Here is a 144,179-nt window from a genome sequence, read left to right on the forward strand (position 1 = left end):
TATAGATACATGTACTGTGGCTGCTCATTGTAATAGGAAATTAAACGACATGAACACTTCTCAATCTCAGGTCAGGTCAGGTATGGGAGCATGTGCCAGAACAGCACGTCGCTGCGTCCACTTTCCGCCGGTACTCCAGGGGCCTCCGTCTGGCCATCCCCCAGGCAGATGCCAGGCCCATCCCCATCTCCTTGAGATGATGGTCAACCTGTTGCAACCATGAGGCACGTGGTCGACCCACTGGCCTCCTCCACTCATGAGACTCCCTTGCTGAGAGAATCTGGTGAGCAGGATCAGAGTCAGGAAAACGAGCCACATGTCCATACAGCCGCAACTGACGCTCGCGGACTATGCAGGTAACAAATCTCATCCGAGTCTCTCTCAGCAACCGCTCGTTGGACACAAAATCCGACCAGCAATAGCTAAGGATTTTCCGAAGAGACCTGGTACCAAAGGAATTAAGTCTCCGTCTCAGATCCTTGGTCAGAGTCCAAGTCTCGCACCCATAGAGCAAGACTGGAAGTACCAAGGACCTGAAGACTCGGACTTTCGTCCTCCCGCACAGGTACCGGCAGCGCCACACCCCATGATCCAGTGAATCCATGACTCCCCAGGCCCGACCCAGACGTCTATTGACCTCTGACTCGCAGCCAGCAGAGACATGAATATCACTGCCAAGGTAAGTGAATCTCTCCACGACCTCAACATCATCACCACAAACAGACACAGACAGGACAGCAGCATCCAATATGTCACCGAAAGCCTGGATCTTAGTTTTGACCCAAGAAACCCGTAATCCCAACGGCTCCGACTCCTCATTCAGCACCTCGAGGGCCCCCAAGAGGATGTCTAAAGTCTCCGCAAAGATGACTGCATCATCTGCAAAGTCAAGGTCCGAGATCTTGACATTCCCAAATGACGCACCGCAACTTGATCTCTCCGACATCCTCCCTAGAATCCAGTCCATACAAGTGCTGAAAAGTGTGGGGGCAAGTACACATCCCTGACGAACTCCAGTAACAACTGGAAATAAGTCAGAGATGGTACCACCACACTTCATAGCACTCTCAGTACCAGAGTAGAGTTCAGACATCAGATCGATCAGTTTTGGTGGCACCCCACGAAGACCAAGAATCCTCCAGAGGACATCCCGATTCACTGAATCGAACGCTTTACAGAGATCAACATAGGCTGCAAGCAGCCCCTGCCGAAACTCTCGTCTGCGTTCGGTGAGGACAGGAAGTGCAAGGATACGGTCAATCGTTGACCTCTTTGGTGCAAAGCCTGACTGCTCTGGACGCTGGTGCTCAAGCAGATGGTGGCGAACCCTATCGAGAATTATCCGAGCAAAGACCTTGCCCGGCACTGAGAGCAGCGTCACCCCTCGGTAGTTGTTGCAGTCTTGGCGATCACCCTTCCCTTTCCAGAGAGGGACAACAAGGCCCCTCTTCCAGTCAGTTGGGATGATGCCTGTGTTCCAGGCAGAGCACAAAACTGCATGCAACGACACGAGTGCAGCATTTCCACCAGCCTTGAGAAGTTCGGCATGGATGCCACAGATCCCTGGAGCTTTGCCCCGTTTCAACTGGTTAACCGCAGCCGGTGTCTCCACAAGCGTAGGTGGACCACAGTTGATTTGAGGGTCAGCAACAGGGATTGTAACACCCTTGACGTCCAACTCGACAGTTGGGGGATCAGCCTGGTACAACCGCTCAAAGTAACCGGCCCAGCGGGCTTTCACTTCAGACTCCTCTGTCAAGAGCCTACCACTCTCTGCTCGAACTGTAGTGCTCCGAGGGATGGGCTTGGATGAACGTAATGCGCGAATTCCCCTGTAAGCGGGACGAGAATCACCTGTCCACAGGTGATGCTCTACCCCCTCACAGATTCCTCGCACATAGGCCTCCTTGTCCACCCTCAGTGCACGTACAGTTTTACGCCTCAGCTCCCTGAACAGCTCAGCTCTGCCATTCAGCCTGGCCCTGCGACTCTGGTCAATGGTATCCAGTGTCCCTTGAGAGACAAAATTATTCTTTGCCCTGCGGTGAGCTCAAAGGCATCCACCGGCAACATCAAGGACGGTGGTTTGAAGGCGCTCCACAACTCTTCAGGACCCCCCAAAGCACCCAGACCCCCCAAGTGTCCACTCAGCCTGTTCGCAAACTCCTCAGCTACTCTCTCATCCCTGAGCTTGGCAACATCCAGCCTCGGCTGGGATGGTACCATTCTCCAGGGTTTAAGGTGCAGTTTTAGAGTTGCTACAACAAGCCTGTGGTCAGTATTGAGGAACTGAGCACTCCGGTAGACCCTGCAGTTCTGGATCATCCTCCAACGACCGTCAATGAGGACATGGTCAATCTCCTTTGTCACACCACCAGCGTTGGAATACCAAGTCCAGCGATGAGCTTGTGGGCGCTGAAACCATGAACCAGCCACCCTAAGTCCATGACTTCTTGCAAAGTCAAGGAACTTAGTGCCATTCTGGTTCATAGTTCCTGACCCATGGGGACCAAAACACACCTCATAACCGTCCCTATCAGTTCCAGTCGATGCTTTGAAATCCCCCAAGACTAAAAGTGTATCTCGTCTGGGGCACTGATCAACCACAGACTCGAGCGTGGCGTAGAATGTATCCTTCACGGTGAGATCACTCGCCTCAGTCGGAGCATAAACAGAGACCAGGGAAATGACACCTAAGGAGTGACGAATCCTTAATCTCATAATACGCTCGTTGACCGGTGTTACCTCAATTATCATTGGGGTCAGCTTATTGGACACAGCTGCAGCAACTCCTTGGGTATGGTAACCATCAGAGCGACCAGACCAATAGTAGGTGTAACCACCCACCATTATCTCGCCGCAATCCGGTCTCCGAACCTCAGAGAGAGCTGCAATCCCGATGTCCAAACGCTTGAGCTCAGATGATAACAGAGACAGGTGATCATCCTCTCTTAGGGATAGGACATTCCAGGCACCCACCCGAAGGGACCGCCTCAGGTTAACCCAAGGAGACCGCCGTCTGGTGGACGACACCTCAGCACCACTCCGACACACTGTCGCGCAATCTGACCCAGGGATGTTACCCCGTGGTTTCCCTCCTATCAAAGATTGGGGGTCCCGAAGGCTTTGCCCCAATCCTGTCATCCGGTGAGCTGCCCTGCGAAGGGAAGCTGCACAGGAGGTACTCCCACAGAGTGGGTTTATCTCACTCTCATCTCATCTCCGGATATTTCTCATATTTCCTCTATTTCTGTGTCCGATTTTCATTCAGGAACAGATCAATTATGGTTAACCACTCTGAAATCGCCATTCTTTCATCGAAATGTTGAAAATTATGTTTAAAAGATTTTGAATCACGGATTTCACACAAGAAACGGGAGGTTAAAACTTAAAAGTGCCTGGTGAGCCAAACCGAGTCACTGTAAATGCACAAACAGCGCATGCGTGAAAGACCTCCCTTTGCATTCATACGCCATTTCAAATGTCACGTATTCTAGGGGAATTAACCCATCCACAATTCAAGGTGAATTAACCCATCTGTAAAGGAGCGGTTCTTCGCTAGCAAGTCACAATTTAGTGAAGGGCCATGAAGACACTTACTTTTTTGTAATGTCAGTTAAAAGATATAGCCCCCGTGAAAACAACTTGAATGCCAAACAATTTCAACCATGCTTCATCCACAATGAGTAGCTTAATGTTGCATGCCATCAATAAACTGCAAAAATATTCTGATTTTTGCAGCATCCACTTAAGCATGCATGCACAAGAGAATAGCTTGCAGTAGAGAAGCTTTAAAGTCCAAAGAATGTGGCAAAGTGCTCGTCAATGGACAAGAAAAACTATCAGCAGCCACAACGGTGTCTGCAGTTAATCGTGTACTGGCTAGCAGCTGTTATCCTACTTTCCATTGCCCATAATCGTTACCGTGTAATTACCGCTTGGCCATGCCACAATGATGATTTCTAACAAGTATAGGAGAGAGAGGAAATGAGATTTGAGAGGATGGAGGGAAATAAACATCAAAGACGAGAGGTAGTTTGTTCAGTGGTGAAAGTCAAAACACATTCCTATAAATACACCATGGTAGATTTGAGAGAATATTTAAACATACCTGATACTATTCATTTCAACTGCTACGAAGGACTTATGATTGCAGTGTTTTAAGGATGAAATGACTAGGTATTAAATGAAATAAAATGTTTCTTGTAATCAGTCACTTTAACACTGCAATTTTTTTATTTTTTTTAATCACATAACTATTGTATCACGTGATGTTCCAGGTGATACATTTGCTGCCAGCAATGCGTTCATTGTTAATTAGGTGAGAAAGGAATGTTTTTAAGCATATAAATTTGCAATCTCTTCACAGGCATGTTGCAAAAATATATTTTACTGATACAATAATGGTCGAAGGAAACTTTGTATCTCCTTTTCAGGGTTATATATCAAATATGTGATTGAACACATCAATAGGCTAATTCTTGCTGTCTTGAATGTATCTATGGAGTATTGGAAATAATTATGGAAACAGAGGAAAAATTGTATTTCCATGAGAGTTCAAAGAACACATTGCCCCATGCACTGTACAAATATGTACAGGTACACAGTACTTCAATTAAAAAATAATAATATTGTTACAGACTAGGGGTTCGAGACTCGCCATGAGGGAAGCACTCGGGTCCCTCCCGAACGCCCGGTCCTGAGGCTGCTGGGCACAGATAACTCCGTGCAACGGCGGGAAGCTAAGCAACCACGGACAGTAATTGGCACAGTCAATCCCAGCAGAGTTGCACTACCTCTCGTGATACCTTACCTGTGGATGGTCAAGCGAACCAATTAGGGTCTCGCGCCCTCATGACACACCCGGATTACTGCCGAGCAATAACGACTGCGTGCTGGCGAACAAGGGCAAATTTGGTGGACATAACTTCCTGAATAAACTAATGTGCTGGCCTTGCTGGACCAATGAAGGAAAAGATGAAATGGGATGGGTTCATTTATAACATTAGCAATTTATTACAAGCGAGGAAGAGGAAGGGTCATGTGGCAAAATAAAAGGTTTTATTATAATATGTACAGCAGGGGAAAGAAACGATTTGTGGGTACGGCAAAATAAAATCCAGTTATAACTTACAAAAGAAAAGAAGACAGTGCAGAGCAAACCCAATCTAAACTTCTGCAATCCTAACTTATTCAAACAATACAGGCACCATCCGACACATACCCAAAGAAGCTAAAGAATTCAGAAAGGGTTAAAGCAGTTGAGGTGTAAGCGACCTCTTGGTACCGAGTGCGGTTGACAGACCAACATAACCCAATTGCTTATGAGGGGGGAGGAGGGAAGAAAACTGGGGATGTCTATGCTGCGTGAATGGGAGGTGCAACTGAGGGGCAAATGAGGTGCAGGTGTGATGCAGTCGAGGAAGTGCGAAAGAGGTGCATATCAGTTATTGTTGCTCTTTTAGTTTCCGCGTCTATAGTAGACGAGATAGATAGATGCGTGAAAGGATAGCTTAAAGTGGCATGTAAGAGAGTCTGTAAATGGCAATGAGTATTGGCTGCGGAATACAGCCAAGTGCTGATGACCCGGCAATGACCCTGGCAACGTCTCGGTAATGCAGATGACTGCTCACTCCACCCAACTTGGTTACGACTCGATCACCCTTGGTGACTGCGGCTCGATTACTGCTTGATGACTTGCGCTGTTCTTTCGGTTAGGGTGAGTGGCGCTCAGATAAAATTGGCCTTCTGCCGCTATTTTTATAGAGCCTGGGCAAAGGAGGAGCCAGAAAACGGATCAAAAGGCCCTGTAGGCGTTTGAGCATTCCCATTGGCGCAGAGACACCAACCTGAGGAGTATCCCTGCTCCACCAGACTCTGGAGCAGAAAATGGCTTAATTTGCCCCCCAGGCTGGCCACGCAACAGAGCTCCAACATTTACATTGGGCACAGGTTTTTTGGAGCACTCTCCGGCGATAAATGTGCACTGGGCTCTGTTCGAGCGTTGTTATTTATCATAGCGCCAGGGCTACCCAGACTTCGTCAAATGAGTCCCAATACATATGTGCGCTTTGAGTTATGCGCCAAAGTGTTCCGACTCGCAGGTACCTCTGTTCCCTGGCATCTTGAAGGATGGTGGTGAGCGTCCAGGGAGCCAACAGTGATTGCGGCAGCTGGAGTGAGGTGGGGAAGGCGCTGTGGTGTTTGTGGTAAGGACGTTGGCACATTGGGAACGGTTGCGGTGAAGAGACAAGTGTCTGTGGTGATTGTGGTGAAGAGGTCGAGCGTAGGTTACTGTGAGGATTTTTAGGAGGCATTGTGGTGTTTACGGTGAGGGTTGCAGCATCACAGTGAGCATGGTGAGGGTCCGAGGTGAGGTGTCCGTTGATGAATGGCGCACAGTTCAAATGGGGAAATGACGCGCTTATGCGAATGAGGCTGTCACTGCGCATTCCTGTCTGGTCTGGTATGCAGGCATGCATGAAGGAGATTGTGTGTGAAATAAAATAGATGAAAGAATAGCAAAGGGGAACTGAAGACCTAACTAAAAGTCCTATGCAATGCATCATATCCCATTTACCCCCACCCCCCCTCCTCCCCGAGACATAATGGAAGGGCTACCTAAATGACTACTAATGAAATAACTGTCTCGGGATCACTGTATGTTGGGTGCCATTGACTTGGGGGAGTGCCAGCTTTGCAGAGTCGCAACAATATTAAAGATCGTTTCAAAAAAAATTCCAGAAGTTTTGGCAAGACCTGCTCTCAGTCTTGCAGAGTGTGGAGGTGCGCCAGCATGGTGTCTTTCAGCCTCTGGGCCCAGGCATTTCCCCTAAAAGGTTTGGTCAGCATGAGACTCCGACTAGTGGAACATAGTGAAGACTTTCCCTTGTAGGTGGTGCTTGGGTGTGCGACTTCACGACATGGCACCCCGAATGCGCTGCGCGGATCACCCCGGGCTAGCCGCTTGAGCCAGATCCCGTGGATCACTGCCATCTGCTCCTCACCAATTTGGCAGCTTTGGGCTCATGCCTTTTGGGGGCCTGGCATCACTAAGGTGGAATGCATCGCTGGCCACCAAACCAGGAGGGCCTGGGCTTTGCTCGCCTGCGGATCCTGATGGGATGCCGATTTGGCTTGCTTGTCCCGGCCCTGGATGGCAGCAGCCAGTGGGGGGTGAAGGGCCATGGCAGAGTTAGACTCTGCTGATGGGTTCCCTCACTCCTATTTGATCAAGCATCCAACCCACACTTCCTTCGGTGGTTCAGTTCATTGCTTCCTGGGGATGCCAGACGATCTTAGAGATCGAATGACAATATGCCAGGTCACAGACTACATCCTTATGATGGGTGCAGATCCCATGAAGCGCTGGCGAACTTTGCCAGGAACCATCGCATGGCGTGTCTCACTCAAGGCAGCTTCAGTCTTCAAACCCCGGTGAAATTGGCGAGGGGGAATTGATCCCCAAGCACCAATCCTCCGAGTCCTGGAATGCCCATGCAGCCTGGAGACCTATGCAGTGGTTTGGGACAGGTCCAAACTAGGTTCCAGTTTGTTGAGGGAGATGGGAGGAGTTCCCCGCCCAATTCCCTTACGGGAGTCGAACGTGGGGGTGGGGGGGGGGGTCGGCTCAGCACCGCCTTGCGGCTGCCTGGGGTGGACCTAATGGTCTGGCGTCTATCATATAAAACAAAGGGTATCATTGTATCATTGGTGTTACTAAATATAACAACCAAAGTTGTCCAGGTCTTTTTGGAACAACCTGGACAATAAATGCAAAAGCCAAGAAAGTTAGCTCATATTGTATGGCTTAGATATCAATGAAAGCAAAGCATCATTACAATAAACAACGAGCTGATACTCGAGGTCCCCCGCCTTCTGGATAATAGCTGCCATGCATTGCTGAGTAATTGTCCCCGCCCCTTTTACGAGGTTGGTTGATGGGAGGTGCAAAATGGGCTCCTTCCAACCGACTGATCATCTGTTCATGTACTTTTGCGTCCGCGATATTTCGAAAACTGTTGAGCATTTACCTTTCATTTTGCAGATATCGATTCCTCATGATATTATCTCCATCTGATTCGATCATAGCTGTGAATGACTGAATTACCTTACCATGGCAGCCATCTCGGCAACTTGCCTTGTGTACACGCTATTTCAAAAACTATTGAACATTTCACTTTCATATTGCAGATATCTATTCCACATGATATTGTCTCAACCTGATTCGATCATGGTGGTGATTGGCCGAATTATGTTGCCATGGCAACCATCTCGAGAACTTGGCTTGAGTACACGATATTTCAAAAACCGTTGAACATTTGGCTTTCATATTACACAGATCTATTCCTCATGGCACCCAAAAGGCGGGGGACCGAGAGTATCAGCTCCTTGTTTGAATACTTTTTGGCATTGCCACCCCAACACCCTTCTTGATTTTTTTTTATTTTTGCCTTATATACTAGTACATATGTACGAGCAAATCACCCATCCTTATGGATGAGTTAATTCCCTCAATTGGCATACAGTATTTTAGTAGGACTTGTAATATGCGCTCCTACCAGGAGAGATGCGATGCCACACATATGTATTTACATAGAAAGACTTTGAGTCCTCCCCGACCTCGAACCACTTTTTCTTTTCTTTTCTTTTTCAACCACCCAAAAGTTTTCCGGTGTACACCCCGAGTACAACCATCAGTTTTCAACTCATTCTGTCTGGCAGTTCAGGAGTGTAGAATTCAAACACGCAAACAGGAACTTCTCACATTAGTACGATGATGTTAAGGACCTGAGGAAATCTGGTGGTTTTGGATTAAAGAACACCTGCGTAAAGATTTGCTTTATCCTGTTTAATTTGACAATTTATTCAGTAAGACTATTTATTGTTTCTTTTTGTTTGTTTGACTACACAGACTCACCCATACACCGACCAATTGATTCTTTCGCATACCGTTTCATTTCTGCATCAACAATGACTGAAGACATTTACATTCACTGAGCATTCATTCCAATTATGGCATTTATTCTTTTTTCATTCAAATTTAATTTCTATCTCAGATATTACAATGCACAAAGCCAGTTTACATATTTTAAAATGTACTTACTGATTAATTTTGCAGATATGAAAATACTTGAAAAATGTCAATTGATAAGTTACACACACAATTTAATGCTCACCCATTCAGTTAGAGCTCATTCAGCCGATCAGGGTGACCTGTGACCTGCAGGTCCCCACCTGTGACCTTATTGGATGGCACTGAGCAAATATAATGAACTGAATATCTGCTTTGTACATAATCACACCATTCATTCAATTAAGTAGACATCTATTATTTATATCTAACAAAATTTCTGTACAAGGCATGACATTTTGTTAATTCATGTTAATACTGCCTTGACATTTAAACTACGGTAGATTTTAACAGGTATTTTAGTTCTTTGTCCTTTCATGAGGATGATTATTTTTCTAGCTCTGAAAAGATCAAAACGAGATGTTGCACAAATCATTTAAATGAACTGTTCTGCAACTGCACCACCAACCAGTTTCGATGGATTATTACTATTTGAAGAGAGAGGGGGAGAGAGAGAGGGGGAGAGAGAGAGAGGGGGAGAGAGAGAGAGGGGGAGAGAGAGAGAGAGGGGGAGAGAGAGAGAGGGGGAGAGAGAGAGAGGGGGAGAGAATCTCTCCAAATAATGAACAATAATAACCTCTACAGGGGCAAAATTTAAGCCAGCAATTTCAAGCCCCAGTCTGGGACACTTGTTCAAGCACAAATCCAAGAGTTCACCTGCCTTCACCGAGATAAAATAATCTTTAAAATGGAAACATCAGGGGAAAGATAAGACTCGGGTCGGGAGTGTGGGAGGAGTAGCGAGAGAAGGGAAAAAGGTTGCAAAGGTATATCCTTGGGGAGAAATTGTAAGGGGTGTGTACACAAAATACTGTTACGCTTCTCGGGAAAGTGGAAAACGTTAGATAATGTTTTTGTATATTTTTAGAACTATTCTTAATGTATTAACAACATGCGGCTTTGATTATGTATACTTAATACTGCTGCAAGATGACGGCGTTGTCAAATTTAGAGGATAGAGGAAAGGTGTCTCGTCCCTTCCGTTCCCGTGTTGAACGGGGCAAGGCCCGGCAAGTATAGAGGGGATGTGGCATGGTTCTCTCCCATCTACAGGAGGAGAAGAATCCTCCCAGCTGTCCATCAGTGCATGGTAGGCGAGCCTTAGACCGATTTGGAATTAGTGATTGGTGGAACTTCTGGGTCCACGAGTGGTCTTCAAGGAGAAAATCATATATGGGATGTGCCATCATCCATCTGCAAGCAGCATAATGATTGGTATTCTAGTTTTGTATTTTTAATGACTTTTCTGAAATTTGTAGAATTTGTTTTTCACTTGTAAGTTGTGAGTTAAAATGTGTAAATAAAGGTGGAAAAAAAGTCTGATTTGATGTAATTTAATTCCAGGCTACAAGGCAACAAAAGGTGAAAAATTTGAAAGGGGGTGCAGACCTTCTGTAGGTACTGTACATACATACTTTCTCTCCACTATAAATAGATGGTGGTTCATTTTACTTGCAGAAATTTGTGTTGAGAATAGATATTTATTTTCAGGTGTTCTTCTGGTAACTGCCAGACAATGGCAACAGGCGTTTGATTCACCGCTCAAATCACCCGTGTGCATGTGCTGGTACCTTGGTGGAGAGGGTGCTGCAGTTTCGAGCGACGGCTGTTTCTTCCGCTTAATCGTGGGGACGGCATCCTCTCTCAATCGCGGTACAAACCACAAGATCTGGCAACCTCTGTTGTTTCATAACACTGCTCTGCAAAATGTTCCGTGCACAAAAGCGAACATTTTGGAAGCCCGTTCCACACTCGAGTATTTCGGACAAACCTCGTCCAATTTTCGGCAAACGTTGGGTATTTCAGCCATTGGTGTAGCATGAAACCATCTCGGTTTGTATTACTGCAACCACCAGACTAATCAACTTGGTACGTTTGTGTAAAATCGAAAATTATTCACTGTTTGAGTTAAATTTGTACCGCAATGTAACCCTGAGACAGTATGAATCTGATTGCTGACTTCCAGGTGTGACATCACGGCTAAGCGTGAAGAAGAAGAAGAATCAGATTAACTTTTAATTGCAAAATTACCTCCTTCATAAATCAGAAAAAGACATCATATCTCTTTTATAGGATATTAAGGGATAGATTAGCATTGAGGTGGTCTGAGCATTTTGGTTCCCCTTTAAGAGACTGTGTACCTCGTGTTGCCACCATTTGGGATTCCTCAAGGATTAAAGTAAAAAATTATCCTGATTAATAACCGGCGTGGTGATAGATCCCCACTGGAATACAGACCTCTGTTAAATCACTCAGCGTGTGTCCATATAGAACTGATAGTTCAGCTATCTTTGGAGCGAAGACTCCAGTGTGGTCAGTAACCACAGTGGTGTGGTTCTGTTATACAAGGAGGTACAATACAGGTGAAGGAAATTTTTTAAAAGTCCAGCATTTTGTAAAAGTAATAAACATCTGGTCCTTTAACAGCTGCAACGCTTTGCCCAACACTTCATTTTCCTCAGGACAAAGACCTCTGAATTTAAGCAGAAACTAATTTAACAGTTGCATTTTTAAAAATTATTTTAAATGTAAAAGCATCATTGAGAATCGTATTAAATGCTGAAAACTTTTGCATTTGAACCAACCTTAAGAGTTCCTAATCATTGGACAAACCATTCGAATATTTGGGGTGGAAGGGGGGCTGTGACATTCATTGCAGCATACAAATTAAACAAATGGTGAAAGAGAAGATTTTACCTGACACCTTTCATAAGGATCAGGCTCAAGGTAGTTGTTTTGATGAGGAGAAATAACAATGTATGGATTGAACAGCAATGCAAATGCGAACAAAGCACGACAATCTAATATAAAATGAAAAATAAAAAACATTACTAGCAAAGTTTATTGATCATTACAGTCTTATTTGCTCACATCGATGTCTTGAATCGCTTCCAAGAGCTGAACACATCACCTCTGATTTGGGAAATGTTTACAGTGACACCTACTGGCACGATAAAAACAGAAGCTCTGTTTACAATGAGTCAATTATCTTCATTTAAACATTTTGGGACACAATTTTAGGTGCATGGATATCTTTTGGGCCATCGACAAATGTATTACTCATTCAAAAATGTATAACGTGCACCCTCTCCCAACCTTGTGTGTACATATATATATATATATATATATATATATATATATATATATATATATACACATATATATATATACATATATACATATATATATACATATATATATATATACATATATACATATATACATATATACATATATACATATATATATATATATATATATATACATATATACATATATACATATATATACATATATATACATATATACATATATATACATATATACATATATATACATACATATATATACATACATATATATATACATATATACATATATATATATATATATACATATATATATATATATATATATACATATATATATATATATATATATATATATATATATATATATGTCTTGCACCCCTTCCCTCCCACACTTGCAGTTTCTTTTCATTTTCAACCACCCCACCAACTACCTCCCGACCTGCATACATAACATTCAAACAGCCTCGAACCAGGATAGGAGTACATAGGCAAATGGGCAGGCTGAACATATATGCTGTATATTATCAAGGGCTCTTGAATGCAAAGCTTTCGATTTTAAAAATTGCTGTTTTTGATCATGTCAGCACAATCTCACCTTATTCAAAAAAGACCAAGTTCCAATGGGATAGGTGCAGAGAAGGTCTGAACGGCAAATTACAAGTGCCAGTATAATGATAATGTGTCAGATCAGAGGAATTCTTCAATGGAGTTGGTGAATTTTATTACATAAATGACTCGTCACGCTCTCTGCATCATTACTTGGAATTTGCCTGAAACAAAGAAAATTGATTCGAAGAATTTCGGCCACGTGGCCTTGAGAAAGCATTAGCATGGCAAAGAAATACAAACATTCAGAAATTCCAGCATAGATCTAGCACCAGGTCAACCACTTGCACCAAAAAAAAGTTTTCATTTCTTTGTATTTCCTCGTTTTCTTGACACTAGGTTTCCAGCATAAAAGTGCAACAGTAACATATCAGAACTAGAACAGCACTCAGTAGAGTGCATACCTCCACCAGGCTGAACGGTTTATGTTTTAACACCAATGATAGGCTGGACCTTAACCAAAATTGAATCAGATTGTTCTTGTCACCTCCGCAACTCATCCACCAAGTTCTTTTCATAACCCGTCCACAAAGTTTTGAAATATTGTACTATATAATCGTTTTTGGCCCAATCTCTCAATTGTGAAGAATCATTTTAGAATTCAAACACTCTCGTATCCGGATCCGGATCTTCACCAAAATAAAAAAAATCGTTATTGTCACACACTCAACATGTTCATCAAGTTTCGTTCAAATACGTTCATAACTTTATGAAATATTCTGCTCACAGACAAACAAATAGAGAGACAGACAAACAGTGGTGAAAACATAACCTCCGTCCAGCTTCGGTGGCGGAGATACTCGGTGACATAATTGAGCCATTGTGCTTTTATAGTTGAGGTACCTATCTCATTAGTAAGTATGACAGAAGAGAAGCTCCAGTGTTTTGCAAGGAATTACTCACATGCAGGCAGAAGTGAAACCTCTGCTGTCACAATGCTGTTCACACCAAGGTTAGAGAGGGCTCCTCGGACGAGGCCGCATGTAAACGCCAGAAACTGCACGCGCACATTCCCACAAGGAACAAATCCAACGACTGATAAATCGATAATCCTGCTGTCGAAAAATTAGCTCAGGGCTCATCGAGAATGTTAATAATATGTAGAAATTTAAAATAAGAGGATTTCTGATGTTTGGAAAATACCATGCATCAAGAATAATAGTTAAAATAACCAGACTACTTGTATAATGTCAAAATTGCAAAGAAGGGCAACTATCTCATTCTTCTTTCACAAGAAATTTGGAACGTGAACATGGTTGCACATTTATTTAAAGAGACAAAAATCTATTTTGAAGGATGATTGCGATTAGTTTCCTGTACTTGAACAAATATCGTGACTTCCCAGCTGCAATCGATTTGAATTTGCAACCATAAAGTAAAAGCAGAACCACTCATCCTCTATTTCTTGAGCAAGCATCTATTATGGGCACAAATCTTAATGAGCTTTTCGGTTTGGCGCCAATGTCCACCAGAATCTGGATCTCCTCAATTCTCACTCTTGCCCTGTTGATACCCTTAATGGAGACAAAGAAAATACTACTAATAATAATAACTATAAGGGTACTCGGTAGAGTGCATACCTCCGCCACATAATGCCTGATCCACGAAAACATATCAGGCCCAATACATTTTTGAAAAGTCATGCTACATATCGTTTTTAGCCCCATCTCTCAGTGGTGAAGAATCACTTTAAAAATTAAATAATTCTCGTATCCAGATCCAGATGCAGATCTCCACCAAAATCGAATCAATTTGTCGTGGTCACACACCCAACCTGTCCACCAAGTTACATCCAGATCCATCCACAACTTTTTGAGCTATCCTGCAGACAGTCAAACAGACAAACAAATAAACAAACAGACAGAGAGGGTTGAAAACATAACCTCCTTCACCTTCGGTGGCAGAGGTAATTTGAGGCGCTATGCTTTATAACTGCGAGCAGTTATTGCTGGGTACGTACCATGATGCCCCACTTTGATACAACCCCGCTTCGAACGGACACCTGGCCCACAATTTGAAAGGGAGTGGAGATGAAAGGATTCAGAAGAAGAAGCCTTAAAAGGGAGTGGAGATGAAAGGGATCCCTGCAGACGTCACTCGCACAAGGCTCACCCTGCGAGCTTCGCCACGCCCACTTTTGCAAAGTGTGGCTTTCCACAACCATCTCCGCACACGTCCCACGGATGTCACACCACTTATGTACACGGCCGACACGAGTTTTCCTGCTGCGTTTCGAACACCACTCATTCACACGATCCACTCCACGGTTTTCTTTCTCCCTCGCTCTCATACCAAGCAATTTTCCCATGCCAACTCTCACTCTTTCCATGCACACAAGCCGTCCGACGGCAGTCCCGCAGCAGCTTCCATTTGTGACGGGCGTCACACAAGCGCCACTCGCAGACTTTGGGTCTCTGTCATAGGCTCCCATGGGCAGTTTTTGCAACGTGGGACTTTCCACACCCATCGCCACACAAAGGACATCCCGCGGCTTTCCCACCGCTTATGCACATGGGATGTCACACGGATTTCACACCTCTCATTCACACAATCCACTCCACGGTTATCTTTCTCCCTCGCTCTCATACCACGCAATTTTCTCACGCTCACTCTGACTCTTTCCATGCACACAAGCCATCCGAAGGTGGTCCCACAGCCGGTTAGGGAGTCCCGCGAGCACCACTCGCATCTTGCAGGACGTCGGGCCTTTGTTATCAACTCCCGAAGGAAAATTTTATTAAAGAGCACGATTTTATTTCCTCTGCATAACATGAGAATTCACATACCTTCATTGGGCGGTGTATATTAAACTTTCACGACCAAGCCGATGTTAATGTTTATTCACTTCACATGAAACATGTGTATTACATATCCACCAGTTTCTTTATAAGCTTTTAAAAGTTGGGTGGAAATGTAACGTATTTTTAATGAAAGACTACGATTTTCTTTCCTCCGCATAATATGAGAGAATTAACGTACCTTCATTGGGCAGTGTATATTCGACCACTGCCAGGATCGTTGTCCACAAAACATGCATTACCTAGTTTGTGGTGTAATCAAAATGTATGTTTCTTTCCTCAACATGGTAGCTTTGTTTTATGATAAAAGACTCATTGTTCAGTCTTCAAATATAAATGAGGCCTCGATAAACATACTGAGCACATGTGATGCGGAAAATATGGGCGAGTTTTCTGGGCGGCTGGAGGGAAGGCGTGGCCGAGCTAAAAGGCGGTGCTTGTGACGTTTGCGGAGAGGAGGCAAGGTGTGGCCTTGGTGGCCTTGCCACCCGAAACAAGGTGGCAGAATGGGCGGAGCTTATGACCAAACCACACACTAAATAAAATAATTATTTCTCTGAAACTGAATAACCAATCAATACTGGACTTTGCAGGTATGATCCACGACCCTTGCTGCATAAACAGTCATGACCAAAAATATTGGCACCCTTGCACTTTTTTCAAATAATAGTGGGGCAGATAGGCAAATCAATTGTGCAATTCATGACTAAAGCATGAAAGTTCTAACATACCATAAGGTTTCTTTTCAGACTTGGAGCCATTCTGTGTTTGACCTTTAATGACCTTGAGAGGTCAATGACCTCGAACATCGAAGATAACTGTTTTTTACCATCCCATCCTTCATTATAAACATGTTGAACGATGTAAACAATGCATTTTTATTCCAATAAAGATGTGTATATATCCAACAGAGAATTTGTGGTTAATTTCAGGTACTTTGATGATCTAAATCATTTAATTTCCATTGGTCCAACACATTTCAATATGATATTTTCACGTAAAATCATCTTAGATTGCGCTAACACTATTTATGCTTTGTGTGTTTCAGATAGCCTGTCAGACTCATCCTGGAGGTTCTGCTAACAGCTATCTTTCGATTATAGAACTGTTTAACAACTGGTGGTGGCAAGCCTGAAGAAACTATATTCACAGGGTAGTGTAGGACGCTGTCACCATGTCAAAACGCCATGTCTTGATATATCCAACTCAACCTTGCAGCACATCCAAGCAACCAAAGCCACCTTGCCCAACTAACTGGAAGCTTTGTATTCTTTGCCAAGCAGAAACATGGGAAGCCTTGCAGTGTCCAGCCAAATCCAGCAAGAAACCTGTGGGTAGCGGTTATGTGTCATTGGCAAAGGACCTCCTCCAGTTTCAGGACATTGGCCACATGCCGACTGAGCTGAATCTGAACAGATTGGACGAAGGAGGTGGCGTAGAGGGCATGCTGATTGCTCACAGTGCTCTGTGGCATAAAATCTGCTGGTCAAAGTACAACCAAACAAAGCTTCAGCGACTAGTACAGCGGAGTTCAAGTGGTGGTTCAACTGTTCACACACGGTCTGCTCACAGCCACATGAAGCTCACAGAGCCTTGTGTTTCTTCTGCAATGAGTCAGCTGGCTCTGAAAGCCTACATGAAGCGTCAACCAAACAGATAGACATGAATGTTCGGAAGTGTGCCTTAGAGCTGGAGGACACGGAGCTGCTGGCCAAACTTGCCCCTGGGGACATGATTGCCCTCGACGCCAAGTATCACCGCAACTGCCTCCGCATTCTCTACAACAGAGCCAGACAAGCTGCCTCCAAGGATGAGCATGGGGATGAGGCTCGTCTGCATGGCATCGCCTTTGCTGAGTTGGTGGCATTCATGGAGAACACGCGTGGTGACGATTGTGCTCCTGTTTTCAAACTGGCAGACCTGGGTGACCTGTATAAGGTCCAACTGGAACAGCTGGGTGCCACAGTGGAGACTCGGATTCATACCACCAGATTGAAGATCCGACTCGTGTCTGCCTTCCCTGACCTAAGAGCACATTCACAAGGGAGAGACAGACTTCTGACGTTTGCAGAAGACATTGGAGATGCTCTCAGGAAGGCCTGTGACCATGACAGTGATGCCATGCATTTGGTGTGAGCAACACAGGTGGTGCGCAAAGAGATGTTCGACACCAAGTTCGCCTTTGATGGATCATTCCAGCCCGAATGTCAGAAAGCAGCGGTTCCACCAACACTCTTGGCTCTGGTGAACATGATTCAGGATGAGGCCAAGATCAAACACCAGACCTAGCTGGTGGACACAGCCACCACAACTGCCGCCCTAACAGTGTCACAGCTGCTGGTCTTCAACAGTGTCAAACATGCACGGGCAGTGAAGTAATCAAGCACCTTGCGTCACAGCCGTGACCGTGAAACTCCACTTCCACTCTACATTGCACTGAAAGTCCATGCTGTCACACGCAAGAGGGGGCTCATTGACACACTCTTCCATCTCGGGATGTGTGTCTCATATGACCGCCTCCTAAAAGTGTCATCCGACATCGCCAATGGAGTTTGCCAATGCTTCAGGATGGAACATGTTGTGCAGAAAGGGTGCACAAAAGTGACCATACGCACGGTCAACACTGATGTCGTGGTATTGGCTGTGGCTGCATTCCTGAAGATAAAGCTGGAGAAATGTGGATAGCTCTTGGTGCTGGCGTCAGTTTCAGGTACATTGGTGTACACAAAGTAGTTGGCAAGCTGGATCCAAGAACCTGTGCCACTCTCCCAGTCTTCCATGCAATCACAGGATGTGACACTGTCTCTGCATTCGGCGGCAGGGGAAAGAAGACTGCCTGGGACACGTGGACGGCTCTCCCTGAAGTGACTGAGGCCTTTGAAGAGCTCTCACAGGTGCCAGGTGCTGTGAGCGAGTTGTCCATGTCACTAGTGGAGTGCTTCGTGGTGCTGGTGTACGACAGAACCAGCGACACCATGGAGGTAAATGAAGCGAGGAAACAGCTCTTCACTCAGAAGTCCAGGACCCTGGAGAATATCCCACCCACACAGGCTGCTCTGAGGCAGCACATCATACGTGCTACCTACCAGGCCAACATCTGGAACCAGGCGTGAGTTCCTGACCCTGAGCTCGCAAGCCCTTCTGATTGGGGATGGGTAAAGGATGCAACAGGATGGCAGCCACTCTGGACCACCCTTCCAGAAGCATCACAATCCTGCTACGAACTGATACACTGTGGGTGCAAGTAGGGGTGCACCGGGCGCTGCAAGTGCAACAATGCAGCCCTCATGTGCACTGCCCTGTGCTCATGTTCAGGAGACTGTTAGATCATCCACAGAGGACAAACATGGCCTGAACTATATTACTATCACCCTGTCCATCACTATTCTTCAGATAATTGATACAGATGCATACATGTTAAACTTGTTTAATCCAGCCTAAATAAACACCAGCTGAGGTCATTGTTTGCATATAAAATGTGACCTGTAGGATATATGTGGAGTCTAAGTAAGAGGTATGTGCAGCAACAGGTAAAATAGCTTTTAAAAAAAAGTGGTGTATATTGAGGTTTTTCCTGCGATCATGCCAAAAATGAAGATTTTTCATCGTACAAGGTCAATGACCTCTCATAGGGCTCAGAAGTCAAATCTGAAAATAAACTTTATGGTATATACAAACACTGCTGAAAATTTCATGCTTTAGTCATAAAATGCACAATACATTCCATATATGAGGTTATCTGCCCCACTATAATGCCCCATTTCTTCCAGAAAATTGTTGAAATATAAAAAAAAAAAAATCTTTTTTATCCACATGTATTTCTTTGGTTTGCAGTGGAACAAAACACAAAAAAAGGTGAAAAAAACTATTAAACCTGAGCTCATTCCACACAGAAATCCTAAAATGGCCCAGACAATATTATTGGCACCTTTTAGAAGTTGTTGGAAAGAATAAGATTTCAAGCAGGTGATTCTCCTTTACTTTGGAATTGAACTCACCTGTGGTGAGTTGCAGGTGCTTGCAATATAAAATCACTCATTCAACCGGTTTGAATAGAGAAAAGGAGTCATTCTGCTGTTTTGTGTCACTGTGTGTACCACAATGAGCATGGAGCAAAGAAAGAAGACCAGAGAATTATCTGAGGAGGTCAGACATAAGATTGTAGCCAAACATGGAAAATCTCAAGGCGACAAGTCCATCTCCAAAGACCTTGATGTTCCTTTGTCCACCGTACGCAATGTTATCAGTAAGTTTAAGACCTTGATGTTCCTGTGTCCACCATACACAATGTTAACAAGAAGTTCAAGAACTGTAGCCAACCTCCCTGGATGTGGCCACAAAAGAAAAGTTGATTGAAGATTGCAGCGAAGGATTGTTCGAATGGTGGAGAAAGAACCTCAAGCAACTGCCAAACAGATTCAAGCTGACCTTCAGACATAAGGTATGACAGTTTCAACTCACACGATCCAACGCCAACTCCATGAAAGGGGGTTCTTCTATGGTAGGAGCAGTGGGTGGGGTCCCAGGAGCACCCCACTGCTGAGAGAGAGACAAAAGAAAGCCCAGCTGGAGTTTGCCCAAACACACCTGAACAAGCCAAAATCCTTCTGGGAGACAGACGAGACCAATTTAGAGCTTTTTGGCAAAGCACATCATCTCTTTCATATTTACATGTTTTCAGTTTACATGCACATCATCTCTATGTTTACAGAAAACAAAATAAACCAATGTCACCCGCAGGGTGACCCATATCTTGCCAAAAGGTGACCACGTGTGACTTCTTTAAGGTCACACTGAGGTGAACAGAGCTGCTATCCACCAGGAGCGACTCCTTGAGGAATATCTGCCTACGAGAGATTCCGATGAGAATCATTCTACAGAGTAACCATGAAAAATATGTGTTTGCCTCATAACGTCACCAAATGACGTCATAATGTCTCAAGCTTGACATATCTAGAAAGCACTCATCGAGGTGTTCAATTTGAGGTACTACACGATACGATTCCTAAAACTTGAAAATTTGACCTTGGGGTCAAATATGTTTGACCTCAGGCGCTAACCATGAAGGTCAAGGCCAATCACCACCAAAAATTAATCAGCTGAGCGCCAGACCATGAACTATATTCCCATGAAGTTTGAAGACGATCCAATCAAAATTACTCAAAAAATAAGGGTTTCGTCAACTCCCCTGATTTGTGACGAAGTGACCTTGACCTTTGACCTTGACCTTCAAAATTTTATGCGCTGAAAGGGACCTCTATAGGCCTCTGATATGCGAAGTTACAAAAATTTCCAATGATAACTGTGCTCTGCAGAGTGATTTATACGTGATTACAGAAGGAAAAAAAAAAACATATGAAGGTCAAGGCCAATCGCCACAAAAAATTAATCAGCTGAGCGCCAGACCATGAACTATATTCCCATAAAGTTTGAAGACAATCGAATCAAAATTACTCAAAAAATAAGGGTTTCGTCGACTCCCCTGATTTGCGACAAAGTGACCTTGACCTTTGACCTTGACCTTCAAAATTTTATGCGCTGAAAGGGACCTCTATAGGCCTCTGATATGCGAAGTTACAAAAATTTCCAATAACTGTGCTCTGCAGAATTTTTTTATACGTGATTACAGACAAAAAAATAAAATAAAATAAAAAAAAAAAAAAACATACAAGCTGACTAACATATCTTGCAAAAACTTCGTTTTGGCAAGATAATAAAGCCTTCAAAGAAAAGAACACCTTCCCGCCAGTCAAACATGGAGGAGGTTCAGTGATGTTTTAGGGTTGCTGTGCTGCCTCTGGCACTGGGTTCCTTGAATGTGTGCATGACATCATGAAATCAGGAGATTGCCAAAGCATTTTGGAGCGCAATGCTCAACCCGGTGTCAGAAAGCTGATTCTCCGTCGAAGGTCATGGGTCATGCAGCAGGACAATGACCCCAAATACACTTCAAAAAGCACCCAGAAATGGTTCAGGACAAAACACTAGACTGTTCTGAAGTGGCCAGCAATGAGTCCAGATCGAAATCCCATTGAACACCTGTGGGGAGATCCGAGAACAGCAGTTGGAAGAAGGCACCCTTAAAATCTGGGAGAACTGGAACAGTTTGCCCAAGAAGAGTGGGCCAAACTGCCAGTAGGGAGGTGGAGGAAGCTCATTCATGGCTATAGGAAGTGCTTGACTGTAGTTATTTTGTCCAAAGGCTGTGCTGCCAAATATCAAGTCAAGGGTGTCAATAATTTTGTCAATGCCTTTTCTTTTTATTTTCCGATTTAAAAGGATATATTTAGTTCTGAATCAAAAACAAAAGTTCTGTAATATTAACAGTAAAATAAAGAATTGTGGAGACCAAATAATTTTGTCAATTTCAACTTATTTTTAGAGAAAATCGTGAGTTATTTGAAAAAAAGTGCAAGGGTGCCAATATTTTTAGCCACGACTAAATTTTATTTGACAACGACGTCTCAGTCATGTGGTTTGGCAGCCACATTGTTTTCATGGAAAATAAATAAAAAATTATATTTCGGAAACCACTTTAGCTATCGATTTGAAACTTTGCAGTTATGATCCACTCCCCTTGCTCCATGCAATGTGATGCGATTCATATTGATGTGTTAAGCCATTGCGGAGAAAATGGGTTTGAAAGTTTCAGTTTTCAAACGAACATGGCTGCCACTTCATGTGACCGATGGCATTGAAAATTTGCACTCTGCCCATGATTGGGTGGAGGATGACGTGCGTGAAGTTTCATCTTGATCGGATAAGGCTCGTTTTTCTATCCAATATGGCTGCCACACCACGTGACCTGTGATGTCATCATTTTCATCTTGTATGCAGCGATGATGGTAGATGATATTTGCCAAATTTCACTTCAATTGGATAAGCGTTTCCATTGTTTCATATTTTAATTCAATCCAATATGGCTGCCGAACCACGTGACCTATCGACTATTCTTTATGACCCCAGTATCCCCAAGTCACGAGGAACTAGTCTGTCAAGTTTACCCTCAATTTGTTTTCGATGTTCTGGAGAAGTTTTTGAAGGTTTTTAGGGTAAATCCAAGATGGCTGCCAGACCATGTGGCCTATGACATCATAGTTGTCAAACTTTATTCAGCACGGCTCGATCATTTTTGTGCAGTTTCACTTCGATCTCGAAAGCGGTTCTGGAGAAAGATTTTTTCCTTAAAAAAAAAAAAAGGATATGGCTGCCAAACCACATGATGGATGACATCATAATAAAACATTTTGTGTTCACATCTTTCCTGAGATGAACCTCAGAAATTTTAACTGTTGGGATACAGCATTCTACATGTTGACTTTTCACCAGGATACCACTTCACTGATGACATCACGGTTAACATCACATATAGTCCTTGTGGTGATCTTGACAATGAGCCATGCTTCAATTTTTTTCCACCGAGTGGTTCCAGAGAAGAAGACGTCCAAAGTTTTCCCGTTTTTCCAACATGGCTGCCACCCCATGTAACAATATGACATCATAATTATAATTTCAAAATTCTACTTGAGTAGTTGCACCTATGATTAAAATCGTGTCAATCGGCCAAGTCGTTGCTGAGAAAACACATGTTTAAGGAAATCATCCAGCAAAAAAAAGGCTCAAAATGGGACAAAGAATAATAACAAATAATCTGAACAGAAACAATAGGTTACCAAAGCTTGTAAAGCCAATGGTACCCTCATAATGATAAAAAGCACAAAACAATGGAATTAAAATATATATCAAAATGAGCAAACCTTGGGCGCGTGTTCCATGTACTGCTTGCCGGCAGAGATTTGAGTAAGTAAGCGGAATCTGTTATCCTGCAGCACGTAGACACCCTGGTGCAGGCACATAAAAAAAATATTTAAATGAAAACACATCGCTTTCATTCAAGGGATCAATCACATATTAAATATGTTAATCACCACCACCTCCACCACTCCCTCATTCCTATAATCTCAATCATGCCCCTCCTTCCTCACTCCATATCCCTTACACCTTTCCCAATCATCTTGTCAGTCAACAAATCCCCATTTCTTGTTATCTGCTGCTGCTGATAGCGATTCCACAGCATCTCCAGTAGACCAGGTAAAAAAAAAAAAAATAGGCCACAGGATGAGCTAAAAGCCCATCAGCACAAAGGAAATTAATTAGGAGATAGGTTTTCGGTCAGAATAAATGTTTTTGCCACAACTGTTGAAGAAATACTGGGCTTCGAGTACATGTTCTCAAGACACAAGGTAAAAAAAATAAAAAATAAAAAAAACACTTGTTTGACATTGTGTTTTGTCATCGTTTCATCAATTCTTTTTAAAACATGCTCTACAGCTCTTGAATGAGCTGTAACACAACTCACCCACACAAGTGCAGATAAATGCATGAGACGACACTGGATTAGACTGGCCAAACAGCGGCCGACCTTGGGGGAAGGGATACAAGTTCCCGGGCCACTCTGGGTTTTGGTGACACCATCTTTATGACCACTTTCCTCTCAACAATCAGCGGGGAAATGAAGAAGAAATTTTTCCCAACCCATGGAATGCCAACCCATGGTTTTTCAGTGCTCTATCCTCTAAGTCTGTGATCTTCACTATTTTTTGAGAGAGGGGCCACTTTCGCTGACAAGACATCAGTGTGAGCCGCCACCACACCACATGCAAGACAAAACAATGCAATCCTTCATGCAATTATGTTGTATACGTAACAGCTAAGTTAACTAAATAGTCTGCATGTGCAATAAAACAACATAGGCTTAATTATTAGAAACCAAAAATGTAATAACAAAGCCACCTACTTAAGGTACATGTTTAAAGCAAAATAATACAGATGATATTACAATAATAATACAAATAGAAAAAGTTAGATGTCAAAACTTGCTTTAAAATCTAGATGAGCGGAAGTGTGCCCAATGCTCCGTGACCTTGTTCATACAGTATTTGTAATCCGTCACAGCAGTCCAAATGTTCATTTGTCAATCTGTTCCTGAGTTTTCTTTTCACAATATACATTGTTGAAAATGTTTCACTGAAAATTTCAGTATGTAACTGAAACAAACAAACAAAAAAAAAACCTAATCCCTCATCCCGTAATGGCGGCCCACAGATGCCACACTTTCACCTCTTGCCAACGTATCGAGCAACTGGATTTTTTTTCGCACAATGTCATAACCTTTTTCTGCCTTTTGGCATGATAAATTTTGTCCATCGTTTTACGTTTGGGTGCCATTATTAACTGTTGTGTATCTTCTAGATCTTGCAGATCTCGTATTACAGGGTCCTCTTCCTCTTCGATGACTATTCATTATGCTGGTCTCATGACTTCAATTAAATGGTGCACGAGAAACAAGAAAAGCTTCGAAACGGGAGGTCATCATACACGCGGAGGCAAACAATGACTCATCCTGGCTAAAAAGCCGTGATTGGCGATAAAAAAATACTGCGATAACTAAATCAGACCACAGTAGGTTGCCTGAGATTCCTTGAAACCCATGCCATCTGAAGGTTCACTGTATACCTACTGTACTGCCACCGACTGATGTTACTTTTATGCTTCGCGTTGGAACACTCATTTGAAACCAGAGTCAATTTGATCGCATTTATTGCAGATTATTTTGGGATGTCTTCACATTTGTGTATTATATCAGCCACACGTCAAGGGCTGCACTTTAGGCCACCAGTGGCTCCTGGGCCTTGCAATGAAGAACAGAGCTCTAAATGCTGAGTGTCGAGCCAAGAAGCAGCACATACCATTTTTAATGTCTGGCATGATGGGCAGGGTCAACATCCAACCTACCAATTTCAGAGCGAGTGCTCGAACCATTATGCCACCGAGAATGGTTAACTGTTCACAAATAAAGTGAAGATAACCGTAAGAGATGAAGATGGAGATTAGCGTTTCTGTAACAATTGTGTGAAATGAACCGTCATACCACTACAGGCCTTGATTACTGCCTGCCATGGAGGTTTAACAACACATTTTGTCAAATAAAAAAAATTAAAACTTGTAACAATAAAAATTTTTAAAAAACGTCATCAGTATGTTGGTCAGTCCTGGGCTTCTGAAAAATAAACATACCCATAAATGCTGATAGGTCTTACATAGGAAAACAAACTCACAACTATCTCATATTCGAGACATTGCTGTTGCTTCATTCACTTCATTATACAATCACATGCTACAGCCTGTAAAAGTAAAATTTGGCTGTGGGTAGTGGGTGTTTGTACAGGTGTGTGCAATACAAGATGTTAGACCTTTCTTAATGTCCTCTTCATGTCCTCTTCTTGTCCTGAATGAAACATGAATGAAAACTTCTTGAAACATGAATGTCCTCTTCTTTGTACATTAACGAATGTGAAAGGCTTTTGTGAGATTTTTTTATTGATTTTTTTTCTTTGGAAGGATTGCCTCTTCCAGTGGGGAGTTTATTTTGAGTTCAGACTTGGTTCTCTTGTCTGAGTTCAGGGATCGGATTATGGATGAATCCCACACTTGTGAATAAAAGTATGAACTTTTACAATGTTTTGGAATACCAGACAATTAATCATCTTTATTAACCTGTTTTAGTTTAGAAACTCAAGAGCAGGCGATAGAATCAGGACTTGTTAACTTTTCAAGATGGCTACGCTCAACAGCCCGAGATAGTATATACATACGACCTCACAATGTTTTCCCATTGAAAAACGACTGCATAAAAAAAAAATGTATGTCAAGGTGATATACTATAATTTGAGAGGTCTGTTTGTTTGACCTCTATGCATTCATGAACCGCTGGGTGAAATTAGTTGAAAAACTAATGGTTGTAACCCGGGGTGTGCACGGGAAGGTTTTAATGAGTAAAAATAATTCATACTTCCTGGGGTTCAGGGTGGGCAGAGGAGGCCAACCCTCTCCAGATGGGAAGACCAATCCTCTCGAGATACTTCCTGGGGTTCAGGGTGGGCAAAGGAGGCCACTTCTCTCTAATTCGTTTGGCTTCGCGAATAAAAGTCATACTCAATACACCAATAATGGAGGGAATGCATGCATGGTTATAATGAAGTTCATGTGATATTCGATCAACATGATGTGCAGAAGCTAATCAAAAAGACAAACAGAATTCAACGCTGATAGAAATAATTGTGAGGCCAACCCTCTGTGCATGGACACCACTATGATTAAGCAATCCATCAAGGTATTCATCAATAATTTGAAAATTAAAGAGAGGATGACACAGCAGCTACAAATAAATGCTTCTGCAAGCACAGCAAGTAATAAACTAGAATGGCACTCAGTCGAGCGCATGTCTCGGCCAGGCTGAACCGTTTACGTTTTGTATCCCACTGATTGGCGGGATCTGCATCTGGACCTGAACCAATCTGCATCTAAATCTGTCCACAACTTTTTGAGATATCCTGCTCACAGGTAGACAAACATGGAAACAGACAAAGAGACAAAGAGACAAACAGTGGTGAAAACATAACCTCCGTTCACCTTCAGTGGCGAAAACATAACCTCCATTCACCTTCAGTGGCGGAGGTAACGAGAAGTAATGGATGGAATGCAGTGGATGAACAAAATGTCATGGAATACAGATAACTACACTGATTTTTTTTTTTCTTAAAGGATAGCTCTTATGAATACAACTATGCTGGTTTGGTGAAAATCGTTCACTGTTTGCCCTCTTGGTTAAGCCACAAGGCCCTGACCAGAGATCAATTGGACTAATGCCAATGGCATGTATAGATTCCAATATATCCAGACCACTCTTTGCCCCCAGATAGCTTGGTTTCTCTGTGCACAGACAAAGGTAAACTTAAGATTCATTTAGAAACTCTTGGTTCTGGCAGAACAGGACTTGGAAAGTGGAATGGAGTCAAACGAACTCAAGTTGATAAGAGTTCCCTTTAATGAAACTTTGATGCAGGAAGAGGCCATTAAGCCCATTAAAGCCTGGGCTAGTTTTGATAACTTGTGGTTGTTTGTCTGGCCTCTATCCTTTTAAATGCCGAGCATGAAGCAAGTAAACAGAATGGACATAACTCGGCGAGGGTTCGAACAACCAACATCCCAGACTCAGAGCGAACACTCCAACCATTCCATGACCAAGTCTGGAATCATTTGTTTATTTATATAATTTTGCTTTGACTCACCATTCATGAAAGGGAAATCATTCAAATCTGTTCAATAGGTGACAACCTCGAAAAATGAATGCACAAATTCAACAGAGTGATTACTGTAAACATGCATGGATGTAATGAAGTTCATGTGATATTCGATCAACATGATGTGCAGAAGTTATTAAAAAAGGCAAACAATTCAACGCTGATGGAAGTAATTGTGGGGACACCCCTCTGTGCAAGGACATGCTACGATTAAGCTATCCTTCAAGGTATTCATCAATAATTTGAAAATTAAAGAGAGGATGACAAAGTAGCTACAAAGAAATGCTTCTGCAAGCATAGCTATTTTTCAATGTCAATGTTGTTTACAATAAGTAATGGAGGGAGCATCCAGGGTGAGATTTCGGGCCAGGCGACCGCTGAGGGCACTGGGCTTGGGGTGTGCCTGCCACGAAGATATAACAAGGAAATTTGATGCAAGGGAGGCCATTCGGTCCATAATGCCTGTGCTACACCAACACCAAATTCAACGAGAAAAAGCAATCAAAGATTGCAGCACCTCGACAGGACTTGTTTTGTGTGGTGCATTTTGTGTGGCAAATAAATGGAAAGATGTACTAAATGAAATATCACTGATTGCAAATGAAGGTCTAAATGGTCTCGTTGTAAAGGTCAAAGGTCTGAAAAGTTGGAAAGGTCAAATAGTCTGAAGAGGTCTAAAAAACATCTAAAAAGAGTCTAAAGGGTATTAATACGTCTTCAGGAAAGGTGTGATGGTCTCAAAGCCGAAGGGTCTAAGATAGTCCAAAGGGTAGAAATGAGTAAAGGGTCAGGGTCTTCAGAGTTCTCAAGGGTCTAATGGGGGTATATATTGGGTCTTAGGGTTATAAAGGGTCTAACAGGATCTAAAGGATCTTAAGCCGCTATCACACCTTGACGATTTAGCCAGTGTATGCCGATTTATGAAAAATTTGTCTAAAATGCTGGCACACATCGAATACGTTATGGATACGTTTCATATACGTTAAGATCACGCTGAAAAACACTGCCATATGCCGTAGTACGCTGGCTTTAAACGTTGTACTTTTGGGTTGAACTCAAATTTTTGCATGCTTGAAATTTTACGACGTATGCCAGCGTATGACTCACACGTTCCGCTACGCCGGCCATAAGTTGTAGGCACGTTATGCGATCGTTGACACACGTCACTTGTAAGTTACTCATAAGTCGAAACACGTTGAGGTAATGTTTAGCGTACCAGAAACTTATTTCTAACCTATGAGTAACGTTTTGTAAGCACGCTACACGAACGTTGTTCACACTTCGCAACACGTTACTTGAAAGTTCCTCATACGTCGAAACACGTCAAAGTAATGTTTGGGGTACCCGTGACTTATTTATAACCTATGAGTAACGTGCTTGGGAATTATTTGTAAAGCATGTCCTACGCACAAATACGTATGTAGACATATTTGACATCTTCGGGACGACCACAGAGCTTACTGAACGCGTTTCTAACTTACAGATACCGTATAATGGCGTATTGGCAGCGATTAGGGGAATTGGTATATAAAAAGGGCCTTCGCAGGAGGAACCCGTTTTTTTTAGACTTCATGGTGAGTACATGTCCATGTTATTCTGAGAGATGGAGGATACGGCAAGGCTGAGACGACAATACCTACCTGTCCTCCAACATCAACTTGACCTCATCGAGATGACACTGCACCAGCTGCGTGCCAATAGAGCCGGGAGAAGAGGATGTGAATGGAGGAGAAGGAACTGGGTCAGACCATGGATCGGGAGGCGACGCCACAACGGCATATATGACCAGCTCATGGTGGAACTCCGGAACGAGGACCATGCATCCTTCATCAACTTCCTGCGAATGCCCCCAAGCGATATTCGACGAGCTGCTAGCCAGAGTGGGTCCAAGGATAACGAAGCAGTACACCTTCTACAGGGATCCGCTTGAGCCTGGCATGAGGCTGGCACTGAGCCTGCTGCTGTTGGTGCCGTGACTGCAGTGCTGTGGAAGCAATTTAACTCGTTCAATGGAAACGATTTCAATTGCCGAGCACCAGCGTCCAAAAACAATAGGCGAGTGACAGCCATTTATTAAAAGTGAAGTTGCAGCCTATGAATAGAAAACCTCACGTAATCGTCGACGATACGCTGCCACGCTAAGCATACGTTAGACTACCGTTGGGCATAGGTTGTGGACGCCTAAAACACGCTAATCAATCGTTGGAATAACTTATCTATAAGTTATCGAAGCGTTCTGTGTTCATTAGTAGTACATTATGCATTTGTCCAAGTCGTTTTGAATACTTTAAAAACTGAAACAAAAAAATAGTTCATCGTGGGAATGAGAAAAAAAAAATTAGCTGAAAAGAACATCGAACAATGGTGCAAAGTCGTCTCCTATTCGTGGACGCAACGAGGATCCATCATCACCCAAACTCTCCCCATCACCCTCACCTACTACCAATACCAATACTACTACTACTACTACTACTACTACTACTACTACCACCACACTTACCTAATACTACCACGACTGATACTACTGACATTGACATCGACTCAACATGGAGTCTGGAACAATGACGGGTTCCTCTTGTGAAGCCCATTTGTACATACCAATTCCCCTAAACACTGCCAAATCGCCATTATGCGGTAGATGTAAGTTAGAAACACGTTCAGCAAGTTCTGTGGTCGTCTGGAAAACGTCATTCAAATTCGTCTACATACGACAATGTGCGTTTGAGATACGTTACACATAGGTTCAAAGAATGTTACTCATAGGTTAAAAATTAAGTTTCGGGTATGCAAAACATTACCTCGACGTGTTTCGACTTATGAGTAACTTACAAGTAACGTTTGTCCGACGTGTGACAACGATCGCATATCGTGCCTACAACTTATTCCCAGCGTAGCGGAACGTGCGAGCCATAAGGCGAGTACGTCGTAAAATTTTCAGCATGCTTGAAATTTCATGACGTACTAAACGTACCACGAAATATGACAGCGTACTTCATCATTTTTCAGCATGCTCTTAACGTCTACACAACTTACCCATACCGTATTCGACGTGTGCCAGCGTTTTAGACACATTTTTCATAGGTCGGCATATGCTGGCTAAATCGTCAAGGTGTGACTGCGATGTTGACACTTCCAATTCTCAGGCAGTTATGATTTCAATCGGCGTGAGGCAGGTTTTTAACAGGCTACGCCACGAGTTCGTCGGCGATACGTTCAGCGCGCTATGCCTAAGTTAAACTATCATTGGGCATAGGTTGTGAACGCCGACAACACGCTAATCATTCGTTGGTATAAGTTATCTAAAAGACAACGAAACGTTCTTTGCCTGTTACTAATATGTAATGCATACGACCAAAACGTTATGAATACGACCAAAACATGAAACAAAAAACATCAAAATTTCAGCGTACGCCAACGTTTTACATACATTTTTATACGTTGTCATTTCTGGCTAAATCGTCAAGGTGTGACAGCGCCTTGATGAGTTATATAATGAAAGAAGACAAAAATTGGAAACGTGGTGTAAAATAAAATTGTTCATTTTTTTGTGCAATTAACTCAAATAAATCATGAATACATGATTAGAATGAACTCTTTATTGAAAAGTTTACAGCTATCGCAATTTTTAATGTAAATATGGCAAAAGTTATAAAACCATATGCACTTGTTACTGTTTCCTAGCAACCAGTCCCAGTGGAAGCTCCACTGTCTTGGGTCACATGAGCTGCAATGAGCAGACAGATCTTGAAACGTCTGACTTTTATTTGCCCATGTGTTAGCTTAAGTAATTTTTCCAACCGTTTTGTGATTTTTCATGATGACATATTGGCTTTGAGTTGCATCAGTATGCAAAATTTGAGCTTTCTACACCACCGAGACAGTGCGAAACAAATATCAGTGAGTCAGTGGTTAGGAGATATATAAACAAAAGACCAATCATACAAATTGCACCAACGATGGTGTCAGTAGTATCAGGTGTCAGTAACCCATCCAGTCGTATATTATTCGATGAGTGTGAAGTTTGAGAATGCATTTCCATTTTGTTCCAATTGGAATAGACCGAAGGATCCAAAAGTTAGATGGAGCTGGATATTGCACTGTCGAGTTGTGCTTTCTTGTTTCACAATAAAACTGCAGAGGTTACTCATCCACAAATCGACTCGTCTCCTCCTAAAAACAGTGCAACAACAACTCCAGTCGAGAAGAAAAATAATAATCTGAATGTATGGAAAAAAGAAAAAAGATAATTATGCAAAAAAAAAAAAAAAATAGGTAGTTGCAATCCAAACAAGCTTTTCATGTCAAATCATAGGCAACGTCCAACAGAGATTCTCTCGCACATCTGTAATTTGATCTCGCCCCACTGAGGGATCACCAAGCACAGACAATGATGGAAAAGAATGAGCTTAACAAAGTGCAGAGCTGTCATCAGCACACATCCTTACAAATAAATTGCACCTCTCACTCTCCACGGCACCATTATAAAGTAGAAAAAAAAATCCAACATTCCAAACCCGAGCAAGCCTCCACTCCAAATTTGTAGACTCTCTCTTGTACACAATATTCTCGAGAGCATAATTTGTAATGGATGGGACTTGATGTGCAAAGTATCATTCGAATCTGTGTATAAGGAAGCACAGCATCCTGGTGAGCAAGGTTCATTCCAAGTAGCTTTTGCTTGATCTGGCATTCCCCATAGGAACATTATGCTAATTATAATCAATCTCCTTCCAATTCTAAGAACATCCTCATTTTCTCCATCTAACTTTAAATTTTAAGTAAAAAATAAAAAAAATTAAAATAACCCAATGTCACCCGCAGGGTGACCAGCATCTTGCCAAAAGGTGACCACGTGTGACTTCTTTAAGGTCACACTGAGGTGAACAGAGCTGCTATCTACCAGGAGCGACTCCTTGAGGAATATCTGCCTACGAGAGATTCCGATGAGAATCGTTCTACAGAGTAACCATGAAAAATATGCTTTTGCCTCATAACGTCACCAAATGACGTCATAATGTCTCAAGCTTGACATATCTAGAAAGCACTCATCGAGGTGTTCAATTTGAGGTACTACACGATATGGTTCCTAAAACTTGAAAATTTGACCTTGGGGTCAAATATGTTTGACCTTAGGCGCCAACCATGAAGGTCAAGGCCAATCGCCCCCAAAAATTAATCAGCTGAGGGCCAGACCATGAACTATATTCCCATGAAGTTCGAAGACGATCCGATCAAAATTACTCAAAAAATAAGGGTTTCGTCGACTCCACTGATTTGCGACAAAGTGACCTTGACCTTTGACCTTGACCTTCAAAATTGTGCGCTGAAAGGAACCTTTATAGGCCTCTGATATGCGAAGTTACAAAAATTTCCAATGATAACTGTGCTCTGCAGAATTTTTTATACGTGATTACAGACAAACAAACAAACAAACAAACAACAAAAAAAAAAAACAAGCTGACTAACATATCTTGCAAAAACTTTGTTTTGGCAAGATAACAAACAAACAAAAAAAACTAACATATCTTGAAAAAAACTTCGTTTTGGCAAGATAAAAAAACATACAAGCTGACTAACATATCTTGCAAAAACTTCGGTTTGGCAAGATAAAAAAAAACATATGAAGGTCAAGGCCAATCACCACCAAAAATTAATCAGCTGAGGGCCAGACCATGAACTATATTCCCATGAAGTTCGAAGACGATCCGATCAAAATTACTCAAAAAATAAGGGTTTCGTTGACTCCCCTGATTTGCGACAAAGTGACCTTGACCTTCAAAATTTTGTGCACTGAAAGGGACCTCTATAGGCCTCTGATATGCGAAGTTACAAAAATTTCCAATGATAACTGTGCTCTGCAGAATTTTTTATATGGGATTACAGACAAAAATAAAAAATAAAAAAAAAACATACAAGCTGCCTAACATATCTTGCAAAAACTTCGTTTTGGCAAGATAATAACAATGACAGTCAACTTCTTGTCTGGCAACTAAGCACCGACAAGCTTTGAACGCGTTCACAAATTCCGACATGTTGCAAAGCAGGTGAGATTTTAGAGCTCTGCATCCCTAGTCTGAGTGATTCACTGGGAATGATTATATGTTTGTTGAAGTCATGTCTGGGGTAAGGCATGCACATCATTAATGTATCGTCATCACCAAAGAGTAAGAAGGAAGAATAACTTGTTTTTCAGAAGGAAATTTTGTAAGAATCCCAACTTTAAAGATCCCACAGTGTCCTTTGCGGAGTGAAAGCGAGCTATCGCCGGCACCATGAACAAATTACAAATTCTCACAGAGGGCACTTCATCAGCAGCACAGCCATTACACCCCCACCCCCTCCCTATTTTCTTCCTCTTCTCTACGTTTGAAACCATCACGTTATGAAAATGCAAAGAAAGGAGCCTTACTTTAGCAAGTCTCAGAAACTACAAGAAATCTATCATTACTTGTCCTATTTTGTTAAATTATTCCCAGAACCTTGGGTAAAAGAATGTCAATAAATCATAAACGTTTCGCTTCGAGGATGTATACATATTAAAATCACAGACTTGGTGGAAGTGAAGAATCAATCTCAGAATCGAGTCTCGCTTATGATCGGCCTTCAAAGAATCATTGCAGCTTTTGTCAGGATGTAGCATGTACAGAATCACAGAAACAACCAAACAATTGTATGATAGGATGTTTCCTCCAACCAAACAACATTACTTGACCTCGAGAAGTTTCAAAGAAAAGAAAGTGTTTCAGGTTTTTTTTTTGGAGACATAGTCAAGGCTCGTCGAAGAGCTAGAACACAGAACAGGTCAGGACAAAATATATCAAAGGGTACAGCAGGAGAATGGGGAAATGCCAACAGCAGGGCGAAGGGAGAAAGTAGATGGAAATGGACAGACAAGGGATGCGGGTTACGATGAGGGGTAGGGCTGAACGCAAGGGGTGGACAAGATGGATACATAAGCAATATTTTGGGAGGGGGTCAGGGGGTGGTTTTTAACAGGTGCAGAAATGGTTTTGGATATGGGATGACTTGAGATGATGGTGAAAAGCTGTCTTGAAGACCTGGAGGGAGGAATGAGTTTAAATAGAATGTAGAAGTTGGTTCCATAGGCGGGAAAAAAACGAGGAGCAAATGAGCGGAGGTGAGCAGTCACTGTGGTTCTGAATTTTGGGAGTTTCACTACGAGTGGGTTGCTTGTGGACCGCATGCGTCATGCATATACCTGGGGGAACAAAGCACGGAGGGGTCAGAGGGTGCGAGACCAGAAATGAGGCAGAGGAAAAGAGACACCACAAACCTGTCTGCGATGGACGAAGTGGTAGGCCCAGAGACTCAGCTCCATCGCAAGAGATTCCAAGGATCTTGAAAGCCTTGGTTTCCATGGTGTAAAGCGAAGCAGGATGTGAGGCAGGGGAGCCAGCCCAAATCTGCTGTGGTGCCGTTTGAAGAGAGGAAGGGGATGGGAAGGGAGCATACTCCAGAGACAGACTAAAGGCACCAACAGGTTTAAGAGGGAGAACAAGTTTGAAAGTTCATTCTTGAGATTGGGCAGATGCCGTTTTCAGTCTCTCGAGAGTAGACACACACTTGTTGCGGACTTTTTGGATTGCACTGAGATTGCCTTCCAGGAAGAGAAGGCAAGTTGTTTCAGAGCAACTGCATCACCACAGGATTCAGTCAGTGTACCAGGGGTGGGAAGAAGGGTAGGATAATTGAAGACGAGATTTAAACGAAGTGTCAATTTCAAAATAGTTAACCATAATTGTTTTGTTTTTTTAATGCAAATTGGACTTACGGAAATATAGGAATATAAGAAATATCCGTGGATGAGAGGTCTCGGGATCGTACCATTTCCTGTTAATACAAGGTGGCGGCCACAGTGGATATGTTTGTATGTATGTATGTATGTATGTATGTGTGTGTGTGTGTGTGTGTGTTTGTTCGTCCTTTATAGGCGGCCGAACCGTTGGATGGAATGAGATGAAACTTGGCATGAGCGATCCTTGGGACATGAGAACGGACATGGGGGGGTCAAGTTCAAGGTATCAAGGGGTCAAGGTCACCGGGTAACTTCAATTTCTCAATTTCATCCGATCGAGACAGGACCAACGCCATTCGACAGATAATCAAAATTAAATGACAGTTGATTGCCGACATTCACTTCCGACTTCCGGTTTTCGAGTGATGATGTCATAAATTGACTAAAACGTCAATTTTTCATGTTTGTTTGTCCTTTATAGACGGCCAAACCGTTGGATAGAATGAGATGAAACTAGGCATATGTGATCCTTGGGAACGGACATAAGGGGATCAAGGTCAAGGTCAAAGGTCACGGGTCAAGGTCACCGGATAAGGTCAATTTCTTCCGATCGAGACGGGACCAACGCCATGCAACAGATAACTGTACCCGCCCATGGGTGGGTACTTTGCTCGTATCTACTATAAATGGAAGAGGTGTGTGTGTGTGTGTGTGTGTGTGTGTGTGTGTGTGTGTGTGTGTGTGTGTGTGTGTGTGTGTGTGTGTGTGTGTGTGTGTGTGTGTGTGTGTGTGTGTGTGTGTGTGTGTGTGTGTGTGTGTGTGTGTGTGTGTTTCTTTTGTCTAGTAAATGCGTACGTCAATTAATTACGTACTATTGCAATGTACCTTTTGACCCTTTAGACTGCCAAGACCACTTCGACCTTTGAAGACCCTTTAAGACCCCCAAGACCAAAAGACCTCCAATTATTACCTCCGCCACAGAAAGTGAAGGAAGTTATGTTTTCACCACATTCTGTCTGTCTGTTTGTTTGTGTGCAGGATATCTCAAAAAGTTGCGCACGGATTCGGATGAAATTTTGTGGACAGATTGGGTGTTCGATGAGGACGAAATCATTAGATTTGGGGGAAGATTCGGATCCGGATCTGGCTATTAGAATTTTTTCAGCGATTCTTCACCATTGAGCGAGAGGACCAAAAATGATATATTGCACAATATCTCAAAAAGTTGTGGACGAATTCCACTGAAACTTGGTGGACATATTGAGTCTGTGACAAGGAAGAATTGATTCAATTTTGGTGAAGATCTGAAACCAGATCTGGATACGAGAATTATTTAATTTTTAAAGTAATTCTTCACCATTTCGAGAAAGGACCAAAAACGATATAGTACTGTAGAGTGTAGAGCATGATATTTCAACAATGTAATGGACCCGATATGTTTTTGTGGATCAGGCATTACGTGGCGGTGGTATGCGCTCTACGGAGTGCCCTTCTAGTTATTATCATCATCATCAGGGTTCCAAGGCTTCCAAGCTGGGAAACCTATTGTATTTGTTCAGACAAGCAAAAACACCCGAGGCCATGAAGACCAAAGAAAATTTGTTCCTATGGACAAACAAGCCCCCCAAGAAAAAAAAAAAACACATGCACGCACGCACACATTTTCGTAATGGATGAAAAAATCCAGCACAATTTCTCGTGGTCCCAGAACCAAACAAACCATATATTTACAACAAGCCTCACAGCTCCCATAACTCCCACCTCCCAACATGATTAATACTAAATACCATCATTTTAAACTTGCCATGCACATTCAAAAGCCACAGATATTGTTATGCATCTGGAAACCATTCGCATTCACACATACAGTTGACCCAAAGTTTAGTTATTTCATTAAGTATATGTGGATGGTTAGAATCCCTCCCATGTGTCTCAATGGGAATTTCATGTGTGCGCTGCGAGTTTCTTTCTAGTTAGTTTTCTACATCAATCCCATCCACTCCTTCAGCTCCATTACGCACGTGTTCAAGGCCACAAACGTAGACGGAGTTTCCATCGCTTCAGGGCCGACTCCGCCCCAGCAAGATGGAATGTTCCTCTCCTCCATTCGGGGGTGAGATCACTTCAGCTCCAACTCTGCCCCATCAAAGAAGAATGTCTCCCCTGCCGACACTGGGGAAGGCAAAAGAGCCTCTCTCAGGGGCGGAGCACTCCAATCGCGGCTTGCCACGACACCTGAAAAACGCCCCATCCAATCCGGAGGCGAGTTACCCGAGAGCGGATCCCTCCACCCCGCACGGGGGAGGGATAAGAAGAATCATGAGTCGTTCAGACGGGTCTTCGAGAGAGGGGGGGGTTCCTTGCTTCTGGTCTGCTGGGCTCTCCTGGGCGTCAGTCATCGTTCGTGGCTGGCCGGGTCGTTCGTAGGATCCTGGCCACGCTCGTTGGATTCTGGTTTGTGGGTTCGAGTCCCACCATGGTGGGTTGTGTTGGAACGCTCAAACTGGGGATCTCCGTTCCTTCCACGAACTCCGAGCTCCACAAGTGCGAGTCAGTAAAACCACACGAGGCGGCCAGGTACCCGACCAAACTCTAACCCCCAGCTTGCCTATCCTCCGCAGCCGGAGGGTCCGAATAAAGGCCAGTTGGCGCCACTGCTGGTGGGAGACGGCCCAACTGCTCCATCTAGCGGTCGTCCTCGCCACCGATCCCGGCACTACAACAATGTCCTTCGAATCGGTGTTCAGAATCGCCTAATCCAGATACAGTCCATTCACTAGTCGTGATCCGTCGGGGGTTTGTGCAGCACATGCCTGTACTTGTACCTTGCAGCGGCCTACATTGTCAAGAGTTTTCAGTTCAAGCAGCTGCCCGTTTGGTGAGCTGAGGAAGTTTTACAAGTCTTTTCCTCTGCAAGGGCAGAACCCTTTGTCTCTGGTCCTTTTCCAAGTATATTCAGCTTCATTTAGAAGCTTTGTGAGCCATTTCAGGTAACAATCCTTATCTAGGGCACATTAAAACACTATTTCACCCAAAACACGGCAGTTTCCTAGGGTTTCTGTGCATATGCACCGAGCATTTGAGGGTCATTTTGAAAGTGCCTTATTAATCAGTGCTTGCAGACGGTTCTGCGGGCTTCACATCCTTCCGATGGACAGTGCACATATTGATGCCTCGCTATGCATGCGAAACACCAGGGTGTGACATTATTCAAGGCCAGTGTCATTCTGGCTCAGCAGACAAGTGGAACAACCCATTGTTCAGACCATTTATGAACCTGGATAATCCCAATAAATCAATTCTCACCTTCAGAAACATGACAGAAGTGAATAGACACCATGATTTTTAAAGAATTTATTTATTGAATATTTGAAGTACATTTGATCCATTTTAATACATACACTAGTAATTGGTGGACTTGCCATTTGCAGATTTCAACGCTTTTACTCTTTCAAGCAACGAACTTAACGAGTTCTGAAATTTTCTCTTGTGGGATTTCTGCCCAGGCTTCATGCAGACGGGTTAGGAATTCTGCCTATGATGTTTGTTTCCTGGACATTTTCCACACAGCTCGATCCAATATGGCCCAGACGTGCTAAATGGGATTCACGTCAGGAGACTGACGGCCATGGAAGTAGCTTGATCCCATTTCTGTCCTGCCATTCTTTGGTCTTTTTTGCAGTGTGGCAAGGAGCTCCATCTTCCATGAACAGTGTTGTTTTTGACCATCTGACCAGTGGAGAAGACAGGGAGACTTCCATCGTCAAGGATAGAAATGTGTATCGCAGAGTTGATGTTGTCAACACACTCCACAAGCTCTGACCGACCAGTGCTCCAGATTGCTCCCCACACCATCACTGAAAAACCACCGTGTTTGACAGTTGGCTGCAATCGATTCAAAGGGAACTCTTGACTGGGAAGTCTGCAGACCCATACGCGTCCACCGTCAGAAAATTGAGCAAATTGAGAGTTTTCTCAATGGATCACTTGACAGCTCAAAGACACCTTTCTGAGGTCCCAGATCGACCAGAACAGTAAGCTGTGGATTCCTTGCCTTCGCTGGTGAATTGCACAATCACCCGATTGACCATTGAAAGTGGAATGCCAAGGTTCTGAGCTCTCTGACGCTGGCCGACTCCACCTTCCAAATGGCCAACAATTCGTCCTCTGAAAAATCGCAAAGGTCGTGTGCTCCCTGACTTCGAGGCTTAGTTAATTGTCATACATGACCCAGGAACTCGTTTCTGCATACAAATAGTCGAATATTAGTACAAATCGCCGAGTACAACTTGCTTTATACAGATGAAATGAATAAATTCAAGGTGTATATTTACTTGTCATGTCTCTGTATTTACCTCCATGCTACTCAAACATGCAAAGAATGCAAAAGTGGTTTCAAGCTGCCTTTTGTTGACTCCATTTTGTGATTGCACAGCAATTTTTGTTTGTCGAAGTATTATGTTTTTCAACCACAGTGTCGATTTTATGTATGTATGATGGGCCAAACAGCTTTATTTTAACAGCTGGGAGGAAGTTGCATCGACCGAATTCGCTTCCAAAAATGGGAGAGCCACAGTGAAAAAGTGAAATTATGATGCACAAATGCAAACGCAAGTGAATACCGGAAAATATTTTGTGTTAAATAAAACGCAATGTCTGTAGGGCAGGAAAGAAGATAAGTAGAAATTAAAAAGGAATCTAGAGTATTAAAATGTTTTCATTGTGCACAAATTTCCTTGTTAGATAAAGGAAAGTTGCTGAAGCTATGATGAGATGCTGAATATCAACTTCACTTCTACTTTGCATTTTAAAAGCTTTTTCATTTACAGCGACTAAGGCTCATGGAAGAGCTTATACATACATCACATGCAGGACAAATAGATGAGTCAACATCAGTGTGCTATAAATTAATTACAGTGGCATGAGCAGATAATGGACAAACGTGATATACGAGATTTGAACCTGGGTTCCCCGCATCACGAGCCAAGAGTCATCCTCAAAATGAAAGTCCCGCTTCACCACAAAAAGAGATTAGAATTCTGGAAATAGAGTCACTTAGTCTTTCCCATAACAATATGTTTGTACCTAGCAATGCTTTTATATTGCAGGGAAAGCTGATGAGTCAAACGATATCGTTACCATTCGTGCTGATCACATCAAATGTGCTGCAATGTACACATATGTGATATCATGCACAAGGGTGTGGCTGAATGCGATTGTCAAACAGCATGACATGGGGCTTGGAAAACAGAACTTCAGGATTTCTATCAATTACATTTGTCACCGTTTACAAAAGAGGTTCAATAATCCTATTTCAGAACGTAACAATTCAAACGTACTGCACGATATAACTGTTTACACCATCGAACAGCCACACCTTTTATACTCAGGACAGTTCCACTGGAAAGATAAATCACCAATCCTGCTTAGAATTCGACCAAACGTTTTCAACATCGTCTTGCCCCCTCTGTCTTTTCAGGTAATGATAAATGAATTAATAAAGTTTCCCCAAAACCAATCACTACGCTCCCCCAACCTCCCCCCCCAAGTTTCACAGTTGTGCCAAGCACCACACTGTTTGGGTCAGATAAAGTTTGCCATCTGGTGAGAGTTGTCCTTAACCTCAAAGACATTTGTCATGTAAAGCTCTTCAATGAGACATAAAAATTAATAAAATAGGATAAATGTTCTTGGACTTGTGTTAAATTCTTCACAATGATGGAGGTATGTCAAAGTGAGATCTGCTTTATTGAATTAATCTTGAAGAAATGTCGTTTTTCATTGATATTGTAGTTATATTTGGGAATGCAATTCACACTTTTGAAAGCCAGCAATGACAGAGTGGCTTTGAATGGCTGGAGAGCACTAAATAAATGGGAGTAGCAAAAGGGAGAACATGATGATAAAGGAAAGGCACTGGTCAGTGCCAAATGTCTGCACAACACCTGTTCATCTAATTGGGTGCCTGCGAGATGGAAAGAGTAATCCAAACTACGTGAACAAAGGGAATAATCAGTGTGGAGTCAAGGATCATTTGAGCACAGGTGGATTACAGTTCCAGCTCATTGGAGCATTTGATTCCAAACAGGACAGTGTCGATAGTTTGTGTCACTGAACGGCTCTTCGTTGTGGTTGGGTCAAGGTCGAGGCGATGTTTTGCGTGGCTTGACCTACGCCGTGGGCGGCACCGCCGCTGGGCTAGCTCCACAGGTGGTTCGGGCAATGCCCAGGGCGGACAGTGTGCCCTGCTTGGAGCGCCTCCACTGGGTGATTCACACATTCCATGCAAACGGCCGAGTCTCTCATCAATGGCCAAGTTTGCGGTGGAGAGACTGAGGTTGCTGATCGCGGAGGCTCGTAAAGCACTCGTATGCCAGTTACGTTGGCTTGATACAGTCATCATCATGCGAGATGGGCTTGGGAAAAGAGCCTCAACTGTTGTGCGCGTGCTGACATCATGAAGACGAAACGATCGGTGAATTCCACAACGCAGAAAGAGGCTGAAGGTATGAAGCGGGTGAGGTAGAAAAGCAAATCAAATTGACAAAAAGCAGATAAACAGATGGAAGAGGAAGAAGACCTTGTTTGCCAGTTCTGCAAAGAGGCAGGGGTAACAACAATGATAGTATGCGAGGCTTGTGAGAGGAGGGATTGACGAAGCTGTCAAAAGATGCCAATTGAAGTATACGATTTGCTTGTGAATGAGTGCAATGGAGCCCATTGGTCATGCACAGAATGTGAGAAGGTTGCATAATTAGCGGCTAAATCAGCTGTTAAAGGGGATACAGAATTGGAATTAATGACAGTGAAATTGGCGAGACAAATGGAAAAGGTCAGGTCAGGTCAGATATGGAAGCGTGCACAAGAGCAGCGTGCCGCTGTGTCCACTATCCACCGGTACTCCAGGAACCTCCGTTTGGCCATCTCCCAGGCAGATGCCTGGCCCATCCCAATCTCCTTCAGATGCTGATCAACCTGCAGCAACCACGAAGAATGTGGTCAGCCCATTGGTCTTCTCCACTCATGAGGCTCCCTCGCTGAGAGAATCTAGTTAGCAGGATCAGCATCAGCAAAATGAGCATCATGACCAAACAGCCGCAGCTGACGCTCGTGGACTATACAGGAAATAGACCTCATCTGAGTCTCTCCCAGCAATCGCTCATTGGATACAAATTCTGACCAGCAAGAGCAAATGATTCGCCAAAGAGACCTGGTACCAAAGGAGTTAAGTCTCCATCTCAGGTCCCTGGTCAGAGTCTAAGTCTCACATCCATAGAGTAGGACTGGAAGCATCAAGGACATGAAGACTCGGACTTTTGTCCTCCTGCATAGGTACCAACAGCACCACACCCCATGATCCAGTGAATCCATGATTCCCCAAGCCCGACACAGACGTCTATTCTCCTCTGAATCACAATATGCGGAGACATGATGTCATTGCCAAGGGAAGTGAATCTCGCTGACATCAACATCCTCACCACAAACAGGTACAGACAAGATAGCAGCATCCAAGATATAAATGAAAGCCTGGATCTTAGTTTTGAGCCAGGAAACCCCTAATCCCGCAGCGCTGACTCTCATTTAGCACCTCGAGGTCCCCAAAAGAATATGCAGAGTTTTCGCAAAGATGACTGAATCGTATGCAAAATCACAGTCAGAGATCTTGACATTCCCAAACAGTGCACCGCAACTTAATCTCTCCGACATCCTCCCCAGAATGAAAAGTGTGGGGGCCAGTACACACCCCTGCCGAACTCCAGTAACAACTGGGAATTAGTCAAAGATGGTATCACCACATCTCACAGCACTCTCAGTACCAGAGCGTAGTTCAGACGTCAGAATGATTGGTTTTGGTGGCACCCCACGAAGACTGAGAATCCTCTGGAGGGCATCCTGATTCACTGAATCGAACGCTTTGCAGAGAACATAGGCTGCGGAGCCCCTGCTGAAACTTTTGTCTGTGTTCGGTGAGGACCCAAAGAGCAAGGATATGGTCAATTGTTGACCTCTTTTGTGCAAAGCCCAACTGCTCTAGTGCTCAAGGAAATGTTGGCGAACCCCAACAAGAATTATCCGAGAAAAGACCTTGCCCGGCACAGAGCAGTGTCACAGTCGGTAGCTGTTGCAGTCCTGGCGATCACCCTTCCCTTTCCAGAGCGGCCAACAAGGCTCCTCTTCCAGTCATTTGGGATGATGCCTGTGTTCCAAACAGAGCACAGAACTGCATGGGATGACAAGAGTACAGCATTTTCATCAACATTCAGAAGTTCAGCATGGATGCCACAGATCCCAAGAGCTTTACCCCTTTCAATTGGTTCATCGCAGCCTGTGCTTCCACAAACGAAGGCGGTTCACAGTTGATTGAAGGGTCAGCAATAGGGATAGCTACACCCCTGATGTCCAACTCAACAGCTGGTGAGTCAGCCTGGTACAGCCGCTCAAAGTAACGGGCCAAACGGCCCAGCTTGACAGGTCGTCTGTCAAGAGCCCACCGCCCTCTGCTCTAACTGCAGTACACCGAGGGACGGGCTTGGAGGAACACAATGTACAGATTCCTCTGTAAGCAGGAGAATCACTTGACCACAGGTGATACTCTACCCCTTCCAAGATTCCTCGCACATTAGCCTCCTTATCCACCCTCAGCGCATGGACAGTTTTCCACCTCAACTCCCTGAAGAGCTCAGCTCTGCTATTAAGCCTGGCCCTGCAATCTGGTCAATGGTATCCAGTGTCCCTTGGGAGACAAAGTTCTTCATCGCTCGATGTTGCTGGTGGATGTCTTGGAACTCACCATCAAGGACGATGGTCTTGAAGGCACTCCACAACTCTTCAGGATTCCCCAAAACACCCAGACCCAACCCCAAGTCCCCACTGAGCCTGTTCGCAAACTCCTCAGCTGCACTCTCATACCTGAGCTTGCCACCATCCAGCTTAGGCTGGGATGGTACCATTCTCTTGGATTTACGCTGCAGCTTCAGGGTTGCTACGATAAGCCTGTGGTCGGTATTGACAAAATAAGCACTCTGGTAGACCATGTGATTCTGAATCATCCTTCAGTGCCCATCAAGGAGCACATGGTCAATCTCCTGAGGCATAACATCAGCGTCAGAATATCAAGTCCAGCGATCAGCCTATGGGTGCTAAAACCATGAACCAACCACCCTAAGTCCACAATTGCTTGCAAAATCAAGGAACTTAATGCTATTTTGGTTCAAAGTTCCAGACCCATGGGGACCAACACATGTCTCATAACCATCCCTATCAATGCCAGTCGGTGCATTGAAATACCTCAAGACGAGAAGAGTATCTTGTCTGGGGCACTCGAGCACAGCATAGAATGCCCCCTTCACAGTGAGATCACTCACCTCAGTCGGAGCATATACAGAGATCAGGGAAATGACACCCAAGGAGTGACGAATCCTCAGTCTCATAATAATATAATTGACTGGTGTTACCTTAATTATCACAGGAGTCAGCTTATTGGACACAGCTCCAACTCCTTGGGTATGGTAACCATCAGAGCAACCAGACCAGTGGTAGGTGTAATCACCCGCCATTATCTCACCACGATCCGGTGTCCGAACCTCAGGGAGTGCTGCAATACCGATGTCCAAATGGTGGAGCTCAGATAATCATCTCTCGTAGGGAAAGGACATTCCAGGTAGCCACCCGAAGGGGCTGCCTCAGGTTAACCCAAGGTGACTGCTATCTGGTGGGCGACACCTCAGCACCACCCTGACACACCACTGCAATCCAACCCAGGAACGTTACCCCTGTGATTTTCCTCCTATCATCAAAGAATGGGGGTCCCGAAGGCTTTGCCCCAATCCCATCATCAGGTGAGCGGCCCTTCGAAAGGCAGCTGCATAGGAGGTACTCCCACACAGTAGGATTTCAGTTTTGTTTGCATGTTTTGCGGAATGACCATTTTGCGTTTTACAGTGGCTGGAGTGCAAATCCTGCCACCAACCTCCTTGAGAGGGGTAGCCAAATGCAGGAGGACATCCGCAGACAGTTTGGCACCAGATATGGATGACCGTTGGCTCACAAGGAGCTCCTCCGCCCTCTGACAGGTTTCGTTTTTAATCTTGCTGGGTGTCCATATCCATACACCATCCTCACGAGGAAGCCTGGTGGGGGAGACAGTTTAGTCACCACCAATCTGACTATGAAACAGGTTAGTACAAGTTTATCTGATACCTGTAGCAAGTCACAGATCTGATCTGGCCTGACCTGACAATATCTGATCTGGCCTGACCTGGAAAAGGAACTGACAGAGAAGATAGGACATATGTTGGAAAATGTGCAAATAACAATAAATAGCATGGTGGTAACTGGAGAAAAGAGAATACAGAACATGGAGATTATGTAAGAAAATAAAAAAAATTAAAATATATTATGTTGAAGTGGCTGGTATGGCTGATACCAGTGCAAGAGGTCATAAGTATACCAATGCCCATGATGTTGGTATTGCGAGCAGACCTGAAGTTTGGAGAGGAAGTGAAAGCGGAAGCTGTAAATATTCTGAGGCAATCAGCACAAAGAAAGTACATGGCAGGTACCCTTCTGGAGAGGGTCATGCATCTCAAGGACAAGGAAATGAAAATTTCAGACAAAGTCAATCAATCAATCAATCAATCAATGAAAGAGGTTGTGAATGTGATATCAATAGAGGAAATGGTTGACAGGGAGCAAAGAAAGAACAATATCATTGTGTAAAATCTGCCTAAATCTCAAGCGAGCACATCCCGAGTCAGACAAGAAGAAGATATGAAGGCAGTCTCAGATATGATGAGGGATGGAGCAGGGGTTACTGAACTCAAGATCAGAAAAGTTACAAGGCTTGGAGGCATAAACCAGAATAGGCAAAATAAACCAAGAGTGTTGTTGGTTCAGCTCAAGGAAGTCTCTTACAAAGTATCAATTTTAGCAAATGCAAAGATACCGAGAAACACCAAGATGTGGAGGGAGTCTTGTATTGCACCAGACTTGACCAGATATCAGAAGGACGAGAGACGTAAGTTGCGAGAGGAATGGTTTCAAAGGAAAAGCAGTAGACAGGAAGACCTAATCACAATAAATGGCAGGATTATTATTATGAAGAGAAAGGTATTGCAGGGAAAAAAATCAAAATTAAGAAAGTCATCCAAGGGTAGAGATGCGATGTAACCACAGTTGGCAAAGGAGGAACCACAGCAGTGGCTATAGCTGCGCCAGGAGGGAAAATTTCAGCTGCACCGGAAGTAAATACTTCAGCTGAACTAGAAGGGAATATAATCAATGAAACAAATACAGCCAAAACCAGCATAACCCACATAGAAAGCACAGAGGCAAGCACAAAAGAGGCACACTCAATCTCACTGGGACAGGGAGGCAGATCCGATGATGATGATGATGAAGCAGAAGCAGGGGAAGATAACATTGAGCAATGACTTGATAAAGATGCAGGTAAAAGGGAGAACAAGTATGGAAATTATTATGCAAGGAATGAGTACAAGTTGGACTTGAGACTGTTGTATGCAAATGCAGACTTGTTACCAAAAAGATGTCAGAATTGGAAATGTTAATGAGCAGATTGAAACCAGATGTGGTTGTGATAACCGAGACTACACCCAAGTCAAGCTCTACGATGACAACCACTACGTCCTCGTCTATTCCAGGACACAGCATTTTCACCAACTTGGAATCTGATATCCAGAGGAATATCAAAGGAGTTGCTGTGTATATTGCCCGTTCTGGAAGTGGAAATGGAAACAAATTTTGCAGAATCCCTTTGGTGCTCTGTGTCGCTTCAGAAGGAAAAATTGCTAATTGGATGCGTGTGCCACGGTCCACCCAGTAGTACCCAGAATAATGAAGCACTTGACGAACTTCTGAGGATGATAGTTGGAGATTTTAATTTTCTGGGTATTGACTGGGAAGCATGGCACAGATACACCCAGCACATCAATTTATGGAGACACTGCAGGACAATTATTTTCAACACCATATTACCGAAACCGCACAACACCGCCAAGGGCAGGAGCAGAGCATTTTGTTTCTGCTGATAACTAATGTGAATTAGATGATTGAATCAATAGAATACTTAGCTTCACTTGGAAGTAGCGACCATTGCTGCATTTAGAGTCGAGCTCAGTTTGTGCACTGTGCAAAATGATCCCATAAATAAACCGAGATTGAAGCTGAATAAAGGGGATTATGAGCAGATGAACCAGAAACGTCTGGAGGTAAAATGCGACGAGGAGCTTGCAGAGTTGAACTGTCAAGAGGAATAGTGCCTCTTTAGAGATTATGGAGGCAACCATAAACAAATGTATTCTTAAATGTGTACAGACAAGGAATAGGTGCAAACAGCCACACAATCACCCATGAAACAATGGCACAATCTCAAAAGAAAAGAAAGGCTTGGAGAAAGTACAATGAGACAGAGCGACCTTGATTATGACAAATATGCTAAGGAGAGAAATAAACTCCGCCTGATGACACGACAAAACTTTAAAGACTTCAAGGAGAGTTTAGTTGAAAGCATAAGTTCAACCAAAATGATTTTGGAAATATGCAAACAGAAAACTCAAAACAAGGATTGGAGTGGGTGATTAAATACATACAACCTGAGGGGAAAGTTACAGAGGACGACAGAGAAAAGGCAAATGCATTAAATGATGATTGTACACCGTTCCTTTCCAATTCCATATCCAGGTGATGCATGACATCGTCGCCGGGCGCCAAAGGAAGGAAGTACTCAGTTTTTACCCCGTGGGGTCTTCAACCCCACGGGGTCGAAGCGCCGCTCGCGTTCTCTCTTTTCTTGTGTACAGTTCATTTGAACGTCTATTTCTCCATTATTTGTGAACAGAATTCGATGAAAATTGACAGGCATATACTGGACACATATGCACAGGTATTAACTGAGCCCAAAGTGCGATTCTGGCCATTTGGGCCGAGAAACGGCCCTTTCGGTCCATTTTCTTAAAATTGCTATTTCTCAGTTATTCGTGAAAGAAACCAGACCAAATTTGACAGGTATATTCTTGAGGTCATTCTGCAGGCATTAACTGAGCCCAAAGTGAGATTATGGCCCTTTGGGCAGACAAACGGCACTTTCGGCCCATTTTCTTAAAATTGCTATTTCTCGATTATTAGTGGACGGAACCAAACCAAACTTGACAGTTATATTCTAGAGACCATTCCCCAGGCATTAAATGAGCCAAAAAGGCGATTCCAGCACTTTGGGCAAAGAAACAGCACTTTGGGCAGATTTTCTTGAAAAAAAATTTTCATTTATTAAATGCGCTGGGTGATGCCCAATGCAAAATTAAGTCGCAAATGATGATATGAAATGAGCCTCACTCTTGTGAGGTGTTCTGGTTTCTTTTTCTGATGCGATGAAAATCTTACCGAATTTCAAAACTATCTGTCATCCTTGCTATCGCTCACCTGAGAGTTGTACAAATGAACTCCCACGGGGTATGTTCACATTTCAAACTTGTTTTTTGATTAATCAATCAATTACTTAATTACTTCATTATTATCGATTTATTAATTCCTTATTTATTTTCTTTTTCATCTGGGCAATATCTCAGGCACCTTTTGAGATAGGAAGCTGAAATTTGGACATGACTGTGACCAAGTGATTTGGCTATTTTCATCATCATTTTTTGATGAATTACTTAATTTTCAAAAAGTTAGATTCGGATGAAACAGTGCTGGGTTTTGTTATGCTATTAGCCAATTGATAAAGAAATTATTTTACAATTATTAGTTATTACCTGCACCACCGAAGGTGAAGGAGGTTACATTTTCACCCCTTTCTGTCTGTTGTTTGTCTGTTTGTGTACAGGATATCTCAAAAAGTTGTGGAAGGAGTGTAATGAAATTTGGTGGACACGTTGGGTGTGTGACAAAGAAGAATTGATTCAATTTTGGTGAAGATCCGGATTCGGATCTGATCATTTTTTAAGTAATTCTTCACCATTGATAGATAGGGCGAAACCGATATATAGCACGACATCTCAAAAAGTTGAGAATGGATTTGGACGAAACTTGGTTGACAGGTTGGGTGTGTCGCAAGGACGAATTGATTCGATTTTGTTGAAGATCAGTGTCTGCATCTGGATACGAGAATTATTTAATTTTTAACGTGATTCTTCACCATTGAGAGATCGGGCCAAAAACAACATAGTTCTGTGTAGCATGATATTTCAAAAATGGTTTGGGCCCGGTATGTTCTCGTGGATCAGGCATTACGTGGCGGAGGTATGCGCTCCACCGAGTGCCCTTCTAGTTTTAATTATGCAATTAACAAATCAATCAATTATTGCACACCGCTCCCTCCAAATTCCGTCTCCTTGTGCTGCATGGCGAGCATCATTTGTACACATTCACCTCAGAAGTGCGCCGCTCCCTCCCAATTCCATCGCCATGTGCTGCACGATGGCATCGCCAGGCGCCAAAGGCACCCCTGCAATATTGTCGCGTGCTGGGGGATTATTTATTTATTTGGCATTGGGACGGTGTACTTTGAATGTACCTGTACTTGCTTTATTAGTGTTTTCACAGACGAGAATTTAGTAAATGTGCTAAAACTGGAACAACGCTACATTGAACCTGCACTGGAAGATGTCAACATTACTGAGGAGGAAGGAAGGCAGAAGCTCCTGAATCTAAATGGCAGCAAGTCAGCAGGACCAGATTGTTTACACCCTCAATGTCTCAAGGAAACGGGTGGCACCGGCACTAATTGAGACCGATAATCCAGAAATCATTGGAAGAAAGGCATTTAAAAAAAAAATAATAATAATAATAAAAACTTGCTGAAAACTACCACCCTGTGTCATACTTTAGTGGCATGAAAAATAATGGAGAGTGTTGTGAGGGATGTTGTGGTAAAGCACATGACAACACATGGTCAGTTTGTGGACAGCCAGCATGGTTTTACACCCAGCCAATAATGTACGTCTCATCTACTTTGCGTCTTTGAGGAAATGACTCAATTGATTGTTTTGGAGATCCTGAAGATATCATGTACTTGGATTTTCGTAAAGAATCCGATGCTGTCCCACACAGAAGGCTCCTTGAAAAAGTGGCGGCACATGGAATTGAAGAGAAGCTGCACAGACGGATTGAGGCATTCCTATCTGGCAGAATACAACGAGTGGCTATCAATGGGGTGAAATTGGAATGGAAATCAGTTGGAGGTGGAGTCCCCCAAGAGTGTACTGGGGCTTTCGCTGTTCATGCTACTTATAATCAATGATATACCAGATGGGCTCATAAACTGTGTATATTTTTGCTGATGACACAAAAATCATTGGTACAGTAAAAAAAGCAATAGTCAAAAGGTCTCGATGCAAGATGATTTGAACGTAGCAAAAAAAATGGTCAGACAAATGGCAACTCCCTTTCGACTCAAACAATTGCAAAGTATTACATGTCAAAAGATCAAACACATGGACTGCTGATCATATGAGTGGGATAGATTTGCTCGAAGTACAAGAAGAGAAGTACTTGGAGGTGTTGATAGGTTCAGAGCTTAAATTCCACAAGCATGTTTCAGCAGCTGCACTAAAAGCAAACCAGATATTTGTAATTATCAAAAGGACATTTATGAATTTGACTAAAAAGACAAAAAAGATTCGACAAAATTTGATTCAATCCTAGTTCGACCACACCTCGATAATAGAAATATCCTTTGGAATATGAGATACAAAACGGACGGGGACAAGATCAAGAGTGCAGTGAAGAGCAACAAGACAGTTTCTGGAACTGCATGGTGTGACATATGAACTTTGACAACAAGCCCTCAATCTCCACTCTCTGCATTGTAGACGTCGAAGAGGTGACCTGATCACAGTTTACAAGATCATGGTAGGTGAAGTAAGAATACCAGCAGAGATGTTCTTCACAAGAGAAATCCAGCAAAGTACCCGAGGACACACATTCAAGCTGCACAGACAGGTCGAGACTGGATATCAGAAGCAAGTTCTTTAGTCAGAGGATTGTAATGGATTGGAACAATCTCCCAAAAAGTGTGGTTGAAGCAAAATCGATTCAATCCTTCAAGGCCAAACTTGACACTCATTGGTGGAATCAAAGGTTCCTGACCGACAGGACCTGACGCATGCACAAATGGTAGGTAATGTATTGCACCTGACGCATGCACATGAAGAGACCAGATATTGTAGCGAAGATCGGGATGACGATGATGATGGAGCATTGTTTTACTTAGTTTTTTTTTTTTTTTTAAACAATTTAAGGGATACTTCCTCTGTTGTTCCAAGTCTTTCCTTGAAAAGTCAGAACGACACACAGCCAAACTAGAATTGTCCGTAGCTCAATGTTCTCAAAGTAGTACTCTAATATACGGGCTCAGGCCACAGCAATATATGGGAAAAATGACACGCCCAGACCAGGTATTGAACCCAAGTCATATGGTGAATCGTAGCAGCGCTCTGCCATCTGAGCTATCTATCTGAGCGAGCCACTGAGTGAAAATGGGAAGAAAAAAATAAAAATAAAAATAAAAAAGAGGAAAAAAACGGTTTGTTTGTTCTACCCAATAGAATAAAAAAATAATAATAATAATAGGTTCCACAGGACAAGGAATTACAAGGAAATTTTTGCACAGGAGGAGGCCATTCGGCCCATCATGCCTGCGCCACACCAATACCAGATTTTAATAAATCCATCAAAACCCCTTCCCTTCATATGCAGCCTTTTGGCTGCTACACTGGTACTCTCATATATATATATATATATATATATATATATATATATATATATATATATATATATATATATATATATATATATATATATATATATATATATATATATATATATATATATATATATATATATATATATATATATATTTGTTGTTGTTGTTGATGATCTTTCGGCTGCTCCCGTTAGGGGTCACCACAGCGGATCATCCGTTATGATCCGCATACTGATTTGGCACAGGTTTTACGCCGGATGCCCTTCCTGACGCAACCCTGGTCGCCTCTTACGACACAGGTATAAGGATTGGGTTTCGCCATGAGTCCGGGCTGTCCTACAACCTCTCATAGCGCAGAGCTCCCGTCCTCAAGCAATCCTCCAACCCAAGCCTCCGAGTAGCCGGATTACAGGCGCACGCCACTACGCCCGGTTGTATATATATATATACATATACAGATATATTGTTACGGTTGTGGAAATTCACAGAACACCATTCAGGTTCCCCAGAGGTCAGGTATTTTGGTAAGTGTGTGTTCCAGGTTAGATTTCCCCACCAATGTATTATGGTCATTGTTCGTGTGCCGGGCTGTCCATCTTTGAGGTAGTGTTATTCTTTTCTGTCTTTATTTTAAAACAAACACATCGTCACAACGACAACCCACGGCCGTGTTTGACGGTGATTTCCAACACGGCCACATTTGACGGCAAGATCAGATCAAAACGGCATTACCCTCTGAAAGAGCTGGCCAATCGGAAGTGAAAGGGGCGGATACAGCCTGGGTGAAGGTTCAAAGGTGAAAAGGGGGAGGGCGCTGATTTTGTGTGGTGAAGCCCAGAGTGACCCCTCCCCTTGGGGCTATAAAAGCCGTGTCCGCTCACTGGGAGTGGAGTTGAGCTGGCGGTGGGAGTGGAGAGACGCCCAGCAGGGGAGCGCTTGAGTTGGTGTGGGGAGCTCGGAGGGAGTGGAGAGCAGTGGAGAGCTGGTTGCTTCGAGTTCATGCTGCGCTGGAGTTCGTGGCTTGTGGTTGGAGGTGGGAGTGGAGAGACGCCCCCTTGAGAGCTGGAGAGTTCGGAGTTTGGGCAGTTGGTTCACTGGGGGTTCGCTGGCGCGACCAGGAGGCCTGAGTCGAGACCCATTCACTCCTCCAGCGCGTCGTCGGCTAAGCCAGGCCGCAGTGGAGGCCGGTCGACGAAGGGAGCCAGTAGGAGCTCAGGGGTCCGGGCAAAGACACCGAGGGTCACCGAACCAGGACCCAGCGAGTCACGAGGGTGGCCAGGTCGCCCGCCCGGTCTCTCGGAGCCCCTTCGGTCATCCCGGCTCTGAGTAATTATAAAGGCTCATGAGCCCGGTTCTTTCTTTCTGGGGTTTTGGATGAAAGTCTGTGGCGCCTTGTCTACCTAAGTAGAACTGATTAAGTGCATGACTGTGTACATGATAATCGGCATCGGCTGAAGGCTTTTTGCTCGTGTCTTGTCCCCATCCCCCCATTCATTGCATATGTGCATTTAAAATAAATACCCCTATTGTTTGAATGTTAACCTGCTCGTTGTGTCACTTTCTGCCATGATGCGTTCGGAATATTAGCTGGCTGATTACAAGCTGATCAAACGTACATCTGGTCCGACGGGACTTGGCGATATAAAACTGCTCGGCAATCGCATATGGAACAAGCTGCTTAAGCGGCTCGTTTTCATGCAGGCCCTGTCGAGGTATAAACTCCCGGCATTTCTGTCCGCGTGAATAGTTAGGTATATCGACAATTCGGCGATTGACCCTGTAGCGCGTGGACAGAAGAGTTGGCTGGTTTATGGTGCGTTAAAAACACCCGTAGCTGGGTTTCGGCATTGATCTGGAAGCTATGACTAGATTGCGTATTCGGCAGGCGCGCGCGGCCGCAATTGGGCTAAGGCGGTCGCCCGCACGCCAGACGGGTGGAAATCCACAACAATACATATATACATACATACATATATATATATATATATATATATATATATATATATATATATATATATATATATATATATATATATATATATATATATATATATATATATATATATATATATATATAAAACCGACCAGTCACCTGTGGAGAATTCCCATCCAATAACACTCATTTAAAACATTGGCACATTATCGTTGAACAATAAAAATTTCAGACCTAAAGGTGACCATTTGTCACTTCTTATTATTTTCTGACAGCCGAACTCAAAATTGGTTTAAGCTACAAACTTAGCTTAAACAACAATTTACTGCATTATAGTGTGGGAAGGTGCAAACTGATCAAAATTTTAATAGCTTGAAAGGATTCCACAAAAATATGCAAAAATGCATTCCTTTGAAAAGGAGTAGGAAGGGATCAGAGGGGTGGGCGGGAATACGACTGTCAATCAGCCTGATAGGGACGGGGCCGCTAGAAATTTGTCTTAGGGCCAATAAGACCTAGATAGCTGTGGTTAAGGCCCAGTGACACCTTGATGTTTTAGCTAGCAATGGCAACGTATCAAAATGTATGTAAAACACTGGCTTACGTTGAACTTTTGATGTTTTTTTTTTTAAAGATTCGGACGTATTCATAACGAGTTGGTCATATGCATAACGTATTTGTAACGGACACAGAACGTTTCGTTGTCTTATAGATAACTTATACCAACGAATGCTTAGCCTGTTGTCGGCGTTTACAACCTATGCCCAACGATAATCGAACTTGTGCATAGCGCTGCACGTATCCCCAACGATCACGTGGCATAGCCTACTAAAAGGCTGCCGCACAATGATTCAAATCATAACCGCCGCAGAAATGGAAGTGTCAACATCGCAGTCACACCTTGGCGATCTTGCCAGCATATGCCAACATCTGAAAAATGCGTCTAAAACGCTGGCGCACGTCGAATACGGAATGGGTAAGTTTGGTATACGTGACTAGAACGCTAAAGTAGGCTATCATATGTCATAGTAAGTGGAGTACGTCTTGTAATTTTAAACGTGTTAACAATTTTACGACATACTTGCCGTATGCCTCACACGTTCCGCATGCGATGGGAATAAGTTGTATGCACGATATGCAAACGTTGGCACACGTTGACAAAAGTTACTTGTAAGCTACTCACAAGTCGAAACACGTCGAGCTCATGTCTTGCGTACCCGAAAGTTATTTCTAACTTATGAGTAAAGTGGTTTGAAGCAATTCCTTACGTATTTCCTACGCACATCGACGTATGCAGACGTATTTGATTGACGTCTTCCGGACGACAAAAGAACTAAATGAAGGTGTTTCTAACTTACAACTACCATATAATGGCGTATTGGCAGCGTTTTGGGGAATTGGTATATAAAAATGGAGTTCACACAGGAGTAGTCTAGAAGCCAAAATCTGTGTTCAGTGTTCCAGACTCCATGGTTTTTTTTTTTTCTTTCTTTCTTCGGCATGACGGTGATGTTGACACTTCGATTTCTTGTGTGGTTATGATTTAAATCGTCGAGCGGCAGCCTATTAATTATAACCGCACCAGAAATCGAAGCATCAACATCACCGCCATACCAAAGAAAAAAAAAACAAAAAATTAAAAAAAAACAGGGAATCTGGAACACTGATGCTAAACATTACCGCGACGCGTTTCGACTTATGAGTAACTTACAAGTAACGTGTGTCGACGTGCATCAACGATCGCGTAACGTGCCTACAACACGTTACTCATAGGTTAGAAATAAGCTTCGGGTACGCTAAACATTACCTCGACGTGTTTCGACTTATGCGTAACTTACAAGTAACGTGTGTCAACGTGTGTCAACGATCGCATAACGTACTTAAAACTTATGGCCAGCGTAGCGGAACTTGAGTCATACGCTGGCACAAGTCGTAAAATTTCAAGCATGCTAAAATTTGAGGACAACCGCAAAGTACAACGATGAAAGCCAGCGTACTACGACGTATGGCAGTGTTTTTCAGCGTGCTCTCAATGTTTCCAAAACTTACCCATAACGTATTAGACGTGCGCCAGCATTTTAAACAAATTTTTCAAAAATCGGCATAAGCTGGCTAAAACGTGAAGGTGTGACTGGGCCTTAAACAGTGGAATATTATCACCGTCCGTGGAGGAGAGTCACGGGGCCAATGGACAGCAACAACACACATATTTCTATAGAGTATGTACTATTTCGAATGTTAAATCGTCTATAATGTATATACAGTACCAATACAATGTGAGCACGTCTATAAAGCTTGTATGACAACATTTGTAAATCAGTAGTTGAACATCTTCATCATCATCTTATAATCAAATAGTTCAATTGTCACCTTTGTTCTAACCTATCGACCCTTTGGACTGCTTCTTCTTCTTCTGGGCAACTTGGCTGCCAGGTAGCTCATTTTGTTGGGGCACGACTGCCGCTGATGCTTTGCCCCGATACCAGTACACTGGTATTCATTTTGCCGACATCAGAAGGATGACAAGCCGAGTCAACCCCACCAGGTGTCAATTCAGTGGAAAACGGAGCTCAAACTCAGGACCCTAAGATCCCAAGTCAGCCATCCTAACCGTGAAGACAACACCAGCCTTTTTAGGTCATGTGGAGGTGGGTCGGTTCGTTCAGTTTTGTTGTGCAGATCACCAATCTAAACGAAATTCACCCTGTACATTCATGAGAACACACCATTGAAATTCCTACTTGTTTCCATATGCACAAGTTGACACACCGACAGTTATTACCATTTGAAATTACCACCATGAAGTGGGTGTAGCATGCTTGTAATCGCGGAGGAAACGACCAGGAAACAACAAATGAAGATGGCGGCGCCCATGGTTGTCATGTGATTGAGTGATTTTTGGTCTTTCAACAACCAAATATGCGTTGTTTCATACACTTGGGCACGGAGGATGATGAGAAAGTGACGCAATTCACGGATAAGAGCTGGCGTAAGGTACGCGAGTGTGCGAAGGCTTGGTGCGACGCCACAGATAGTGAAACTATCAACAAATGCCGTTTGCTGGCTGATCAAATTATGAAACTGCTGCCAATGACTGATCCTCCTGTGGATGCTGGCCGTCACCGGTTCTGCTATGCGTCGTTTTGTAACAAGGATCATATAAAACGCGCTGAAGCCAGGACAAAGGAAATCAGAAGCCAGCACGACTGCAGTTTCTGCGAGAGCCAGTGAAGTGGTGGGCGGACTCGAAGAAGAGAGGCACTCATACCACAAAATACGTAGAAAATCCCTCAGAACCTCTGTACAAAGGGTGGCTGGCAAATCAGCTGGTGAACTGCCAAGAATTTGTATCATATGCCAGAAAAAAGACAAATTCATCAGTGTCAAAGGAAAATCTCAACGTGATCAGTTGTCCCTGGCAGAAACACAGGATGGAGAAAAGCTGAGGGAAACTGCTGAGCAGAGGAGAGATGAACGTGATGTGAGAATAATGACAACTATAAAGGATAAAGACTGTGTGGCACTGGAAGTTTGTTATCACCGTAAATGTTATTACGAGTATGTGAATGACACATACCATAGACAGAGTCAAAGTAAACTCCAAACTCATAAAGTGAACTATGACTCAACATTTGACATTTTCTGTGATAAAGTAATCCAGGTAAGACTCATTGATGGAAAGCAATCTATACATATGAAGAAGTTGTGTGAGATGTTCAATGACCTACTCAGAGTATGCGAAGGTCAGGATAAGGCCAACTACCAGGCAAAAAGACAGAAAATCATGTCTGGGTGCAGTTCCTGCAGTCTTTTCTTCAATCGCCCACCAAAAATGTCTGAGAGCGAAGTGGTGTACATGAAGGACATTAATATTGGTTCCATTGCTCAGGCTGCTGTTGTAGATAGTAGCTCTACAACAGAAACAGAGTCAACTACAGAGGATGAAGCCAGCCAGGGTCCACAGCAGGGTGACTCAGGCCTCAATTTACATGTTCTATACTCGGGAGCACTCATGGTGAGGGATGACCTGAACAAACACCAAAGTGTGGACATTAGATGGCCACCACTTGCTCCTGACTTTGACATTTCAAATGCTGAAAGAGCCATCCCTGTTGCATTGTACAACCTTGTTGCATGGATTGTGGGCCTGTCAGACGAGCCAACCCTGGAGAAATTTGTGGAACTCCCACGGCATATTCATCTGAAAATGCTCTCTGTTCTTCAAGACGTTGTTTCTATAGCGTCAAGGGGTCAGACGTTTACTCCGAAGTTCTATGCATTGGGCCTGACTGTGAAACATTGGACTGGTTCTACTCGACTGAGAACTGCTCAACAAGCTTGGGCATTGTGTCTCGGTCAGTACAACACAGGCGTTGGAAACTGCTTTGGCACTGTTGCAGATTGATCAGGAGGGGAAACTGCCCTCAAACTGCCTCAGAAATGTACCGACAATATTTGTGTACGATAACATTGATTTCAGTGAGGAGACCCTCACCGGTCATGGGACCACTCACCATACCAATGGATTGATGATACAAGATGCACCCTCTGAGCCGATTCAGCACGCTCGTCCAGTGACTCCAATTAGCCGTCACCAGCGGTCATTCGTTGGTAACACGCCACCCATTCTCAAGTATGGTGGCAGGAAAAGGCAAGGGACCACAGCCTTTTACAGTTGTGACATTGACATCAGTCCGTCACAAGAGGACAGGCTATCGCTGGATGTGCTCTATTACACAATGAAAACGGTCCAGAAAACGGACGGGCGGTTGCCGACATGGACTGGGTAAAACACCCTCCTTCGTCGGGATGAAGAGTTGACCAAGTCAGTCATCATCTACCTTCCCGTGATCGAGGCATCACCCACGGAACTGAACACCGTTTACACGGTCCAACGCCAAAGCATCGATATGGCTGATAAACTGGAACGTGAAGAAGTACATCTAGTCTTCGACCTTGCGATCTACAGTAAGGCGCAGGAGATTCGTTGGTTGCACCCAGAGTTGACAGAAAGGTCGGTAATTCGTCTCGGCAAATTCCACCAACTCATGAGCTTCCTAGGCATGATCGGCAAAAGATTCAGAGACGCAGGTCTGCTAGACCTCATAATATAATCTGGTATTGTCGCTCACCGTTCTGCAAATTCAGTAATAAATGGCCACCACTATAACAGGAGTCTGCGCTGTCACAAGCTCGTCTACGAAGCGCTAGGAAGACTATGCTTCCAGGCCTTCATGGACTCCCTCGCAGAGGAGACGTGTGTGCGATTCGAGAGGTGTATTGAGCATCTCCAGGAAACGTTTCCGTCTCCGTTGTTCGAACAGTTACTGTCATCGGAAAAGGTCTCGGAAATGTTCACACGCTACAGCGACTTCAGACAGCAGCAATGTACAGCGAGCAAAACATTCACATTCTGGTGCTCCGACTTGGAAATGGTGGAGCGAGCACTAGAGCTTATATGGGCAACTCGTACTTTGAACTGGCCGAAACACCTTGCGAGCACGAGAGCGTCAATGCCCTGGTACTTTGCCAACGATCACCTAAACTATGCAAGGTACTTACCCGTTTACTGGCTGGAAATGGCCGGGCTAGAGCACTCCCACCCAGACACCTATCAAGCGTGCATGGACGGCAAATGGACTGCCCAACGGCATCTCGTTATGGATTTAGTAGTGTTGCGTACGATCAGATCATAGAGCAGACTTTAAATAGGGACAGCAAGACCAGTGGATGCATCATTGGTTACACTCAGAAAAGCACAGCTGTGAAGAAGTGGATCCTGTCCCAACCAGCACATGAGTAAATCGCAAGGAAATGCGAGTCCATGGCAGGTATCCACGACGAGCCCCGAACGAGAAAGGATTTGGATGTGTCGAGCGCGAAGAAGAACGAAGCAGCGGTGGTACAAGTGATGGACACAGTACTTCAAATGATTAACCCTTTCTCCAGCACTCACCTTGAACTCGTCAATATTAGTTCAGGTGTCATCGCACCGCCAGCCACTTCCACGGACTTGATGAACGCGCATGTCAAGGGAGAGAATGCTGTTGTGCAATTCATGCGTGATCGGCTTCTCTCGGGTGAGGACCCATTCTTCAGTCCGATTTCAAAGGCCAAATTGGCAACTTTCTCGAAGGATCTCGATAAGGATAACACTCCACGATCTGCTCGCGTACCCACTGGCGAACATATCTTTCCCGCTGGCATCTGGTGATGGTTCGATTGCCAAGACGGACAAAGCCAAACTCCGCAACTATATACTGAAACTGTGGCCTGATTGCCGTGTGGACACTTGGCCTATCCAAGGTGCAACGATTGTGGATGTAATGGCCGTTATTCAGGCGATAAAGGCTGGTTCACTGCCCAACACTTTCGGCAAAATGGAAGAGATGGTGCTGAACATCGTAGTGGCCAAAGCACGACATAACCAATCTTCGAGACTGGACGTGGTGCTTGATACTTACCCAAGTATCGGCATCAAGTGCCTGGAGCATGCCAGACGAGCGGGCAGGGTGGGCGATCTTCAGGTGCGAACCATCTACGGACGTGATCAAGCCCTTCCAAAACAGTGGGCTAATTATCTCCTGAGCGGAGCCAACAAGGAGGCTGTGATAGAGTTCATCGTCGAATCGTGGACGAGAAAAATCTCTCCATCAAAACTGGGTGACATGCTGTTGTACGTCAGTCATGCCGGCAAATGTGAGAAAATCGAGGCGTCGAATGGTGTCATGACTGTCGTCAGTACCTGAACTTGAATGTGACCATGAGGAAGCTGACACAAAGCTCCTGCTACTTGCCGCTCACGCGGGACAGAATGAAGAGTCGGTGCGCATTGAGAGTTTCGACACCGATGTGTTTGTGTTGGCGTTGGCTCACTCGAAGTCGATTCGAGCACGAAATTTCCATCTGGTCACAGGAAGTCCCAAGGACATTATCGTCGTTGACATTAGGAAGCTGAGTAATGCCTTGGAAAGTTCTGTCTGCGATGCGTTGATAGGTTTGCACAATTTCACGGGAAGTGATGCCACCAGTGCATTCCACGGTAAGGGCAAAACAAGGCCATTTGACTTGATGATGAAGAGTCTCCATCTCATCACCTGTTTCGGGAGCATTGGTCGAGAATTCACGCTAGATCAGAATATCATTCATGACCTGGAACAATTCATCTGCGCCATGTACAATCAGCCAACCATGAAGAGTGTGGATGAGGCTCGCTGCAAGCTATTCTGCAGCCAGTCGCTGGGAGAACAGAAGTTGCTGCCTACAAGCAACGCTCTGATGCTGCATTGCAAAAGAGTAAACTATCAGTCTGCGATCCACCACCACACGACTGAGAGGTTTATAGAAGCCCCTTCTCCTACAATTCACGGATGGGTGGAACGCAACGGAGCACTGACTGTTCACTGGCTGAGCAAACCGCCAGCGCCGAAGGAACTGTTGGAGGCGACGAAATGTAATTGCAAGAAGATGAAATGCGAGACCAACCAGTGTTCTTGCCGGTCAAAAGGACTGTCCTGCACAGAGAGCTGTGGGTGTCAAAACTGCGCCAACGATGAACAGACCCATGCAGAAATGGAACTTATGGATGATGAAAGCGGAACTGACGATGATTCCGACGACGAACTGTGAATGCAGGTGTCACACTGCTTTTGCTGTGGTGATCTACTACACAGTAGTATTCAGGTTGATTAGCATGTAATAGTGGACTTGAGTTTTGTAATAGCAGCAGCCAAGAGCCGAGTTCAGCAACCGCTTCAGAGCAAGAAATACTGGAGTTCTAGACAGTAATCTTCTTGTGGCGGTTCTACTTTTCATCAGGCTGAGTCGCGCAGTCGCTTTGTCTTTGATTTAATCCGTAAGAGCCAATGTAAGTCTTTAATAGGCGCTATAACTGCCTTTAATAGTCAATGTAACTACCTTTAGAAGCCAGTGTGGCTACCTTTTAAGCAAAAAAGTTGCCTTGGTCAACTCGAAGGCCTGTCTGGTCGGTCCAGACGTTTTTGGCCGGTAAAAATATGTAACTGCTTCGGTTTACGACCTTTAATTATAAACATCTTTAATAACAGTGAATAGGGGTTTCTTTGATAATATATAACTCTGTATAAACATATTGTATCATTTTAAGACCTCACAAGAGTTTTCTTTGACATACATATCAGTCTCACCTTGATTCTTCATTTCTGTGTCAAAATTGTGCTTTCATGTTCGGTGTATCTTTAATTGCCAAAAATGACCAATTGTGTCACATCCTCGACGTGGAAACAAGTGGATTTGGACTCAGCGTCTAAAATTCTTTAAGTATGCCAAATTTCATCCAGATTGGTGATCTGCACAACGAAAATTATTTTCTGAAGGTAATAGCGAGTACCTCCACATGGTCCATTTAGACTGCTGAGACCCCTTTAAGATGCCCAAGACCCTTTAAAACCCCAAAGACCCCAAAATCACCTGAGATGGTTAACACCCCAAAGACCCCTGAAGACTTGGAAGACCCTTTAAGACCCTCAACACCGAGAAAAACCTTTAAGACCCTGAAGCCCCTAAATACCCCCCAAAACTCTGAAGACCCTTTAAAATCGTGAATTCCCCTCATATCCCCAAGACCTTCAAGACCCCAAAGACCCTTTAGACCCTCAAGACCCCAAAACTCCGAAGGCCCTATAAAACCACGAAGACCCCTAATACCCTAAGACCTCTAAGACCCCGAAGACCCTAACGCCATTTAGACCCTTTAAAACACAAAGACCCTTTCAAACCCAAAGATGCATGAGACCCTTAAGACCCCTTAGACCACAAGAACCCCTTTTACCTTTTGACACTTCATACATCTTGAGATCCCAAACACCCTTAAGCACACCCCCCCAAGACCCTTGAGACCCCACCACCCCCCAAGACCCTTGAGACCCCCCTCCCCAAGATGTTCAAGACCCCAAAAGACCCTCAACATGCTTAAGTCCCCTGATACCCTAGATACCCCAAAGACTATTGAAGACCCTCAAGACCCCCACAGACCCTTTAAACCCCAACGACCCTTGAAGACCCCTAATACTCCCAAGACCCATAATACTGCTAAGATCCCTAATACCCCCCAAGAGCCTTTTGACCCCAAAGACCCGTAAGAATTCTTAACATCCCTAAGACCCTCAAGACACCTCACCCCTAAAGACCCTTTAAAACCCCAAAGACCGCCAAGACCCTTTTTACCTTTAATACCTTTTCGACACTTCATACACCTTTATATCCCTTCACCCTTTCATACTTTTATACCCTTTAGATCAATACAACCTTTACACCCCTTAGACCTCAACACCATTTAGACCCCTTTCAAAAACATTTTAGACAGCTTGGATCCTTGAGAATTTAGAGGTTGATAACACTTGACCTTTTTTACATGCTTGAAATATTAGACCCTTTCAACCCCTTCAACACTAATACAGTCACGTACATTTTAGATCTTTATACCATCGAGAAACTTTTAAGTGCACACCACGCAAACATCTATAGTCTTCTTACAAAATAAAGACGATACTTTTCAGCAAGTAATGCTCAAACTCGACCCATACAGGGGGTGGGTACTCTTCTAGTAGTTAATAAAGGCACTCATGTCACAAACTCTTGGCAAAACACTTTAGAACCAGAAATTACCGTTGCATCAATTTAGTCACCAAATTAGTTTCAGCAACGATTGTACGCCATTTCAAATTCTGCATCCCTATCATTCCACCTAAAAGGGGGGTGGGAGGACTGCTCATGTTTAATGCAAAACAAATCCAAAGAATTTTTTTTTTTTTTTAATTGTAAAGAAACAAGCAATAACATTTTTATAAATGCAAAAGCATGTAGGGATGTTATTTCAAAATGTGTGTAAACAAGGTGGGGATAGTCACAATAAGTGTGTGTGTGTGTGTGTGTGTGTGTGTGTGTGTGTGTGTGTGTGTGTGTGTGTGTGTGTGTGTGTGTGTGTGTGTGTGTGTGTGTGTGTGTGTGTGTGTGTGTGTGTGTGTGTGTTCATATTGAATAACATCTGAATATCTTCCTGATATTTAATTCTCTTCCCAATGTTGGCTGCAGTACAACCCAACGGAGATGTCGGGGGCTGTAGCTCTGCTCACGTCATGCCCAATAGTTGAAACCGATGCAATGGTTTAGCCAGAAGAGCCATTTTTAATTTAAATTGTTCCTGGCTGCTCCCAGAACTGTTTTGTCTACCACAGACAGGTTGATGTTTGGTCAGAATTTAGCAATAGCTGATGTGGCACTACAGCAAGGGGTCTGATCATATATATATATATATATATATATATATATATATATATATATATATATATATATATATATATATATATATATATATATACACATATATACATATATATATATATATATATACACATATACATATACATATATATATGTATATACATATATATATATATATATATATATATATATATATATATATATATATATATATATATATATATATATCTCAGGTTCTGCATACTCAAGTTCTCCACATTAATTTTATCTCCTGCAATGAGGCAGAAACAGGTCTATTGTTGTTACTTCACAAGCAGGTTCGTGGCCTCTTTTTGTTTTTAGTCCCCTACGGTTTCACAGGAGGGGATTATAGGTTTGCCCACAGTCTGTCCATCCATCCCACACGTGTTTTTTTTCAGACTCTTCCCCACATCCGTTAACATATTCAACTGAAACTTGGTACATGGCTTTGCTATGATAAGTTACAGAACAAGTTGGAGTTTCAGGGTATTTCGTCAATTTTTCCCGAGAGTTATGGCCTTTTTGGACTGAGGAAATATATCACATCGGTCAGGGACATGCATTGCAAAGCAATCTCGCTCTTGTTTTTACTTCCTCTCCTCTGGTCAAGCTCTCTCAGCACTGACACTCCCCAGCAACTCCAGGATTCACACTTTCTTCCATTTACCCCATGCTGCCTGAATTTCCAAAATCCAGGCTCGCACAGCGAAACCCTTCTGATCCTTTATCAGATTTGTGGAACCACTTTCCTGTACTGTTCTATCCCACTCTTCCCTCCAGTGTTTCTAGCATGAGGTGAAAGACCATGTCATTGGTTGAGAATGCCTTGGCAAACCCACTTACCTGCTGGTTACTATTTTTCATCCCCTCCTTTATTATTCAAATGTTGCCCCACTGTTCCACTGTCAGTTCATACCCTCAAATAACCTTGCTCTTCAATTACACTCAATATTGAAAAGAAAAACAATGGTTATATTTAATTTCTATAGCAGCTCAATTTAATAAAGGAATTTCGCCAGACTCGGTGGTATAATGGTTCGAGCATCCGCTCCGAGTTTGCGAGGTCGGAGGTTCAAACGCTGGCCGAGTCGTACCAAATTGTTTTTTTTTTTGTTTTTTTTTTAATGGTGCGCGCTGCTTCCTTGCTTGACATTCAGCATGTAAAATAATAGAGCAAAGACAATCCCCATAGGTTGGCATCAATGGGGTGGGGGGGGGGGGGGGAAGAGGACATTCCTCCTAACGAAATGCCCCGCTGAGTGCAGTGAGAAAATCGGAGCCATTGTTGTGGCATCGCAGGTACCCTGTGATACGTCACCGGTTGTGACGCCGCCGGGCAGAGTGCCCCAGGAAGAAGCTCAGCAGTCGCTGTTTGGCTCGTCTAACAGTCCTGTGTTGCGTTTGTGTGTGCGGTTTGTTATTTAACTGTTTTATTTACACTTTAATTTATTGTGATTCGGGGTGTATTTTTATTAACACTAAATTTGTGCAACAAGCTTCCAAAGATCTGGGCAGGACAAATATTTGTCACTCATTAATTATTGACAAAAGAGGCACCATGACAGTTATGGCCTTAGTATTGAGTGTAGAATAAGTTCATTTATTTGGTGAAAGGGAAACCAGTCGACATGAAAACAATCCTGTCATATGCGAAAGTAAAAAGAAATAAAACTCCATTGAACACTTTAACCTGTGCAGTCTTGAGAATTTTTTTTAAGGACATGGGTGGGGTCTGTGAGCAGCAAATGTGATTGGTTGAGATGATTTAAAATGCTGTAATATTTTGTCAAGGTACTGCTAAATGAAAGATTTTTGAAAGTGCCAATAAGCCAATTTGTGTTCTCCAGTGTTCAAGAATATAAAAATACAGATTTTGAAGGTTGTAGAAAAGAAAAATTCGGACATTTACCACTGTTGATGCAGCATCTTGTACACCACCTTATTTAACACATTACATTAGTTATCCCTGCCTGTTGGTTGTGTTCTTTATGATTGGCCAATAAGCGAATTTATGTTCTCCATTGTTCAAGAATATAAAAATACAAATTTTGAAGGTTGTAGAAAAGAAAATTTCGGACGTTTACCACTGTTGATGCAGCATCTTGTACACCACCTTATTTATCACATTACATTAGTTATTCCTGCCTGTTGGTTGTGTTCTTTATGATGTCCTTAAAAACAGGAAGTTTCTTGTTTGGAATGACTTTCAATTTTGTTTGACTGCCAGACAGGCAGAGAGAGCACAAAAAAAATTAAAATTCTCACTCCTCTCTGTGCATGCTCCAAATTCAGAGCCAAAGTACTGCAGACTACAGGTTCATTTTCCGATTCGTGTTCAAAATATAACATTCAATTGAAATCAAGTTGTTCCTCGATCATAAACTGATGTTTGAACACGGACAGAAAGAGACAGACAGGCAAAGTGTACCAATTGCTTAACCCCACTTTTCACAATGCATGTGCAGGGTAACAAAGGCAACAGTACCCCTAAGGGGAAGTGTGCAAACCTGAATTTTATGATTGCCAAGTCTGCTTTAAGGCTTTGTCACCACAACAGTTTTGAGGCAAAGAACAAATACGCTGCATTAAATCAAGCAGAAAAATCACCTGGTGGTTTGTCCTCAAGTTGTCAACCTGCTTCTTGAAGATGCCAGCCCAGAAATCTTTACAGACAAACTTCATTATGTCCAGTTCGTCTTTGAACCTCGGGATGTCCCGAGTGAACCTGTCCGAAGGGCAGATGAATACATCGCAATTCTGCTGATCAAAAGCATCGCCAAAACAAGAACAATCTGCCGCTACGCAAGATGCACTCAAAGAATTGCTCTTTCACAAGCATCCTTTTTCCTCATTCACTTGGCAATTATAGTGAAGCATTGATACCATTTCCTCTAATGAAAAATACATGGGAGCTTCCAGCTCATAAATTCCTCCTTAACTGAGCGAAGGAGCATCATCAAAAAAAAAAGATCGTCATAAAAAAAAAAACAGATCAATAACTATACACATTCCTCGAATCCAGAATTACTTTAATGTCATAAAACACCAAAGTAAGAGCACAACAAAATCCAAACAATTTCATTCACTTCATCGAAACAAAATGAACGGCTTTGCAATTTACTGATGGCATAGCTTTATATTATGAAATGAGTTCCTGTGTGGAATTACGAAAAAGAAAAAAAAAAAAAAAAAAAAAAAAAAAAAAAAAAAGACAATCATTCCAAGGGATGTGGTTCCTGCAGAACACACGAACTGCAGAGCTATGGTATGGATATATATATATATATATATATATATATATATATATATATATATACATACATATCAGGATTGTGCAGAGAAACAGTAACACAATTGTCTTGAAATGTACAAAAAGAGAACGACAATGCTGTTTTTTACCGACCTCTTCTGACCAAATGAAAATAGCGACAAACACGAGGAACAATTCAATTGATATGTCCTGTCCATTAGCCCTTGAGAGACCGAGGAGTAGTCATAAACGTTGCATTTGCTAAGCTGATCATGAGAACAAATAATAGAGAATTCAGCAAATACAATGATAAGCGGAAATGGCATGCATTGTGCTGTGAACAGAATGCCCGAAACACCAGCTCATTCCCGACGTCTCAATTGCCTCGAGTGCATCCCAAATTGGTAGTCCTGCCCTTCGATATGCCCGTGTACAATGTAGCGCAAACAATGACTTGGACCACAAATTCACAATGCTACTTAAGCGGATGGATGAAAGAACAGCCAGCAGCACCCCCAAGGTGCAACACTGCAGAATTGCATCGACAACACAATAACAATGCACAGCCGGCACATAATGATATACAAGGTCATTCATACTTGGGCTATCAAGTTGGTTTGTGTAAAAAATCGAATTTTAAAAATGATTACAACACTGCAGGATCAAAAGTATTCATCAAACTTGTAAAATATTTGTCATTTGTGTCACCCGCCTTTTTCCCTCTCTATAATAAGCTGGAAGAAAAGAACGTAAATCCAAACAATAAATCAGGGAATGTGGAATACGATAAATGTGCATCATTCTCTTGCAAACATATTACACCGGATTTGTGTGGCCATGGTGCACTACGATCCGTTGTCATGCGAGATAGCAATCACAAAGTGCCGCACTTGCAGAAGGACTATAAAAGCATAGGTGGTGATATCATTGTTTGAATGACCCCTGGAGGTTCGAGCAGGAATTTGTAATTTCTTCATGGTGCTGGAGATAGCTCACCTACCCTTCTCGGACACTGTAGGATCTTTAACATCCAGCAACTAATGCAGGGAGATGTGATGCCCCCAGTTTAACTTCCATCCGAGGGATGTTACACACATTGATGAATCACCATGCCTGTGAAACACGGGATGACACTCAAACTCAGGCTAGACAGCTTAGAGGCGTGTGTTCATAACTATAGGGCCAATGCCAACTTTCCTGCCTTGCTTCTGAAATGTCCTTAATGTGGTAGGCATTGCTGTGATAACCTCCATCAGATGCAAAATATCTTGCCATCAGCTCCTTGGAAATGTGTGTGTGTATATATATATATTATAGTTTCCTTTTCCAAAATTTCTCAGTGTATTTCATTTTGTCATTTCTTCTGCCACACCACAAATTTAACAACACTTTGATTGTCCCTCTTTACACAAATTTTCCACTCTGGCCATATATCCTTGAGACGAGATGCCATCATTTTAAATCCTGAAGAGAGTGGAAAGTTATATTTTCCAGACATATCAATCAATAACAAACTGCACATGCATTTTTGCAATAACCCAGATCTTTAACAAAGAAAGGCTCCAAGCCAGGTAACAGAATTTTTGAACCAACTCTCGTTTAGTTTTTTTTTTTTTTTAAATACCATACATATTACCGGTGGACAGAGGTTATGTTTTCACCCGTCTGTCTGTTTGTTAATTTCCGGAATACTTCGGATTTCAGCAATTATGTTGGTCGGCTGTATGTGTGTCGCTCTGTGTCGCTCTGTGTCGCTCTGTGTCGCTCTGTGTCTCCCTGTGTCTCCGTGTGTCTCCGTGTGTCTCCGTGTGTCTCCGTGTGTCTCCGTGTGTCTCCGTGTGTCCCCGTGTGTCCCCGTGTGTCCCCGTGTGTCCCCGTGTGTCTCCGTGTGTCTCCGTGTGTCTCCGTGTGTCTCTGTGTGTCTCTGTGTGTCTCTCTGTCTACCCTGTAGCAGCCACACCGTTTCAGCGATCATCACCAAACTGGGTACAGACGTCAGCCATGGTCCAACTTACACTTGTCGTTTTTGGTAAATCGAGGTCAAAGGTCAAGGACAAGGTCAAGGTTACTGAAAAACCAAAGTTCTTATTTTCGCAATAATGTCCACTAAAATGATCGTATCGACTTCAAACCAAATCCAAGATGTGCATCCTCCAAATGTCTCATTGGGGTGTCACACCAACACCCTTCTTAGCGGTCGGGGGTCGAATGTCGGGGGGGGGGGTCGGGTCAAAACTTTCAAATTGCGATAAAAACGCCATTTCAAGTCCGATTGACTCCCAAGTTATGATCATGACCAAACTAAGTGCTATAACTCATTAAACAGTAGCACTATCGACTTGTATGAACCAAATTGATTTCCAGGTTTTTGTTTTTTCAGAGATCATTGAGATATGACAAAGTTATTCCAACAATTCTTTGCTCAACGAGCAATTTCATTTGTTTGTTAGTTTGCAGGATATCTCAAAAAGTTGCGGACGGATTCGGATGAAATTTTGTGGACAGGTTGGGTGTGTGACCAGGACGAACTGATTAGATTTTGGTGAATATCTGGATCCCACTACTAGAATTTTTAAGTGATTATACAGCACGATTTCTCAAAAAGTTGTGGACGGATTTGGATGAAACTTTGTGGACAGGTTGGGTGTGTGACAAGGATGAAATTATTTAATTTTGGTGAATATCCGGATCTGGGCAGAAGTATGCTCTCTACCAAGTACCCTTTTAGTTTTTAATGCAATCAAAAACTATTGGAGGAGTTTCTAATAAATCACAAGTATGACAAGAACACAAATTGCTGCCTGTGTACCTCCAGTATGTAACTTTTTTAACATCAATTGCAATGTCCATGAAATAAAATTCTTGTAAACAAAGGACAAATCTGACAAATCTGTAACTTTCCTGTCCTCATTTTGCTCTGTTCAACCTATCATTTGCCTGAGATCAACTTCATTCATGTAATCATAAGTCAGCCATGCAATATCACTGCACTGCACAAAGAGGGAACAAAAATTGATCCCCTTAACTACAGACCAATTCGCTTACTTCAAAAATCATTACCAAAAGTCATGGAATCCATCACAGTTGCCATAAAAATCCTTCTTTTTCTCCAACAGCCTAATCTCAGACCATCAGTTTGGTTTCCAACACTGTCACTCGAACTTTGACATGCTTCTTCTGCTCTCCCAATAATGAATGGAGGCCTTAAATCTCTGACAAGTGATCAGAGCTGTCTCTGGATCTATCTTGAGCAATTCAGAAGCTGCAGCCCACCTTAATCTCCAAATTCTCAGTCTACAGCATCGAAGGCCACCTCTTCTCATCGCTTGCCGACTTCCTCCAGTCTCACAGTCAGTATGTGGCTCTCAATCAGATCCTCCAATCTCCTCTTCCTATTGAAACAGAAGTGCCCCAAGGTACTGCCTTGGGCCCATTCCTGCAACACATCTTCATCATTGATCTTCCCAATTCTCTGGAAAAACTGTCCTTATCCTTTCACTGATGACTCCACCCTTCACCAAAGCATCCCTCATCCCACAGATCGGTAGGCAGCACCCTCTGAACTCTCCACAAACCAGGGTCTTTCAACCCTGACAAATCTCACACTCTCACTTTGTCACTCCGAAGGGATGTTATGACAAAGCATCCCATCTACTTCCTTAAATTTCTTTAAGAAGTTCTGAAAGCCTCAAACTTTCAGGCTTCACCATCAACCATGATCACATTTAGTCAAACCACCTTTCAAAGTTTGCCTCCAAAGCCAGCTGCTGACTGGGTATCCTCCATCATACCAAGTCTTTCCTTGGCAAATCCAATGTACAAGGCCATCCTTCATCTACAGCTCCATGGTGTACTGCTTTCCTCTTTGGGATGGCACACATGCTCTGCCTCACTCACTTTCCTGCTCATCCTGATGCTGTGGAGACAAAGGCCTTCAAATTCATTGAAATCTTCTGCAATTAAGCTGAATACCTGGGCATATTACTCTTGCATCACAGAGAGGTTTGTAGCCTCTGTCTTCTTCTGCTTTCTTTCTGGTCTTGCACCCCCTGTACTTTCCATTATCTGTCTCCTCCACCCACTCCCATCCCCACCACCTCAGGTTTTTTCCAGAGCGCATATGGTTTGCTAATAACCCTCTTCTGGTGCAACAACCAAGATTAAGTCTGACTGCTCATCTCCACCCAATTGTTCTTCTTCTCTCTTACCTTTGAAACAAACATCCTCAGTCTGTTCAATGTCATTTTTTTCCCCTCCTCGGCTTCAAGATAGCCGTTCACCTCCTTCTCAGGTCCTCCCCCATCAATACTCATTATCTTTTCTACCCTTGTTAAACCTCCTTCAAGCCCAACCCTTCCTAAGCAAGTGCTTTCTCCTCCCCTCTCCCTCCAACTACCATCTTTTTTGTTGTTGTTGTTGTTGTTCCATTGCTGTCTCATCCCTGGTTTTCCCTTCCTCTTCTTTCAGCCCCTTTATTAACCTCCGCCATCGAAGATGGACGCAGGTTACCGTTTTCACCCCTTTCTGTTTGTTTGTTTGTTTGTTTGTTTGTTTGTGAAAAGTATTACGGAAAAACTCCGACGGATTTCGACGAAACTTGGTGGGGGGGGGGGTTAGGTCTGGTCCAAGGATCATGCCATTAGATTTTGGACTTGATCCAAAATCCAATATGGCCGAGATGGCGGCAAATTTGGAAAAATATTTGAATTTTATTTTTTTTGCATCTCTACAAGTTTTAAGTGATTACCAACCCCCACCCCCCCCCCCCCGCTGCAGCGGCCCCCTAAAAATTTTGAAACTTTTTTTTCAACAAAATTTCGATTTCTTTTTTTGCATTTATACATGGTTTAAGTGATTTCCAACCCCCCACCCCCAAAAAAATTGTTCTAGAAAAAAAATTTGCAACAAAATTTCGATGTTTTGTTTTTTTTTGCATTTCTGCATGTTATAAGTGATTTCCAACAAAAAAAACATGCCAAAATTATAATTGCGGCTGATTTTGGAACTTCAGGTGGATATACCCACGTAAAATCAATTTCTGTCTCAAGGAATCTCGTTATGACGAATGAATTGAGTATGTAAAAGTTAAAAGTAAAAGGGAAAGTTGCAAACTATAACTCTGTGAGCACTGTTGACGTCAAATTGAATGAATAGGATATCAGGTTCACTTGAGTGACCTCGCAGTATTGGCGGCGGAGGTTTTGCACTCGACCGAATGCTCCCCCTCAAGTTGCTGTTGTTTTTTTGCGTGTATCCAGCTTGTTCACCCCCTGTGTCCTCCTCTCCCTCTCATTTTTCCCTTTGTCCATTCTTGCTCTAAGTGTCCCTCGATTATCTCTCTCTACACTGCTATTGATGCATTTCCCCACTTTCACTGTGGTACTCTGTTGTTCTTTTCTGTTTTCTCGCTCTTCCACAAGCCTCAACCTTGTATATAAAACAATTTAGACAGTATATGAGACTTTAACTTGAATCCTAGCATCATGGGCTATGTGCTTAGATGTGAGTGCAAAGCACACCAACCCGAAACTCATGGTTTACACTTCAATGCACAAAGCAATAAAATGGCGGCAAGTTAACCTTCAGGATATGAAATAGGACATTACTTTTGCCTGAAAAGGGTAGGGCTTTTATCTCAAAATCAAGACAACTGGGTAAGAGCATCGTATGTGTAGCGATATATAGTAATCAGTGCCAAAGAGCCTGAATTAGGCTCTTACCAACCTTTCCACAAGTCCCTGGCCAACTCGAAATCCCATTCCCTCCAGCTTGGCTGTACACTTTCCATTATCCTGCCAACACAAGTCAGACTCTCCTTATCCAATGCATTGAAGTTCTCGATAAAATGGCTTACTTAAGTTTTAATCTAAAATATAACACGAGGCTTTTGAAATACAAATGTTGAATAAAATGTCACTCACGACACTAATGATATAAAAACCCTTTGGATAACCTTGAAAATAATTGCAATTTTTAAAAGTAGGCAAAAGTGGTCTGCCCAATTAAGCTCCCCCATGTTGACTCATTTTCTCAAAGGGTTTTGAGAAACATTCTTTGCAGAAGCAGAACTTCTTCAGTTCTCGACTTTTAAAAAGATATAAATAGATTTGAGCTTTCTCGCTTTCATTCACCAATTATAATACAAGCTTCATCTATTAAAACCTAAGGAACAACATATTTCGACAACAAGGATTTTAAAAGTGCACCAAAAAAAGTTTGTTTGCTCCGCTTTTGGGAGGAAGAGGCAAGAAAACTCAATTATTAAAACTAAAACAATAGCAAAGTAAACAGAGCATTGAATGTACTGAAAACAATACAAATTGCGTTTCAACAGATGGTCAGAAAATGAATTTAATTACAGAACCTATTTAATTGGATACAATGCGTTGTGAAATTGGATATGCAGTAACACAAGAGAGAAAATGATTTGAAGAAAAATCCAGTACGTTTGATTTTTTTTTTTTTTATTATGAGTAATTTCAAGTCCAGGCTCATGAAAGACCTTTAAACTGGAATTAATTTAAAGCGGTATTTTATTATTTTTTTCATATGCAGCCTTTGACTGCTGGGTTGCATCGTTGCTGGGAGCACAGCTGAGCTGTTGATGCAGTGCCCCATTTCCAGTGAGTTGGTACTCATTTTGCTGACTTTTGAAGGATGACGGGCTAAATCAACCCACCTGGTGTTATTTTACGGCACGACAGGGGCTCAAACTCAAGACCCAAAGATATTAAAGGCAGCCAACACCAGACTTAAAGCAGTAATGACATGACCAGATGAAATTTTGAACATGAAACTGGAAAATAAGACAAGAAGACATGAAGACATGGATATTCAAAGCTTACTCACTGGGATTTTTTTTTGTTTTTAAAGTGGAACCAAAATATTCACCAATAATAATTCTTTCTTGGAGTAAATATACTATTTCTCCTTTGAACTTGTCAATTATGGCAGAGTATTAAATCAAATCAAAATGAATTGAATTAAACTATTTATTATTATATGCCCTGCAAGATAGCAGTTTTCAATGGGTGAGCCTTTGTATCATTGAGCACAATTTGAAACACCAGCAATAGATTATATGCAGTATAAAAATGCCTCCCCCTCCCTTCCCACCAAAAGTGAAGGTGCCCTCGCATTGTAAAAAATTGCCATGTGTCACGCAATTTTTAAGTGATTATTTTCATTCACCCTGACGCTCATATTTCAATATATCAGTCGTCACTCTGGATTAGCCAATGAAATGGCTTCAGTTCCAAAATATTGATCTCAATTTCATAATAGCAGCATATCCAGTAATAAATGCTCAAAATGACCACTCACGAAAAGGCAGCAAGACTATTCTCTCCTGACAACCCAACTCACACTGTCATCCTTTTCTAGGGACTTGAATATGTACGAAATGACTTCCATGTGCAGAAACTCAAAAAGTGCTTCATCGGCCATTCTTACACCTTCACGCTGCAAAAATAAATTTCATAAAAATACAAAACAGCAAAACTTTGAACACAACACCTCAAATGCCAATAAAGCTTCTTTCTTTTTGAAAGGATGCAGATAGGTTTTTGGTTTTTTTTTTTTTTTTTACTTTTTTTGGAAGATTGGCATCGAGAGAAAAAACAAACATGTTCAAGCTGTATTTGAGTTTGAAATACAGTATATTTTTATGTCTTAAAAAAAAAAAAAAAAAAAAAAAAACACCTCCTTCCTTTCTTCAAAAACTTTTGGCCAAGAGCCAAGAAGTCCATACTCAACAATAGAACATACATTGTAAAAGATCTCACACACCAACAGCAACCCTGGACAGGTCACCACTCTGTTTGACTGAAAGTGGCAGGAATTGAAATTCTGTTCAGGATGCCGGCAATAACTCGCCTGCTCTTCAGGAAAAAGACCATCAGCTCTTTAGCATCCAGCAAATGGGACAACCAATTTTTTAACGTCCATATGACGGATGGTGCATACACTGAAACACCAGGGAGAGTTTATATCTGGGTTGAGATTCAAACCCAGGAAAGACAGCTCAGAGACGAGTTGGCATACTTTAGGGCTATCCTACCAACTATCTCTCCATACAATATGCCTATATATGGGCAGGAAATACAAATCTAGTTGCAGGTGAGTGGAAAAATAAAAAAGAAAGTTGACCTTACTCGTTGGAAGATTACTAGTTCTCATGATCGGCACATTTATCAAATCTAACCTATTCCATTCTTGCAAACAGTAGCAATGACTTCTAAAAATTAACATGCCAAATGTGTGACATATTCATTTTCATGCACAGCACAAATATGTTAAATGTGCATTGTTATATTCAACAACACGTTTTGGAGATTGCGATTACATTTGTGCATTGGCAGCGTAAAACAAGTTTTGGGATACTTTCCAAACAAAAGGGAAACTGGAGTGAGCATTTATCAATGCAGAGGCCTGCCAAGGTTATATAGATTACAGTATATCTGGGAACAAGCTATCATAAAGTAGATCTGAATGTGGACTCAAATGCTCAGTTATAGCGCCACCTGTTGCTTCACTGTTAGACAAGTTCACTACCATATTAGACCAGCTACGAAGCTAAACAAATGGCATTCTGAATGATTGGTGCCGTGGAAGATAAATCAGTGGAAATCCTGATGTAAAACCTTCTCAATTTGAGTATCCTCTCGGGAGGGGGGGGAGTATTTATAGGACCTTTTCCCCCCTGCTCATTCCAGACAAAATAAGAAATGTCTGAGTCTGTCACTGCTGTGAATTGAAAAAGGATCATCACACCTCAGCAAACTGTGAAGTGAACCCAATTCAGCCACCAAACCTATATACAGAGAGACAGAGAGACAGAGAGACAGAGAGACAGAGAGACAGAGAGACAGAGAGACAGAGAGACAGAGAGACAGAGAGACAGAGAGACAGAGAGACAGAGAGACAGAGAGACAGAGAGACAGAGAGACAGAGAGACAGAGAGACAGAGAGACAGAGAGACAGAGAGACAGAGAGACAGAGAGACAGAGGCTCCTGAAAGAACTGAATGATGGAGATACAGTGATAGAGTTAGCATACAAGAGAAGACCTTGAAATGGGGAGGAAAGAAAAGCTTTTTGGAAGCTTACATTTGGACACACAGACAGGACAAGGGAAGTGAGTGGGCTGAGTTAACAAGGGGCTGTAAGTGGACATAAAAATCTGACAAACTGTAAACGTTTGTCAGCTTTACTATCTTTCTGTGATGGAGATGCACAATAATAACAACAGAAGAAAAGAAAAAAACCAAACTCGATCCCCCATGCACAGTTACTCCTTCATTCCCTATTGCTACTCCTTTTCAATATCCCCAAACTCAATCTTCACTGAATAAAACGGTTCTTCCTTTAACAGCCCTCAATAACATTAAAATAAAATAAAAGCTACAAGGGCACTCGGTGGAGCGCACACCTCTGCCCCGTAATGCCTGATCCACGAGAACATATCTGGCCCAATACATTTTTGAAATCTCGTGCCATATATCGTTTTTGAGCCCGATCTCTCAATGGTGAAGAATCACTTTAAAAATTCTAGTAGTCGGATCCAGATCCGAATCTTCACCAAAATCGAATCAATTCATCCGTGTCACACACCAAACCTGTCCACAAAATTTAATCTAGATCCGTCCACAACTTTTTGAGATATCCTGTACCCAGACAAACGGACAGAAAGGGGTAAAAACATAACATCCTTCACCTTCGGTGGTGGAGGTAACCAAAACGGCACTCTGTCGAGCGCATACCTCCACCGCAAGAACATATCGGACCCAATACATTTTTGAAATATGATGCTACAAATCGTTTTTCACCCCATCTCTCAGTGGTGAAGAATCACTTTACAAATTAAAAAATTACCCCCATGTGGGGGTGACGGTCATCTCTATAATGTTTTTTTTTACTATCATAATTGATGAACCGTTGCCAGATATCTCCTAAAATGACAGACTCGATAGGTTTTGAAAATGGCAACTTTCACAACTTTCGTGACCTCGTGACTTTGACCCTGACCTCGAATCCGGGAAAAAAAAAATATGTCGTTGGGTATCACTCATCGACCTCGACCCACATACCAAATTTCATCAAGATTGGAAGTAAAAGTTTTTGTACCGGCAGCTGTTTTTGACCATCTTCCAGGTTACATGGCGACCAAACGGGACGGAAATTCAAAAATCTGTGCGGTTAGATACAAGAAAATATTTTTTACTATCATAATCAATAAACAGTTGCCGAATATCTTGTAGAATGGCAGACTAAATAGGTTTTTAAAATGGCGATTTTTATAACTTGCATGACCTCGTGACCTTGACCCTGGACAAAAGTTATAGCGTTGTGCAACACTCATTGACCTCTACCCACATACTAAGTTTCATCAAGATCGGAAAGAAAAATTGACGGACGTACGGACAGACGGACATTTGGTCCGGCTTTATTAGGTCATCTCGGTAGAGATGCCCTAAAAACAACTCTCATGTCCAAGTATGGATTCAGATCTACACAAAAATTGAATCAAAAATTCATCCTTGTCACACACCCATCCTGCCCACCAAATTTCATCCGGATCCATCCACAACTTTTTGAGAAGTTCTGCACACAAACAGACAAACATACAGACAGACAGGGGTGGAAACATAACCTCCTTTCACCTTTGGTGGCAGAGGTTACTTGAACGGCACTCTGAGGTCGCGACATCGCGACATCTGAGGTCGCCTCTGACCTCTTGACTCCATAATCTAATCAGTTTATGTATAAATCATCATAGATACTTGGACCAACTTTGACTTTGATCCCTTCAGGCATTAAGTTATCGTGGTAACCAAAACCTATCAGGGACTATCAGACATACAGAGAGACACAGTGGTAACCAAAACCTATCAGACCTTTGACCTCTTCATTCGCCATCCAATCAGTTTATCTTTGCATCACACTGTATTCTTCTACCAAGTTTGATCAAAATCCCATCACTGGTTCCGTTAGCAGGATAACATAATTTTGACCTAACATGACCTCTGACCTTTTGACCCCAAAATGGAATCAGTTCATCTTTACATTATATATATATATATATATATATATATATATATATATATATATATATATATATATATATATATATATATACTTGAACCAAATTTGGCTTGATTCCTTCAGCCGTTCTAAAGTTATTGCAGTAACGAAAAACCCATCATGGACACACGGACAGACAACCTGAAAACAATTCAGCGGAGGCATAAAAACGCTTCAAAAATGTATTTTAACATGCCTTACAACTCCATTAGGAACAACATATTCATTCTTCTTCAAAATCTCCACCTTTACTTTTTCACAAGGCTTATTTCCCAAAACCTCTTCACTCATAAATGCTTCATCCAACTTCCTCTTGCACCAACAGCCCCATTTTCCTCTGTGCCTTCAAAGCAAAAACGTTTTTAACCGCTCCACCCAGGAAGTCTGTCTCCGTTTGTCCAGCTTGGGAATCCTGAAATGTCCATTTTGCAGAGGTTGTGTACACACGACAATAAATTCCCCTCCAAGTCCATTCATGATGTCAATCCACTCCATGTCAGTACCTTGACCCTGGACAAAAGTTGTATTGTTGTGCAACACTCATTGACCTCTACCCACATACTAAGTTTCATCAAGATCGGAAAGAAAAATTGTTGACGGACGTACGGACAGACAGACATTTGGTCCGGCTTTATTAGGTCATCTCGGTAGAGATGCCCTAAAAACAACTCGCGTATCCAAGTATCGATTCAGATCTTCACAAAAATTGAATCAAAAATTCATCCTCGTCACACACCCATCCTGCCCACCAAATTTCATCCGGATCCATCCACAACTTTTTGAGATCCCCCACCCCACCACTACTTACCCCTCTCTTGGCTACCCAACCACCCATCATCCTCCTGGCCTCACCCTTAGCCTGCATCTTCCAGTCTCCCCCACACCACATCAGCTTCGCTTTGCCTCAGGACGACACCTGACACCCAATGGTTTGCTTCTGTTTTGTTTGCTTCTATTTGCAGAGGTGCGGAGGTAAAAGTTTGCTTCTGTATCAACCTTATCGACCTCCTGCATTCTCCCCTACCCCTCATCGTTAACCGCCTCCCTCGTTGTCTGTCCCCGTTTATTTTTTCCCATGGCCCTACTTTTGCCATTTCCCCCCTTCTCTTTATACTGTTCCTTTGTTGACTTTGTCACCGACTGATATGTTGTGTTCTGATCCGTTCTGTGTTATCGCTCTTCCACACAACTTGACTCTGTGTACAAAAAAAAAAAAACCCTGCAATTGTGTGGGTGTATAGGATAGCAGAGTCAGTGACAATGGAAAAGATCATGAATATGAATAGGGAATAACACGAGATGGTGATGGCTCCCATTTAATGGGGTGGAGAGAAGAACAGGATTGGACAAACTCCAGGAGGAGATTCCTCAGTCATGGGTACAGTGGGGGGTGTGGGGTGGGAGGGTGAGACTGGAAGAGAGCAGTTAGCCTGGATATGGTGAGGGTAACAAGCTGGTTTACAAACAGATCAAGTGCAGTCTGGTTGGACCTACAAAAGGGACAAATCACCGAGAAGGCAGATGGGCCGAGACCAGAAATGAGAAGACAGAAAACTGCTTCGATACCTGTTTGTGGTGGGAAAAGAACAGGTTTATCACAATCTTGATGTAGAAAAAGTCATTCCAAGGCAGGGATCATCTTTGGAGGTCAGTTTGGTGATCATTTGCCCAGGAAAGATTGTGGTTGATCCACAGACTGTACCTCACCCAGGAACTGACCACAAAAAACTGATCGGGCAAGATTCATGAGGAGGAGGAGGAGGAGCAGAGTGTGAGTGAGTAAGAGACTGTCCCACACTGAAAGGTGTTCCAAAAGCTGACGGCCAGTTGCGAATTTTCTCTGCATCGGCAGACAGGAAAGTCACCGGAGCCCACCTCTGAGGGATCAGCAACTGACACAAGGCGGAATCAACAACATAGAAAAAGAGAATTTACAGGGAGGCAGATAGGCTCTTTAACAGAGACCAAGAATAAGAGAGATTCCAAAATTATGCTTTGGGGACAGGTAGAACATTGTAGAGAAGGTAATGAAAGCAGACCCACTGCTTGCACACATCATCAGAGAAATAACTGTGAAACAACATGGAAAGAAAACATCAGACAAGATACTCAGGACTCAATGATTAAAAGTCCTGATCCCATCTGGTCCAGTTGCCGTGGAAGTTTCACGATTTGCGGAAACGATTCAACCTCAGCAGGCGCTCACACGTTGCAAGGGAGTGATCAGTGAGAGATTGGTCACAGCTTGCTCGGTCGGGATGGATTTGACATTTTGCTTGTGCTCGAGCAGATTGCCTCAACACATCATCTTTGTGACGTTTTGTGTGTAGATGGTAGATAGGTTAGCTGGAAGCATGAACTGATGAAGGAGAGAAGGCTGTTGAGAAATGAGCCACAGGAAGTGTTGATGGTTCGTGCTAAAGTGATGGTGGACAGGTCTGTGGAAGAGATATTGTTGTGGGCCGGGGTTCGGTGGCGATAAACGATCACTATGTGGAGCAGTGGAGTAGTCTCCCACCGAACACCCGGAATTTAAGTCGTGACTCTCAGATAAGTATGAGAGTTCACGGGTCCCTTAGCTGACGGGTTCAGTGCATGGCGTTCACGGGTCCCGTGGGGTAGGGTCAATTGCCTAATTTCAATATACCTAAATACCCACGTCGTCCAACTTCCGGGGAAAACCACACCCTCGACCAACTTTGTCCGAATCGAGTCGCTATCACCGACTCGGATCCGGCGTAACCGAGCGGAAGTTACCAAAGCCGCGCCGGACCAAATGAACAATTTACGGCACAAAACGGCCTTACTAATTCTCAATACGTACCATGCTAGGCCAATGGAGGAAAGCACAGAAAACGAGCTGGTACACTTAACAGGGGTTTATTTATAACAATAATCGGGGAGGGGAAGCACACAAAGAGCAGAGTTATCACAAATAAGAAATGTAATTCACAATGTACAAGGCACTTAACAATTCCACTTATCAGACTGGCGCTACACACACACACACACACACACACACACACACACACACACACACACACACACACACACACACACACACACACACACACACACACACACACACACACACACACACACACACACACACACACACACACACACACACACACACACACACACACACACACACACACACACACACACACACACACACCCGTCAGGTCTTTATTTCGGCCTTTCAGCTCAGAGGGAAAGCGAGCTGAGGGCAGGGGCCTATTTGGGTACCTCCCCGCCTGGTGCGGTTCCACCAGACCCGCACTTGTGGAGCTCAGAGTCCGTGATGGAAACGGGGATCCCAGCTCGAGCGCTCCAACGCAAGCAACCACGGTGGGACTCGAACCCACGACCCAGACCAAGCCGCACTCGCCACCAAGACTGTAGACCGCAATCGCAACGATCTTGCAGAACGCACTCTTGTCTGCCCAACCCCCCCCCCTTCTTGAGGTAGGAAGGGTCTCTTCACCTCGCCACCCGCCTCCTGATTGGACGAGGGGCTGTTGGACGACCCGTGGTCACCTCCCGATTGGCTGGGGTGTGCGTGTCATGCTCACCCTTCACTCATTTGCTGGAGAAAACGGTCCATGCCCTTCCTTGGGACCGAGCCTCGATCTGAGGCGATGGAGGCTCTGTCCATCGCCTTCAGCCAAAAACACGTGGGCAATGGCGACCGGTCGAGTGCGGGACGGTGGCATTGTTGTAGTTGTTGTAAAAACCTCACAAAAAAAAAACTCGTAGCGCACACGAAATTCCCATTAGACAGAAGGAGGGATTCTAACTGTAAACACATACTTAACTTATCGAAATAACTAAGCTCAAGGACTCTGGCTGTTTGTGTGCACAAGGTTTCCAAATCCATAACAGTACCACACCCACTACAGATCAGAACAATGTGCTATTAAAGTGCCATACGACCACCACCACCACCACACCCACTACAGATCAGAACAATGTGCTATTAAAGTGCCATACGATCACCACCATCACCACACCCACTACAGATCAGAACAATGTGCTATTAAAGTGCCATACGATCACCACCACCACCACACCCACTGCAGATCAGAACAATGTGCTATTAAAGTGCCATACGATCACCACCACCACCACACCCACTACAGATCAGAACAATGTGCTATTAAAGTGCCATACAACCACCACCACACCCACTACAGATCAGAACAATGTGCTATTAAAGTGCCATACGACCACCACCACCACCACACCCACTACAGATCAGAACAATGTGCTATTAAAGTGCCATACGATCACCACCACCACCACACCCACTACAGATCAGAACAATGTGCTATTAAAGTGCCAAACGATCACCACCACCACCACACCGACTACAGATCAGAACAATGTGCTATTAAAGTGTCATAAGCGACGCTGATGGGCGATGGCCACACACCTCAGAGGTAGTGCACTCAGCTACGAGTTGCCCAACTGGTGTTCGACAACAGACCCAACGACTGTTCGCATTCAGGGGGGGGGGGTTGCATCACCGAGTGCCCCGTCTGCAAGGTCGACTTTCAGCTGGCTGTCCCATCTGCTGGCATTATCTTAAAGACGGTAAAAAACAATTTTCACGACGGTGTCTTTTACGAAGAGTAGGCCATTTGTCGCCATGCACTGAATTCCGCCGGAAAGGCAATGGCAAACCATCCAGTGTAACCGTTGACGTGAGACTGCTTCGTGCAGTGGACCACAACTACGTAACGTTGCCTTCACTGGAAAAAAAAAACCCAAAGCCTGTGCATCACCAATCGACGCCTCCAGAATAACCTCAATAAGCAGGACAGCCTGCTTTCCACAAAACGTTCTGCACAATCAACAAAAAAATCGCTGTGATTGGATGGATTCCCATTTCAAATAGGCCGAGAAGTCACGGCAACTCTCGTTGGCTTACGGGTACATTTTCTCTCACGTATCAATACTTAACCTCCATGGTTTGATTCTGCAAAGAAACCGGTACTTTGAGTCGCACGGAAAAAAATCAAGGCAACAACATCGTCTTCAACAACATGCGATCAAAACGCAAACAATGGCATCGGATTCTTCCTCAAAACATTGCGAAAAGGTAAATACGAACTGTATCGTCGATATAATCGGCAATCCGTCGCTCTTATTCTGATTTTTTTTTTAACTTTGTCGCAATTTTACCTCAGGGAGTTTAACCCGATTCACAACATTCACCATCAACTTCCGGGTTTTCACGGAAGCGGAAATCGTCAAAAAAATCCAAAACGCTTCAACTTTTTACATTGTTTTCACAGCTCGTGCACGTATCTAGCGATTATAATATAGAATAGGCAAAGCCGAGAAGCGAACGTAGACTTCTTCTTCCTTTCGCTTTTTAAATACATCAAATTAAACACTTTTTGCTATGAAAAAATACATATTATCTTAACATTCCCTTCACAACGACAACTACACCGCCGAGAACAGGATCTCATCTGAAAAAAAAAATTCCTCAACATTCCCTTCACAACGACAACTACACCGCCGAGAACAGGATCTCATCTGAAAAAATAAACATTACCTCAACATTATACCTCAACATTACCTTCACAACGACAACTACACCGACTAGAACAGGATCTCATCTGAAAAATAAATATTACCTCAATATTACCTTCACAACAACAACTACACCGACTGGAACAGGATCTCATCTGAAAAAAATAATATTACCTCAACATTACCTTCACAACTACAACTACACCGCCGAGAACAGGATCTCATCTGAAAAAAATAATATTACCTCAACATTACCTTCACAACGACAACTACACCGCCGAGAACAGGATCTCATCTGAAAAAATAAACATTACCTCAACATTATACCTAAATATTACCTTCACAACAATTACACCAACTGGAACAGGATCTCATCTGAAAAAAATAATATTACCTCAACATTACCTTCACAACGACAACTACACCGCCGAGAACAGGATCTCATCTGAAAAAAAAAAAAAATTCCTCAACATTACTGTGGTATAGCCTGCGGGCCTGCGGGGCAGGGCATGATGGTGGGGGAGTGGTCGGCGTGATCATCGTGTCTGCCAGAGATATAAGGAGTGCGCGCCGCCTGAGGCGTTGTAGTGGGTGCCGGAGTCGTCACGGCTTGTGCGTGTATTGAGTACGTAATAAAGGAGAGCTGCGGGCAAAGTACGCCCGCACTCCCGCTTGTACAACACAGCCGGGCTCGACTGTTCCTCCGATCGTGTCTGCCTGCTAAGCGCCCCTACCACGACACTACAATTACCATCACAACGACAACTACACCGCCGAGAACAGGATCTCATCTGAAAAAATAAACATTACCTCAACATTATACCTCAATATTACCTTCACAACAACAATTACACCAACTGGAACAGGATCTCATCTGAAAAAAAATAATATTACCTCAACATGACAACTTCACAATGACAACTACACCGCCGAGAACAGGATCTCATCTGAAAAAAATAAACATTACCTCAACATTATACCTCAACATTACTTTCACAATGACAACTACACCGACTAGAACAGGATCTCATCTGAAAAATAAATATTACCTCAATATTACCTTCACAACAACAACTACACCGACTGGAACAGGATCTCATCTGAAAAAAATAATATTACCTCAACATTAGCTTCACAATGACAACTACACTGCCGAGAACAGGATCTCATCTGAAAAAATAAACATTACCTCAACATTATACCTCAACATTACCTTCACAACGACAACTACACCGACTAGAACAGGATCTCATCTGAAAAATAAATATTACCTCAATATTACCTTCACAACAACAATTACACCAACTGGAACAGGATCTCATCTGAAAAAAAATAATAATACCTCAACATTAGCTTCACAACGACAACTACACCGACGAGAACAGGATGTCATCTGAAAAAATAAACATTAGCTTCACAACGACAACTACACCGACGAGAACAGGATGTCATCTGAAAAAATAATTTATTACCTCAACACTACCTTCATAACGACAACTACACCACCTAGAACAGGATCTCATCTGAAAAAATAAATATTACCTCAACATTATACCTCAACATTACCTTCACAACGACAACTACACCGACTAGAACAGGATGTCATCTGAAAAAATAAATATTACCTCAACACTACCTTCACAACGACAACTACACCGACTAGAACAGGATCTCATCTGAAAAAAATAATATTACCTCAACATTACCTTCACAACGACAACTACACCGCCTAGAACAGGATCTCATCTGAAAAAATAAATATTACCTCAACACTACCTTCACAACAACTACAACGAGAACAGGATCTCATCTGAAAAAATTAATATTACCTCAACACTACCTTCACAACGACAACTACACCGACTAGAACAGGATCTCATCTGAAAAAATTAATATTACCTCAACATTACCTTCACAACGACAACACCGACGAGAACAGGATCTCATCTGAAAAAAATTAATATTACCTCAACACTACCTTCACAACGACAACTACACCGACTGGAACAGGATCTCATCTGAAAAAATAAATATTACCTCAACATCACCTTCACAACAACTACACCGACTAGAACAGGATCTCATCTGAAAAAATTAATATTACCTCAACACTACCTTCACAACGACAACTACACCGACTGGAACAGGATCTCATCTGAAAAAAATTAATATTACCTCAACATTACCTACACAACGACAACACCGACGAGAACAGGATCTCATCTGAAAAAATAAATATTACCTCAACATCACCTTCACAACAACTACACCGACTAGAACAGGATCTCATCTGAAAAAATAAATATTACCTCAACATTACCTTCACAACGACAACTACACCGCCTAGAACAGGATCTCATCTAAAAATATAAATACTAGAAGTGAACGTAGAATTCTTGCATTCACTTCTGACTTTACCTCTAACTTATTCACAACTGAATACGCAATTTCCGGTTACTTCGGCCTGGATTCGGGATCAGGGATCAAATAATGTAAATCACGATTAAAAATTATTTTTTGATGATGCGGGAGATATCTTTATTAAAATCAGTGGAGGAAATACACACCATGTCTGATATTATTTGGGTATTTCATGTCTGACGATGCCTTTATCTCCCGGCATGCATCATTCCCCATGACAAAAACCGGAAACAAAAAAAAACCAGAAACAAAAAAAAAACGGAAGCAAAAGGGTCATAGGCAACGACACGGATTCACAATTGGCAGGGTATTGTGTTGTTTTTGTTGTTTCCTATTCTCTCATGTGCACGCGTTAAGTAATATTCACAAGATAGAAATAAAACCCAATAGTGTTTATACACCGCACAGCGTTTAAAAACAACCGGAAGCAAAAGGTCATAGCTGACGACAGGGAATCCAAATAGCCAGGGGTATTGTGTTGTTGTTGTTGTTGTAGTTTTAGTTGTAGTTGTAGTAGTTGTAGTTTTGTTGTTTCCTATTCTCTCATGTGCACGCATTAAGTATGAAGCTCACTGGGTTCGCTATTATATTTTAATATTTTATTGCTATTATAACAAAGCTTGTGCGCGTAAGGAAGTTTATTATCTGGAATACCGATTCTTATACGTATTTATGCCTGGTGTTGGCTTCAGGTTAGGGTGGTGGGCTTGGGATCCTCAGGTTGAGTTGAAATCCCGCAACCGTTGAATTAATACCAGGTGGGATTGACTCAGCCTGTCATCCTTTCGAGGTCAACAAAATGAGTACCGGCTTGCTGGGACGATTGAGCCGTTTGAGTATCTTGCGCCGGAGTGGCGACCCGTCCAGGAAAAGAGAATCAATTAATAAATGTTTCTGTTGTCGTGTATAAAACTCAAAATTGTTGTGATTGGTGAATAAGATCATAAATAAATCCTGTTTTCATTCTCTCCTGCACACATGATGAAAATTCCTTTCCTGGTTTTATATTTAGAACCCTTATAATTTTCGTGGAAGATTATATCTCTCAAAGTTTTGGTGTAGCTATGGCAACCACTAAACCATTTGAAATGTTTCATCTCAACCAAAGCTCAGGATGATGGAGTGCGGAGGAGCACTTGACCGGATGATCACAAAAAAGTTGAAGTGAGAGGAAAGTTATCGCACGGTGTGAATGTCCTGAGTGGCATTCCGCAAGGAAGTGTAACTGGGACCAGTATTTTTCATCCTCTTCATCACCGACCTCCCAGAGAATGCCAAATCAAATCTGAAGCTCTTTACTGATGACGCTGTTATATACAGAGTTGTTGACTGTCAAGAAGATGCTGAAGCCCTTCAAAGAAACTTGGATGCTGTCACTGAATGGTCCACAAAAGTGGCAATTACCATTCAATGAAGAGAAATGTAAAGTCGTCCATTATGGGAGGAATAATCAGAAATACACATACTCTACAAGACCATTGTGAGGCCTACACGAGAATACTGCAACTTAGTATGGTACCCGACACACAAGAAGGATCAGGATTTGATGGAGAAAGTACAACAAAGAGCGATCAGACCAATTCCTGATTTACAACATCGAGAATACCCAAACAGACCGATAGCCGTGAAATTACCAACACTAGCCTAGAGAAGACAAAGAGCAGAACTCATCCAGGTCGTTAAAATTGCCAAGAAATTTGATAACCTAGAGGCCATGAAATTCTTCGAGATGGATGAGGGGTCGAGAACCGGAGGGCACAGACTGAAAATTAGGAAATACCAACTGTAGAACCAGACTAAGGCAGAATGCATTCTCAGTCAGAAGCATCAACAACTGGAACTCACTACCTGATAGAGCAGTCAACGCAAAAACGGTCAACTGGTTCAAGTCAACAATGGAAGTACACTGGGCAAATTATCCATTGAAGTACCAACCCTACCAGTGGAATACATGTATCAGCACAGTAACCAGGGGCAAATAAGCATCGCTTCCAGCCTCTACATCGAAGTACTACAAATCCAAGTAAGTAAATGAAGGTTCGAAGTCGGGAAATCAAACGACCATGATCTTCTCAAGCATAAACATCCTCTCAGTAAAATTATGCAATTAAAAGTGTAATAGTATGTACAGTACTCTGAAATCATCACAAGAACGGACTGTGAAAGTTCGAACCTCGCCAACTGTAGTGTGAAGATCAGTGGCAAATGCATTCATGTGTTGCTGCGTCTGCTGCTTGTGGCTGCAGCAGCCCTGTGGGTGGTGGTGGTGTAGTCAGGTGGTGGTGGTGGTGGTTAGGTGGTAGTCAGGTGATGGTGGTTACATGGTGGTGTGATGGTGGTTTTGATGGTGGACAGGTGGTGGTGGTGATCAGGTTGAGCAGCTCGGTATCCTGTATTTTACGGGATTGTCCTGTTTTTTACCCAAATATCCCTTTTCATCTCCTCCCGGGACACCATTTCTCCCGTTTTTTTTTTTCAGTATTACGAACAATATTTGACAAAAGAAAGGCAGCACACAGTGCAGGCGCATATACCTCCATCATGGCAACAGGGTACCATCAATTTGAGGCCCATCAGCAGTGGGAAATACTGCCATGGCATCATCGAACTCATCACTCATAGCATGAGAGTGATGTAATCGTTACTAAATACAACATGTTGAATTGCTTTCATGATACCCATGCTTTTTGGAAAAAAAAAAACGGTGGGGTATTCCAATTGGCTCCGTCTGTCACAACATCTCCTCCTAAAAGGTTAGGCAGAAATTCATCAAACTCTGTCGTTATTATCACCACATGGCACGAAGGTGCAAGAGCAGTATCATTCAGTATCGGTATCAAGAGCAGTATATGAGGCATAAGTTCGGTACCTGGACTCACTTTCTGAGCTGGAATGAAAGAAGGTGGGCTGCCAGACTGATGGAAACAATGAAAACTAGAAGGGCACTTGATGGGGCACATATCTCCATTTATATTCGGATCTTCACCAAAATTTAATCAGTTTGTCCTTGTCACACATCCGACCTGTACACCAAATTTTATCTGGACCCGTCCACAAGTTTTGGAGATCTCATGCACACAAACAAACAGGAGTGAAAATAAACCTCCGTCCACCTTCAGTGGCAAAGGTAATAGTAGCAGTAGTGGTGGTAGTAGTAGTAGTAGTAGTAGTAGTAGTAGTAGTAGTAGTAGTAGTAGTAGTAGTAGTAGTAGAAAGTAGTGACAACATGGAATTTGATGCCAATTTGTATGCATCTTGCCAGGTGCACCGAACGTGTACCCGTTGTACATGAAGCGCAGTGTCCGTTTTCTAATCACGTTGTCTTTCTCTGCATCCAAAAGGAAGATTTTATGTCTTAATGATTTATTTTCATTCTTCCAACACGTCAGGATAAGCATAGCCTCAGACAGGGATCGATTTAACCTTGAAATATATTGCAGAAACCATGGCAGTATCAAGTGTAATGACATGAATGTGTGAGTGAAGGTTCACGCTGATGAGTAGTGGATGCATACATATATCAGGAGTAACAGAATGCAGAAATTAGAAGAAAAAGTGAAAGACAAATGGGGGCACCATATGTGCATACACCATCAATCGAGTAGAGCATTAGAAAAGATAACAATCAAGAATGAAAAAAATAGGGCCAATACCCCCTGAGCGCTCACCTGGTAGATTATTGATACTGAGGAGGAAGTAAACGTGGGGCGGAATCAGTAAAATGTACTGTTACGGATCTGGAAACCATGTGCATTCAACATACAGGTCCCAAAAGTTAGTGATGCCATTAAGTACATGTGAGATAGAACCCCTTCCTTTTGTCTGGTGGGAGAATCAAAGGTGTGCGTTGTGAGGTTCTTTTAGCTGGGGTTATTACATCTAACAAACCACAAATCCTCCAACGAAACATCCAATGGTACCATCGCGCTTGCAGCCCTCTGTTCGTGGGCCACAGCGCACCATTGCCTGAGGCGGAATTCCGACGATGGTCGAGACAGTTGCACCACGTCCACCTTTCTCAAACACGCGTGGCGGGGAGAGGCTGCTTTCTCCGGGTATGGCCAAAACCCCGCCCAGAAAGGGTGGACCCGTGGGAACCCTGTGTCCAATCAAGGCGGACAATGACGTGTGCTTCACCGAGCCCCATCCCGGACAGGGGTTCTTTTGCTGGCGTTCGTGGAGCCTTTGTGGGTCCCATCCCCGCCCGGGGACTCCAACTGCTCCACGCGGGTTCCTCCACGGGCACGAGCCCCGCCCGTGTGACTGTGGGCCGAGCCGGACCACCATTGACAGGTGCCGCACCGCGGAACACCCCCTACTTCCAGTGTGCAGGTACCCCGCCGAATTGCAACCCCCCCAGCTCGTCTCTCCTTCTCTGGCTGCGGGAGTCTTCAATAAAATATCTGTGTGTGTGTGTGTGTGTCTGAGTGTGTTGGGCCTGTCTTTTAAGTAGAACTGCATAAGTGTTATTCCACCATTGTAAATATTCCTTGTATATTCCGCGATAAGTCTTCCCTGTGTCTTTTTATTGTAAATAGACAATTGTAGAAATGTCCCCAGTTCGTTTCCGTCCTTTCTTTCATTGGTCCAGCATGGTTCAGATCTGAGTTTTAGCCAGGTCTTTATACCCGATAATCCGTTCATCCGAGCTGGCATGGCTTTGGCAGTTCCGCTCGACTGCACACAAACCGGAGTTGGTAGTTAGTAGTTAGAGACTCTACCGCAGTCGGTAGAGTGACCCGGTTCGAGCAAGACGTGCCGAGGGCGTGGTTCCCCGGTAGTCGAAATCGCATAGTTAATTAGGTAAATTGGTTCGAGACAAAAAGACCCTATGCTATGCGGTTTTAGATATTGGCATCCACGGTCGGTTCAGCGACCCGCCGGCTCACGGAGTTATCCGAGAGCGACGGCCTACAATTCCGGGGAGTCTGGTGGAGACGACGTAACCTCCCCCACCGAGTGATCATTCTCGCCACTGACCCCCGGCCCGCAACAGTACCAATGAACCAATTTTACAGCAAATACCTATTCTGGGGGGCCACCCCCTTCCCCCACACCTCATAAGCCTCCTTAGATCCTGATTTTTTGTTTTTTATGCCATGAATAAACTTTGGTACATCACGGGTGATGAAGGTTTTGTTCAAGATTCAACGAAATTGTGTGTGTCGTTTCTGATAAGAAAGCAAATGCCTATTTTGGGGGCCAATCCCCTTCCCTCCCTCCCCTCCACAACCCCCCCCCCCCCGTCAACCCCACTTGGGCCCAGTTTTTTTATTGCTGTGAATAAACTTTGGTACATACCGGGTGATGAAGGTTGTGGTCAAGTTTCATCGAAATCGTGTGTGCAGTTTCAGAGAAGTTGCAAGTGTTTGTGGACGGACTGACTGACTGACGACACGCCATCCCATGAGCTCCCCGGAATTACATTCCAGGTGAGCTTAAAAAAAGAGAACGACCTTGAGGAGGCTGATTGATTGATTGAGTGCTCTACATGAAGGCAGGTCCTCAGCTGTTTGGCAAGGGTTACACTGGGTGGTTTGCCATTGCCTTCCCAGTAGTAGTTAAAGCAGGGTGCCGGTAATAGCTCGCCTACTCTTGACAAAGGACACCGTGGGATCTTTAAGGTCCACCAACTAATGCTAGCAGATGGGATACCAGGGGTGTGATCAGTTACCAAGTTCGTTGTGGAGCGCTCGCCAAGTGGCTTAAGCACTCAAGCAAGTTCTCCATTCCAAACCGTTGAAAAGGAACATTTGTCCAATGGTAGAGTATTGTGTCATTTAAAAAAAGGATGATGAGCTCTCGACAGTCGCGTCCTCATTGAACGATGATCGATGGAAACAAAATGGCGCCCATGACCCACGTGACCGGAAACTTCCGACACGCGCCATGTTGCTACTCCTCGTGTACCGCAAAGGGATTGGAGAGATTCATGTTTCCTCCGCTTGAACCTCTCTCAGTAGTTTCCGGGAAAGTTGAGAAACTGATACAATGACGGATTATATTAACGACCGTGTGCTTCATCTTTACTGTCGATCACTCGAGAACATTGTACTTTACACGTTTATTTGGTTATTTATATGGTAATATTGGCGGCTGTACGGATTCATTTGCGAAGTTCGCCTCCTCCGCGATTGTGCTCTTAACGTTATTCAGATCAGTTGTAGTTTCCAATAATCCTGAATAAACAAAGAGCTGAAGAGACATTTTTGAGTTCGTCTTTCCTGTTGATTTCATTATGCGCAATATTTGGTATAGTCCTTGATTTTTCCTTCCTCTATTTGTTTTTCCAACACAGCTCGTCATGGCTCGTGTTAAAACCTGCGCAGCAGTCGTAGTGGTAGATGGGTCATGTTTAAACCGGTGTAGCAGTCGTAGTAATAGACGGCTGTTCTCTGAGTTTAATTTTTTTTTTCTGCGTTCCAATAACACGTTATATTATATTCTAATTTTTCTCTCATATGATTTAAAAAGTGAAACAAACAAAAACTGCCTCAAGTATTTTAAAGACAGGAGGATTTGGAAGGTTCTCGCTTTGCTGACGGAAGCGGAAAAGCTTTGGCCGCCATTTTGAATGGTTTTGTCAAGTCCGGTGGTCGAGGTACAAATCCGTCGCCATCAGCGGCAATAACTTCTTCACCCGACACGGTGAGTGGTCTTGTGTTGTAGAGCGATACCGAGGTGTTGCTTTTACTGTTGTTATTTTTTTTATTCTTTTGTGCAGTTCAAAATGATTGTGTTGGTTTTCATGGTGAGTGTATCAACGGATATACGTGTTGCTCATAATTCGGGGCAGGAAAGATTGTCGGTTTCTGGTAAACGCGTTTTCCTCTTCGTTGATACGAACTTGTCCGGTGTCTTTGGGTTCGTGGGGGATTCTTACCTGCACTGCAGGTTCACCTGCAACCTTCAGAGAACACTTTGTTCTATGAGTCTATGAGTCTCCCGTTTGTCCTCGCTAACGGACAACTGTAAATATCCACACGACCCACATAAAATGTGTCCCTCCTTGCATTTTGTGGGATTTGACCTTTTCACCCCGCCCAGGGGGTGCTGCTTGTGACGGGGCCAATGACAATGTCCCACCCCCGTTTTTGCTTTGTTTTGCTTTGTTTTCAAAAAGTGTGAGGATAATAAAGCTGTTCCCTAACTGTTCGCTCTTGGCCACAATCGTGACTCGTGTCATTGAATCTCAAACGTATTATTATTACAGCGCATGCGCTGGTATACAATTGCACTGAGTTTGAAATGTCCCCAGTGTCTACCATGTCTCCGGTGTCCCCCCCCCCCCCACGCGCCTCAAGTGACAGCCAATGACGACCGTCCGGTACATGGCAGTGCGTGACCTAGATGGAAATGGCGACAATTGACGGAAATGGCGACAATTGACGGAAATACCCACAACTGACGGAAACATCCGAAGAGATAATAATAATAATTTGCCGGTTTCCGCATGAACTACACATTCGATTCACACAATACTGCCTTTTTTCAATGGAAATTTGTGAAACTAATGTGTTATATATGTATTCAATGGAAATTTGTGAAACGTGTTTTATATGGTCGTAGTTCATGAACTGGTCATCATTTGCGTTACAGGGTCAAAATATTCAATTTTTCAGTTTTCTCTGTGTTGATGGACATCACCAAGCTACATGCACTTGTGTGAAAAAAAAATAGCAAAAACCACTAATTAACGGCGAATATGGTATTTTTAATTATGAACTTTAATGGATAATGCATTACAAGGAAAACACATTTTCACGTTTATCTCAAATTCACCCTTTCTGAGTAAATTGGATGTGGATCAGTTATCCTTTGGCCGTTTTGGACAATTCAAGTGCCAAATTAATCCTGAGAATCTGCTGGATACATAACTATGTAAAGATATTTACTAGATCTCTTTTAGGAGTTTATACATATTGGTCAGGGTTTGCTGAATAATAACGAGTTGAATAATCAATTTTGCATCATGCAACAGCAAGTCCCAAGTGTTACTCACCTAAAAAATAACAAAATAGATTAGATTAAAGCTTATTGATTGAAATAAATTCAGTTTATTCCAAATTTGACTCACCACATCCTCCACATCCGCCGCCTCCGCCTGTTTACTCCACCCCTGACTTGTATCACTTATTTGCCTGTTACACAAAAACTATTGCATATTTTTTATTTCTGTTTTTTTCCACATTAAACTAGACAAAATTACCTTTCTTCTCATACTAAGATATCTAGATATCTGTGGTTTTTCTGGTCTGCAGTCAAAGTGGAAAGTGGATGTTTTGAAAAACATGTAACAACTCCGCCTTTTTAGGGTGACCAGTTCATGAACTACGACCATATGTTTTCATGGAAATTTGTGAAACTAATGTGTTATATATGTGAAAACCATTGAATTTATTGCTTGACGGAAAAAAAACCAACAAACGCTCCCCCCTCTTGTACGAACGAACGAAAGACGTCGTTTCCGCCCACCATGGCATTTCGTGCCGAATGCTGAAAGCTAGGTTCTTCTCATGCCATCATTCTCTTTAATATTAGCCAATAACAAGATTTTTACATTTCAAATATTAAGTATGCTTTTTAATTGTTTTTCAACTGAAAAAGCATAAATTGCATATTTTAACATGAGTGTACTCATTTGCTTCACCACACGTGCTGTATTGAAGGATTTCACTTATTATTATTAATATTATCCTTATTATTTTTTTTAATGCTACAACATCTTTTTGAAGTGGTCCTTAAGCAGGCATGATGATTCACCATCTTCAAATAAAATTAAATATCTAAATTGGAGGTAGCTATCCCAACATGGGAGAATGTTTCGAGCACACCGAGTACAACCACCACTTTTCAAGTTGTTCCATCCAGCAGTTTAGCAGTGCATGGAATACAGAGCATGTGTATGTAAATTAGCCAAGTAGTTTTCAATTCGATAAGGTTTTAATAGAGATTACATTGTAAAACTGTACATTGCTGGCACCTGCAATACACTTACACCCCATCCCCCCCCCATCTCTCCCCACTGGGAGCTACTACACGATGCATGTTTATATAGAGAACTTTCCATTATCTCTCCCCCACCGCCCCTCCCCTCCAGAACCCCTGCATCTATTTCAAAAAGAATGGGTACACCCACAAGTACAACCACCAAGTTTCAACTCATTCTGTCAAGCGATTTTTTTTTTTTTTTTTTTTTTTTTTTTTTTTTTTTTAATGAATGCATACGAGTCGAGCAAACACAAAAGCCCAAATATATATTTATATGTATACATAATTATATTTATATGCTAAGCCATATTTTGTGGACTTGTCTCCTCCGAAACTGCCGGATCGATTGTCGCCACTTTCTGTGGTCTAATGTACAGCGTAGGCTATGAGATCGTGCCAGACGGACAGGTTTGGGAATTTTTGGCGATGTTCTAATTTTTACATTCGTTTGCATTGTGACGTCACCGCTGAGAGGCGTAATGACATCATCGGTCATTCGCTGATGCCATCACGTCTGTCGTCGACAGACCGTCACCGCTGAGAGGCGTAATGCCACTCCGAGAAAACAGCGTCTGCAATGTAAAACCCTCTTCTGCACATGCTGACTACCTCAGAAGATGAATTTGACACAAAAAAATGTAACAAGAAACATTGAATATAAAGAAATTCTATAAATCACATTGTGAACACTGGATATATTGACGTCCTAACGAACCCTCACCTTAGAAACTTCACGCGGGGCGCGGCTTTGGCTTGTATATATTGGTATGATTCTGTGTCATGGTCACTTGTTGCTGTTTTTATTTCCTAGCTGTTCCATTTGAAGAGACCATGGACATCAGGCCAAACAACACCATTTACATCAACAATCTAAATGAGAAAACGAAGAAAGATGGTAAGTGTCCAGTGATCTAAAGTGATGCGGTGTGTGCGGGTTGTTGCTCGTTGCCTGTGATCCAAGTGTCTGTTTGTTTGACTTTGTACATCCATTCATCTTGTCTTGATAAATCTATTGTTGTCTTGCGTCTCCATATTCATCCCCATCCTTTGCATCAGCTTCTGAGCTGGGCTACATGGTCTTGTCCACTGTTCTTTCTCTCCTCTCCTCTCCTCTCTCTCTCCATCGATCCAACCTCTCCCCCCCCCCCCTCACCCCCAGCCAAACTCGGATTGTTTGGTCAGTCGTGTTTGATATGTTGCTTTGGGGGTGAGGCTGCAGGGGAGATTTGTCTTCACTTTCCCGCATGCATGTGTGATCTTGCAGAGCTGAAGAAGTCTTTGTACGCAATCTTCTCTCAGTTCGGGCAGATACTGAACATTGTGGCACTGAAGACCCTGAAAATGCGTGGTCAGGCATTTGTTATATTCAAGGAGATCAGCAGTGCCACCAATGCCTTGCGTTCAATGCAAGGCTTTCCTTTCTATGACAAACCCATGGTACTCCCTTCATGCTTTAAACCTTTTGGCATGTTTGGTGCATTTGTACAGTTTTGTAAATGGTCATTTGCAACCACCTTTGGAAGAAGTCAATGTTATTGGTCAGCTTGAAGTGTGTTTGTTGCATTTTACCAGGAACCGTGATCTTTTGCCCCACAGCGCATACAATATTCCAAGACCGACTCTGATGTAATTGCCAAGATGAAAGGAACCTTTGTGGAACGAGAGAAAAAGAAAGAGAAAAGGCCAAAGAATCCTACAGAAGGTGGTGCGAAGAAAAGTGCTGCTGCGGCCCTCACTCTGGCACCGGGTGTTGGTGCAACAGTCACTGCACCGGTATGCTTACCACGTGTTGTACCGAGCGGCAGTTTTCTTTTCTTTTCAAACTTTTCAAACATGCAAAATTTGTCTGCACCTGATATCCTTGTATTACGCATCCTTGTCCATCTGCCACCTCTGCTCTAGTGTGCTTCACTGTTTTACCTCCGTCACTGAAGGTGAAGGAGGTTATGTTGTCACCTCTGTCTGTCTGCAGAATATCTCAGTTGTGAACGGATCTGGATGAAATTTGGTGGACATGTTGGGTGTGTGACTATGACGAACTGATTGCATGTTGATGAAGATCCGGATCCGACAACTAGAATTTTTAAGTGATTCTCCATCATTGAGAGATAGGGCCAAAAATTATATGTAGCACGATATCTTAAAAAGTTGTGGACGGATTTTGATGAAACTTGGTGGACACGTTGGGTGTGTGACTACAACAAATTGATTTGATTTTTTTTTTTGTGAAGATCTGAATCGGTATCGATGTGAGAATTATTTTTTTAATTTTTAAAGTGATTTCACCATTTAGAGAGAGGGCCAAAAATGATCTAGAACATGATATTTCAAAAATGTAACGTGCCTGTTATGTTCCCATGGATCAGGAATTACATGGTGGAGGTATGCGCTTCATCCAGTGCTCTTCCATTATTTATTTATTTACTTTTTGACTGAACATCATTTGCTCCTGTTTTTTTAAATTATAATAATTTTTTTTTTCTTCCACTCTACCATCATTTTATAACACGACGTGTTCAATTTAAATTGCATCTTCTTTGGTTTTCTAAACTTTATCTGTTTCATACATGTGTTTCAGGGTATGCCATCACTGGTACAGCCTCCAATGATGGGCCTTCCAGGTCAAACACCATATTTGTCCCATCCTGGAATGATTCATCCACCTGGCATGACTCCTTCAGGAGGGAGCTTAGCTCCAACGCAGGTAACTCTTGGCAGCTCCACCAACTGGGTTGTTCATTTCATGTCAGCAAGGTTCATGAGGAAGAAATGTATAGCAACGATGGACATGATGAAATGGTTCGATTGGAAGGAAACTTGATACTTACGATACTTGTCGCAATCCACATTTGTCATTATGAAATGTATCAGGATGGTCGACAAACAACCTGTATCGCAACCATTATCGTGTCTCACAAAGAGCAGGCAATTGTTATTGCCGCCACCTGAACCAAATTCCTTCCTCATGAACTAACCCAGGTGCTGCCTCTGCGGCAAAGCAGCGTCTCGAGGATGATACAACCAGCATGCTAAACTCTTAAATTTCCTTCGAGCGTGCATTCACGAAAAGGGAAATTAAGAAGTTGAGTTTTAACATTATAATTGGTGTCGAACCTTATGTTCATCGATGAGTGCGTCCAATTTCAGGAGGTCTCAGCTCGACAGTCCAACTATCGGACTTCACTCAACTGGAATCGGGAGATCATTGTGATTCATCTCGTTCTTTTTGGTTAAAACATTGAAGTGCTGTTCTTACACATCATGACAATGTCACATTGTTTATTTACTGCATTTTGGGCCCCCACTCAATTGCTAGAAACTCGCAACAGCAATCGACATATGAACATGAAATTTAATACAATGAAAGATTTGTTTGCATGCTTTCCTAGCCATTGACCGTGGGTTCGCCTAATATGTTTCTGCAGTTTCATCCATCAATCCCATTGTTGTAGGCTATGGCTGTATGGAATCTGCCTCTGCTTCTGAACTGGGAATGGGTGTGGTTCAGGGTTTGTGGTTATTCCCCCCCCACACACTTTTTGGAAAAAGAAAAATTGTAATTAGCGTCTGTCTGTCCATCTGTCACGCTATATCCTCAGTGGTTGTGCATAAATTCACCAAACTTGGTAGTTGTGATCACCCACCACAGGGCAAGAAGATGCAAGAGCAGTGTCAATTTGGCCCCTCCTTGGGTCAAAAGGTCGAATGCAATGACACCCACAATTTAAATGAAACTGTATATACAACCAACATTTGGGGACACATAAAATACGTAACGTTTTTTAAAATATTATTATTTATTTATTTGGATTTGACCCCTGGTTCATGTCCTTGGGGGTGGGGACTTGGGGGTCAAAATGGAAAATAACATGCCTTAATAACACCAGATGGGTTGACTCAGCCTGTCATCCTTCCGACGTCTGCATGAGTACTAGCTTGCTGGGGGTGAGCCGGTCTCGTATCCTGTGTCGGAGTGGCGACCCATCTGGGATTATTCCCCCATCCAATGAAATTGCCTTGGCAGCACGATGGCTGAGTTAGAGGGATCATCTATCTATATATAACATTGTGTTAAATTTTGTCTGCTTACAAGGGCTGTTCATAAAGTGATACAAATGCGAATTAATAGTCAAAGATGCGTCAGCATGTCTTGGGACTATTTTGAACATTTCATTTGTAGAACCTTTTGAAAGCCCCATGTGTGTTCATCATGGATCGACAAGCCAATTTAAATGTACGGTTGAATCGCAAAACGCAAATGGATACGTCAAACGTGACTAAAATACATTCCAACCAGAGTTCAATTGTTGAGTGTTCCACATAACTCCGTGTTGAAATTGATGGATTTTCACACTTTGAGACAATTCTCTGTTTGGTGATGTGAAAGTGAAATTGCGTATTCAACAAATGGTAATGTTTGTTTAATTATACCTCTGTTCAGCAATGTTTACCGTGTTGGTGGGTCGGTTTTTCATTGTTTTCCACGCAATGTTTGCAGGTTCTTGAGAACCCTCCAAACCACATCCTCTTCCTGACCAACTTACCAGAAGAGACCAGTGAGATGATGCTGTCCATGCTCTTCAACCAGTACGTCAGTTTCTCATGAAATGGCTTTGAGTGGCAGTGTTCCCAGATGATGCGATTATTATTCACACAATTTTTGAAGAAAAAAAAACCGGGGATATCGTAATCGTGTGTCTCTGTTTGTCTGTCTGTCTGTCTGTCCGTCATGCTATCTCAAACGGTTGTGCATAAATTCACCGAATTAGGTAGTTATGATCACCACGTGGCAAGAAGGTGAAAGAGCAGTATCATTTTTGGCCTTGCCCTCTTCCCCCCCCCCGCCCCCCTTGAGTGGGGTCAAAAGTTCAATTACAGGCACATTTTAAAATATTTTTCATCAAAGTTTATATGCAATCACCATTGGGAGATGCATGAAGTATGCAAGAATTTTTGGGGGGATTTGACCCCCGATACATGCCCCCAAGGGATGGGAACTTGGTGTCACAGGTCAAAATGTGGGAAAAAAATTGTCGCTCAAAATTTGGTATTGGGTCATTCCTGGTGGAACTTTTTGCCATCTTTCAAATTTGCTTCAGGTGGGAAATGTGGAGATTTGTGATGGTGCCATCGACTTCACTCTTATGTTTGTGTTCACGAGAGAACCGAGTAGAATTCTATTGGCCTTGTGGTTCTCCCACCTCTTTCCAGGTTTCATGGTTTCCAAAATGCAAGGAATTGCGTGCTAAAAATGTGTTTTGAGGAGAGATGCCCAGATGACCCGCTAAAAAAAATTTAACATCGAAATTTGAAGATTCAGGCAGGGACCAACAGTCCATTTCACACAGATTGCCTCTTTTTTAAATTGAGACATAGCTTCTGCTGGAATCACTTTGTGTTTCCATTCAATGCATTTAGGTTGTGGAGTTGTAGGATTCCTGAATTTGAACCGTTTACGATCCCATTTTAGAAGCAGTCATAGTAGGATTGATGGCATTATTTCGAACACCAGTAAAGATTTCCTCCCCGACATCAATCCTTGGCGCCATTTAAAATCCCCGTCCCTCTCCAGATTCCCCGGCTTCAAAGAGGTACGCCTGGTTCCCGGACGTCATGACATCGCGTTTGTGGAGTTCGAGAACGAGGTGCAAGCTGGAGCCGCCCGTGATGCACTGCAGGGCTTTAAGATCACGCCAACTCATGCGATGAAGATTTCTTTTGCCAAAAAGTAACGCAGCGTGCGGAACCTTCACCATCAAGCAAGGTTTGTTCTGATTCGGGTTACGGTTGTTGAAGTCATTCCCAATGTGGAATTGTGTTTAATCCATCATTATCCCTAAAGGGGGTTGGTCCATTTAATACACACACACACACACACACACACACACACACACACACACACACACACACACACACACACACACACACACACACACACACACACACACACACACACACACACACACACACACACACACACACACACACACACACACACACACACACACACACACACACACACACACACACCTCTGTTTATTTATTTATTGCTATTGGGAGGGGTGTGGGATGGGAGGGAAGTTGGTGAAAAACAGTAGTTTTAACTATTTTTTTTGGTTGTTATCGATAAATGCCGAATCGTGCATTTTTGGTGCAATTTTCAGCAATATTTGTTTTTGAATCGTAAAGATTAATCTCTTTGCCTCTGTTTCCAGACGAGTACGCTCGGTGCAATGGTAAGTATGGCGGTGTCATTTGCACTGGAGACACCTGCCTTTCTCTACTTCTTTTTAATTATTTTACTTTCCTGGACACCATGACATTTTCTTTCCACTTTTTATATCACCATGCTCCAGTTATTAAACGTGTGAAGCCTTGCACCCAGAGTCTGTAAACAGACATCGCACCTGGAGCTTCTTTTTAAGAGTTGTGTACGACACTCACATTGAGCTGTGTTCGATGAGCCGAGAAGCAATCCCCCCTTTTTTCTTTATACATCCGGTTACATCATGAATAAATTCACTTTTTACAAACTGTAGATGTTTGTCTTCCTTTTTGTTGTTTTCATGCTTCTAACCTCGTCATCCTTTTGGTGTGCTGCTCGCATTCAATTGTGTTTCAATTTCCGATGAGGGCCAATGTTCACCATTCTAATAGTTTGTACATTTTGTGAGGAATAAATTTAATGGAAAATGCCAATTGTTTTGATTTATTAGCCTCGACCATTCCCAAAGGGATGGGAGAGACTGGTCTGAGTTGGTGTGCAGGTTTGTATGCAGAGCTGCCATATACAGTGCCTGCAGAAAGTCTACACCCCCTTTCAAAAAATTTATTAAAAAGGCAGAAATGGAATAGCTTGGTTGGGAAAGTGTCCCCCTTATATAACAAATTCGCACACCAAGTTTATTGGCCTCCACCTTTGTTAAATTGTCGTGATTCTGATTATTTCAGAATAAAATCAGCTGTTCCTTGAGGTTTTCTCTGCTGGGTACTGTATTTCACGGCAAAGACTCAACCATGAGAACCAAGGACCTTTCAAAAGACTTCTGGCATAAAGTTGTGGAAAGGCACACATCAGAGGATGGGCATAAAAATATTTTGAAAGCCTTGAACATAGTTAGGACAATCATAAATAAGTGGAAGATGTATTGTACCACCAAGACCCTGCCTAGATCAGGCTGTCCCTCCAAACTGGATGACCAAGCATGGAGGAAGAGGCTCATGGCAACTTTGAAAGAGCTACAGGCCTTTATGGCAAAGACTGGTCACTGTGTGCATATGACTACAATCTCCCAAGCATTCCACAAGTCTAGCCTGTACGGTAAGGTGGCAAGAAGGAAGCCATTACTCAAAAACGCCCACCTGGAGGTGGGATGTGAGGATGGGGAAGGGGGGGTGACGTGAGGATGGGGAAGGGGGGGAGTGGGACGTGAGGATTGGTAAGGGGGGATGACGTGAGGATGGGGAAGGGGAGGGATTGAAGTATCTTCTTCCAAGCATGCAACACGTTCTTCTGATTCATACCTCCGACCTTTATTTTGGTGGTGTATAGGCAAGTGACAGCTGTGTTGGAAAAATAAATAACCCAGGTTATGTGCATGAAGCAAAAGCGTACCTCCTGCTTATAATTCAAAACTCCTCACGACACTGGAAATTGTCGGGACAGGAATACTGTACTGTAAATGGTGGACACGTGAATGGTGAAATGGGGACAGCACCCCGATACACATTTACATAGATAGAGAATTCCCTCCTCCCTCCTCCCTCCTTCCAGATCACCGGCATCGATAAAACATCCCGAAACATTAAAAGTAATGGAAAAAAAGGAAAGCAGTCTTTCCTTCTCTCCATTCAATACTGTTGTGGGCCGGGGGTTGGTGGCAAGAACGACCACTAGGTGGGTAAAGCTACGTCGTCTCCACCAGACTCCCCAGAATTGTAGGCTGTCGCTCGGATAACTCCGCGAGTCGGCGGGTCGTTTAACCGACCGTAGTCACCAATATTTCAACCGCGTGGCGTGGGGTTATTTTGTCTAGAGCCAATGTACCGAAGTAACCACGCGGTCTCGGCTGCCAGGGATCCATGCCCTCGGAACGCCTGACCGAACCGGATTCACTCGACCGGCAGCTGTAAAATTACACCGACCGAATACCACTCTGCCACCCACCTTTCCGGCTCGGATGCAGTCGAGCGGGCCTGCCCAGGACGTTCCGGCTACAATTGTCTGATTACCGGGGACAAAACCCCACCTAAACTCAGATCCGAACCATGTTGGACCAATTCAAGAAAGGACGGAAACGGACTGGGAAGATTTCTGTGATGATTTATTTACACAAAGTAAATCTTCTTCTTTCGGCTGCTCCCTTTAGGGGTCACCACAGCGGATCATCCGTCTGATCCGCATCGTGATTTGGCACATGTTTTATGCCGGATGCCCTTCCTGACGCAACCCTGGTCGCCTCTTACGACACAGGGATATGGTACACCTATTTTAACCAGGGTATACACTGGCCCAGTACACTGGTACTCATTTCGCCGACCTCGGAAGGATGACAGGCTGAGTCAACCCCCTGGTGTATTAATTCAGTGGCCCAACAGGGCTTGAACTCAGGACCATTTGGATCCCAAGCACAGCCCTAACCACTGTGCCAACACCAGGCTATTTACACAAAGTAAATGAAGAGAGTAAATGAAGACACAAAGCAAGACTTAATGCGAATATGCAAGCAAGGAATATTTGCAATGATCCAAAAACACTTATTCAGTTCTACTTACCAGATGGGCCCACACACAGACACACACACAAATGAAAGGAAACCCAGAGTTCTTTATTGGACCCTCGCAGCCGAGGAGAGAGATGAGCTGGGGGTCAGAGTCCGGCTGGGTACCTGACCGTCGGAGGAAGGGGGTACTCCACGATGCGGCACCTGACAATGGTCGCTGGTTTGGTCCCCAGTCGCACGTGTGGGACTCTAGGTTCGTGGCGGAGCTCGGGTGGTGAATGGCCGGGGTCCACGGAGAGGGGTCAGGGTCGCTCTTTCCTTCCTTGTAGAGGGCCAGCAGACACACGCTCGCCTCCTCGACGACCTTCTGCTCAACCCTCGTAACAACCACTGTTACCACCCCTTCATAACAACCTTCGTAACCCCTTCATAAAGGTGCTGTCACACCTTGACGTTTTAGCCAGCAATGGCAACGTATAAAAATGTATGTAAAACGTTGGCGTACGCTGAAGTTTTGACGTTTTTTTTTAAGTTTTGGTCGCATTCATAACGTGTTGGTCGTATGCATAACATATTAGTAACGGGCACAGAACGTTCCGTTGTGTTATAGATAACTTGTACCAATGAATGCTTAGCCTGTTGTCGGCGTTCACAACCTATGCCCAACGATAGTTTAACTTAGGCATAGCGCGCTGCACGTATCGCCGACGAACTCGTGGCGTTCTCTGTTAAAAACCTGCCGCTCGCCGATTTAAATCATAACCGCCTGAAAATTGGAAGTGTCAACATCGCAGTCACACCTTGACGATTTAGCCAGCGTATGCCGACCTATGAAAAATGTGTGTAAAACGCTGGCACACGTCGAATACGGTATGGGTAAGTTGTGTATACGTTTGGAGCACGCTGAAAAACGAGGAAGTACGCTGTCATATTCCGTGGTACGTTTAGTACGTCGTGAAATTTCAAGCATGCTGAAAATTTTACGACATACTCAACGTGTGGCTCACAAGTTCCGCATACGCTGGCATAAGTTCTCTTCACGCTGCATGATCGTTCACACACGTCGGACATACGTTACTTGTAAGTTACTCATACGTCGAAACACGTCGAGGTCAATGTTTAGCATACCCGAAACTTAATTTTTAACCTATGAGTAACGTTCCTTGAACCTATGAGCAGCGTGCTTTGAACCTATGTGTAACGTATCTCAAACGCACATTGTCTTTGAAGACGAATTTGATTGACGTCTTCCAGACGACCACAGAACTTACTGAACGTGTTTCTAACTTGCATCTACCGTATAATGGCGTATTGGCAGCTTTTAGGGGAATTGGTATCTACAAATGGGCTTCACAAGAGGAACCCGTCAGTGTTCCAGACTCCATGTTGAGTCGATGTCAGTCAGTAGTATCAGTGGTAGTAGTAGTAGTAGTAGTAGTAGGTGAGCGTGTCAGTAGTAGTAGTAGTAGTTGGTGAGCGTGTCAGTAGTAGTAGTCGTAGTAGTATGTCCATGTCAGTAGTAGTAGGTGAGCGTGATGGGGAGGGTGTGGGTGATGATGGATCCTCGTTGCGTCCACGAATAGGAGACTACTTTGCACCATTGTTCGATGTTCTTTTCGGCTAATTTTTTTTTCTCATTCCCACAATGAACTATTTTTTGTTTCAGTTTTAAAAGTATTCAAAACTACTTGGAGAAATGCATAATGTACTAGTAATGAACACAGAATGCTTCGATAACTTATAGACAAGTTATACCAACGATTGATGAGCGTATTTTAGGCGTCCACAACCTATGCCCAACGATAGTCTAACGTATGCATAGCGTGGCAACGTATCGTCGACGATTACGTGAGGTTTTCTATTCATAGGCTGCAACTTCACTTTTAATAAATGGCTGTCACTCGCCTATTGTTTTTGGACGCTGGTGCTCGGCAATTGAAATCGTTTCCATTGAACAAGTTAAATCGCTTCCACTCGACTATTGAAATGATTTCATAATAATGCTTGGTTATCCTTGGACCCACTCTGGCTCGCAGCTCGTCGAACATCGCTGGGGGCATTCGCAGGAAGTTGATGAAGGATGCATGGTCCTCGTTCCGGAGTTCCACCATGAGCTGGTCATATATGCCGTAATGGCATCGCCTCCCGATCCATGGTCTGACCCAGTTCCTTCTCCTCCATTCACGTCTTCTTCTCCCGGCTCTATTGGCACGCAACTGGTGCAGTGTCAACTCGATGAGGTCATGTTGATGTTCGAGGACAGGTAGGTATTGTCCTCTTAGCCTTGCCGTATCCTCCATCTCTCGGAATGACATGGACATGTACTCACCACGAAGTCTAAAAAAAAAGACGGGTTCCTCCTGCGAAGCCCCTTTTTATATACCAATTCCCCTAATCGCTGCCAATACGCCATTATACGGTAGCTGTAAGTTAGAAACGCGTTCATTAAGGTCTGTTGTCGTCCTGAAGACGTCAAATACGTCTACGCCTTTTTCAAGTAACGTGTTTCGAAGTGTGAACAACGTTCGTGTAGCGTGCTTACAAAACGTTACTCATAGGTTAGAAATAAGTTTCTGGTACGCTAAACATTACCTCAACGTGTTTCGACTTATGAGTAACTTACAAGTAACGTGTGTCGACGTGTGTCAACAATCGCAGAACGTGTGAGTCATACGCCGGCATACGTCGTAAAATTTCAAGCATGCAAAAATTTGAGGACAACCCAAAAGTACAACGTTTAAAGCCAGCGTACTACGACTTATGGCAGTGTTTTTCAGCGTGGTCTTAACGTATACAAAACGTACCCATTACGTATTCGACGTGTGCCGGCGTTTTAGACAAATTTTTCAGAAATCGGCATACGCTGGCTAAATCGTCAAGGTGTGACAGTAGCTTAACAGCAAAAACCCTTTCGTGACAGCAAAAACCCACCAAACTCTGCTCTCAGAGAGTGCTCGGGGATTTATCGACCTCCCTCAACGGGGAGGGGCCCTTGGTCAAACACACCTCACTGTCTGCCTTTGATTGGACAGGGTCCTCCGGCCCACCCTTCCGGGGCAGGGCCTTGGCCCCTGCCGGGAAACCCCAGCCACTCTCCCACGCGGGTTCATACTTGATGAGTAACAGTATCAACGCTGCTACGGCCCCTGCCGGGAAACCCCCAGCCACTCTTCCACGTGGGTTCATACTTGTTGAGCACAGTATCAATGTTGCAAAGGTCGTTGTGAAAGTCACAACGTTTGTGGGAGCCGAGAAACCGGAACCGCAATATTTTGCCTTGGCAAGTCAGGGTGTGAGAAGGCAGCTGGTTGGTGGTGGATCGTGATGGGCAGAGGGGTCATGCAGATGGGATGGTTGTTAGATGGCTTGTTAGTTGTAACAACCAAACTAAAAGAAATCGCAACGCATGCCTTTGATTCTCCCACAAGACAAAAGGAAGGGGATCTAACTACACACATACTTAACGACATAACTGACTTTTGGGACATCTGTATGTTGAATTCAAATGGTTTCCAGATCCGTAACAATACTTTTATTTTATTTTCAAGTCTTCATTTTATTTTTTTGCCCCTGAGTGTATGATGGCCAAGTCTTTTGTTTAAGTAAGACTGAAGAAGAATACATGTTATGGTTAAATCTGCTCTTATGTTAATTATTTTAAAAAGGGGTGTTTTAATTAAACCAAATCCCCAATTTTCACTCTTGCACTTCCTTGGAGTTTTTTTTAGTATGCATGCTATGTTTCAGGCTGATGGGTTTTATAGTTTTGATGTTATGGAGGACACACACACACACACACACACACACACACACACACACACACACACACACACACACACACACACACACACACACCGATAAATCAGCTCCTTACCAGGCTATACTCACACTCACCAGAAGGGAGCACTATTTACCCACAAGGTGTGTGACAAAGATCAGCAAACAGGATTCACCGGTTAACTTTCTTAACAAATGGCACAAGTCATAATAAAATGATTAGCTTCACATTGGAAACGTTTTCATGGCATTCAGATATGAGGATAGGAAAGATTAATTTCGTCTTACACAGTATGTAATTAGTACCAGATAGTTCATAGAATTACCTGAAAAGGACCTTCGGAAGCGATGTGGCCCATCAAAGTCAGAGTTGTTTCTAACCATTTACGGTTGTTTGTCTGTACTCTTTTTAAATATGGAGCGTCAAGTCAAGCAGCTCGAACCATCTTTAGCTCGTTGACGACGAAGTCGACATGACCTGTTAAAGCCATAACAATGTCCTTCCATCAGGTTGTTGGTCCTTTAACATTATTATTATTATTTGTGTTTTTTTCCTACTCCAAGGTGGTTCAACGGATCGTTTCGGAACTTGGTATTATAATTCATGACGATATGCAAAAACGAATGGAGCCCTTTAAAAAATGTCCATCCATTTGGTGAGATAATTAGCCAATTAACTCAAAATGAAAGCTTGTATGTCCATCACATATCGTGAGATTCTGTCATCGATGGTTCGTTGTCGTTTAATTTAAACCTTGAAATTTCACCGAATGATTAAATTTTAAAACTCCTAATGTCATTGGCACCCTCTTACTTTGATGTGTGGATAGGGGACAGTCTTTTCAATCCTTTTTTTATTCGTTTTAAGACCCTTTTGACGCTTTACACCCTTTAAATCCCTGAAGAAGTCATAGATAGATAGACCCTTTGGATCTTTCGACACCAACTACAATCTGAATGTACCTTCAACACTTTCGACTCCGTAAACCCATTAGACTGCTTAGACCCCTTAACCAATTCGACCTTTTAAGACCATTTAGACATTTACATCCTTTCGACCCCTTACGAGGCTTTTTGACCTGCAAGACCCGAACCACTTTTGGAACGTAACCTTTAGACCTCTTACACCTGTACACCCTTTTGACCTTCAGACTGTTTATTCTCTTTGGACCACTTTACACCTTTTTTTTTAAAGACCATTTTGACACTTTCTACACTTTAGATCCTTACACATTTTAGATCGTTTAGACCCTAACGACGAATGGAGTTTACCCTTTAGACCCATTACATCTCAGACCCGTTCACCCTGTAAACCCCGCTAGACCATTTAGTCCTCTCAAGACCCCATAAATACTTTAGACCTCTTCGACCCTTTAAAATATACATCTATTTAGGTGTCTAAAGGGATGAAAGGTCCTTTCCGTTGGCAAAAACTAATGGAACTTTTTCATCGATTCAGGACTCGCTCATCCGACATACCGTGACCTGCAAAAGTATTCAACCCCCCCACTCCAAAGTTTTCACATTTTGATGCCAGCTGAACTACAACAGTGTTTGATTTGATATCTTCACTTGCTAATAAAAAAAAGTTCGTAAGGAAAAATTGTTTCTACATAATTCATCTCCATTGTGCCCTTCCAGGTAGGGGGTGAATACTTTTGCAGGCCATTGTAGGTTTTACTGTATGAATAGCATCGTGTTGTTATCAGACCTTTCAGCCCCCATGGGTTCACCATTTTCCTTCGACTCAAATGGAAAACAAGTGGTGCCAGGCACAACAAATCCTGCCCATTTAAGGCATAAAGTTATTGTGGGGATCAAATTTAAATTTGATACATCCTTAACCTGAATGTTGATTATAAGGAATATTTCAGTCTTAGTTTGAAGTCAATTAAACCATTTTTGACGAAGTTATGACCGTAAAATGATTTTGACCTTTCAAGGCCACGTAAGGTCAAAGGTTATGGTGTCAAATGAAAGCCAATAAAGGACTTGATATATGTCTTCCATAGTAAATACACATATTCCTAACCTTTTTTGATTCATAATGGAAAATTTGTAATTTTGACCGATGACCATGACCCCCAAAACTTCGGACCCTACCGATCTTCACAAATATGCATTTTCACTCTAGATATGGGTAGGATTATAAGTGACAAATAGAATAAGGTTCGCTATAAGTTTAGTTTGAAGTAAATCAGATCATTTTTGACGAAGTTATGAGCGAAAAACGATTTTGATCTTTTCATGACCTTGACCTTGACCTTTGATCCAATTGGACCCAAAAGTTAATGGGGTCGTCCAAGGTTCATTGCCCACCTGTGGATTAAATTTGATAGTGTTTGCTAAAGCCGTTTTGCCGTAAAGTTGCAAACAGACAGACAGACAAACAAACAAACCGGATGATTACAATATCCCGCTCCCTCCTTTAGGGGGGGGGGGGATAATAAACTATATCACCGAATGCACCCGGACTACGGCACCCCCCCTAAAAAAAAAACTACGACCACCCTCCATTGGGAGACGAGCCTCCCACTTGGGACTATTCATGACCTCCACCACCGAAGATGCACGAAGGTCGTTTTCAGAATGACCCATTTGTTTGTTAATTGGAATGAAAAAAAGTTTTTTTTGACAAGTACGTTGATCGCTTCCGTTTGTCTGTCCACTCACCTTTAATCGCCCGCGGGTCACAAATTTTAAACCGATCCTCATGAAACTTCACCAAATGATAAAGTTGGTGGTCCAACAGAGTTCTATTTACTTTTTGAGGTCAAAAGGTCAACTTTTTCAAATTTCTGATATTGTCAATTTTCATCCGATGGACATGAAATTTGAACATGATTTGCATATCAGGTCAATGAATTCAACCACCAATTAAGCATTTTTTTTTTTCGGTAAAAAGGTCAACATCGGCCTCATTTCTAAAATTGAGACGTAGGACTAAAAAACGATATACATCATGATATCTCATAAAGTTGTGGACGAATTATAACAAAACTAGTTGGACGAGTTGGTTAGGGGACGAGGACAAGCCGATTCGATTTTAGTTCGGATCCAGTCCAACGGTGGGAAACAAAACGTGAACTGTTCGGCCTGGTGGAGGTGTGCGCTCTCCCGAATCCCACTCCGTTTCGCCAAGTCGTCACCCGATCAGCGATTTCTTTCATTTCTCTGTTTGTGAGTGGAATACATCAAACGGTTTCGGATGTCGTGGGACAAAACTTGGTGGACATGTTGGGTGTGAGACACAAGGACAGAATGATTCGGTTTTGGTGAAGATCTGAATCCAGATCCGACCGAGCAGCGGATGTATTCGCTTTATAACCGAGCGTCGTGTCCCAGTTCCGTGTGTTACGATTCGCCCGGGGTTCGAACCACCGACCTTCCACACTCAGAGCGGAAACTCCAGCCATGAACACCCCCGAGTGTGCTTTGAGGTTGGTGGTGGGGACAGAGACCATTTCAACTTGCACTGACCATCACATCACCCATGATCCCCATCGAAACTGCAGCATCAATTTCACCCGATGGGAAGATCGACACAGGTACCTTCACTTCCGTTGCCACGCCGACGACGACAGAGTTCCACAATGCACGGGACGGTTGGCTCACCGCGCCTGCGTAACGGTTGCCAACCTATGGTGGTTGTCCGTGCTCTCTCCGTTTGAATGCTCAGCCTCAAGGAAGGAAACGGCAAGTACCATTTCTTTTCGACTCGGTCGGGATTTGAACCACAGACGTCGCAAATTCTCAGCCTGCAGGTTAAATGAAGGAGATTTACGGTTCGAATGTAAATTGAAATAAATTTAGGTTTTTTTTTTATTTTTATTTTTGCTTCGTTCCACAATCAAAGCTGAAACATCGTTTATCTTTTTCGTTTTCATCTTCGTTTGAGTTTTCGTTTTTGTCCGTCAAAAAATGTACAAACGTAAAAAAAATAATAATAATAATTTAGGCGGTGTATGACCTCCGATGCACGTTTAGTTCGTGTCGTTTTTTCGCACGGAATTTTTTTTTTAAGTTTTATTCATTTGAAAAGTAAATAAGTCGAATATTATCGTGAAAATGTCCGTGTTTCGTTTAACAATACTTATAATTGGTAAAATTAAAGTGTGTCGGGTCGGGAAGATGGACCGCGTCGTCACGTCCTCGTGAAGTGTTCGTGCGTGTGGTGAGACTGCTGTGGTAAATCGAGTTTCATGAGGAGAACGATAAACGTGACGTTTGTTTAAGTTTTTTTAATGTAAATGAAGAAGTTATTTAATTCGACGAGACGAGCACAAGGCCCGATCCGTCCTGCTCCTGCGATGAGGGTGAGGGTCAAGTTGAACGTTGAAAACGTTGATGTTAAAATACTTGAGATAATTTTCACGTCGGTTTCAGGTGGGAGCGTGAGCTCCGATCTCCAATTGTGTGTGGTTTCCATCCTCGGGGTCTGGTCCACTTGGGGCACGCCAACCTCCTGGGGTTCTCTCGGTGGAGGGCGGTGTATGTGTAACGTGAGATGGATCGCTTTCACGAGTCCATGCGATGTTCCCTTTTGCTTTTTTGGCGGGAGCGAGGCTCATGGAAGAGTGAGATCGACCTGAGAGTGGGACTAACGTCAAGGGAATGAATGAACATGGAAAAAAAAATATTGGAGAACACTGGCACTAGCAAGTCACGTGGTTGGGTTTCGGAAAGGTTATTGGGGGTAATAAAGATCATGGGGTCAGGATTGGGGATGATACGAGGTGCCGGTGCACTGCTTGCTCATCGTACTGGAGGGAAGAGTGAGACAGAATGGCTGCTGGAAGGTGGTTCCGTATATGGGAGAAGTGAGGAGTAAACAAGTTGTATGTAGCCGGATGGGGGTTGGTGCAGGCTTAACCGGGCGGGGGTTAGTGCAGGCTTAACCGGGCGGGGGTTAGTGCAGGCTTAACCGGGCGGGGGTTAGTGCAGGCTTAACCGGGCGGGGGTTGGTGCGGGCTAAACGGGGGGGGGGTTAGTGCAGGCTGAACCGGGTGGGGGTTAGTGCAGGCTGAACCGGGCGGGGGTTAGTGCAGGCTTAACCGGACGGGGGTTAGTGCAGGCTTAACCGGACGGGGGTCCGTGCAGGCTTAACCGGGTGGGGGTCCGTGCAGGCTTAACCGGGCGGGGGTCCGTGCAGGCTTAACCGGGCGGGGGTCCGTGCAGGCTTAACCGGGCGGGGGTCAGTGCAGGCTTAACCGGACGGGGGTCAGTGCAGGCTTAACCGGACGGGGGTCAGTGCAGGCTTAACCGGACGGGGGTCGGTGCAGGCTTAACCGGACGGGGGTCGGTGCAGGCTTAACCGGACGGGGGTCGGTGCAGGCTTAACCGGACGGGGGTCAGTGCAGGCTTAACCGGACGGGGGTCAGTGCAGGCTTAACCGGACGGGGGTCAGTGCAGGCTTAACCGGACGGGGGTCAGTGCAGGCTTAACCGGACGGGGGTCAGTGCAGGCTTAACCGGACGGGGGTCAGTGCAGGCTTAACCGGACGGGGGTCAGTGCAGGCTTAACCGGACGGGGGTCAGTGCAGGCTTAACCGGACGGGGGTCAGTGCAGGCTTAACCGGACGGGGGTCAGTGCAGGCTTAACCGGACGGGGGTCAGTGCAGGCTTAACCGGACGGGGGTCGGTGCAGGCTTAACCGGACGGGGGTCGGTGCAGGCTTAACCGGACGGGGGTCGGTGCAGGCTTAACCGGACGGGGGTCGGTGCAGGCTTAACCGGACGTGGGTCGGTGCAGGCTTAACCGGACGTGGGTCGGTGCAGGCTTAACCGGGCGGGGGTCGGTGCAGCCTTAACCGGGCGGGGGTCGGTGCAGCCTTAACCGGGCGGGGGTTTGTGCAGGCTTAACCGGGCGGGGATTGGTGCAGGCTTAACCGGAAAGGGGTAAGTGCAAGTTGAAATAGTCAAATTTCGAATATTCCAATGATGATAAAGGACACAGTGACCGACTTGGTAACATTGACTGGTAAGTTGTACATTGTATTCCACAGCATCTACTATTGAGTATATCTTAAACCATCATTATCATCATCATCCCGCGGTCACCTCCTCAAATTATACACCACCGGAACCACTGCCGCCGCTTTCAACACAACCTGTCTTTCCAGCGCTGCCGTTTTGAGTTCAGTCATATTGCACCCTGACCACTCTCAGATATAATTATCAATCCAACACATCTTTGGTTGACCTACCAAACAACTTGATCCCTCTGGAAAACTATCTACAACACCTGCTGCCAGTCCACTGTATCGAATCACGTGGCCCAGCCATACTGTCTTGCATTCCATCATTGCTACTGCTGAGGCACCCATTGGTCACCAATCATCTCCATTAAACTCTCGTTTGTAACACAGTCATCCTACTTGATGTTGAGTATGTGTCGCCAGATGGTTTGGCTGAAGCCGTCGAGTCGCCTGATACCGGTTGCTTTCAATGACAAGGTGGTGGCACCACACAGTACTCTTGACATGATTTGCACCTGAGCCAGCTGTGCCTTTGTTTTAGACCGATGCGGCTGGAATGCTGGTATGTACTCTGCCGAAGGGTGGATTTGCCCGTACCTATCCGTATTCGCACCTCCTGGCTGTCATCTCGAGTGTGGTTGATAGACATTCCCAGGTACTTGAAAGATGTGATGCGGGCTATTGGTATCAAGCGGTATGTGATGGTGTTGTCATCCATTGTTGGCTGGACAACCATGTATTCCATCTTGCCAGGATGGATGACGAGCCCATACCCATCTGATATGTCACCCAGGACAGCGAGCACCACTTCTGCATCAGCTCTGCATAGCGCCATCATCAAGAGGTCATCGGCATTTCTGATCTCCTCTATGGAGATACAACTTGCGTTGGGTGACCTGAGGTGTGATGTGTGTTCATACCACTCCCGCATGAGACATTCCGTGTAGAGGCTGAAGTGTATAGGGGACAATGGACAACCTTATCGTACTGGTGTCTCAAACTCGTCTGTCATCCGGCATTTCCAACGGAGCTGACCTTTTGAGTTGATGTGGAGATCCTTAAGTAGTCACATCACATCCTCTTCTATACCAAAATCCCAGTTTCGTAAATAGTAGTGCATGGTTGACAGAGTCAAATGCTTCGTTATAGTCAGCAAAGACCAGGTGGAGAGGGCGTTTGCCTCCGTGGTAAGCTTCGGCCACACCTTTCAGAAGGTATATCCCATCTGTTGTGCCCTTACCACGTGCAAAGCCACATTGGTTGTCTTTTACTTCAATACTGGCAGTTCTTTCCAGTCTGTATTGACACACATTGAGAATGATCTTACCTGCATGGCTGATTAGTGCAAGCGTTCTGTAATTGGTGCACAGACCTCTGTCGTTCTTTTTGTGCTAAGCAATTTGCACTGATGGTCATCGACAGTGGCCATTTTCCGGTGTTCCAGATATTACGCACTGCCTTGTGGAGGGCTTTACATACTTTGGGGTCCTGTGCCGCAGCTTTAAGAGCTTCCGATGTGACTGTGATATAACCAAGGTTGAATGTAAAACGTATATTCATGCTCCATTCATGTTTTTCCTTTTGCATATCTATGTTTTGCCTCAAGCATATTTATGTTCCACCCATGTGTCATGACATCTCCGCTGCAAGTGGGGAGACTGCCGCAGTCCTGTCTGGCGGGATGTGTGGTTCTGTCTGGAAAAGGCAAGGTTTTTACCATCACATTTGGAGTGTTTTAAAATCAAGAAAAAGTGATTTAAACCTCGAAATGTTGGTAAGCTGCCTGGAACATTCTTTATTCAAAGAATCTGGACATGTATTTTCTGGCTTTTTTGGTCAAATGGCTTTCCTGGTTTCTTCTGGTGTGGATGGATTTTGTTCAACCTCAGTTGTGTGCTGGGGTGGACGTGACCGGTTGGACTCGAATCGCTTCTCAGCATATTGATGCAAACGTTGTATTTCTTCTTTGACTGATACCAATCGATACCAAGCCATTTGCATCATTGATGTTTACCATAGAGATACAGGGTTTCTGAAGAAGAGCATCAGCAGTTTTGAACAGAGTTCTGGAGTCATGATCCCGGTATGCTTGATTCATTGTGTTAATATTTTCCACCAACCATTCAGCAAGATCCTTCTGACATGTGTGTTTGACCTCATTCCTCAGACCTGTGAATTCTGGAGTGCCTTCAGCCTGCCTCTTCCACTCAATTTGTTGAAGTGTTGCTGCAGACAAATAGGGCTGTTTCCTTTGAGACGTTTGCGTGCCACAGGTCTCAAGAGTTATATAGTGTATGGAACGTGCGATAACTTCAAGAGAGTCACCTTGTGCAACACGGGAAATAACCAGCCAACAAAAGTTATCATATTGTTACAGAAATGGCCCTTTATTGGACAACTAAATATAGGATTAGCTCAGATACCCATAAAATGCATGTTTAGCTAGGTTGTGTAGTAAAATGGACGTTACATGTGTGTCGGGAGGTGTAGGATGCATGTTTTATTGTTCGTACAGCGGTGGTGTGCTAATGGCTCCCTCTTCTTCCTCCCCTCTCTGGAAGATAGGCCCCGCCCAGTTGGCTGAGAGGGTGTGGCCAAAAAAGAGGAAGTGAAACTAAGGGGAGGAGTTTGTCGGCTTTGCTGATAGGTGTGCTCGTGTGTCGAAGCGAGAAAATGAAAGAGAAACTGGAGAGAAAGAGTGCAGAGTTTGGAAAACAGTCAGGTTTTCGAGGCGTGCTCGGGGTGGCTTTGAAGCGAGCGAACGAAGGCTTCGTAAAAAGGTTCAGTTTTGGGCAAACAGGCGCTCTCATGGCATGTTCGTGTTTGGAAGCGAGCGAACGAAAGAGAAACTGGGAGAGAAAGAGTGCAGTCTGGGGCGAACAGTCGCTCTCGAGGCGTGCTCGTGTTTCGAAGCGAGCGAGCGAACGAAAGAGAGGCGGCCTGCACGTCGAGTCGGCGATCGACTCTTATGAGGAGGTGATTCTCCCGTGAGAGGGACGGCAGCCGACTTTGAGAGGCGAGCGTGGAAAAGGAAAGAAAAGGTGATTCTACAGAGAAAGAAACTGAGGACGGAGTTGAGAAGTTGGGCTTCGAGGCGGGAAGGCAAGAGAGGAAACTAAGGAGCCTCTGACGGTCCCTGCTCACACCAACGGCTCGGCACGTTTGCCGATCTGCTTGCCGGAGCCCAGCACCTCGATTTGGGCCTTGTCTGGTGAACAGGCCAGGCCTGGATTTGTATGCTGGACCTTGAGAGGGATCAGCTGAGGCCTATCGTCGACCTTACGTGGGGTCAGAGCGCGCGGAGACCGCGTGCGGTGTGGAAAAGAAAGAGTATGGCGCTGCCATCTTGCCACGCGGCGCGTTCGAGCTGGGGGCTCGAATCCGTGGACATCCGCTTGTTACGAGCGACATTCGTGCTTTTTAACACTTTCCTCTCGTCCATGAAACATCACAAAGTACTCTGTCTTGTCTTGCATGCATGTTGTCTGTCTGTCTGTCTTTGTCTACACGTTGTTTAAGGCATATCTCGGTAGGGACCCCCCTCGAAACCTGTAGTCCGTAGTTCCCGAGTTAAGAACGGGTTAAAGATTGTTAATAAAAACATTGTCATTAATTAAATGGTTTGCTTGTGTCGTGTTCCCCGATGTTCCCCAATAAATCTGGTCGGTTCGTATGAAGTTGCCGCTATGGATTAATTCTTGTCGCATCGAGGAACGATCCGTTCGATTGGCACATAAAACCAAAATGGTTACAGACTGGCAGAAAACGCTCTGCATCTGACACAACCAGTCTGTAACCGGGGTTCTATTTCCCCAACTGGTAAGGTAAAAGGATGACGTTGGTATCGCGATTGAAGACTCGTGACCCGAGGCCTGTGCTGAGCCGGCCGGCGTTATAAACCCCGGAGACTGCGGTGGTGAGGGTGGCGCCTAGAGTCGGGCGAGAATCCCGCCACCCCGGATCCGCAACAATATGTTCATTCAGACTTTAGGGCTTCAATATTTGGACGGTTACATCACAGTCCATGTACAGCAGCAGGATGCAGTCCATGTACAATGAATAATGAATATTTATTATCTACAGAGATAAAAGTGATACCTTTTGTTACAAGAGAAAAATATTTCGTTTACTAAAAGGCACCGTGTGTGCAGTCGTCAGGCCGTGCAAGAGTGAGTGCATCTGTTCAAGAGCAAATCTTCTTATGTTCTAATCTGGCTGTGCAAGAGTGAATATGTCCTTTGGAGACCAACTTTGAAATGTGGTTTGTCCAAGAAATATCATGGCTCATGGTGAGACCAAGGAGTTTGCTTGACTGAACTTGAACTTCCTCAAGCGGATTGTGAAGTAAATTGTGGGGGGCGGGGGGGGGGTTGGGTGTCTCTCTGCTGCCAGAGGGATGAGAAATATCACGGGAGAGAGTGAAGTCGTCAGAAAAGAGATGGACAGGATTTCCCAGAGAGTCAGAGAGATCATTTATGAAGATCAGGAATAGGAATGGGCCCAGAACACTGCCTTGGGACACTCCAACCTTGACTGGAAGAGGAGATTAAAGGGTTCTGTTGAGAGCCACACTGGCTATGAGAGTAGAGTATGTCAGTAATCCATGTGTGCAGTTGGTGTTGGATGCCGTTTGCAGACAGTTTGGAGAGTCGGGCAGGATGCCAGACTGTATCAAAATCATGAGATATGTCCAGAGAGATGGCCCTGATCTCATGTCTGACATTGAGGGCCTCTGTCCATTGTTGGGTGAGTAGAAACAGCATGTCTCAGGTGTAGTGACCTTGTCTGAAGCCAAATTGGTGATCTGAGATGAGGTTGTTTGAGAAAAGGAAATATTTCATATCAACTGTGATGATGGATTCCATGACCTTGTGATAATTGAAAGTAAACTGAAAGGTCTACAGTAAAGGAGATCAATTTTTACACCTTTTTTATAATGCAGTGATGGCAGACTTACAAGTCGATGGAAGATTACCAAGGGTAAATGCCAGGGTGAAAAGGGCAGAGAGAGAGAGAGAGGAAGTGCAAGAGCAGCAGAGAAGGTTTTTAGGACACCTGAGCTGATGCCATCTTGTCCAGTAGCAGAGTCAAAGTCAAAGGTTGAAAACGTTCTCCTCCTTCTCAGGTGCAAAACAGAGTCCAGAAGCAGTTGCCCCGACGGGGAAGGATAGGTACCGAAAGTGAGGGGTTGTGGACATGTATGTGAGGCTTATGCTCTGCAGTATCTCCTGATTGTTACCTCCACCACCGAAGGTGGATGGAAGTTGTTTTCAAATGTTTGTTTGTCTGTTTGGCTGTTAGCAGGATATCCCAAAAAGTTCCGGACAGATGCCCATATAAACTTGGTGGACAGGTTGGGTGTGTAACATAGCTGAATTTATTAGATTTTGGTGAACATCCAAATCTTGATACAAGAATTTTAAAGTGATCCTTCACCATGAGAGATGGGGTTACAAATGATACGTAGCATGATGCACGACATGGCCAAAAGTATGTGGCCATCTGCTCGTCCAACATCTCATACTAAAATCATGGGCAGTACTATTGAGTTGATCCTGCCTTTGCTGCGGTAACAGCCTCCACTCTTCTGGGAAGGCTTTCCATGAGATGTTGGAACATCGCTGCGGGGATTTGCTTCCATTCAGCCACAAGAGCATGAGTGAGGTCAGGTACTGATGTTGGTTTATTAGGTCTGGCTCGCAGTCGGCGTTCCAATTCATCCCAAAGGTGTTCGATGGGGTTGAGGTCATGGCTCTGTGCAGGCCAGTCAAGGTCTTCCACACTGATCTTGACAAACCATTTCTATATGGACCTCGCTTTGTGCATGGGGTCATTGTCATGCTGAAACAGGAAAGGGCCTTCCCCAAACTGTTGCCACAAAGTTGGAAGCACAGAATCGTCTAGACTCTAGAATATCATTGTATGCTGTAGCATTAAGATTTCCCTTCAATGGAACTAACGGGCCAAGCCTTAACCATGAAAAACAGCCCCAGATCAGTATTTCTCTTCCACCAAACTTTACAGTTGACACTATGCATTCGGACAGGTAGCATTCTCTTAGCATCCGCAAAACCCAGATTCGTCCGTCAGACTGCCAGGTGGTGAAGCGTGATTCACCACTTCAGAGAACGTGTTTCCAGTACTCGAGAATCCAATGGTGGTGAGCTTTCCACCACTCCAGCCGACGCTTGGCATTGCACATGGTGATCTTAGGCTTGTGCGTGGCTGCTCGGCCATGGAAACCCAATTCATGAAGCTCTCGACGAACAGTGCTTGCGCTGACGTTGCTTCCAGAGTCAGTTTGGAACTCGGTAGTGAGTGTTGCAACCGACGATGGACAATTTTCCACGCTACATGCTTCAACTCTCGGCGGTACCTTTCTGTGAACTTATGTGGCTTACCACTTTGTGGCTGAGCTGTTGTTTCTCCTAGACATTTCCACTTCACAATAACATCACTTACAGTTGACTGGGGTGGCTCGATCAGGGTAGAAATTTGATTCACTGACTTGTTGGAAAAGTGACATCCTATGACGTTGCCACGTTAAAAGTCACTGAGCTCTTCAGTACGGCCCATTCTCCTGCTAATGTTTGTCTAAGGAAGATTGCATGGCTGTGTGCTTGACTTTATACACCCATCAGCAATATGTGTGGCTGGAATAACTGAATCCACTAATTAGAATGGGTGTCCACATAGTTTTGGCCATGTGGTGTATATCAAAAAGTTATGGATGGATTGTGACAAAACTTTATGGACGAGTTGCTTAGGTGACGAGAACAAGTTGATTGGATTTTGGTTTAGGTCCAGATGCATATCCGGCCTATCGGGATACAAAACATAAACTGTTCATTCTAGCGGAGGTAAGTGCTCGACCGAGTGCCGTCCTTTGTTCTTTGTTTTGTTCTTCCCTGCAAATCTTGCTTTTTTTAAAAGTTGTAACAATAAAAATAATGCTTATTATTATTTTTAATTGTTTTTATATGTGTGTTAATTTTATTCTTTGCTAGAATGATGGAGATGCTTCACATAATTAATTTGAGCCAGCCACAGGTGTTGTTGCTGTTTTGAGGACTTTGTCTTTGTGATTCAATAGCACAGTGCCTGAGCATCTTTTGCAATTAAAGCTTAACAACTCGAAGTTACAATATTACTTCAATTAGTCAACAGAGTGGGGCTCAAAATGTCCCTGCAAGAGAGCTTGGGCAATGGAAATCTGGAAATATCCATTCCTGAGAAATTCCATTGGGTCCTCCCTCTCGAACCTATAGCCAGTGGGCACCAACTATTACACGTGCAAAGTCAACACCCAGATTTGGAAAGATTATATAAAAAAATTGAGGCTGACACTGAAATTGATAGGTTTGAGATTAATGGAAGATACAACTACTACTACAATTTTTCCCATGCTCCACTATTGGGGTTAGCAGTTTCATGAACTGACTGAACCTGGCATTGACCTGAAAGTGGCAAAAAATTTAATTTGTTCATTGTTCTGGTGATAACTCGCCTACTCTTCCCATTAGATACCGTGGGAACATTTAACATCCAACATCAGCCAGTGCTGGCAGGCAGGTCCACCTGTCCAACATCCTCCCGATGGACGGTGCACACATTGATGCCTCACCCTGGACGCGAAACACCAGGGTGACGGTTTATAGCTGGGCCGAGATTCAAACCCAGGCAAGACGGCTCAAAGGAGATTTCGCATACCGCCCGGCAATATCCTGTCTGCTCCATTGAACAATGAAGAGTATGTTTGTAATATCTAATGTGTGATTCTTGAATCGTTTCATGTAGAAGTCATCCAAACGGGCACAACAGACGAGGCAATCGCAATCCACAGCATTCAGGAAGGTTCGAGCAGCAAATAAGGTAGGAAAGCTTGAAATCACTGAAATGTTGTCTTTTCTTTTTCTTTCCTTTCTCTGCTTTCATTGTTTCATATATTTGTTTGTATTGCTTGCTCTTGACAATCTTCTAAGACAATTCAACCCCCCCCCCCTCCACTCTTTATTTCTTTCCCAGTTGGAAGATCCACTGAAGAACTACCCTGAGTTTAAGAACTTTAATAAAGACGGGTCGGTTTGGGAGAAATCGATGAAGGGGCTGGGATATATATATATATATATATATATCTTCGTCATAATAAATGCTCGAAGGAGGACATTTTAAGTGTGAACAGTGCAGTTTTACGGAACAGCACGTCGTCATCATTTTGCACAAAGGAAGATGATCTATATGATCTGCACTTCCTTTTAAAACACACATATTGAGCCATGTTGGAAGAGCCCAGCATCGACCTTTTTCATTTCACCGTAATAAAAACAAGATGGATTGTAACTCGTGAAGTCTGTAAACATGCATTCACAAATGCTGGTATTGTAGAATGGAAAACTAGTTTGTGGGAAGGTTGGTGTTTGCCTGCGCCGGCAGATGGGTAGAACGATGGATTGAATCGAGAGATCATCGAGTGAGGCAAACCGCCATTGGAAAGTGACAAGCTTTGTGTAGCGAGTGTGTTTTTTCGAGCCCCTTCGTGTTGACGGATACCTACTTCACCTTTGCAGTTTGCTTTGAAAAGCTTCAGAGGGCAAAGCAATCCTTCCAGGATTTATCACTTTGGCATCCTCCATCACCCATGAAGTTAATCAACCTCATTGGTTGATTAGGAGGCGATGACGTAATTTCATGACTTGGTTGGGGCAGCACCAGAGGCTTGAAAGTTAGAACGAGTGGCTGCAGACATCTTGTGAAGAGGAAAACAATTTTGTGTCGCATTGATCTTCGCAATGTGATGGAGGTGAACTTGGGGAAAAAAAAATTCTTATCAAACCAATCTATTTTCACTCTTCCATGAGCGTAACAAAACTATAACATCCTGTATCCTGGATAATAGAAATACTAAAAATAATTTTAACAAAAGGGATTATATTGTCCCATCTTGTGTTAATAATAATAATAATAGTTAATTTGTCTTTTCTTTTCTCTTTTCTGCCAAAAGTTTTATTGCAAGAGTGGAATGCTTACAAACTTGCAGTCTTTCTTCCATCACCTTGGACTGGGCGTTTGGTTTGACGAAGACCAACATGCAGGCAATGTAATATGTCAGCACTACCGACGGAGCTGTCTTGTAGTCTGTATGACCCGTCTGCCTTGTTACCACCATCTGTGCCCCCATTCCTAGTGTAAATTAAGAGGAGTATGGCTTGTGAGTAGTGTAGTTATTAGGGATGAAAAGTGGTATCAAGTGTGTGAAGCATTCTGCTTTGGCATTGCTTACTGGATTTGCCCCCCCCCTCTCCCCCTTTCCCAACCCCCATCACCCCCAGGTATGAGAAAAGTGAATGGGGGTGGTCTGACCAGGCCAAACAGGATGAATTGCAGCATGCTGATGCCTGGTACCTGATTGTGTGGGACTCTGATGGACAACCTGTTGCATTTTCCAACTTCCGCTTTGACCTTGACTACAGGAAGCCTGTTCTGTACTGGTATTTGCTCGGATGTCTCAAAATTAATCGACTTTGTTTTGCACTGTCTGGATTTGCTTGTCCTACCATTGCATTTCACCGTTTGCCACCTTTGTTTTGCGCAGCTACGAGATCCAGCTGGAGGAGAAAGTGCAAAGGAATGGCCTTGGTACATTCCTGATGCATTCTTTGCACGCGATTGCTAGCAGCGCACACATGAATAAGGTCGTGCTCACTGTATTCAAGCACAATGCTGGTGCACAGAAGTTTTTCAGGCAAACTCTGCAGTGAGTTAAATGACTTCCACGCAATACACCACCTGGCAGAGAAGTGTTGCATGTAATCGTGATGCTTCGTGTTCATGGTATTTGGCAGTCATCTTTGCACAAATTCCGAAGGCAATGAGCAAACTCGTATGGCACATGGGATGTAATCCTCGGTTACTGCATCATAAGCCAGGGTTTCGAATGGAAACGCAAAAGGCCTCTGTTGTGAGTTAAACAATCTATTTTACCACTATATCCATAACCAGTTTGTGTTTTCAGGTACAAAGTGGATGAGACTTCACCTGGCGAAAACGGCGAAAACGGTGATTCTGCGGACGGCTGTTGCTATGATATTCTGAGCCGGCACACGTGAAGCCGAGAGCAAATGAGCTTGGAATTGCCACAATAGCAGCAGGATTTGAAGGATGACGACAATTGCTGTACCTAGTTGGGCATTTTGCTTTGTGAGATTTGAAGATTTCCTTTTCTGTCGTTTTGATCGAGGTTGCCTGAAAGACTCAGATTGATTGATGGTCACTGACACTTTGAGCTTTTGTATTTATTTTTCTCAAGGATGTAAATAAATCTTTCCTTGAATGATGTTTTGCACTGTGTAAACTTTGCCTTATCCTCAGATCAAACTTTCTTTATTCCCATTTCATTTTCATCTGCTGACAAGAGCCAGAGGTTGGATTCCAAACTGGTGATCCTCAGCAAAGCTTCTTTGAATAAGTTGATTTTTTTTACTGTCGATTAAATCTGCAAATATGAAACTTAGTACTCTCTTGGAAACAGGGTAATTCATCAACATTTGTGCCATCCGTCGGATGGACGTTAACCTGGGCGTCCCACCTGCTGGCATTCGTTGGTGGACGTTAAAGATGATATGGTATCCTTTGCGATGGATGAGAGGGCGAGCTATCGCCAGCACCATGAGCAAGTTACAAATTCCTGCTACAACTGACAGGAGGCATTTTATCAGCTGCATACATAGGAAATGAATGAATAAACCGTCTTGGAAAGTCGTGGAACTAAATTATTTAACTGACATCATAGCAAGTAAGGGCAAATCCTTTGTACTTGATGATTTGATAATCTGCAGGGAGGGAGCAATTTGCCAGCTATGCACATTCTGTCATTTTTGTGGTGAAAATCCAAACTTTGTGGCTTGTTCTTTAATGGCCACTAAAACATTGCCCAAAGAAATGCTCCCCACATCGTCCTCGTGGAACAATGTTGCACACGTCTGTGCACTTCTGTCAAACGACTCGAGTTTTTAATACACAAGTTTATTGCAAAATATTGGATTGTCATGTGAACATCCAAGAACAGTATTGATATTCAATTTCATTTTTGTTTCGTGCATGTCATAATCTCCATGGAAACCACGATGGCAACACACACGTTTTGTGTTATTGCACGCAGTTTTACACGTCGCTATTCGTCGTTCACAGTCGTTGATGTGTTTGTAATAAAAATTTTCAATCGACTTTCTTCTTGACATGTATGGAATCCAATTCATATTCCAAGTAGAGACCTCTGCATTTTATGGAACATTTTGGTAAATCCATAATATCAATTTGATTTTAAAGATATGTACTAATCACTGCCATTCTCAACAAACGGCATTGTTCTTTCAAACCACTCGATGATGACAGATATATATATATATATATATATATATATATATATATATATATATATATATATATATATATATATATATATATATATATATATATATATGTATTCAATCATTTCTTCTTTATCCATCCATTTACATTCATTATATTTCATGTGCCTTTTACTACTTGTTAAAAAACCACATTCAAAGAGGGCTGGGGAAAAATTGTAACAAATCAAATTTGATTTCCCATGCTCGTAGAACTGCCCTTAATTACTTGAAGATTTCATGGTTATCATCCTAATAATTTTTGACCAGTATCACTGTATTACAAATATTCATTTGCACATACATTGATTCAGAAAGGTTAGAATAAATCATTTCAGATCAACCAAAATAATGGCTGAATTTGGTGCATTCAAAACCTAGAACATTTTTGTGATTCAATAAAACATTTTTATAACTACAGTGCGTCTCGATAAAATGTATGCAGACTTTATATATTGAAAACTATATATATATATATATATATATATATATATATATATATATATATATATATATATATATATATATATATCATATATATATATATATATTTGTGAAATAGTTGGTTACTTCATTTAGTTCACTTGTACCCGTCTCTATGCTATTTAATTTTTTTTTCTTTGAAATATTCACATCTGCTTACATTTTATTGAGACTTCTTATGTGATTCAGTTTAAAAAAAACATACATTTTTCTCTGTAATTTGTTTTATTACCCCCTCCTACTCGCAATTCCAAATATTCTGGGTTTTAAAACAATTTAATATTTGTCTCATAAGATGTGAGAACAAATCCAGTATTTATCAATTCCACCCTCATTGGTCAAATACCTCAAGTTGCAGTAATGAGGTTTTAATAAGATTAAATAGATTCATTATTTCTATCATTGCACTTTTGGAAGATGTTTTTAAGTTTGTTAAAAAAGATAGTCTATTTATGGCTTGGCAGTTAAGAAGAATTCACACCATGAAATAGAACATTCTTACTCTGGTTTTAAAGTGTTGGCTTGGTAATTTCTCATTATGTTGGGAAATGAAATGGAAAGGGCAGAGAATAACCACGTAATTCATTAAAAAGGACCAGAACTTCAATTTGGTTCATCTCGGGGCTCGTGTCGTATGCCACAGAAGTTGCCATGATTGAAATTGCTGACCATCTTCTAGGTCGGCTGTCAACCATGATTTGAAGAAAATACTTTTCTGGCTAATAATAACTGCAAGTGACTGGTTACACAGGGTGGAATGCCACCGGCTTAAATAAGTAGGAAGTCAGTGGAGAAAGCTTAAATGTTGCTTTGGAAATCCGTGGTACTGCGATTGCATGACAGACAGAAACACAAAACGTACAAGTCAAGAAGTGCGAAGTACAAGCCATTTCGATTCGGTGAACACAGAGTTCTAATTGTAACGAAAGCTGACGTCGTGACTTGTGGCCTGCTTTGAACGACACCGTTTAATGTTTTTCTGGTTTATCACCGTCAAACCAAACGAGTGCACAAAGCCTTTGCCTAATGCTTCAATACAGTAAGTTATAGACAAGTTTTGTTTAAGTTAAACTACTCAACCCCACAACCACACAATAAATAGCACAAATGTGTAAATAATAAAAATTGGCGCAACATGTGCTCATCCGTTTCATCTCTTGACAAGTATTTGTATATAGCAGTCTAAAAAACTATCTGTATTTTCTGATTGTCAACATTTACAAGTCTTAATTTCATTTCTGTTTTGTTTTTGTCATTATGAACAAAGATGGAAAGAAAAATTCAACTGTTGCTTCCATATGCTTATTTACAATGCTCTCACACCTCGTTATTTCACGTTAATGTGAAGCTTGTTTCGTAAATAGGAATAATAACATTCTTTCTCACCACAAATGCCCACGATATGGATAAGGTTATAAATTAATTTTAAATATAATGCTCATTTGCGACATTAGTTTTATACAATAATAAATTGTTTTAAATACCCTGTTTCTCTTTGTTTAGGGGGAACACCCCCCACCCGCAACCTCCAAGGAACAACCCCCGCCCGCCCGCAACCTCCAAGGAACAACCCATGCCCACCCGCAACCTCCAAGAAACAACCCCTGCCCGCCCTCCCGCAATCTCCAAGGAACAAACTCCGCCCACCCACCTGCAACCTCCAAGAAACAACTGCCACCCCCAACCTCAAGGAACACCCGCCCTCCTGCCTGCAACCTCAAGGAACACCCGCCCTCCTGCCTGCAACCTCCAAGGAACAACCCCCACCTGCAACCTCCAAGGAACGACCCCCACCCGCAACCTCTAAGGAACGACCTGCAAGGAAACGCTACATTCTGTAATCGTGACACTGCAAGATGTGAGTTGAGTTGATAAAAAATCTGGTAAAAGCTTCACTTTAAAGTGTCACCAGCTACTCATGCTCAATACATATGTTGTACTCGTCGATTTATGAGTACAGTTAAATCTGAACACTTTCATCTGTATCGAATGAAATGTCTTAATTTTTCTCTTTAAACTGACTTGAATGAACTCTGCTATTTCATCAGAATTGGACTACTGTGTTGTTTCCATTAATCTCCATTGCCAGATTTGGCATCATCAACAACTCCTGCCTGTTTAACTCATCTATGGTAAAGGTGTTTCGTGGTAATCATTAGGAGTCTGAAAAACATTCTCAGCATGTAAATACAGAGCCCTCTTAAAAAAAAACTTGAAAGAATCTGAAAATTTCCACACCATTGGCAGATCTCAGTGGGAATTAAGGTGAGAGTGAAATGATGTTCCACCACTGAAGATGGATAGAGGTTATGTTTCACCCCTGTCTATCTTTCTGTTTGTCTGTATGTGAGCACAATATCTCAAAAAGTTTTATGGAGGGATTCGGACGAGATTTGATGGACAGGCTGGGTGTGTTACAAGGACAAATTGATTAAATGTTGGTGATGATGTGAATCGATCAAAAATACTAGAATTTTCAAAGTGATTCTTCAACATTGCGTGACTGGGGCAAAAAACGATGCATAGCACGATATCTCAAAATTATGGACGAATTCGGACAAAACTTGATGGACAGGTTGGATGTGTGATGAGAACAAGCCGATTCGATTTTGGTTCACGTCCGGATGTAGATCCGTCCTATTGGTGGGATACAAAACGTAAACTGTCCAACCTGACGGAGGTACGTGTTCTTCAGAATGCTGTTCTCGTTTGTTCTTGTGATATAATGCATCAACATATATAATATCTTATCAAAAGTCTTGAATGACTCTCATTTCCAATGTTGTGATAATTTCCCATTGAAAGTCATTCCCAAGAATATGATAAAGATTGTGCAAACGATGGAAGAGAAACACCTTAATGCTCAGTTTCAGAGTGTCATCTCCCAGATTAAGTAGTTTAACGGGTTTCCAACAAGATAATCAGCTGTCGGAGTGGGTGCCGTCGAAGAGCACGGCATCCACCCTCAATATCAGCTGTCGGGAATTGGAGGATTCTAGGAAATATCAAGTTTGACTATCGATCTGCCGGACAGTTGGAAATTGCCTCAAACATGAAGGGAAATCTGCAATGAATTTGGTAGGTGGAAAGGACGTGATTCGTCTCATCAAAAATCCAGGACGTGATGGGAGCGTTTGAAGTCAATGGGATGTCAGGCGAGCTTCTCCAATTAAGCGAGCGTGGCGGTCTAAGGGATACTGATAGAAAAGGAGCTCCGCACAAACATTCCATCAGTATAGTGAGCGCGGGAAATCACATGATGCAATTGAAAGGTGTTCTGAGACCACAAAATGTGGTTGGAAGGTGGGGAGAGATGTTCGTTTGTTTTTTGATAGATCAACTACTACTGGAACAGACCCCCAAAATAAGAATAATATTGGGAGAGGAAGTGTGCAAGAATGCCTGATGTTGGCTTAATGGTTTGGGTGGTGAGTTTGGGATCTTAAGATCCTGAGTTCAATTCCCACTCGGCTGTTGAATTAATACCAGGTGGGGTTGACTCAGCCTGTCATCCTTCCGAGGTCGGTAAAATGAGTGCCACCTTGCTGGTATCCTGTGGTGAAGTGGTGACCTGTCCAGGATTGTGCCCAATAGCCAAGGAGACTGCTTAGGCAGCACCAACGCTCTGCACAGAGTATGGTCCCAATAGATGGGTGGATGGGAACTGCGCAAGAAACTGATGAAGAAGGTCACATCCAACCAATGAGAAATGGGTAGCAGGTGATCTGAGTAAAGGTCAAGGCTATAATTGGGGCACAGCAACCTCCTACAGTTATTTAATAGTTATACATCCAACCAATAAAATCCTGTCCCATGACTTTTGGTAGGATAATGTAATTTGCAAAATTATTGAAGACTTTTGTGTTCCCCTCATTCCATATCTTAAATGCTTCTCAACATTACCATGAAATCCTTAAGTTCTGCCTTGAACCCCTTGATCATCAAAGATAGATCAGCTTTTTGAGACTCTTCTCGGATCCTTGCTTACAGCTGAATGTGGTTTCTATGGTTTCTGAGTTCAAACAGCTACCCATATAAAGTGCTTAACATGCCTTATTCATATCATAGCAGGTGCAGTCCATAATCATGTCAATATTGAGGCAAGACTGATTATAAAAATTAAATAGACGGGCCAAAATTCACATGATGGTAACTCTGCATTGTACTCGTCGTCCGGAATTCATTTCTCAATTGATTGTGCTTTTGTGAAACCTTGATATCCACGGCCTCTTTGTCTCAGTCAATCCTGCAAGTTGGCAAATTCACAAAAGTGAAAACGTTGAACTCGATAAGGATGGAGAAGCAGAGGAAGATGACATAAAGGATCAGTGTAGCCAGACCAAGCTTGCGATCGAGCTTCAAGCCGTTCAGGTATATTCCCAGAATCTGAGGAAGAAGACAATGACATTGTCCATTCTTGGTTATCATATGTTGCTGGTTATCCAACTTTCCTTTAAAATGTCACAAAAACCTAAACATTTAATTGCATACTACGTTGGGTAAACATTGCAGATAAACATGATAATCAGCAACAACAATTCAAATCAAAACAGTCTTTCAAATAAAAAACAAAAAGTCAAGAGAACAATGGGCACCACCACCCCTAGATTCTGTCTTTTGAACCTGAAAAGGTGGAGAAGGTTCTTTCAACCCTCGACTTTGACTGCTACTGGACAAGATGGCATCAGCTCACGTGTCCTAAAAACCTGTTCCACTGATCTTGTACTTCCTCTCTCTGCCCTTTTCATCCTGTAATTTGGCCTCGGTCATCTTCCATGGTCTTGTAAATCTGACATCACTGCATCACATTAAAAGGTGTAAAAGTTGATCCCCTTAACTACAGACCTATGAGCTTACTTCCAATCATTAGCAAAAGTCATGGAATCCATCATCACAGTTAATATGAAATCTTTCCTTTTCTCAAACAACTTCATCTCAGATCATCAATTTAGTTTTAGACCACTGACCAGGTCACTCCACCTTCGACATGCTGCTTCAACTCACCCAACAATGGATGGAGGCCCTCATTGTCAGACATGAGATCAAGGCCGTCTCTCTGGACATATCTCGTGCTTTTGATACAGTCTCCAAACTCTCTGCCTATGGGCATTGGGCATCCAAGGTCAACTCCACATATGGCTAATTGACTTCCTCTACTCTTGTGGCCAACTGGTGGCACTCAACGGGATCCTTTAATCTGCTCTCCCTGTCAAGGCTGGACCCAAGGCAGTGTTCTGGGCCCATTCCTATTCATGATCTTCATCGATGATCTATGAATATCTGGAAAATCCCCTTTTTTATCTATTTTCTGATAACTCTTCCCTCTGCCCTGACCTTCAGACAGGCAGAATGCAGCCTCTTCCCTCTCTTTAGACCTTGATAAAATCACAAGATGGTAAAACACTTGGAATAGGTTTTTCAATCCTGACAAATCTCACTCTTTCTCTCCGAAAGGACCATCTGGCAAGCCACCCAAATCTACTTTCTTAACAACCCACTTGAGGAAATTCATTTATTCAATCTCCTCGTTTTCACTATCAACCATGATATTTCTTGGGCAAGACACATTTCAAAGTTGGCCTCCACAGCCAGTTGCCGACTGGGCATCCTCCATATAAAGTCCTCCGTTGGCACACCTGAACTCCTATCCACCTACAAAACCTTCATACACAGCTTGATGAAGTGCTGGCTCCCCTGCCTCACATCTTGCTTAGCTTGACGCCATGGAAACCAAGGTCTTCAAGATTATTGAAATCTCCCGTGATGAAGCCGAGTCTCTGGATCTATCACTGCACCATCGCAGACAAGTTGGTGGTCTCTCTGTCTTCTACCACTTCCTTTCTGCTCTTGCACCCTTTGCTATTTCCATGCTTTGCCCCCCCCCACCCCCCAAGTTTATGCAGGGCACATACGGTGTTGGTTCTTCTTCAATCTTCAACCACTGTCTGGTTAAACTACCTAAATACAGGATCACTATCCACCTCTATTCATTCGTTCCTCTTTTGTCCCACTTGTGGAACAAACATTCTCTTCAATCCCATTCTTCTCTCCAAGTCTTCAAGTCAGTTGTTCACCACCATCTCAGATCGTCCCCAATCCAAAACCATGATCTTTTCTACCCTTGTTAATTCCCCCATCCCCTGCCCTCCAACCCAATCCCTCCTCCTTCCAAATTTCCAGTTTTCCTTCTGTATCCATCTTGTCCACACCCATTGTTTGTCCAATTCCTTCTGTCTTGGCCTTCGGCTCTGCTATTGTTGTTCCCTTCCCCCCCCCCTCAAATGTTCCTTTTGTCCTGTTGTGTCCTGATCCGTTCAATGTACTAATACGAGCTCTTCCATGAGCCTCGACTGTGCATCAATAAAAAAACAAAAAGGATGGAATTTGCCAGCACCTGGGCCTACAGAAACACAATGGGTTGGATTTAGATTTTAAACCAAATTTATGCACGACTGATTTACCAGTGGATTCTCCTCTGCCTCAGTATGTCTGTTTGAAGGAAAGGAAAGTCAGAGTGGGGGACACGGCAATCTGAATATTGTAACATTACCAACACCCGATAGAATTGCAGGAAAATGATAAAGATTGTTCCGCAGGCCGCGCAAATGAAATGAGAGACATCGAATCCCGTGGATTTTACACCAGTCTTGGCAAAATTGCTCCTCCAGGAGCCTCAACTTTGTAAATATCTTTTTTTCAAAATCATCTCTTCAGGCCGGCTTAATCAAGAATACTTGCATTTCACAAAAGGTAAGCGTTTTAGGCAGCCCTTGGCACAGGATGAAACCGAGATTTGTTTATCCGTGCGGCCTGGTAATCCCGAAACTGCTTTTTTCTCCCACAAGGGCCATGGTTTTGGAAGATGTCCTTTCACTGAGATAGTCTTTGTTTTTTCACAAACAAAAGGCAGCGAATTGCTCTGGAAGAACCAATGCGAGGCAATGTTGGAAAGAAAATTGATCTCACAATCGAACCATCTACCAATCACTCGCAATTATTCCAATTTTAAGAAATTGTACAAACTTTCCAAAGGTTTACAGATTAGACCAATTCCTAAAATTTGGTGTTTTTGTCGACACGTGCAAAGTATCATTTTTAAAGTTCGACACCGGATTACTAAAAATCGATTTTCTTCACGCATAGTATGGCCATTTGGAAAACCAATTTATAAGTTAAATGAATTCCCTTATAAGGAAACTCAGTACAGAAGGAGGCTATCAGGCCCATCAAGCCTGCACAATGGTTGCCAACCTATGGTTGTTTGTCAGTGTTCTTTCCTTTTCAAGTGCTGAGAATCAAGTATGGAAACATCATGAAACAAAGTCTTTGGGTAAGACAAGGCTGGAGATCGATTTTGTTTTTGTATACATGGTCAAAGCTCTTGGAAGAGTTGCAACAGAATGGGAAGGAACAATTAGGTAGAAAGGGGGAAACACCAACTGCAGAGTCGAAGTGAGAGAGAGTGAGAGCAAAGGGATGGGAGAAGGACACATGGTGGTGAACAAGTTGCACACACACTGAATGAAACAAAGAAAGAGAGAGAAGGGGAAAGTGGGGATAAAACAAAAAAGGAACAAACCAGGCGACAACTAACAAACTAAAGGTGGGGGATGGAAATAACAATAACCTGGAAAAATGGGGTAATTTGGGGATAGAAGACATCATGGAAGGAAATAAGAAACTGTACTGCACATTTATAGATACAGAGAAAGCCTATGATAGGATTCCAAGGAAAGTACAGGTGTGTTAGTATTCGAGGAAGAATGGCATGCCAGAGAAGATTGTTTGGATGATGATGTTAATGTATGTGGGAGCTAATGTTTTAGTCACGACAATGATTGGGGACTCACAATTTAGAGTGGAGGTTTGTCTCCACCAGGGGTCTGCACCAACAGGGTCACTGTCTGTAACAATGATGGACATACTGATCGTGACATCAGAGATGGAGAATTCCGGGAGCTCCTGTTCACAGACTACTTTGCCATAACAGCAGAGTCGAAGGAAGAACTGCATAGAAGAGTGCTGGGATGGAAACAGAGCTTAGAGAGGCAGGGGTTGAAGCTTAATGCTGGAAAGACAGAGGTAATGGTGGGTGGTAAGTCTGATGTGGAGAGGGTGAAGATTGTAAATATAAAGGGTGGAGATCTGACAGAAGTGGAGAAATTCAAATACCTTGGTGAAACACAGAATAAAGGGGGAGGTTGTGAATCATAAATCCAGGATAGAGTGAACACAACATGTGCCAAATGGAAGGAGGTTATTGGAGGTGCACAGAAGAAGATCCTAGGTATGGATGGGGGATGACTTGAGGTGGTGGTGAATAGCTGTCTTGAACCCCTGGAGGGAAGAATGGGATGAAACAGACTGGGGAAGACAGTTCCTCAGGCAAGATAAAAGAGAAACAAATGAGTGGAGGTGAGCAGTGAGCCTGGATTTTGGGAGTTTAATGAGAAGGTTACTGGCAGACCGTGTGCACCCTGCATAGACCTGGGAGGGACAGAGACAAAAGAGGGTAGAGGGTGAAAAACCAAAAATGAGATGTTGGAACACAGAGAGGCCACCAACCTGTCTATATTGTGAAAGTAACAGGCCTCGACACTCAGATTTGTTGCAGGATATGCCAATGATTTTGAGGGCCTTGCTTTCCATGGCACCAAGAAGGGCAAGGTTTGAGACAGGGGGCCAGCCCATAGGAGAGAGCAGTACTCCACAAAACTGCTAATTAAGGCCTTGTCGGTTGCCAAAAGTTCAGATTTGCTAAGGAAAGACCTTGTATGACGAAGAATGCCCAATCGGCAGCTGGCTTTGGAGGCCATCTTGGAAATATGTTTTGCTTAAGAGAGGTTATGTCTGATCATGAGGCACAAAAGTTTGATTGACTTAACCTCTTCAAGTGGTTTGTTTAGGAAGTAGATGTGAGGGTTTGCCAGACTGTCCTTTCAGAGAGACAGTGAGTGTGTGGGATTTGTCGGGGTTGAAAGACATATTCCAAGTGTTGGACCAGCTTCTGATTCTGTAAAGGTCTGCAAGAGGGAAGAGGCTGCTACCTGCCTTTCTGAAGGATGAGAAATGATTCAACAGAAGGTGGAATCATCAGCAACGAGACAGGCAGGATTTTCCAAGAATCGGAGATCATTGATGAACATGAGGAACAAGACTGGGCCCAAGGCATTGCCTTGTTTCAACGTGAAGACGAGTTATCCAGCCCAAAACACTGCCTTGTTAAGATGAGTTATGCTGCAGTGGTCCATGAGATCAACATCTTTCTGCATGGATGCCAGTATGCTGTACAATCATTATCAGTGCCTTCCATGTTTTTGAAATGGAATTTAATTTTATTTTCTCATTCCACTAGTTATGCGTATTATCCAAATAAAAAAAATGTCCAAGACTGCCTGTATAAAAATTATCTCGCATTGTTTTGTACAAAGAAATGCAAAGAGGTTAAGGACACAGAAAGCAACTCCGTCCATTCAGGCCTCGTCACCACATCCCCCCCAACACTAATATATACAGTATGGAAGTTGACTGTGACAAAAGATTGAGACAACCGATGACAACATGGTGCACATACCGACGAATGAAGAACGAGCACAAATGCCATGCCACACACCATGTACCCTAAAATGCAAGCTGCACCACGTTGGTACTATTCTCTGACTACATTTTTTGTATCCCTGCCTTATTTATAACCGAGCAGTGGCTCTCCTATTCTTGACTTTTTCTGAAATTATCTGGCCAGGCCGGATGTTTGAATGTGGCAGGAATTTGTCATTTGTTCAGGGTGTTGGCGATTATTCGCCGACTCTTTGCAAAAGACACCGTGGGATCTTTAACATCCACCAATTAATGCCAGGAGACAGGACTCATGGTTTTAAATCTGCACAAGAGATGGCACACACCTTTTCGCTTAATGCTTCACCCTCCATGCGAAACATTAGGGTGACAGTTTGGAGCTAGATAGAGATTCAAACCCAGGCTCGACAGTTCAGAGGTAAACGCGCATCCCTCGAATCCATCCTGCCAGGTCAGGTCAGGTATGGGAGCATGCACCAGAGCAGCACGTCGCTGCGTCCACTTTTCGCCGGTACTCCAGGGGCCTCCATCTGGCCATCTCCCAGGCAGATGCCTGGCCCATCCCAATCTCCTTGAGATGCCGATCAACCTGCAGCAACGAGGCACGTGGTTGGCCCATTGGCCTCCTCCACTCACGAGACTCCCTCGCTGAGAAAATCTGGTGAGCAGGATCAGCGTCAGGAAAACGAGCCACATGTCCATACAGCCGCAGCTGATGCTCACAGACTATGCAGGTAACAAATCTCATTTGAGTCTTTCTCAGCAACCGCTCGTTAGACACAAAGTCCGACCAGCGATAGCCAAGGATTCTCCCTAGAGACCTGGTACCAAAGGAATTAAGTCTCCATCTCAGATCCTTGGTCAGTCCAAGTCTCACATCCATAGATCAAGACGAGAAGCACCAAGGACCTGAAGACTCGGACTTTCATTCTCCCGCACAGGTACCGGCAGCGCCACACCCCATTATGCAGTGAATCCAAGACTCCCCAGGCTCGACCCAGACGTCTGTTGACCTCTGACTCACAGCCAGCAGAGACATGAATATCACTGCCGAGGTAAGTGAATCTCTCCACGACCTCAACATCCTCACCACAAACAGGCACAGACAGGACAGCACAATCCAAGATGTCATTGAAAGCCTGGATCATAGTTTTGACGCAGGAATCCTAAAATTACAGTGGCTCCGACTGCTCATAAAGCATCTTGAGGGCCTCTAAAAGAATATGCAGATTGTCTGCAAAGATGACTGCATCATCTGTGAAATCAAGGTCAGAGATCTTGACATTCCCAAACGATGCACCGCAGCTTGATCTCTCTGACATCCTCCCCAGAATCCAGTCCATACAATTGCTGAAAACTGTGGGGGCAAGTACACACCCCTGACGAACTCCAGTAACAAATGGAAATAAGTCGGGGATGGTACCACCATATCTTACAGCACTCTCAGTTCCAGAGTAGAATTCAGACATCAGATCGATCAGTTTTTGTGGCACCCCACGAAGGCCAAGAATCCTCCAGAGGGCATCCCGATTCACTGAATCGAACGCTTTTCAGAGATCAACATCAGCTGCAAGCAGCCCCTGCCGAAACTCTCGTCTGCGTTCGGTGAGGACCCGAAGAGCAAGGATACGGTCAATCGTTGACCTCTTTGGTGTAAAGCCTGACTGCTCTGGACACTGGTGCTCAAGGAGATGGTGGCGAACCCTATCAAGAATTATCCGAGCAAAGACCTTGCCTGACACTGAGAGCAGCGTCACCCCTCAGTTGTTGTTGCAGTCTTGGCGATCACCCTTCCCTTTCCAGAGAGGGACAACAAGGCCCCTCTTCCAGTCAGTTGGGATGATGCCTGTGTTCAAGGCAGAGCACAGATCTGCGTGCAATGACATGAGTGCAGCATTTCCACCAGCCTTGAGAAGTTCAGCATGGATGCCACGGATCCCTGGAGCTTTACCCCATTTCAACCGGTTCACCGCAGCCTGTGTTTCCACAAGTGAAGGTGGACCACAGTTGATTGGAGGGTCAGCAACAGGGATTTCAACACCCCTAACGTCCAACTTGACAGTTGGTGGATCAGCCTGGTACAACAGCTCAAAGTACCTGGCCCAGCGGGCCTTTACTTCGGACTCCTCTGTCAAAAGCCGACCACCCTCTGCTCTCACTGCAGTTCACCGAGGGATGGGCTTGGATGAACGCAATGCATGAATTCCCCTGTAAGCAGGACGAGAATCACTTGTCCACAGGGGATGCTCTACCCCCTCACAGATTCCTCGCACATAGGCCTTCTTTTCCACCCTTAGCGCACGTGCAGTTTTACGCCTCAGCTCCCTGAACAGCTCAGCTCTGCCATTCAGCCTGTCCCTGCGACCCTGGTCAATGGTATCCAGTGTCCTTTGAGAGACAAAATTCTTCTTTGCCCTACGGTGAGTTCCAAGACATCCACCAGCATCATCAAGGATGGTGGTCTTGAAGGCACTCCACAACTCTTCAGGACCCCCCAAAGCACCCAGACCCCCCAAATCTCCACTCGGCTTGTTCGCAAACTCCTCAGCTACCCTCTCATCCTTGAGCTTGCCAACATCCAGCCGAGGCTGGGATGGTTCCATTCTCCTGGATTTAAGGTGCAACTTCAGAGTTGTTACAACAAGCTGGTGGTCAGTATTGAGGAACTGAGCACTCCAGTAGACCCTGCAGTTCTGGATCATCCTCCAGTGATCATCAACGAGAACAGGGTCAATCTCCTTTGCCACACCCCCAGCGTTGGAATACCAAGTCCAGCGATGAGCTTCTGGCCGCTGAAACCATGAACCGGCCACCCTAAGTCCATGACTTCTTGCAAAGTCAAGGAACTTAGTGCTATTCAGGTACACAGTTCCAGACCCATCGGGACCAACACATGCCTCATAACCATCCCTACCAGTTCCAGTCGATGCATTGAAATCCCCCAAGACTAGAAGTGTATCTCGGCTGGGGCACTGATCAACCACAGACTTGAGCGTGGCGTAGAACGCATCCTTCACGGTGAGATCACTCATCTCAGTCGGTGCATAAACAGGGCCCATGGAAATGACACCGAAGGAGTGACGAATCCTTAGTCTCATAATACGCTCGTAGACTGGTGTTGCCTCAATTATCATTGGAGTCAGCTTATTGGACACAGCTACAGCAACTCCTTGAGAATGGTAACAATCAGAGCGACCAGACCAATTGGTGTCACCACCCACCATGATCTCACTGCAATCCGGTCTCCGAACCTCAGAGAGTGCTGCAATACCGATGTCCAAACGCTTGAGCTCCGATGATAACAAAGACAGGTGATCATCCTCTCTTCGGGATCGGACATTCCAGGCACCCACCCGTAGGAACCACCTCAGGTTAACCCAAGGAGACCACCGTCTGGTGGATAACACCTCAGCACTACTCCGACACACTCTACCGCAATCTGACCCGGGAATGTTACCCCGTGGTTTCCCTCCTATCATCAAAGATTGGGGGTCCCGAAGGCTTTGCCCCAATCCCGTCATCCGGTGAGCTGCCCTGCGAAGGGAAGCTGCACAGAAGGTACTCCCACGGAGTGGGTTTTCAGGTTTCTTTGCGTTTTTCTGTTTTGCAGAATGAAGGGTTTTACGGTGGCCGGAGTGCAAATCCTGCCACCAACCTCCTAATAAGAAGTACTCCAACTGCAGGAGGACGTCCTCGGACACAGTTGGGCACTAGATATGGATGGCCGTTGGCTCACAAGGAGCTCCTCCACCCTTTGACAGGTTTTGTTTTTAATCCTGCTGGGTGTCCATCGCCAAACACCCTCCTCACCAAAAAACCTGGTGGGGGAGACGGTTTAGTCGCCGACAACCCGACCATGGAACAGGTTAGTACAGGTTTACATGATACCTGTGGCAAGTCACAGATCTAATCTGGCCTGAGCTGCCATCCTGCCAGCCCAATAAAAAACAGTCATATTCGCTGCTGAGGGATGTCTAACAGCAATAAGTAGCTCTTGACTACTTAAATTCCTCATTTATATCTCCACTTTAAAATCTTCCCTACAAAGTAACAAATAACTACTATATTGTGCTTTGAAAGTGGCATGCATTGATTGTGTCCACCAGTCACATTTCTGACATTCCATAAAGTCGAGGAACCCTTTCTCAAGAGCTGAAATCTTCCAATAATTTTATTTTTACCCCATGCATGCAAAGCGAAAAGCAATTGTCTTCCCCCCCCCCCCCCCAAAAAGCAATAGGTTCACTTCTGTCCGTCCTGTCTGCAAACGTCACTTTATGATCTAGGAACAACTGATTCAAATTGAATGTTATATATTTTGAACACAAAGCGGAGCATGAATGAATAAGAAGACAAGTTTGTAGTTTTACCGTACTTTGGCTATGAATTTGTCGCGATTGTGTTTGCGCAGAGAGGAGTGAGATAATATTTGTTACTCTGTCTGCCTGCATGGCAGTCAAACAAAATTGAAAATAATTTCAAACAGGAAACTTACTGTTTTATAAGGACGTTATAAAGGGCACAAACAACAGGCACGGATAACTCATGTAATGTGTTCGATACGGTGATGTATTCGACACTGCGTCAACTACGATAAATTCTGGAATTAATTAATTTATATGACTTTTACAATCTTTTTTTAATTTAAATTGAATTATATACATGAACCTTTAAATGCGTGTGTGTGTGTGTGTGTGTGTGTGTGTGTGTGTGTGTGTGTGTGTGTGTGTGTGTGTACATGAACACTGTAGAACACAAATCGCCTTCTTAATACTTCCAAGAACCACCAGTTTAGCAGTACTGTCAGACCCCACTATTTTCAGGAGATACGTTCCTGAAAAATGCTGGGAATGTCTGTTTTTAAATTTAATGTAATTTTTTTTTATACATGGTCGAGGCTCATGGAAGAGTGATTACACAGAACAAATCAGGCCACAATATAACAAAGGGAACATCAGGAGAAAGGGGAAACACCAACAGCAGGGTGGAGGAAGAAAATAGTCAGAGACTGACAAAGAAGGGATGCAGGTAACGATGAGTGGAAGAGGCCGCTGCCTGTCTCTCACAAGGATGAGGAATGTCACGGCAGAGAGTGGAGGCATCAGCAAAGAGATAAAGAAGATTTTACAGAGAGTCAGTGAGATCATTGATGAAGATTTGGAACAATATGGGGGCTATAGCACTGCCTTGGGAGAGTCCAGCATTGACAGAGAGAGGAGACTAAAGGGTTCCGTTGAGAGCACACCTTGTCTATGAGAGTCGAGGAAGTCAATAAACCAAGAGTGGAGATGGTCTTGGATTCCATAGGCAGACATTTTGGAGAGAAAGGCAGGATATCAGACTGTATTAAAAGCTCGAGATATGTCCAGAGAGATGGCCCTGATCTCACTTCTGATATTGAGGGCCTCCATCCATTGTTGGGAGAGTAGACGTAGCATGTCCAAGGTAGAGTGACCAGGTCTGAATCCGAATTGATGATCTGAGATGAGGCCGTTGCAGAAAATGAATGATTTTGTGTCGACTGCGATTATGGATTCCATGACCTTGCTGATGATTGGAAGAAAGCTAATTGGGCTGTAATTAAGGGGATCCATTTTTGCACCGTTTTTATGTTATGCAGTGATGTTGACTGATTTCCATTTTCCCAGGTGGATATAAGAGACCAGTACTGAAGTGTAAAAGAACAAAAAACAAAATTAACTTTAAAAAAAAACCCCAAAAAACGTGAAACGCAATTGTTAAATCAGGTCATACTTTATGACCCACGAATACGCAGGGTCCACGAATAGCGAATCTGTGAATGGCTTGGTCCGACAGTACTTTGATGTATTAAATATGGTGGTGTATAAAACTGCTTCAATAATGCTAAACTTCCGGATATTTGTTTAATGATCTTTAAAACCATTTTTTATTAAAATTGAAGAAAACACTTATACACGGTGCGGGGTATCATATTTTTGTGAACTCTTTGTTGAGGAATACATAACAGGTTACACAAAATGCAGGTGAAATAAAAAAAAATGAAGGTGTGCGGCATGTATAGACGCTAGAAGATCTGAGAAAATTAAACAAAATAACAGCAAGAAATCCATAAGAAAGGAAAGATAATGGAACTTGCTGTAAGGGCAACAGAAGCCAGGAGCAGGATCACTGAATAGATGAGGCCTTTGCTGTTTATCTCCACCTGTCAAAGGATGACAAGAAGTAAAACAAAATCATATATTTCTGCACTTTTAACTGAAGCTTGTAGGGAATTGGATTGTTCTTAGACAAATAATAACACGATGAACTGTGAGCACATGTAACACATGTTAAAGTTTGTTCAATTTGTGCAGCTAACTAAGCATACGTGTTACCAGGAAGGATTCTGAGCAAGTCAAGTCAGCAGTACTCACGTAGGAGCCAAAGTTGATGAAAAGTGTGTGTATTGTCCAAGGAAACCCCAGGCCCAATAAAATATCAAAGACATTGGAGCCGATGGAATTAGAAACAGCCATGTCCCCCAGACCTGGACACAATCAGACGGCAAACAGCTGTGTATTCAATGTGTAAAGCTTAACTAACAATACATTTGTGCACCAATTTGACAACCCACAAAAAGGAGTGCATGGACATATTTGTGGAAGAACAGTGTTGTTGAAAAAAAAACAAGAGGACAAGTAGCCAATAAATAGAATCTTTCCAGGCCAGTATCATGAATGGCCACTCAAAAGGGCAAGGTGAAATAGCCACAGACATGGCATCATCATCCAACCCAAGACAAACTTCATGATACTGCTAAGTAATAAGAACACCCAAAATATTACACCAAATTGATATCCACCAAAAGATACAACAAGACCGACGCATTGGTCAAGGCACAACTGATGATCATCCCTGATTTAAGGCTATTATTAAAACAGTGGAAAAACTCATAATCAACAAATGTCCATTATTATTACATTACAGTAGATTAAACATTCATGTTGAAGAATAAATTATATGGAAGATGCTTAAACCCAAATAATTGATCAATGGGGAAAAACTCAAAATTTTGAGACTACAAGACAATGCATGTTGCATTATTAAAGTGCGTGTGTGTGTGTGTGTGTGTGTGTGTGTGTGTGTGTGTGTGTGTGTGTGTGTGTGCACGGTATAATCATATATATATATATATATATATATATATATATATATATATATATATATATATATATATATATATATATATATATATATATATATGATTATTATTCAATGTACCATACTCCTTACATAGCATAGGTGCTGCCAAAGTAGTTTCTTGGCAAGGGTTATTCTGCATGGTTTGCCATTGCCTTCACAGTGTTGTTTGTCCTTTAAATGCTATATCCTTTAAATGCTGAGTGTCAAGCAAGGAAGCAGCACATCCCATTTTTAAAGTCATTCATATATCTTGGATGCGGCTTGAACTACCAACTTCACAGACTCAGAGTGGATGATCCAACCATTACACCATTGAGTCTGGTTATATATAAACCAATTCAGACAAGGATGCTGTGTTTAAACCTCTGTATGCCTTCTGTATTTGTGTTCAGGTGGTCTTGCTATTAAATTATAGAGATCAAGGAATGGGGTGGGTATTACAGTTATAAAATTCCAAGGCATGTGGCTGTTTAACTTGAAGGAGTGCACCATTATATTCTGAAATGTTTCGTAGAGTTGTTTTGCAGTGACACAAATTGCACAGACCTTGGCGTGCCACAATCAGGCTCGCCATGCAGTCGGGAACGCTGGTTCCAGCAGCAAGAAAGGTGATGCCCATAATGACATCAGGAATCCCCAGCGTGTACCCAATCACGGTCACCTATTGGAAACATGGTCATTTATAATTAGTTCTTAATTCTGGAAAGCAACTGTTATAACCTTGCATATTACAAACACTGCCTGGAATAAATCCTATCTAATTGCTGCAAAGTATTTAACCATTTTCAAAGTCAAATGTTCACTTTTAAAAAAAAGAAGAAGAATTATAGCTCATGTTTAACTAACCCTTATCTTTTTTGAAGCGCATGTGGGGAGTTAGAGTGTCTTGTTTGCTTCCTCTGTTTACTGAGATTGTCACCTGTTCACAAGCTATTAATTCATTATTAATTTAGAAAGTATAATTTGACTCAAAAGCCTCCGCGCACGTTAGATGACAACCCACTGTTGTGCTTGATCTCAATTAAAGGTCACATAAAATTAGAGAGACAGAGACAGAGACAGAGACAGCATCAAATGCTTCTAACTTGAGTTGTGGTTTGCAAAATTATTTTAAAATTGCAAATCACCTTTGACCTATTCAATGTAAAATTGAGTCAGTTCATCTTTGTTTGACAGTCCATACCTTTGTCAAGTATGATTGAAATTTATTGAGTGGTTCATAAGTTATTGCAGTAACAAAAAATTCAAATCAAAGGACACGACCTTCGGCCTTTGACCTTTTGAACCCAAAAATTAATCAGTTCATCTTTGTATGACAGTCCATAG

The 144,179-nt window shown here is 43.3% G+C and overlaps 4 protein-coding genes and 1 pseudogene across 16 annotated transcripts in view; 2 read left to right on the top strand and 3 right to left on the bottom strand.

Moving 5' to 3' along the window:
* Positions 1-12,778: 12,778 nt before the first annotated feature.
* On the bottom strand, positions 12,779-84,172 carry LOC147019626 (trafficking protein particle complex subunit 6b). 6 transcript variants are annotated; one of them, XM_085894174.1, is made up of 7 exons: positions 83,981-84,172; positions 75,078-75,173; positions 73,437-73,504; positions 67,070-67,187; positions 23,387-23,470; positions 13,735-13,828; positions 12,779-12,995 (listed from the first exon to the last, which is right to left on the bottom strand). In XM_085894174.1, exons 1-7 carry the CDS (start codon positions 84,014-84,016, stop codon positions 12,964-12,966), a joined length of 528 nt encoding a protein of 175 aa, XP_085750300.1. In that variant the 5' UTR covers positions 84,017-84,172; the 3' UTR covers positions 12,779-12,963. The 6 variants fall into 6 exon arrangements, with proteins under 6 accessions (XP_085750300.1, XP_085750303.1, XP_085750302.1 ...); XM_085894177.1 differs by having other exon boundaries at positions 83,910-84,030; XM_085894176.1 differs by having other exon boundaries at positions 84,014-84,026.
* On the bottom strand, positions 52,551-52,681 carry LOC147019627 (signal recognition particle RNA; annotated as a pseudogene).
* Positions 84,173-93,256: 9,084 nt separating the features above from the next.
* On the top strand, positions 93,257-102,282 carry LOC147019628 (U1 small nuclear ribonucleoprotein A-like). The gene is made up of 8 exons (XM_085894190.1): positions 93,257-93,406; positions 96,561-96,644; positions 97,014-97,186; positions 97,346-97,522; positions 98,328-98,453; positions 100,248-100,336; positions 101,322-101,513; positions 101,965-102,282. The coding sequence occupies exons 2-7, from the start codon at positions 96,581-96,583 to the stop codon at positions 101,479-101,481; spliced, it is 789 nt and encodes a 262-aa protein (XP_085750316.1). The 5' UTR covers positions 93,257-93,406; positions 96,561-96,580; the 3' UTR covers positions 101,482-101,513; positions 101,965-102,282.
* A 9,088-nt stretch (positions 102,283-111,370) lies between these two features.
* NAA40 (N-alpha-acetyltransferase 40, NatD catalytic subunit) lies at positions 111,371-124,558 on the top strand. Of its 4 annotated transcripts, XM_085894187.1 has the most exons (8): positions 112,347-112,565; positions 121,749-121,905; positions 122,023-122,097; positions 122,251-122,303; positions 123,227-123,322; positions 123,555-123,713; positions 123,818-123,979; positions 124,238-124,558. In XM_085894187.1, exons 2-8 carry the CDS (start codon positions 121,822-121,824, stop codon positions 124,329-124,331), a joined length of 723 nt encoding a protein of 240 aa, XP_085750313.1. In that variant the 5' UTR covers positions 112,347-112,565; positions 121,749-121,821; the 3' UTR covers positions 124,332-124,558. The 4 variants fall into 4 exon arrangements, with proteins under 4 accessions (XP_085750312.1, XP_085750311.1, XP_085750313.1 ...); XM_085894185.1 differs by lacking the exons at positions 112,347-112,565; positions 121,749-121,905 and adding an exon at positions 111,385-111,945; XM_085894188.1 differs by lacking the exon at positions 121,749-121,905 and having other exon boundaries at positions 112,348-112,565.
* A 673-nt stretch (positions 124,559-125,231) lies between these two features.
* The window catches only part of LOC147019630 (sodium/potassium/calcium exchanger 3-like), a 262,889-nt gene continuing 243,941 nt past the window's right edge, over positions 125,232-144,179 (bottom strand). For 4 of the 5 annotated variants that reach the window (XM_085894183.1, XM_085894182.1, XM_085894181.1 and 1 more), the window contains exons 15-18: positions 143,400-143,514; positions 142,085-142,197; positions 141,808-141,873; positions 125,232-130,499 (exon numbers count right to left, since the gene is read on the bottom strand). In XM_085894183.1, coding sequence (XP_085750309.1) covers positions 130,350-130,499; positions 141,808-141,873; positions 142,085-142,197; positions 143,400-143,514 — 444 coding nt within the window. In that variant the 3' untranslated portion in view covers positions 125,232-130,349. The remainder of the gene's footprint in view (positions 130,500-141,807; positions 141,874-142,084; positions 142,198-143,399; positions 143,515-144,179) is intronic. The other variant, XR_015061467.1, reaches the window with a different exon arrangement.

The sequence above is a fragment of the Eptatretus burgeri genome, chromosome 9 (assembly GCF_056783735.1).
Source record: "Eptatretus burgeri isolate ZD-2024b chromosome 9, Ebu_testis_v1, whole genome shotgun sequence".
Taxonomy (NCBI): Eukaryota; Metazoa; Chordata; class Myxini; order Myxiniformes; family Myxinidae; genus Eptatretus; species Eptatretus burgeri.

Bases quoted from the DNA above. Each gene is read 5' to 3' on its own strand.
- LOC147019628 (XM_085894190.1), top strand. From the start codon at position 96,581: ATGGACATCAGGCCAAACAACACCATTTACATCAACAATCTAAATGAG. The intron at 97,523-98,327 runs GTATGCTTACCA...CATGTGTTTCAG, and splicing joins GTGCAACAGTCACTGCACCG to GGTATGCCATCACTGGTACA. The intron at 98,454-100,247 runs GTAACTCTTGGC...CAATGTTTGCAG, and splicing joins GGAGCTTAGCTCCAACGCAG to GTTCTTGAGAACCCTCCAAA.
- NAA40 (XM_085894185.1), top strand. From the start codon at position 111,664: ATGAACACCCCCGAGTGTGCTTTGAGGTTGGTGGTGGGGACAGAGACC. The intron at 111,946-122,022 runs GCAAGTACCATT...CGTTTCATGTAG, and splicing joins CAGCCTCAAGGAAGGAAACG to AAGTCATCCAAACGGGCACA. The intron at 122,304-123,226 runs GTCGGTTTGGGA...TTCTGCCAAAAG, and splicing joins AAGAACTTTAATAAAGACGG to TTTTATTGCAAGAGTGGAAT.
- LOC147019626 (XM_085894174.1), bottom strand. From the start codon at position 84,016: ATGGTGAATGTTGTGAATCGGGTTAAACTCCCTGAG. The intron at 75,174-83,980 runs GTAAAATTGCGA...TTATTTTTGCAG, and splicing joins ATCGGGTTAAACTCCCTGAG to CGTGAAGGTGTAAGAATGGC. The intron at 12,996-13,734 runs GTGAGTAATTCC...TCTTTGTTTCAG, and splicing joins GGTTTCACTTCTGCCTGCAT to GCAAATTCCAAGTAATGATG.